Here is a 144,179-nt window from a genome sequence, read left to right on the forward strand (position 1 = left end):
ATCTGAATTATGTATTTAATATGAAAGCAATTAAATATACCAATACTAATGGTTAAAATGTATGAAAAAATTAAGGAAAGGAAACTGTTGAGACTTAATACATTGATGTGTGTGTGTGTAGTGTGTGTGTGTGTGTGTGTGTATCCTTTTTTAATAGGCCTTTTTAGAACATTTTTAGGCTCATAACAAAATTGAGAAAAAGGTATAGACATATACCGTATACCTCCTGCCCCAATACATGCTTAGTATTTCCCATTACCAACATGTCATACCAGAGTGGTACATTTGTTATAACTGAGGAGCCAACATTGATACATGATCAACCAAAGCCCACAGTTCATAATAGAGTTCACTCTTGGTGTTGTGCATTCTATGGGTTTCAATGATGACATGTTTCCACCATTATAGTATCATATAGAGTAGTTTTACTGCCCTAAAAATCCCTTGTGCTATACCATTTTCAGATTTTTACAAATTAAATTCAACAGTGATCAGTAGATAGTTTAAAATACAGCCAGACTTAACTTCTTGGATATATATACACATATATATCCAACTATATATGTCTCCAACTACACATATATGTGTGTATATATATATCCAACTATATATAATTTGTATGTTCATTATTAAATAAGAAAATAATCACAAAAATGAGTACAAATTAGACACAAAAGTCTGATAAATGAAAAACCCAGGGAATGTGAAAATTGATTATAAATATAGAAGTAGAATTCTAGATTTTCATGGTGTATGTGAGTTCAAATTTCTTTTCAGCCTCAACACCTGTATGATTTGGAGTTTTGTTCATTTCTGCCTTTACTCGTTTACTTGATGTATAATGGCCTAACATAGTGGTTTTAATTTGCATTTTCCTGAAAGTTAATGAAGTTGAGCAAACTTTCTAATGCATTAGTCATTTTAACCTCTTCTTTTCTGTGCCTGTGAAATATTTTGCACATTTTTTTTTCTGTTGGTTTACTTGAATTATTCTTATTTACTTTGCAGGAGTAAACATACAATTGATTAATTGTGCTACCTGTAATCAGCACAGACCAAAATATTAGACAAAAATTCTGGCAATAATCAATTAATAAATTGTAAATTGCACTCCTGTTCTGCGTATTGTGATGAAATCTTGTACTGTACCAGTCTGTCTACCGTCTACCTCTCTATTAATCACTTAGCCTTCTTGGTTGTTGGATTGACTGTCAGAGTATCACAGTGCTTGTATTCAAGTAAACCTTATTTTACTTTCCAATATATTATTATAACTGTTCTATTTTATTAATGAGTTACTGTTTTTAATCTCTTACTGTGCCTACTTTGGAAGTCAGACTTTATCATAAGTATGTATGTATAGAAAAACAATAGTACATGTGAGGTTCAGTACTACCCAATTTCAGGCATCCACCAGGGATCTTCAAACATATGCCCCACTAATAAAGAGTATTATTGTATAAATTTTTTCTCTTATATATTGAAAAGATCTTTTCTCACCATAAATATTTTATTTTTACTCTTTAAGATTTATCTTTCCTGATTTCCAGAAATTGTCATTTTTAATATAGTCTGGATTATAATGTTTTTTCTTTAATGGTTAGTGCTTTTATGTCATTTAGTAAATATTTGCCTATCCCATATAGGTTCTCATATAAAAAGCTTCATTGTTTTTTCTTTCCTTTTTAGATCTACAATCCATCTGAAATTATTTTTTTCATATAGTGTGAGTTGGAGTTCAAAATTCATTTTTAATATGGATATCCAATTAAACTAACACCATTTATTGAAAACCATTTATTTCTCTGTCGCATGATAGAGTCCTCTTTTTCATAAACCACATAATTATATTTGTATGAATATGTTTCTGGAATTTCTGTTGTATCCATTGGACTGACTCTTCCAATGGATTATTCATTTTAGTTATCTAAGAATTGTTGATATTTAGTAGTATGTTCAGCTAATATTTTATGGGAACAATTATTAGGATGCAGCTTGATAAATGTTCTCAGAATGAACACAAATTAGTAACTAGCAATATGTAAAATAAACATCACGCAAATCTCAGAAACTCCCTCATTCATCTTTCCAATTAAGATTCCTGCCCAAAATTTCACAGTATCCTGACATCTAGAGACACTTGGATAAAATCATATAGTATGTACTTGTCTATCTTTGGCTTCTTTTATTCGACATTTTTGGTGTGTGAGATTTGTTATGCTATAGTATAAAGTGGCATTCAGTTCGTTTTCACTGCCGTATTTTATTGCATCATATGTTCATGCTGGAATGTTTGCATTCATTCTACTTTAGAGGAGAATTAGAGTTGTTTCTTTTTAGTCTGAGGCTGTAATGAATAGGTGTGCTATTTTTCTTCACTTCCAGAACAAACTAACAAATTTAGTGGATTGAAAAACAAATTAGTTATCTCACATTTCTGTAAGTCAGAAATTCAGGTTGGCTCATTTGGTTCCTTTGTCCAAGTCTTGTAAGACTGGATTCAAGATGTCAGCCAGCTGGGCAATATCTGGTGGTCCTGGGGAAGAAGCTGCCTCTAGACAAATTCAGTTTGTGGGCAGAATTCAGTCCCTTGCTTGTGGGGCTGAGTTCCTGTTTCAGTCTTTCAGTCTGAGGCTTCTCTCATCTCCTTGAGATAATCCACGTTTTTGTCAGGTTGTCACTTCCAGCTTCAAACCAGCAGGAGTACATTAAGTTCTTGTTACGCTTTTAATTGCTCTTTCACTTATGCCACATTTTTTCTCCTTCAGCTGGAGAAAGTTCTCTGCTTTTAAGGATTTATGTGATTAGATTAGCCCACCCAGATAATCTAAGATGATAAGATGATCTCTTTACTTTAAAGTCTTTAATGTTGATGATATCTGCAAGGCCTCTTTATCACAAGATAATTATCACAAGATAATTACAGCTTTTTAGAATAAAGAATGGGTATCTTGTGGGGCCAGAGTAGGGAAGCACCATCCTGCTTGTCACAATACTGCTACTCAGCCTTCTTGTAGATGGCTTTGTGAAGACACATAGGCACTTTAGTTAGCATATACATTGGGATATATGTTTTAGCCATAGACTATTAAATTGAGTAGGTACTGCCAAATGGTTTTTCAAAGTTTGTACAATCTACCATTGTATAATATTTCTGATTATTCTATTTTCTCATTAACAAAAACGTTTTCTATCTTTTCCATTTTAGTCGTTCTAGTAGTATACAGTATTTCACATTGTGGTTTTAATGAAGATTGTAATGATAATTAAAAGATTGATGAGCTTCTAATAGGTTTCTTATCTATTTGGGTTTCTTTTGTAAATTATCTGTTCAAGTCTCTTGCTAAATTTTAAATTTTAAATTTTATTCCATTAATTTAGATGATTTATTGATATCCTCTATATTTATATTTTGGAGGAAATACATGAGGGGAATCATTTTTCAATCAATAACCTACCTTTTCACTTCTTTTTGATGTTTTTGAATAAACAACTTTTTAAATATTTTACATAGTACATAGTCTCTTATGGTATTATTATTTATTACATTTTTGCTCATGAAACTTCTGATAATGTTAGTATTCATAAAGTTATTTTCTATATTGTGTTGTAATAACCTTACTATTTTATTTTTCACAGAGACCTATAGTGAATCTGGAATTTATATGTATATGACATGTCATATGAATCCATATTCATTTTCTCCTACATAATAACCAATTGACCCAGCAAAATCTATTGTGAAGATTATCCTCATCCAAATATACTAAAGTGTCAATTTCAATTGTCAAGCACTGAGCATGTGCAGGACTACTTCTAAACATGTTTTCTTGCTCTATTGTTCTGTTTTTCTGTTAGAGTGCCCATTCCACACAGTCAAGGTTTCTACAGCTCTTTGATAAATTTTGACATCAATTGTATAAATCCTCTTTAAGTTTTCCTTACTTATGGTCTATTGTCTGTCTATCGATGATTCATTTTTCTAACTCTTTTTTCTTAAATGAACATGTGTTTAAGTCAATTTTTCTTTTTCTAAACACTACTTTATCTATCTCTTGAAAATGGAACACGTCATGTAAAACGTTTAAAAACTGTAGCAATAGTAAGAAGTAAAGCTGCTTTTAGTCTCAGAGAACTAGAAAATGCACAGAAAATTGTAAGAGAGCTGCAAAAAGGCTAACCTTAACAAACGAATTTAGTAATATCACATAATAAATATATTAAAATCTGTACATTAACACAGGCAATTGGAATATAATTTTTTTAAAGATTGACATCAGCAATAGCATCCACAGTCACAATATATTTAGGACTAAATTTAAGAAAAAAAATCTATTGCGAAATAAAATTCTCTGCTGAGAGCAATTAAAGAACACCTAAATAAATGAAGAGATAGAAGAAATTTATAATTTGAAAGAATATGTATTGTTAAAGTAACAATTCTACCCACATTGATGTATAAATTCAATGCAAGCTCAGACAAAATTCCAAAAAATTGCCAACTGGTTCTAAAATATATATGCATTAAAATACAGAACACCCAGACTAACCAAAACCTTTTCTTTAAGGAACAGCAATAACATTTTAAAGTTTGAGTCTGTTGACTTAAAAATTTTGTAAAAACTACAATGTTCATAAGAGTGAAATTTGTGAAACAATAAGCTTTTATGTTAAATGATTTTTTAAAGAGTGCTAGTGCCTTCAATGAGAAAAATAAAACCTTTAACAGTAGTACTGGAAAAAATGAATATCTATGTAGGAAAAAAATATGTCAATGCCTGTTTCATACTATATACAAAAATTATTCATGATAGATCAAAATTAAAAAAAAAAAAAAAACACCTTAAATTGTAAAGACTAAAAGAACACATAGCAGGATATTTCATTGATATTTCTTACAGAGATCACAGAAAACTACTAACCATAAATAAAAGTGTGCTAAGTCGGACTTCATTAAATTTAAAATATTCTTGTCATCAAAAAGCACTGTTAAGAAAATGAATATGCAAATCACAGACAGAGCCAGTATATTTGAAAATCACATATCTTCCTTCTACCTCTGTTTGTAGATCTTCTCTCTTCAAATGTCCTTTAAATGTGAATTCTTCCACGTAAAATTTAGATTGCAAGTCTTTCTGGATCTCCTCTATATTTCACCAACTAAAGCAAACTGACATTTAACCAACATTCAAATGGGCTGAAGACTCTAGCTTTTCATAGCTGAGTAAACATTTGAAATTTGAAACATTTTAAAAACTTGAAAATTTCAGTATTTTCTTCCTTTCCCTTAAAGTCTCTAAGAATAAGATAATTTAAAAACTCTTTTCACCATTCACAAAAATTAGATTTCTAACCTTGAGAAAACAGAAGTGGGCTGGGCGCAGTGGCTCATGCCTGTAATCTCAGCACTTTGGGTGGCTGAGGTGGGCGGGTCACAAGGTCAAGCGATGGAGACCATGCTGGCCAACATAGTGAAACCCTGTCTCTACTAAAATACAAAAATTAGCTGGATGTGGTGGCGCACACCTGTAGTCCCAGCTACTTGGGAGGCTGAGGCAGGAGAATTGCTTGAATCTGGGAGGTGGATGTTGCAGGGAGCCGAGATCACGCCACTGCACTCTCCAGCCTGGAGAAAAAGCGAGACTCCATTTCAAAAAAAAAGCAAAAACAAAACAAAACAAAACAAAACAAAAAAAAACAAAGAACAAAAACAGAAGTGACCTGTAAGTCTTGGTTTTCAATAACATCTTTCCCATCACACCTATTTTAAATGTGTCTAGTAAACATATAAAATCGAGTGAGATACTTTAAATAAAAAATAATCTGATAGGATTTTTATCTGTTAAACTAACAAAAATGAAAATCTTTTGAATGCTCTTTCAACAAGTGAGGGTGATAAGTCTCCTCAATTATTGCTCTGAGAATAAAAATCTTTACCAAGTTTCAATGTAGTGATATAAACATATGTAACATAAAATTACCTTTTTAATAGTTTGTCCCTATAAGACCACTATGCAAATGATTAATTCTGAAAAATAGAAACCCTTTCGAAGATTTATGCAAAAAAACTTTTTTAAGATTACTGAAAAAAATAATGTATAATTACTGAAACTCAACAACCCAGCAATAAAAGTAAAATAATAATGGCTAGTGTTTATTGAGTATTATCTACATGGCAGTCACTCACTAAGCACTGTAACAGAATTAACCTACTGAATATATATATAAATTATATAAGAAATTTACTTTTATTACACCAATTTTATATCCAAGAAGTGCTTAATATATGGGATCTTAGCCACATAGAGTGCTTTGTGAATCAGAAATAACTGTAAAAGTGTTTGAAAATATTATTGTGCTAATTTGTTTTTGTTTCTCCTTCCAAGTCTATTTTCATCTCTGTGTTTGCCCAGACCTATATGGGAGGCTGACCTAAACGATCAGTTTCAATGGGCTCCCTTGGTCTTTGGATTTATATTACTTCTGCCATTGTGAGTCCCAGCAAGAGACTGGAGGTAGGGTAGACAATTAGGTCAAGATCTTATTTTTCAGGCTCCCTTCTGGAGTTGCCAAGGGCTGACATCTCCAAACTAGAGTCATGTCTCTTTTCAAGTTGCTTCCTCCAGGTATTGCGTGCTATCTCTAGTTCTAGAAATGGCTCCTTCCTCTTGCAGTTTCCTGCTTTTGCTGTGTCGAAGATTCTTTCAGGGTTACAATATATGTTGCAACTTGTATATTTAAATTTCAACTTTCGGAGAGAGGGGCAGGTTAGAGATGTTTATTCATTATACAAATATTTGCAGAGTATCTACTACTTGCCCAGAATTAGTAAAGACAGGAAGGATTCAGTAGTAAACTAAGTGGAGAAAGTATCTGTTCTTCAGGAGATTAAATTGTAGTTAGGGGCTACATATAGGAAAAAAAGATAAATATTTAAATAAATAATGAAAAGAGGTATAAAAGAAGGGAAAAGAAAGGTATTGGGATAAGGACAGGGTCATGCTGCATGGGAGTGAATCAAGAAACTCCTTGGTAGAAAGTATTAAGAGTATAAGGAACAATAGGAACCATAGCTTGTGCTGGTAGCCTGTTTAGTATATTTGAAGAATAGTCAGGAGGTCAGGATGACTAAGTGGATGACAGAAGAATTTCTTCATAGTGCTTTAGTAATTCATGTTATTTGTAATTTGTATATATTATATTTCTTACATAAACTTAACACTAAATTGTACATGTAAATTCTGGATGTTAGCAACGTGATCACTGGTCCATTTTTGCTGCTGTGTATCTTGCTGGTAAGACCTAAGGCCATTAACGGGTTTTTTTATGGCTTACGTTAGTATTCTGTTCAGAAATTGGACCACATAATTTCCTCATACTTTTATATGAATATGTAATATCAAAAGTTATTGTGTAACATCTTCTTATACATACAAGAAACACTCAGGCTCTAGATCTTATTCATATTTCAGTAGATCATTTATTTGTCTATCTTTGTATTTCTTAGCATTGTTAAAACTTTCTACTCTATTTTTGAAACCAAATTAAAAATAGATCAATATTAATTATAATATTTTATTCACAATATAAACTAACATGGCAGCTTAAAAATCAAATGAAAGTGATAGTAAACATAAAAACTGCAATTCATAATATGTAACCAATATATTTTATGCAAGTCTGGGTTCTGAATGACAGGCATCCTATTTTATATTTTTATTACATACCATGCACTTTGGTCAATGCACACCAGAAAATCAAATTTTTTAAGCAGAATATTCAAAAATCATTAAATTGGTTGGTTATGTCAGACTACAAAATGTATTACTTATGATATGATGTTTTATGTTTGCAATACTTCTTTATAAAAATAATAAAATATTTTATCTTATAGTAATATAAGAAAATAACTTAAAATGTTGTTAAAATAATATTTCATAAAAATAAATCTGGGTTAAAATTTTTCATTTTTATTTATTTATAGAGAATACATCCTTAGGCTAAATTTTAAAGATTTTATTTTCATTTACTTTGGAATTATATTTAATGTGCCATTAATATTTACAAATTAACAATTGAAACTCACTTCTGATGAAACATTGGTTGAAATTTATACAACTGTTTATTTCACCATAAATTTTAAGAAGAGTCTTAAATGCAGCATTTAGCTACAGTAAGCTTTTATCCAATTTTCTAACCTAAGTAAATCTTTTAAAACTCAGTCAAGACCAAATAGAGCTATGTGCTCTCTCACAAACTAATTTGAGCTAGCATTTTCAGCTCTGTTTGCCACAGAGATTTGATAGCCAAAGACATATTTTACAGCAGGTTTCAAACTAGAAAAGCATGACTGCTCTTGGTGAGATTGATGAAAAGTCATTTTCGTTTAATATTATTGATGGATAAAAATAAGTATTTCTATATGGAGGACTGCCATATTCCATAGTTGATGATTAAATATATCAATTGCAGTAACAGTGTGGTTCTGATATATAGTTTTATTCCTTCTTAAGGCTATAAAGTCATATAGTTTTAGTATCTTTTTTTCAGGAGCTAAACAAGTTCATAAAGTCTAATTCATTTCAAACATTTTTACTATGCTCCAAATGCTTTGGGAAATCCCAGGGCACTTTTTTTTTAGTGTATAATCCAATAAAACAACTTATTTTGGATGACACTGTTATTCATTAGATAATTTAATGCTTAAAATAATATACCGTATCAAAAACTATGACCTTTAAAATGACATTATAGCTGACAAAAATGTTACTTTTTGAAATTAAATGAGTAAATGTGACTGAAGTGAACTTTGAAAGTTATAGGGATTCTCTGGGCCACTCAGCTTCAGTATTTAAACAGATCACATCCTTGATACTTTGTAAGTGAAACTAGGATAGATAATTTTAATGTTCCTGTTAAACAAAATCAATCATTAAAGAACTTGAGGTATGCTATTCATTGAACATTTAAGAAATGTAATGTTCATACTTGCACAAATATCCATATTAAATATATTTAATATTACATATTAAATATATTGTAAATTTTGCCAAATGCAAATTCAAGTGTTTTAATGATACCTAACATTATTGTTGATAATCATTGTTACTGAGAATGTTTTGTAATAGTCATTAGCAAAAAATAATATGAATTAATTGTCAGAAAATACAGTTGTGTTTATAAAGCCATTGGTCTCCTTGTATATAATTCATTCAACACATAATTACCATTACTTTTGGAATATTTCAATAGTTATTGGGGATTGCTATGCAAATTATAAATAGATACTAGAGAAATGTAATGTGACCAATTCCCATATTAATGAAACTCTTTATTGGGAAAAGATAAATATGGATTGAAGCAATTATCTAAGTACAATTGTAGAAAGTATTATTTAAGTGAGTTTATGTATAGTAGTTTATAATAAGATTACTTATTATTTTATTGGGAAAAGTTAAATATGGAGTGAAGCAATTATCTGATTACAATTGTAGAAAGTATTAAGTGAGGTAATGTGTAGTAGTTCACAATCAAATTATTATTAAAGGACATCTTTTCTTATAACAAAACATTAAATTTGGAGTAGAAATTAGCTACGTGAAGATGGCATAAGGAAGAACAAGAGAAATGTTGCTAAGGAACCCCCCTGGAAAAAAATATACATATATATGTATATTTTATATATATATACACATACACTAGCAAATATACATATATATGTATATTATATATATATATACACACACATACACTAGCATTATTTGTGTGCTCAATTTGTTTCAGAACCTGGGTTTATGAATAATACTATTAACCTAGCTATCTCTACATGTCAGTGAAGGTGAGTGAATTATAAAGTTTATTTACCATAAGAAAATGATGTTGAATAGCTATAGAGAAGATTCATATTGCCTAAAGAAAAGCAAATACTTACAAAATCGTTCCACTTAAAAAAAATTGGTTTACTCAATTAATGCAGCAAATATGTGTTGAGTACTGACTAGGTGCCAGATATCCAACCTTATCTCTGTTAAGCATACATTCCAAAGAGGGAAACAGTGAATAAACCACAAACAGCCTATATTAAATGGTGATATATAAAATTTAAAAATAAATTGAGTAGGGTGTGGAGGATTTGCAGGCATAAGAGAGATTTGTGCAATTTAGATAGGTTGATAAGTCACTGAGAGTATAACCATTGAGAACAGACATAAAGAATATAAGGAAATAGGTCTGCATATAACTAGGGAAGGAGTACACCAGGCAAAGGGAAAATCCGTTGCAAAAGCTTAAAGTAGGGACATAAGCCCAGTGGTTCATGGACTGGCAAAGAGGTCAGTGTGCCAAGAGGAAAGTGACTGAAGAGAGAGTGAAATAAAGTCAAGGAGGTTATAAAAGGCTAGAGAGTCTAAGAAATTGGAAGACATTGTAAGGATTGTGATTATAGGCTGAACTAAATGACAGCCATTTAAGAATTTTAAGCAGAAAAACAGCTCCACCTAAAATACATTTTAAAAGTATTTCTCAGCTGGAGTTTAGAGGTTAGACTTTGAAAGGGCAAAGGTAGAGTTAGGATAACTTATTGATAGACTATTCTTACAATGCAAGTGATAGAGGATAGAACTAGAACTATAGCAGCTGAGATGGTGAGAAGTGGTCAGATTCTGAACCTACCTTGATGGTAGAGATAGGAAGATTTCTTGTCGAAATAGATGTAAGTTGTGAAAGAAAACAAAATGAAAGGTAAGTTTTTGCCTTAGTAATTGGAAGAAAGTAGTTGCTATAAATGACAAAGAGGAAGACTGCAAGAGTGAGGGTCATAATATTCATGTCTGGAAGAAGAGGAGAGACCAGAAGGAATCAGAAAAATAACTTGAGTTGTAATAATCCATGAGACATGATGAAAACCAACAGCACTTCAATTATGGTTGATAATCAGATCTAGAGCATGATCATAGGAATGGTTTGCTAAGATTTTTGGAAGAAAGCATTTCAAGGACAGGAGAGGCCAGGATATTGAAGGGATCTTCAATATATTATTAATTAAAATATCTAAATATTAAAATAGGTTCACTGTTGGAGAAAATAATAAGTAACCAATAATTAAATTCACAGAGAAATCCAAAGAGTGTACAAAAGGGTTGATGGAACAGTAATGAGTAGTTCTGGATCATACAATCTGATGACATGTTTCAAAACTGACAGGCTTAAAGAATGAAAGAGGAAGAATGGCTGAAAATTAGCAATAAAGAGCAAGAACGATTCCTATCAACCTCCAGTCCCAGAGGCATGAGGAGTCCGGGAGAAAAAGAAACAGTAATACATGAGAGGTCTGCCAGTAATCCAGTGTCTTCAGACAAGCACAGGTTTTTGTCAGAATGAGAACGTGAAGAGACAATGCAGTGAAGTTGAGGAGGCAAGCAATTTTCTTGTTGATGGACTATGAGTTCCAGAGTGCCAAGTGAGAGTTGGAAGGAGTGAATACTTAATTATACTTGTACTAACAAGTTATCTTTAGTATAAGTGCATCTGAAATGTAGATATTTAACTGGATATCTGTGTTTTATGTGGAAACCTTATGTATATGTCACAGAAATGCCTGCACATGTGCACAAAGATAAATGTACAGCAATGTTCCTAACATCATCAATAATAACCAGAACCTGAAAATGGCCCAGTATCCATCAACAGTAGAATGGAAAAGGTAGGAGGTGATAATTTGTGACTGTGCAGAGCTTCATGAGATGTAGAATACAGTAATAAGGAGTGATCTGGGAGCAAGAGGCTTTCTTGAGGTAAGTAACAAAGACATAGAAAAGGTAGAATGAAAATAGTTGTAATAGATTCAAGATAGACAGTGGGTGTAAAAGTTAAGGTGTCAGTGGAGCCAAGGAGTGTGGAGAAGCTCTAATTTAGTTTCATAATGAGAGCCCCTCTGGTTTTTGTTGGCAGAAATAAACCCTAGAGGAGATGTGTTTTACACCAGGAGTGTGGGTTCACCTTGACACATTTCAAGAGAAAAATAAGCCTATGTAAACCTGCTTTATGGGTTTTGCCTTGTAAATTTTTGATGGGTTGAGACTTCTGAAGATAAGAGTTTTACACTAAGACTCAGGCTTCCTCTTTATCCCTGAAGAAGGAGATAGAAGGCTTAAGAAAGCATCATCTTTAGATCTAGGGCAATGGTTAACTCTTGACCCTTACTGGACAAAAGGTGAGTCTACTGTTAACATACAGTTTTACCCTTTACCACTCCTAATAAGATTGAGGACATCTGGGGAATTCTTTACCATTTTTTTCTTTACACTGGTAATAGAATGATTTTTAAAACTCCCTCCCTTTATGCAACAGTACAATATATTTAGGGCATATATATATATGTATAGTCTCATATATAGACACATATATAGTCTCCCAGATTGATCGCATCACTAACTTACAGAAGGGAAGCATTTTATTCAGTTGTCCTTTTAGCCTAAATGAATTCCTTTTCGTGTTTTATTCTCACATAAGTGGTTAAGGATTACCCAAGTTATTTTGTTTTTGTTTCAAATTCAATTAAGAGGGGACATGAGTCAGAGTGCCCCATGCCTAGCTCAAGAGTCAATTATTGGTGATGACTCTGAGTCGGATAAACTTTAATCAATTAAGATTACCAATCTTAAATCCCAAAATCAAGATAATCTATTTTTTGATAAACTGACAGTTTAAACTTTTTTTCTTTAAATGCTTTCTTCTGTGAGTCTTTAAACATTGTATAATCAAAACATTTGTTGTTTGAGTTTAATCTCCTTATTTCTTATTGCTGTAGTCATATTGATATAATTTTCTTAAATCCTGAAATTATTTATCTTTATTAAATTATTTTAAAAGTCAAAAATATTTAATTTTTGGTGTACATTTCTTCATTTAGTTAATGGTATATTCAATATTCATCATCTATATACAAAGTTTCTTCAGTAAATAGGGATAGAAGGAAAATCTGTTCTCTTGAACCTTACATCCTAATGAGATGAGCCTGATGAACAAAGCAGAGCAGGGGTTAGGAAATGCAGAGTTTGAAATTGCTTGGGACCTATAAATCCTTTCTTCTTTACTATTTCCCCTTTTGAAAAAAGAATGTATATCCTATGTTTGTCCCACCACTTTATTTTGGAAGTATATAATATGTTTGATTTCACAGGAACACAGCTGAAAAGAAATTCTGCCTCAGGGTAATTGTACCTTGAGTCTCACCCGTATCTATTTGAGATGAGATTTAGATGTGACTTTGGATTTTAGACTTTAGACTTCATGCTGGGATGAGTTAAGAGTTTGTGGGCTGTTGAGATGGAATGAATGTATTTTTCATATGAGCAAGGAATGAGTTTTGGGGGACTGGGGTGGGGCATGCATTGGATGGTATATGTGTGTTCCCCCAAAATTCACATGAGGAACCCCTAACCCTCAATAGTATGGTATTTGGAAGTAGGATGTTTGGGAAGGTATTGGGTTTACATGAAGTGATGAGGGTAGAGTCCTCATGATGGGATTAGTGCGCTTATGAAAAGAGAAAGAAACTAGAGCTTGCTCTTTGTCAGGTGAGGATACAAGCAGAAGACCATCTTTTGCAAACCACAAAGAGAGCCCTAATTAGAAACTGGGTCTGCCTAATGCTTAATCTTGGACTTCCTAGTCTCCTGAGCAATGAGAAATAAATGTTGTTTAAGCCACTCAGTCTTTGGTATTTGGTTATAACAGCCTGGACTGAATAAGATAAGAGAGAAAAGCAAATGCAAAATTTGCTTGATGGAGATATTTTTGGTATAAATGAGGACGAGAGCAAGAAAGTACTTACAGAAAAGTAACAAAAGAAATGTAGAAAAAAATAAAGTCAGAGAAGTAAGATATTTAATATCAGAGACAAGCAATATGCTACAATTTGTAACTTGAATGGTTTTGAGAAGTAGATATGATTTATAACACCAAAGGAGAACTCTGTTTAGCTGTATTAAGGAACTACAGAAGGAAAGAGGAAAAACAAACATGAAAATAGGGTCTAAAGATGATATTAGTTTGAATCAGAATGATAGCAATGGAGATGATGGGAAGTGGTAAAAGCCAAAGAGTTTTCTGATGAATTAAATAGTCTAAGAAAAAGATAAAGTCAAGAATAGTTCTAATATTCTAGAGTTGAAAAACAGAAAGGCGGAGCTTGGCAATAACTGATAGGAGAGAGGATCTCAATAGAACAAGTTTGATGAGAAAAGACTTGGAGCTCAGTTTTGGACATTTTGAAGCTTGGGTTGCTTGTTGGGCATCCGAGTGAAGGTGTTAAATATAGAGGTAGATTTATAATCTGATGTTCATGGTAAAAGTCCAAACTGAAGATAAACAGCCTATTGTAAGATTGAAATATTCCTTAAAGTCGATAATAATTGCTCTTATTAAGGGAGCAATCATAGAGATGTGAAGTCCAAGGAGATGCTTTGTTTGAAGAACCAGACATTTCTGAAGTTAAAATAATAACTGTTTTAACTTGAGAATTATTTTAAGAGAATTTCTTTAGAATAATTCCACCCAATTTTATCATGAAAAGAGACACATGTAGAGTTTTTCTACTGTAAATAATAATATCTATTTATAGTTAAAGTACTGTCATTGTGTTTCACATTATAGGATTTCTTCTTAGGTAAAACTGACCTGTGAATAAGTTGTTCTTCAGCTCTTTTTAACACAACTTCAAACACTTATCCTCTATAAAGAGAATGTTGTGATACTGTAATTTTCATTAGTGCTACAGAGTATTTATAGTGTTCTGCTTAATGTTACAAAAAGACTAATTATAAACTATTCATATTCTATATTTGGGAGACACTAACAATGTACACCTTTTAGTAAATAAATAAAAAATAATTTCCTCTGTTAAAATTGGAGTTTTTTATGCTTTCATGGTAGCATCCAGAAAAAAAAAAGTTAGTTCCCTGTATTTCATTTAAGCAATATATATATTTTTAGTTATTAGTTTAATTTCAAATGTAAATAGAATAATTTGTACATACAAGAAAAAGTCAGCTCTCTAAATAAATGTACATTGTTAAATTAATACATTATTAATGAAGCCATAAAACAGGCATCCATGCAAATGAGGTGTTGAGAACATTGCTCCTCCTTACTATTTTCAATAACACATAAATGATATTTCAAAACACTTTTGTAACTTATTTTAATGCTATATAGTACAAGGAACATTTTCAAATTTTCCTTCAAAAAACCAGTTTACTGCATAATTTGCTCTTACACTGAAGTTGGTTTTACTTCATTGAATGTTAGAAGTGCTATATTTTACATCCATAAACAGATTTAATTTATATAAGGCATCCTTGTTAATACCTTCAATTAAACATCTCATACAGAATAATATACAAAATTTAAAAACTAAAATAACATTTAAATGTAAAATTTCTACATTCAATTTTACTTCGCCAAAAATATTGACATTAATATAAACAATTTTTACTAAAAGTTGAATGTATTTTTATATAAAAAATGCAAGTTTGTTTTGAGAGCTCTAAATTTTTTTTTGAAATTTGACATACTTATTATCATGAACCCTAGGTAAATAAAGATAATATTGTACTCTATAAATGTATTAATTTTTAATTCCATTTTTTTAAATGTTAAAAATTTCCAGCCAAAGTTTTAAAGGGACATATATTTCATAAAATGAATTATTATGTATTTCTAATTTAGTAAAACCATGTAAAATTATGATAAGGACAACTGAAGAGTAACTGATAAAGAATTTGTGGCTCACAGTACATCCTTTTCCCCCTATGCTCTCCTCATTCATGGGTCCAGAAGTTGAATCTCTTCCCTTACAAGAAATTTGGGACTTGCCAAGATGTAGTAATTATTAGTGGAAATGCAGAATCCTTGAATGGAATACAAATTTTAATAAAATGTTTTTTAACAGTAGTTCATGAGAAGTTCAAGATGGAAGACAGAAAAAAAAAAAAAAAAAGATTTGTCTTCCCTCATCTGAGATACTAGTAAAATTAGAAAAATAGTTTAAAAATCAAAGGAATTAAGAATTAAAAGTTAAAGAAGAGTGCGTTTGATAGTGAAATTCAATAAATTTGTAGCAAATAGCTTGTAAAGGGGTGAATTCCAACTTAAAAAAAAAAAGTAAAGAAGTAAAGAAGTTGCAACGAGACTACAGAATGCAATACACTATACAGAGTGTTGGGAACCATCTGCCCCATGAAAACAGATGAGGTTCTGTTGTTCTTAAACAGACCAAGGAGGTTAAATAAAAGGAGATAAAATTTTTAAATGTCTTAGCACTTTTTTTCACTTCCGTGCAGAAAGTCTACTATTTTATCTGAGATTGGTGGGGAGACGGGGTGGGAATCTATAACTGTTTTTTAAAAAAGAAGCAACATCAAATTCATGGGGAAAACTCAGTCTACTAGCATCGATTTTGAAGTAAGAGTAAACATCTTTGGATTTTGTCAGTTCTCAACTCACTCAGTCTCCCAAAAACTAACCCTGCTAATATATAAGCATGTAACATTTAATCTTTCTGAAATTTCACTGATTTATGTTTTGAGTTAAGTGTACAACTTAATTCTTTTTTCAAAGATCACCTAAATATGCAATGGCTATCTAAATGAATAGTCAGCTTAATTCTCATTGCTTGGTGATACTTTTCTTAGTTTATATTAAAAATATATACAGAACAAGGATCACATTCTAGAATATCAGTATTTACGGAAGTGACATACATTTAGAATTTAGGATAAAAAATGGCTTTGAAATAGTGTTTTATGACCAATTTTTCTTTATTACCTCCTAGAAAATTTCTAGATACTTTTTCCTAACCCCACCCCCATAAAATTTTAATGTCAAAGATATGTGATATGTTTACATTGCCCAGTAGGTTTCAGCTTGGGAAGACCACAAACTATTGCAATATCTAAGCCTTTTTCAGAGAACAAGTTTGCTGAAGTGGTTAAATTCCCACAAAAGAAAAAGAAGAAGAAGGAGAAGGAGAAAGAGAGGAAGAGGAAGAGGAAGCAGCAGAGGAGGAGGAATAGAAAGAGGAATAAAAAGGAGGAGGAGGAGGAGGAGGAGGAGGAGCTGTGGTGGGAGAGACAAATGGCCAGAAAAAGGATTAATTATTAAAGGGGCTTTATTTACATAACAAGGCCACTTTTTTTGCTAGCCAGGCCAAACAGAAAGCAGTGACTGTCACCCCACGCTTCAGTTCCATAGCTAAGATTTAGCCTTCTTTTTTTCCCACCATGACAGCCTGAGTTTGGTTCCTAATTCAAGCCCTTTCTGGTTTGATACTTGGTACTGATGAAATAGCAGCAATTTGTCCAGCTGACATATAGTAATGAGATTTAAAAAGATTTATTTTAAAGGAACTCGATGATTAAAAGCCAGTTTAATTAAAAGCTAATATTCAAGATGTGTGTGTGTATGTGTTTGTGTGTATGTGTGTCTGTATTTAGCAAGCCTTCATGTTTATGTTTTTGTTTTTGCTTTTGTCTTTCCTAAAACCTTGTCTTTTTTTTTTTTTAAGCAAAAGTTTTTTTTTTTTTTTTTTTTTTCTCAACTGGCTGAATTATGTTTTCTTCATTAACAGCTATTGCAACAGACCTAGAGTAAAATGAATGGTTGTTTAAGAAAGAGGGATGTTCAGGACAAGCTAGAGAGTCCAAGCATATCATAAATGGTCTAATTCACAATAGATTTTTTTAAAAACACAAACTTTTATATGATCAAGATATTTATAATTAAAGGGAAATTATAATGGTCTTTCTAGAGATTGGGTTTAATGTAAAAAATCACTTATACACTAAATAATTAATTAGAATAATAACATTTCCTTAAGGGATTAATTTACTCTTAATAAATTATAAGATATTTTAATTTTTTACCCGAAAGTTCAACTTTTATTGCATCTCACCATTTTTAGTTTTCTCTCCCCTTTTAAAAGGTGCTAAATAATAATGCCATCCTTCAACTCAGTTTCAGGTTATATAAGTTTTTTCCTCAAGTTCTGCTTGTTGTGGCCTGATTCTAATAACATTTTTCTTAAAGATCTAAAGAAAATGTTTTCTGGTCGGGCGCGGTGGCTCACGCCTGTAATCCCAGCACTTTGGGAGGCCGAGGCGGGCGGATCACAAGGTCAGGAGATCGAGACCACGGTGAAACCCCGTCTCTACTAAAAATACAAAAAATTAGCCGGGCGCGGTTGTGGGTGCCTGTAGTCCCAGCTACTCGGGAGGCTGAGGCAGGAGAATGGCGTGAACCCGGGAGGCGGAGCTTGCAGTGAGCCGAGATCGCGCCACTGCACTCCAGCCTGGGCGACAGAGCGAGACTCCGTCTCAAAAAAAAAAAAAAAAAAAAAAAAAAAAAGAAAAAGTTTTCTTCCAAGATAATATTTTGTATACTGGAGAATGTCCATTTTTTTTTTTTTTTTTTTTTGCCTTTTGGTAACTGACCTAACAGATTTTATGTTTTATTGAAATAATTACTATGCCATTATTATTAAGCTTTGGTTCACTTAGGAAAAAAAACACTGAGATAAAAATTTTTTTAATTAAGTTTATTACATCTGTTTATCTTTTTGTATGTGCTTTCAAAATACTTGTGACATAAAGTTATGGGGCTTTGACTCCTGGGTCTTAAAAGGACACCAAGTCCTGCTAAATCTTAAACACTGATAGCAATTAAAGCTTCATCTTCAGGGTCCATAGAAGATGCCAATCAAATGAACTGCATACTTGAGACACAGGGTCAGAAATTAAAACCATTCAACTCTTCAAGGCCCAGGGACTATTGCAGAAGAGGTGGGCATGTAAGATTTTAAGGGTCAGTTTTAAGAGAGAAAATAAGTTCAATTTATCTATAAATTAACCATTAATGGCAAAGGCACACTGATGTAAGTCCAGCATACGGGCCCCTGTGTCAGATTAACACATTTTTCTTGAACCACTAACCAACTCCTTATTAAACGTTATAAAATGCTTATGAAAGGTGTATCTTATGATCAAGATTAAATTTCATAGATTGTTTATAAAATTTGAAAAACAAATTTAATTGCCTTCATGCTGTTTTTTATTAGGACATATTGTTTGGAAAAAATAAATCTCCCTCAAAGAATGAATGTTTTGCCTTTGCTTGAAATCTTTGAATTATGAGTTTTGTGAATGACTTATTTTACAATGACCTATAATCCTATTTTGTGATATCAAGTATTTCAAACTTTGATATTTGATAAACTTTCCAAAATAAAATTATAAATAATGTTTTTTCTGATATAATTAATCCTTTAAGATATTATTAAGAGGTTCCCGGCTGGGCACAGTGGTTCATGCCTGTAATCTTAGCACTTTGGGAGGCTGAGGCAGGCAGATTGCCTGAGCTCAGGAGTTCAAGACCAGCCTGGGCAACATGGTGAAACCCCGTCTCTACTAAAATACACAAAATTAGCTGGGCGTGGTGGTGTGTGCCTGTAGTCCCAGTTACTTGGGAGGCTGAGGCAGGAGAATTGCTTGAACCTGGGAGGCAGAGATTGCAATAAGCCGAGATCATGCCACTGCACACCAGCCTGGGTGACAGAGCGAGACTCTGTCTCCAAAAAAAAAAAAAGTTCCCTAAAGTCCAAAAATGACATATTTGGTATAAAAATTACACAGGAAGCATTGTCAAATATGAAATAGTGTTTGATTTTCTTTGGGCTATATTTGTATAAACATGTTATTTGTATGTGTTCTATAATTATGGGAAATGCCGATAAATTTAATATGACTCAGTGTACGTTATCAGTAATAATTCTAATTGTTATGTTAAATTATTTCATGCCACAGAGGTAACATCTTTTCTTATCAATTGTGTCTTTGACTGTGGCTGCCCTAAAACTTCTGTCATCCTTGAATAATTGTTGTCTTGTTTTGATCCTCTTTAGAAGGTGGTTTCATAATCAGCTATAAAATTCTAACAGATGCTCTTGAAGGCAGGTTTCTGATAACTTTGGAAGTTGTGACATCAGAATAACGGAAAACTTTTCAGGACTCACGGATATCTGAAATGTTCATGAATATCAAGCAGAACAGGAATTAGCTGTATAAACTAAATTCACAGAAGTCTGAAGTAATCTTTTTAACTTTTTGCTTAAAACGTTGCTGATCATTTGGTTTGTTTTTATAGAGTTAAAAAAACTTTTCTTTTAAGCTATTTACAGCTGTTAACAACTGAATGAAATATACTCCTCTGAACAGAATTTGGAGCTTACTTATCTCTACCTGATTTCTACAGAATTTGGAAAATATTTATGAGTATTTTTAACTTATGACAATACAGTTATTTGCATAAGTGCAATAAGAATCTGTTTTTATTTGTAACAGGACACAACTGGAGAAACTGGTTATTTTACCTAGACTTTAACCGGAATGGTGTGCTTTCCTTTAAGGAATCAAACTTGACTTATGAGGCCAATAAAGCCCCTTGGAAAAAGTAGCCTCATATGCTTATCTACACAGTCCCTGTACAGGGTTCCTGACCTGTGGTAAGTAAATAATGTCACTTTCTGACAGGCCCAGGAGCCCAGTTTTATCTTGAGAATTCCTCTCAAGAGGAGAGGGGAATTCACCCAACTCATTGGCATTTAATGGTACAAATCCATGGCTGGGCTGGACTTTAAAAAATCATTATCTGAGATTCCTTCTCTGGAACAAATTTCTGTCAAAGCCAATTTAAAAGCCTAAGTAAAATAAAAAACTATTCTTGCTGCACTGTATACAAATAATCAGGCCAAGTATAGTAAGGCAAATCAGTCCTACCAGAATTTGTCTGTAGTAAAAATGGGATACTGGAGAGAGAAAAATTATGCTTCAAAAACTATAATATACCTGTTGTTAGATTTTAGTTTGGCCTGATGTTTTTCAGTTCTTATTATTTTCTACAGCTTGAACCAAATTCTAATTTTTCTTGGCAAAATACCTACAAAATAATGTTTTCAATTTTTTTCCTTCTTTTTTCCCATTTTTTTAAAAAAATTTGGAGTCACTGAAAACTAAGCTGTGCTTTCATAAAGCCCTGGGAACTGAAGCTAGACAACTTCAGAATAAAATAGCAACCTATTTACATACATAAGTCACTTTCATACTTGCCTATTGATGTATGGACTTCAGAGTAACATGGCCTATATCAATTTTTCAGGATTATTCTTTTGTTTGTTGTTGTTTTTTCTCCCTTCCTCCCCCTATTTTCTCTTCACAAGGCATGAGACTTCACACCCTTCTAGAAATGAGCTTTCTTAATAACATGGGACTTTTCTGTCTGGGAATAAACCATCCTAGCCATGACAGATCAGACAAAACCTGAAATCAAAGACTCACTTTCTTTTAAAAGGCTTTCTCCAAAAAATTTTTAATAAAGAAAAGGAGGGGAATGTGAAAGAAAAATAAAACTTGGGGCTCCCAAATCACTAAACTAAGGGGAAAAGTCAAGCTGGGAGCTGCTTAGGGCCGACCTGCCTCCCATTCTATTCAAACTCACCCCTCTGCTCACTGAGATAAATGTATATCTGATTGCCTTCTTTGGAGAAGCTAATCAGAAACTCAAAAGAATGCAACTGTTTGTAATCTTAAAGACCCCTCCCCACTTCTAGTCTTCCTACATTTGCTTTGTGTTGTCCGAACCAATGTTCATCTTGCATGTGTTGATTATGTTGCATGTCTCCCTAGATTGCATAAAACCAAACTGTGTTCTGAGCACCTTGGACATATGTCATCAGGACCTCCTGAGGTTGTGTGATGGACACATGTCCTCAAACTTGACGTTTGGTAAATTAACTGAGATCTCTCTCATATTTTCGGGGTTCACACATTTAACTCACTTTTGCAAGAGCTAAGATGAATATCTGTTGAAGACTCAATAAATGGAAAAGTAGATTTCCTATATCTGTGTTAAATTAAAAAGATATTTTATTGTATTAAAACAGATGCCTACTTGTCTAGTGTTACTTAAAACTTTTTAGTCAGCCTAAGTATTACCTGGGGGAGCTGCTAACATCCCAGAGACAATGTCTGACTCATCCAGAGCCAGGATGTGCATTGTTAACAAGCATCACAGGCAACCCTTTTCAAGTTGTTGTCACAACAAACCTTGAGAAAACCTATCCTATACCAGTTACTTTTTCACAGAAGCATTTTATCTGGCTCATTTAATTTATATTATACCTCTCTTCTAATTCCTTGAAGGAAAGTGCAAAGATAACTATTACATACCATAAATTGAAATCAGCTTAATATCCATGACTTATTTATTCAAAATTCATTACTAGAATTTGAAAAAATGTGAGGAAAAATATTAGAATATAATGTATTTTATATTCATAGTATGTTTCACTCTTCTACTAGAAAAAAAAAAAACATACTAAGAATTATTTAGGCCATAAAAAACGTAAAGAGAAATAACAAAGCTATATTTAGAATTTTAGTAATGTAATCAAACAGAAACAATCTTCTTTTGTAAGCTAACATGAAGAAAGTTTATTTCTATAGCTTCATCTGTTTACTCTTTCCCATCCACAAAATAATTCATGTGTTAGATTTTAAAAGCACTTAACACTTGATTTTAAAATATGTTTAGTAAGTTGTAGACACAATACAATTAACATGTAATAAAGAGGCACATTAAACACATCTCAGGTTTTGATTAAAATATTTTTGAAAAGTTTAACCTGCAGGCCCTATTTTTACTTTCACAGTGAAAGTTGGATTTTAGAGATGTGTGTGTGCATGCGTGTGTGCGTGTGTGAGTGTTTGGTGCTGGTGATGATAGTGTTGCTAGTTCTAGTAGTATAGGAAGTTTGGAACCAATAGTATAAGCCATTTAAACCTATAAAGCATATGTTATAAAAATACAAAATATAACTGTGTTCTTCCTAGTGCTATTGCTTTATCAGATGTTAATATTCATGGAATCTCAATTAATTGTATTATATATTATTTTTAAGTATAAATATTTGAAGAACAAATGGTAGCTGCCATTTATTAAAAGTTTTATATGCATCCAACCTTGATGGATTTCTAGGATATAGAACACATTACTCTTACATATGACAACATTAACGCATAAGTAGGTTAGTCATTTTTCCTAATTCGCTCAGTCTCGTACCCAGGCCTATATGGCTCTTGAGACTCAGCTTGTAGCCAGAGACATAATGTTATATATTAATCATTAAATGTTTAGAATGAAAGCAATATTAATGTGATCAAATATTCTTATAAGGAAAAATGTATTTGAAAATTATGAAGGAAACAAAAATATGTACAGAACACCTTTACAGTATCCCATGGGGCAAAGGCTTCCCAGGAATAGTTTAGAAGAAAGTAGTTAGTCCTTTCTAACTATTGACTAAAGATCCCAGAAGTTATTTGTAGATTAATTTGTAAAGAAATTTTATAATTTTTGCTCTTAGCTAATACAAATAGTTTCTGAAGCCCAGTAAAAGAAACAGCCCCCAAAATATGTGACCTATTGAACACTGACGATTTTATATCTAACTTAACAATCTTATCCTAAAAATTCATTGTTAAATTCTCCATAAACATCTTAGCTCTCAGGTGATCTTTGATCCAGTCATAACATTGTAGTGGTTCCAATATTAATACATAAATTAAATAAAATCTTCTTAGAATTATACTTTTTCTTTTTTGTGATTACATATAGTATGATGAGTACTCTGATACCAGTTCATTTATTTATTTAATAAATATTAATTCAGCACTTACTAGATATCAAGCTCTGCAGGGTCAGAGGTGAACAACACAGAGGTGATGGCCCTCGTTCCTGTGGAATTTACAGCCAGGTTGATTGACTAACATTACAGTAATATCATTAATTAAGTTTGAGAAATACTATGAAGGAATATAGAAGAATACAGAACATTTTATTGGACAGCACTGATCCAAGAAATTAAAGACCAATGATACTTATTTTCTGTACAATATAACTACCATTTGTTGAGTATGTTCTATGTTTATAGAAGAACTTCTATGTTCCTTCAATATATTTGTCTCTGGTTTTCAAAATGTTCCTACAAAGGGTAGGTACAGTCATTCTTAAGCCTAACATAAAATTGAAACTGAGAAAATTAAATATATACCCAAGTTAAAACTTCGAACCAAATAGTCAAAATTTATTCTAATTTGATGTGGAAAATATATTGCATTGTTTCCTCTATAGTTTATAGAATAGGACTGATCAACAATAATATATATGATGTTCAGGGTATTAGTAGAACAAGAAAGAATTACGTTTTATCTATCTATCTATCTATCTATCTATCTATCTATCTATCTATCTAGTGCATCCAATGTTCAGGGGCATATTCTAAGTCAATAACATGAAAATTTTACATTAAATTTACCATAAAATATGTAACATGAAAATTGGTAATCATATAGCATACCACTTTGTTATAAAAATAAATGTAAGAATTATTTTTTTGAATAAAAATAAAATTGTCAAAATCTACTTTAGACATGACATTATTTAAAATAGTCTCAAGCATATTATACATGCAAGTCCTTTATATAGAAAACTACAAATCGCTACTGAAGAAAAGCTATATAAATGAAAAATATTCCATTCTCATGATTGGAGATCAATATTGCAAAGATGCCAATTATTTTCAAATTGATTGTTACAATTCTATCTTGTTTAATGTATCTGCACAAATTATTACATCTCTAGTCTAATTCTAAAACTACTGAACATAGACAATTTTGATCAGCCATAACAGAGAATTCAAAACCAAGCTCTTACAATTTGATGTAAAATTAAAAATTAAGAACAATGGCATTCATTATTTATATGTGTCTATGTGGATATACATATGGATATTTAGGTACAGTTATGAATATAAGTGTCAATGCAGATCCAGATATGGCAAATAAGGTATAAATTTGTGGATATAAAAACCTCAGGATCATCCAAAGCTACCATATTTTACCACTTCAGGCATATATTTACTTAAGTTCATGGTACCTTCTGAAATTGTTCTGGAGCTTTATCCCACCAGAAATAACACTCCACCATTCTCTACGTTTTCTGTCTCACCTACAGGAAAAGAAGAAAAAAAAAAGGCTAAGGAATACTTGTGCAGGTCACAACCCAGGGAAACTGGCCCACTAACAGATGTAGGTTTAATCATAAAATCATAGAATGCTACCCCTATAATAATGGTGGATTATACTTGAAATAGCTGCAAGACACATTCCACCTTTCATAAGCATATATAAGGAATCCCAAAGTCAGGAGTGAAGGCATAAACAAGGATTCTGAAGGACGTTGAAGCCTCCAATACCTGTAACCAAAATAAATGTTAATTACAGAACAAATCCTATCCAGATTAACATGAATCCTCATAATAAAGACCTATTTACCCTGCTTCCATTTGCTCATTTGCCATGTTTGGTTTTCAAAAAAACATTTTATTAAATGCCAAAAGGCAAAAACAAACAAACAAACAAAAAAAACCCTCTGAAAAGACAAAGAACTAATCGTAACTAACCTCATATATGACACAGATGTTGTAATTAACATACAAGATAGGTAAAAAAAACTGACTCCTGTCAAAAGCCTAAATGGAAAAGTCAAATAATAAGCCAGAATAGATAGATAATATAAGCAGAAAGATGGAATCTCTAAGACAGAATCAAAAGCAAATGCTGGAAATCACAAACACTGAAGCAGAACTTAAGAATGCCTTTGATGTACTTATCAGTTGACATAATATGGCCAAGAAAAGGCATGTCAATAGAAACTTAACTGTTTCTATTTCCTAAACTGAAATGAAAAAAAAAAAATACAATGTCGAAGACAGAAAAATTATGAGTGTGTAACATTTGCATAATTAGAATACCAGAAGCAGAAAGGAAAAGAAGCAAAAAATCTATTTGAATAATAATGATAATTATCAATAATTAATTATAGAAATCAAACTGCATATCCAGGAAGCTCAGAGAACACCAAGTAGAATTAATGCCAAACCCTCTACATCTAGGTGTATCATATTTAAATAGCAGAAAACCAGAAAAGAACATATCTTGAAAGAAGTCAGATATAATTAAAACAACTTACCGTTAGAGGAATAAAAGAAATTGTCATTGTTCTACAGAACACTGTTGAATGTGAAGCACTGTCCAAAGCCCCGTTTACCTAAACATTCCACAGACAAGTGTGGGATTTCTTAAATTTAAAACTGATTATGAGCCCCCAATAACTAGAGTAAAGGAATTGAAAAAATAAGCCTTTATTAAAACATCTTCCCTTTAGGTAGAAGGCTAACAACAAAGATATGGCTTCTGTTTTTTTCTATAGCTAACTATTATGATGGCTACTTTTGGTACTCCCAACTGACCACGGTCTGAGAAAGCACTGAAAGATGAACAGCTCTACTCTTCTGTATCAGCATTCAGCAGGAGTATTTTTATTTTCTCTAGATTCTCATTAGTGAGCATTTCAATCTCTTCCTCCTCTTCCAACATGCAAGCACACCTGTCTTCAAGTGCGCCTGTGCACGCGCGTGCACGCGCGCGCGCGCACACACACACACACATTTTACTAACCTACCATAGGTACTGCAACTGAACAGGTCCCTGTCAATCAGGAAATCCATCCCCACTCTCAAATTTCATCTCTCTTCATCTTGGGGAACTTCTTCATTAAACTCAAAGCATCAATACTTCTCAATACATCTTTTCCTCTTCTATACTTTGATGAATTATTGTCAATGAGCCAATGGCTTTTACTATATATAAGCTTGGTTGAGGATAATCTTCAGGGGTGCTGTTAACTTCTTTGATACTCTGAAACATAAAATCCATTAGTATACCTTAAGACAAATGAGGCCCGAACAACACAAAACAAGTTTGTCCATTCTACTTATTTGTTTTTCCTGAGATTCTCCTTCAGCCACCAGAGCAAAGAAATTAATACATTACAGTGTCCCATTACGTTGATATTCTCCTAGCTAGCAGAAGCATATGCTCAGAGAATATCAAGAGCTGATAAGACTGTAAAGCGTTATTGACTCCAATCCCCTTATTTCATAGATGAAGAAACAAAGCCTCAAAATAGTTAAAGGACTTCTGAAGGTCACACAATAAGTTAATTCCAGAAATCTCTTGGTGAAATGCTTTTTAAAAAAATATCCAGTCACTTATGTTTGTAGCATATTATTACATAAACTGTTCAAAACAGCTGGATATATTTCATATAATTAAGTAATTAAGAGAAATTAAGTCAGGGTAAAGTCTAATAATAAGGTGTTTCCTTATTTAAATAGCTTGTTATTGAAAAAACTGTGTGATTGTGGTATGTCAAAATTCATTTTCAGGTGGTATGTCAAAGTTCATTTTCAGGATATGTTGAGTTCATGGAAAATAATTTCAAAGTAATTTACAAAATTTTGTATTCTCTCTTGCTTTGTTTGTTTTACTTGCTTTAAAGTGGAATAGAACATGGTCTACATTTAAGTTCTGTTCAATTGGTATCAACCAAATTAACATTTCAGCAACTTTCATATCACCCCTGGCAACTCTGGCAAAACATGGTTTATTAGGTAAGGAACATATATATGTAGATAATTGAGAGTTTTTACACATATACGTGTGTGTATGTTTTTACACACTTTGTTTCTTCTGAAGGAAGGGAGACTTTAAATAATTTTGAAATATAATCTCAGTGAAATTAGACAGAGTTTGATTGACAGGTTAATAAATATTTCAATATTTAGTGGATTACTGAAAAAATAGGTCATGATTATATAGAATTTTCTTACCCCACTTTTACTTCTAGAAATTGTTTTTCTATTTTTATCAGTTCAATGTGTGGTAAATACAATAGCACAGTATTAAACTTTGCAATAAATAAAATACTAATGAATCAAAATAACCTGAGTATGAAATAGTTTGTAAAAACTAAAGTTGTGAATCAAATGCAATTAGTTCAAATAACAATTAAAGGTGTTGAGTTCCATATTTAGTTGCTCAGGAAAAAAAACAAAACCAAAACCAAAAAAACCAGTTAACTTTCCTGCCAATATCCAGTTAATAAAATTAATAGATTAATAAAGTTTGTTTAACGTCACTACCGTTTCCTATTTGTTTCTTCTTCTTTTTTTTCTTTTTTCTATTTACAGTTATTACATGCTAAAAATTATACTGGTTTTTGAATATTGTCTTTCCATGGTTGAAGTCAGTTTCAAATCTTCCTTCTCTATACTGACTTCAGTGCAAGTAAATTACCCCAAAGTAGAAATTTCTTTTCTTAGGCATAAAACCATCTAATTTAACTTATTTAACCATTAGTCCTTTTTTATAATTTAAAATACTTTATGCAATAATTTATGCCAGAAGGTGGCACCAAAAGACTCAACTTTAAAATCCCTTTATTAATAAGTGCATACAATTATTCTATTTCTAAAGGCAGAAAAATATCATTGCAAGTATTGATTAAAATGATAAAGACAATACGTACATTTTGAGGTTCTATGGGGCACTGACCAGGAATACTTACTTTTGACTTCAGATATAACACAGCAGTAATAATTCTAATAGTTTATGCTCATTTTACAAATTTACATGCATTTCTGAGCATCTTAAAAATGGTTGCTTACAGATTATCAAGTGGATGTTTCACATAACAAGAGAAAATAGCATATACTCTCTCCCAGTAAAGTATGTTTCTGATATGTGGTTTAAATTTCCATTGTGAAACTTAGGCCATTTTAGTTAGTTTTGTAACTTTAAAGATAGATCTAGCCGGGCGCAGTGGCTCACCCCTGTAATCCCAGCACTTTGGGAGGCCGAGACGGGCGGGTCATGAGGTCAGGAGATGGAGACCATCCTGGCTAACACGGTGAAACCCCGTCTCTACTAAAAAAATACAAAAAACTAGCCAGGCAAGGTAGTTCCAGCTACTCGGGAGGCTGAGGCAGGAGAATGGCGTGAACCCGGGAGGCGGAGCTTGCAGTGAGCCGAGATCCCGCTGCTGCACTCCAGCCTGGGCGACAGAGCAAGACTGTCTCAAAAAAAAAAAAAAAAAAAAAAAAGATCCAATGTCTAATTAAGGGCAAAAAATTGCCAAGTTCCATTAGTATTGTCGATAATATATAATTCCTTTTCATTTGTTTTTGTCTTGAGCAGTAGGTAAATTCAGTAATGTGAGCTCAAGCTCTGGTATCAAAACGCATGATTTTGAGTTCTTGTTCTGCCATCTTAGTAGCTGTGTAGCATTGGGCAATTTAAATAAATCTCTTGCCACCTCTTACTCTCTGTCTCTCTTTCTCTGTTTAAATGTAATTTGTTAAACTTACTTCGTCATAGGGTTGTAAGTTGCATTAGAATTTAAATACGATATACACATAAAGTGCTTAAACAGTTCCTGGCAGTTAGTAAACTTTCAAATATATTTTCCGTTAATAATATTATTTTTTAAAAAGTTTTCTCTTTTGATAATTACCTCTAAAGATCCTTTCATCTTAAATTTCCAAATAATAAAACTCCTTGGAGTTTGATTTAGTTGGGAATCATAAAAGGACACATTTATCTGATGAATTATTCAGTACAAAAAAATATCAATTTTTAACATTTTATAAAACTGCCAGAAATATCAAGTTGTAAATATTTTAACCTGTTGGTACGAAGAATTTTTTGAAAATATTTATATCTGAGCAATTCTTTATAAAACAGAAAAGGAGAAAATATATATTGAATAAATACAATTTAAGCAATGAAAGTGTATATGAAATTTAAAAAACGAAACTATTCTGCTAAATCAGGCAAAAAAGAGTAAATTTAGTAAAAGAAGTCACACTTAATAATGAGTTAACATGCAACATGAGTAATGTTGTTACTAAATTTTATCCACACACATATATATGACATATATATTTATATTTTGGGGTAGTAACTGATATGTGTCTGCTATAAAACCATAGCACATTTATCTTTGGGGCACAAATACAAAAAATTGAAACCGAAAAACCGGGTGAATATGCTATAATAAGATACAAAATCTACAGCTATTCTAAGCAATGAAAATAATGTGTGCCCTATTAGTTACTTAGTCACTGTTTGCAAAACAAAGGCCTACAGAAGTAACCAAAATGAAAAGAATCTAATTTTCTAATTGGTTTATCTCAGAAAGAATTATTTTATTTTGCCTCAATAAAAATGGATGCTAATAATAAAGGAGTAGATAAATGACAGGAACTACATACATTTTAACTACAAAGAACTTAAGAATGATTTCTACAGCAAAAATACAATGATTTCTAACCGAAGGAAACTATCACCTCCTCAATCTTTCTCTCTGTTCTAGAAAATTCTAAATTCTTCACATCTTTATTACTATAACATAGAAAACCAAAGGTTATAGTTGATTATTATATTACTTATAAACCAAGTTTATAGTGTCTTCATTTTTATCCATAAGACAATAGAATCTGAATTAGGCTAATCTCAAGAGGTATTTAGATTCATTTCAGATAAATATTTAAATTGGTTTTGGAAGCTTCTTGAAACAGTCACATTATTCTTCCACGTTATAAATTACTGGAGGTTTGCACATGTGCGCATGTAAATGTTTAGAACACACTTTCATATAGGCCTCACAAATATTTTAATATCCTTTATAGTTTTATAAAAATCTTACTAACCTCTGTCCTTTAACATTACCTTTTGACTACAAAGTAAAAATTTTCAAGCTTATTTCTTAACATCTACATTTCAGTTGGTCATGGATGTACCTCAGTTTTAAGAAAGCTGAAAAAGGCTTTGAAGATTTTCGTTGAAAGGTAAACTTCTCTTCAAAGCAAAATTCACCTTACTTTTCTGGTAAACTTGCAATGTTTGTTGTTGGTGGTAGATTCCTGGGTGTTAGTTGGATATTTGCTATATTTTTGTTTTGTTCTGAATTTGATGCAAACGAAATGTTAATATATTACGTTAAAAATTCCAGTTTATGGAGTATTTCCTAGATACAGAGACATGTAATAAATTTTAAAGCACTGAATTTATGTCAACCTTCATAACTGTTATATTAATATAAATGTTTGATCCCATTTATCAGATAAAAACACCTGAAATTGAGAGAATGTAAACAATCTAAAGTCATAAAGATGATAATAAGAAGTAGACAAAGAATTTATGAGTGGAACCATCTGATATCAAAGCATATATTCATAAATCACACTACTAAAATATCTTGATCTGTTAGATATTGCTTTACTCTCTTTTCAAATATAAATTCCTGTTTATAAGTCTGATTCATGAAAGAAATATTAGAATACCAGTTCTCGATACTCTTCTACATTTAATAAGGGGGTTCAAACAGTTAAAGATACTGCGTATACATGCCATGGACAAAATTAAAGGGAGGAACAAAAACAAAAGTGCATTAAGTTATTTAGTTGAATAATCAGATATAATAACCAATTGCATTGATTGTAAGTCAGACTCAAAAAGTTGCTTAACAATATAGATGCTTTATTTTCTTTTTCCATTCAGTATATATTAAAATAATTGTACTGCTCAGGTTAAAATGAGATGTTAATTACTATTATAAAGATATGTTATTTCTGTATCAACTGCCCTAAATACTGCAATTTTAATGTTTAAAGCTTTACCTAATTTTTGTATTTTCCCAAATTTGTTAGTATGTAATCAATAAAGGATAAACTGTTTATAAAGGATTCAATTGAAATTACACAACGTTTCTATCTTCTTAAAAGCTTCCTCACTTCCTTCTGCTAGCTATCCTTCCTATACTATCGCATGTCAATCATAAGAAAAGCCACAGGATCTTAAATAGTAATGAAATATTTGCACAGTTCTCATATACATAGAATATTTACACACTTCACACATATACTTCACATACATCTAAATGGCCAAAAAGCACATGCAAATATAATTACTATTATTAATCATCAGAAAAATGCAAATTAAAAATAAAATACAACACACACTATAATTGTGAAAATTAAAAAGGACTATAATAATGTTGTGAAACAAATGAAACACTTTAGCTATTTTAAAATTTGTAAATAATTAGGTATATTCCATTAGTTTTTCTCTTTATTGTTTAACATGTGAATTATTTGTTACATTTCTGCTCATATTTTGTGGCACAAATAAGTCAACATTTTGTCATGTACGTATATCATCATTCAGAGAAAAACAGCATAAAGTCATTTATTATGTTCTACTGTTGGTTTTGCCTTTTTATTTCAGAAAGACCATATGAACTTACATGATACAACTGAAAAAGTTTATGAATGTGTATATATACATAGGTAAATAGATAAGCCAGTAAATAGATTAGATAGGTATAATGAAAGATATCTTATTCTAAGGGTAAGGACATCAAGGCTAAAATATCTTCTCAATTTTTGACTACTTTTTATTTTTATGTCCCTTTATTATAAGTTTCATTGCATATTATCACACTCTTCAAGTTCATTTTATACATTTTTTTAAAGTCCTCTTTCTGTCACCTATACAGACTCTTCTGCTCAACAAGTCTAAGAAATAGACAAAGTGCTGATCTTTTCTTATTTCTTTTCATTATTTTCCAGGAAATGTTTAGGTATTTTAGTTAATTCAAGGTTTTAATCATCACATCTGCATATATAGCTCCTACCTTCCTTATGAGCAGAGACACATAATTCAACTGGATTGAACCAAATTCTAAATTCTAAAGCTGGTCAGGTGTGGTGTGGTTCACGCCTGTAATCCCAGCACTTTGGGAGGCCGAGGTGGGTGGATCATCTGAGGTCAGGAGTTCGAGACCAGACTGGCCAACATGGTGAAACCCTGTCTCTACTAAAAACCAAAAACTAGTCATACGTGGTGGCATGCACTTGTAATCCCAGCTACTCAGGAGGCTGAGGCAGGAGAATCGCTTGAACACGGGAGGTGTAGGTTGCAGTGAGTGGAGATTGCACCATTGCATTCCAACTTGGGCAAAAAAAGTGGAACTTTGTCTCAAAAAATAAAAAATAAAAAAAATCTAATGCAAAATACTGATCTGCTAACTAGTATATCCCAAGAAAATAGTAAATTTATTTTTCACTGGTAAAATATCAATATTTAAATTATTATTGTTATTGTGATTGTTATCATGATTACAAACTTTAATGCAGAAAAGAAACATGTGTTACTTAGGTGGAACTTTAATAACGTCCTGAACTAAGAGTATTTGTTGTTAATTTTCACACACAAAAAAATCAGAATTTGTAATTGCCTGAAATTTCGATTATAAAATACCAAATCTTATGTTCAAGATTTGATGTTGTAATGTTAATGTCTTTCATTTTATTACTTTCCTTTTATTACTCACTTTTGCATTGTAATCAAAGCAATTACAATGCTTTGATTGTAATTGACTACTTATTAATCTTTTCCCAAGATAGAAATAATCTCTACCTTTCATTTTACCATTGTAGAATGAATAAAAGAAAAATGTACTATGTCAAAAACTACTTGTTAAAATCTACCAATTAATCAAGGCAACAATGGAAGTAATTCTTTGTTCTATTATGAATTCTAATGTCTTTTATTCTGAAATTTTATATTTTGGAGAATAACATAAATTTGATATACTTTTATTAAATATGCATATATGGCATGAATATTCTATTTTTAGTAACAATATGTATGCAGCTTTTCTATGTGAATAACGTCTGCCAATTTAAAGCAGCTTTATTGAAATATATTTCAAATACCATAAAATTCATTTATTTAAATTCTACAATTCATTAGTTTTTAGCATATTTGCACACGACTGTCTTGTCAGTTTAAGCAGTTAAATTACTTAAACTACCAAGTATTCTTTACTTATCAATCCGATATTTCACCCTCATTCACTACCAGTCACAATCAACCACTAATTTATTGTCTGTCTCTGTGAATTGCCCTAGTCTGATCTTTAATATGAAAGGAATCATATGGTATATAGTCTTTTGTGATACTTCTTTCACTTTAACATGTTTTCAAAACTCATTCATGTTGTATCATGTATCCGTATTTTATTTTTTATTGCTTAATAATAGTTTACTGTTCAAATAAATAAATATGTATCTATACCATATTTTCTTTATTTGCTTATCTGTTGATGGACGTTTGGGATATTCTAAACAGTACCATTAAAAATATTGAGGTGCAAGTTTGTTTGAACAATAAGATTTTTTTTTTTTTTTTTTTTAACATTCTGTAAAGACCAATGCTAGACTACTGGACGCATACAACAAGAGTATTTAGTTTCACTGTTCAACATTTTAATTCTGATTCACTGTTCTTTTCTTTGACATTTTATACCTTCTTTAACATACCTAAAATTATATTGATACTGATGTTTATCTACTTAGATAGTTACAAATAATGAACGATATATGTCTGTACCTTTGGATCTTACATAAAATGGTGAGGGGTTTATTTTTAGGCTTTCAATGTTATGGCTGATGTGACATTGACCAAGTTACTGTAGTTTTATAATTACATCAAATAAATAATAATTTGAGAACTTCACATTCATTTTCTTCTTTTTATTGATTAACCTTGACTCTTCACCTTTCCATAATATAATCACTTCAATTTGTCAAAAGTATGCTGAGATTTTGACCTGAATTTAATTGAATCAATAAACAGTTTGAAGATTATTGGCATCATTGCAATATGTATATACTTCACCATATAGCTTTTCTTCAATAGCAGTTTGTAGTTTTCTCTGTAAAGGACTTCAATATATATTTTTGAGACTATATAAAACACAGTAGGTAAATTCTTAATTAGATCGCTTTATTTTTATTCTTGGAGTTGCCATGAATTTGTACATTGTTGCTGGCAATTTTAAATATTGCAAATCTAGAATTTCTGACCAATGTACTTAATAAGAAGGTCTGGCCAATATACTCCTCCTAAAATATCAAGAAGGCCAGACTTTCTCAATATTTATAAATTTTCAAAATTATCTGTGACATACAAATTTATAGTAACTTGTTGCTTACTGTAAAATTATTTTTCAAATGTTTTTCCATCAAAAACCTTTAGGTATCACTAGATTATTTTGTTTTTTTCTTTTTTCCTCATGTTCCATGTCATCCTGAGGGATGAAAAGTGATGAAGCAATGAATATACTCTAAGTGGGGTACCAAAGGCACATCCAGTTTAAGAAGATATTCAGCATCTGAATAGTGATTCAGAGTGAACTGCTACTGCATATTCTGTATTTAACCATTAATTGTGAGCACACTGTTTTATGCTTTCTTATTGGCTTACTTTGTTATTAAAGTCCTATAGTCAACTTTTTATAAACATAATATCTTCAAATAAATTTGCACATTCTTTTTCAGGAATTATTTCGAAGCCTGGGAAATAAATGTACTTTATAAATTCTTACTGAAAAAAATCCTCTATCTAGTTTTCTACATATAATAAGATCTTTGTTATATTGTTCTATAATATCCTTTATTAGATTATTAGAATTATGCATTATGAGTACCCAGTTTCACTGTCCAATGTATTATCTCTGATCCACTTCTATAGTTCTTAATAAGGAATGGATTCTGCATTTTTTTTTTTTTTTTTTTTTTTGAGACGGAGTCTCGCTCTTTTTCCCAGACTGGAGTGCAGTGGCCTAATCTTGGCTCACTGCAAGCTCCGCCTACCTGGTTCATACCATTCTCCTGCCTCAGCCTCCGGAGTAGCTGGTACTACAGGCACCCGCCACCACACCTGGCTAATTTTTTGTAGTTTTAGTAGAGACGGGGTTTCACCGTGTTAGCCAGGATGATCTCAGTCTCCTGACCTCATGACCTGCCCGCCTTGGCTTCCCAAAGTGCTGGGATTGCAAGCCCGGCCGGATTCTGCATACTATAAGTATTTTTTGATCTACTAATTTCTAAGAATTCTGATGGAATACCAATTGTGAGCTAAAAGCATAGTTTTATAAATTTCTTATTATGTTATTCCAAATTTTAGGCTTCTATAGATTATTGAGTTTATTAAAATTCATGTATATGTTCCTTATCTTGGAACATTCTTAGTACTGTTTCTGGCACACAGTTAGTGCAATCACTATTTCTAGTATTGATGATGGTAATGATGATGATCATCATCATTATTATTCCCCTCTAAGGTCTATGAGTTGTGTAATAAGGACAAGATAATGAAGACTCAGAAAAGGTAACTTGTTTAAGGTCACCCAGTTAATAAGCCACAAAGTTTCCAAACTAGGCTTTGTGATGCCAGAGCATGTGATCATTAGTACAAATACTCCCGCAATAAATATTTTCTAATGTGAGCCTGAAGAATGAATACATAAAACCAATTATTTCTATCCCTTTCAACTAAGGGAGGTCTAGAGTGAAAAAACAATTAATCAAAAACATTTTCTTTGTCTAAGTATGTATTGTGCACTCAGCATTTCTAAGGTTTGTGACAGACGCAAAAGAAGAAAACACACCCATGCAGACACACATGTATATACGTACAGACATACATGCAGAAACACATGTATACATATGAATATTGACTTAGCGATTAGATGGCAAGAAAATAATAAGTCCTATAAAAATAAAATAACATGATTTTTAAATATGACATACTTCAGAGGAGAAAAATGAATGACTTTTACTAAGTGAAAAAGGCTTTTGGAATAGAAAAACATTGGCTGTCAATCAAAAACAGAAACTCTGAAAAGAATGAATACAATCTTGGGATTACTCTTGGTGAAAATGAATCTAACTGAAGCTTTTTTAGGTGCCTGAGGAATACTGGAAAATAGCATTGCTGAAATATAGTAAAATCATACTATACTAGATTATGAAGGCCAGAAGCGATGACTGGCTTTAACAAATTAAATAATAGGGTAAAATTTTATACATAAGAGAAAAATCAGAAGAAATCAATGATTTATAAAAGTTATTTAAGTCTGTAGACTTCAGGCTGAAATGATAGCAGGGAATACTATAGCTAATAATGATGAATTCACTCAAAAATACTGAAAAACCTATTACAAGAGGAGAAATGTTTAATTGGTGAAAGATAGTTACTTTTAGGAGGAAAGTTAAAGGTCACATTAGACAAGATTATGTGCAAACTTAGATCAGCATGTGGTTAAGACAAACCATTCAGTGAATGGTTAATATGCATGATAGAACCAAAACTCACAGCAATGAGACTGGTCAGTTGTACAGTGATAAATCTGCCCAGTGCTATTTCTTCCTAACCACATTGCTCCTTTCATTGTGTAGAAGGAGAATAATTAAATCATTCTATCATTGAAACTAAAGAAGAATTTCAAGGAGTGGATGATTCACAGTATATAACTCTGTGTAATTCAAATAGTTTAGACATGGCATACAGTCACTGGTTTTATTGCAAATAATATGACTACAGTGAGTCTTAGAAACCTTATTGGTAAAAACTATAAAGATGAAGAGTGGATTTGGAGAACATAATCACAGGGGTTTAGAAGAAAACAAGAAAAAAAATGATTACTTTTATAGCAGTCAGGAAGAAAATAAAAATTTTGTCTTTTGCATTGTGTGTTTGCACCTGTGAGAATAGTGCAATGAACTATTGATATTCTCTGTCCTGCTTACACTGCTCTGGACACATCACAACTTTACACTTGCTATTCTCTCTGATTGGAATAGGCCTTTTCTTTCTGGTCTTTCTTCCAGTTCTTCTTCTAACACTCCAACCTCTGACAAGCAGGAATTTTACATTCACAAGAACTAAGATTGTGGAAACTAATTTTTCAAGTAGGTCGCTTGGATTGATTCACTTTCTGTAATCAGAGTCGCTCTTACTTCAATCTCTTATTCCCAGGCCCATCTACTCTATCTGTTTGGGATCACAGAATTATACTATGTCCATTCATTTAAAGGATATACTAGGTCATGAAGGAGAGTGCTCCAGTCTCACTGAATACAGTCTCTAAACTTGTGCTTCTGCTTCATTTTTCAAGAGGCTATCCCAATGTTCTTTCAGGAAACAAACTACCAAATGCTACAGTATGTACTTGAACCAGCTCAACCCATGATAGAGTACCCACTGCAACATTACATTTGCCATAAAGTAGATCATTACAACTTAAGCATATTATCAGGAGTTCACCTCTGTAAATGAGATTTCTGAAAGCCTCTGATAGTGATGCTGGGTGAAACACTGTGAGCAGTAATGTCTAATTTATAACTGGAACACATGCTAAATACAATTAGGATGAAATGTTATTTCCAGGGTGGAAAAGATACAATTATCAACTTTCTACTAAGCCATTGCTTGATCTTCTTAAAGAAACATGGTGGGACATTGTTTTTTTTGCCTATAGAACAGAGGCTCAGTAAGAATAGTAGTCAATCTTCTTGGCAAGAGGGGGCCATTGTCATTATATTTAATAATATCCATAGGAAATACTTGAATAATAATATTTTCAAAAAAACAGGCTGGAGGAGAACATACACATTATAAATAAGCATGAACACTAAAACATGAAAAGGTACTCATATACATACACATATGTGTTATATATATGTGTATATAAACATATGTACACACTAATGGGTAGTAAAACTACAAATAAATTCAAGAAAATTATAGGAACCAAACGTGGCGCAGAGTATAGAAAACACAAAGAAAAGTTTTGAATGTAATTACAATATGTTAATAACATTATATTATATCACACGTGTAGTGAGAGTCTGGGTGCTTTATGTGTAGTTATTTATAATTGCTTATGTCAAAAATAGTTCACTCTATTTTGAAGGAATAATGTTTAATAAGCCATTGCAATTTAGACGACATTTTTTGCCTTGACTAGGTCTTTGTTTACAGTGATTTTATTATTTTTATTTTATTTTTAAAAATTAAGCCTACCAGTAACAGTAATGAATTAAATTTAAATAGAATTTAGCAAACGTTATACTTCCATATACAAAACTTCTGCGTAACCACAGAAGTAATATACACCAGATTTTCAAATCAAAACAAGCCAGGAACAGCAATAAATTATTTTGATGAGAGCATTAATATCTAAAGTGATCTTTATAGGCTGGAGAAGTAGACTGCAGCAAAAAGAAAACATATGGGATTTAGAGAGAAACAACTACCTTACACAAAGAAAGCATCATTATTTAATTAAATGTTCTCTGTGGAAAAGAAAACTAAGGAGTTTACCAACAGACTGTATATTGGTATCTATCTATCTATCCATCTATCTATCTATCTATTTATTTATCTATCTGTCATTTTAGATAAAATAATTGTTCTGTGTTTAACATGAACTACTAGCATGAAGAATGTGTCAAAAACTGCTGATAGGTTTAGATTGTTTTAATAAGAATACAGATAAAGAACAGGGAACTAATAGTAACATGTCTCTAGTCAGGCCCATTTGACGGGTAAGGTTGGACAAACCATGGGAAAAGCATAGTATCTGGGCGGGACAGCACAGTCTCTCATGGCTTCTCTTGGCTAGGAGAGGGAGGTCCCTGGCCCCTTACACTTCCCAGGTGAGGTGATGCCCCACCCTGCTTCTGCTCACTCTCTGTTGGCTGTACCCATTGTCTAACCAGTCCCAGTGAGTTGAATCGGGTACCTCAGTTGGAAATACAGAAATGACCTGCCTCACCCGTAAATCACTTACACATCTGAAATATTCTGTATGATTTTCTGAGCCCTATAGTAAGAAAAATGTTAAAATTTTGTAGTACCCAAATTATGATATTCTGATAATATTTATTTGTCCAATTTTAGAAAATTTATCTTTAATGACATGGTAATATTTGGAATGTATCATTCTTTCCAATGCGATCTGTCTTTAAATAAATAGAAAATATTTTTCTAACATATTAAAAATATAACAGTTCAATAACACATCATAAGGCCATCACTCAGATTAAGCAATTATTAGGATTTTGTCATTGTTGTTTTATTTATTCCTCAATATTTATGTGAAGAACTTGAAAGAGAGTTATCACTCATTAGATAATTTTGTTTATTATATATCTAAATTCATTTATTTAAAGTATGCGCATTTCTTTACAAACATTTTTATTATTATAAATACCAAATAACAGTAATAGATAGAAATGATGTTTGAAAATACTTTCAATGCTAGTAACTTAAAGAGAAATGACATGGAGTTTAAATGTTTAAATGTTAACTCATAAAATATCAGATAATATGTTGGTTGGAGGGAGAAGTATGTACTTCTGTTGTCTCCAGACAGCACATTAGGACCTAGACCAATGACCCTACTGTAACTTTCATCAGTTATTCGTGCCTGTGAATAAATCAGATTTTTTGTCTTGAATGTGTATAAACTAAGATTGGCCAATCATGTAATTAGAAAGTTTTCCATAGGATTTATGAATAAGAATGAATTGAACCAGGTCATATTTTCCAACCCAGATACATTTCAACATAGAGTAATAGTCTGTTCTCAGATGCATGCATGTTTCTCACTTAATACTCATTTCTGTTTTTCTGTGTGTACAGCATGTAAACACCAGTGTTTGTTCCATAAATAGGTATCCTCAAACCAAAGAGTAAGTTGCGATTGCCAGACTACAGCTATAATATTTTCCTCAAGAAATTAACATAATAGGGGGATCTGGAAAGATGGTCAAATAAGAATAGCTGGAGCCTGCAGCTCCCAGTCAGACCAGTGCAGAAGGTGGGTGACTTCTGCATTTCCAACTTAAGCACCTGTTCATCTCTGTGGGTTAGACAGTAGGTGCAGCCCACAGAGAGCGAGTAGAAACAGGGTGGGGGGTTGCTTCACCTGGGAAGTGTAAGAGGCCAGGAATCTTCCTCTCCAAGCCAAGGGAAGCCCCAAGGGACTATGCTATCTGGCCCAGATACTACCCTTTTCTCACGGTTTTTGCAACCCGCAGAGCAGGAGATTCCTTCGCGTGTCTACATCACCAGAGCCCTGGGTTTCAAGCACAAAACTGGGTGTCCGTTTGGACAAACACCAAGCTAGCTGCTGGAGTTTTTGTTGTTGTTTTTTTTTTTTTTTTTTTTTTTTCCTCACCCCAGTGATGCCTGACACCCCAGTGAGACAGAACCATTCACTGTCCTGGAAAACGGGTTGAAGCTAGGGAGCCAAGTGGTCTCATTCAGTGGGTTCCACTCCCACAGAGCCCAGCAAGCTAATCACCACTGACTTGAAATTCTCGCTGCCAGCACATCAGTCTAGTCGACCTGGGATGATCAAACTTCGTAGCGGGAGGGCCAGCCACCGTTACTGAGACTTGAGTAGGCAGTCTTCTACTGACGGTGTTAAGGAAGCCGCCGGGAAGTTTGAACTGGGTGAAACTCACCTCAGCAGGGCAAAGCTGCTGTGGCCAGACAGCCTCTCTAGAATCCTCCTCACTGGGCAGGGCATCTCTGAAAGAAAGGCAGCAGCCCCAGTCAGGAGCTTATAGATAAAACTCCCATCTCCCTGGGATAGAGCATTTAAGGGAAGGGGCAGCTGTGGACCCAGTTTCAGCAGACTTAAATGTTCCTGCCTGCTGGCTCTGAAGAGACCAGCAGGTCTTCCAGCACAGCACTCAAGCTTTGCTAAGGGACAGACTGCCTCCTCAAGCGGGTCCCTGACGCCCGTGCCTCCTGACTGGCAGACACCTCCCAGGAATGGTCAACAGACACCTCATACAGGAGAGCTCTGGCTAGCATCAGGTAGGTGCCCTTTTGGCATGAAGCTTCCAGAGGAATGAGGAGGCAGCAATCTTTGCTGTTCTGCAGCCTCCACTGGTGATACCCCGGCAAACAGAGTTGGACCTCCAGTGGATCTCCAGCAAACTCCAGCAGACCTGCGGAAGATGGACCTGACTGTTAGAAGGAAAACTAACAAACAGAAAGCAATAACATCAACATCAACAAAAAGGATGCCACAAAAGAACCCATCCAAAGGTCATCAGCATCAAAGATCAAAGTTAGATGAATTCACAAAGATGAGGAAAAACCAGCACAAAAATGCTGAAAATTCCTAAAACCAGAAGGTCTCTTCTCCAAATGATTGCAGCTCCTCCCCAGCAAGGGCACAAAACTGTATGGAGAATGAGTTTGATAAATTAAGAGAAGCAGGCTTCAGAAGGTGAGTAATAACAAACTCCTCTGAGCTAAAGGATCAGTTCTAACCAAATGCAAGGAAGCTAAGATTCTTGATAAAATGTTACGGGAACTGCTAACTAGAATAACCAGTTTAGAGAAGAACATAAATGACCTGATGAAGCTGAAAAGCACAGCATGAGAACTTTGTGAAGCATACACAAGTATTAATAGTTAAATCGATCAAGCCAAAGAAAGGATATCAGAGATTGAAGATCAACTTAAGAAAATAAAGCATGAAGATTAGAGAAAAAAGAAAAAAAAGGAACCAACAAAGCCTCCAAGAAATATGGAACTATGTGAAAAGACCAAATCTACTATTGATTGGTGCCTGAGAGTGATGGGGAGAGTGGAACCAAGTTGGAAAGCACACTTCAGGATATTATCCAGGAGAACTTCTCCAACCTAGCAAGACAGGCCAACATTCAAATTCAGGAAATACAGAGAACACCACTAAGATATTCCTTCAGAAGGCCAACCCCAAGACACATAATCGCCAGAATCTCCCAAGGTTGAAACGAAGGAAAAAATATTAAGGGCAGCCAGAGAGAAAGGTCAGGTTACCTACAAAGGGAAGCCCAACAGACTAACAGCACATCTTTCTGCAGAAACCCTACAAGCCAGAAGAGAGTGGGGACCAATATTCAACCTTTTTTTTTTTTTTTTTTTTTTGAGACAGAGTCTTGCTCTGTCACCCAGGTTGGAGTGCAGTGGCGTGATATTGGCTCACAGCAAGCTCTGCCTCCTGGGTTCATGCCATTCTCCTGTCTCAGCCTCCCAAGTAGCTGGGACTGCAAGTGCCCACCACCATACCCAGCTAAATTTTTTCATATTTTTTTAGTAGAGACAGGGTTTCACCATGTTAGCCAGGATGGTCTCAATCTCCTGACCTCGTGATCTGCCCGCCTTGGCCTCCCAAAGTGCTGGGATTACAGGAGTGAGCCACCATGCCTGATCTCAACATTCTTAAAGACAAAAATTTTCAACCCAGAATATCACATACAGCCAAACTAAGCTTCAAAAGTGAAGAAGACATAAAATCCTGTACAGAAAAGCCAATTCTGAGGGATTTTGTCAATATCAACATAACAAAATATAAAGACTAACAACACTATGAAGAAATTACATCAACTAAATGTGCAAAATAATCAAGTAGCATCATGACGACAGGATCAAATTCACACATAACAGTATTCACCTTAAATGCAAATGGACTAAATGCCCCAATTAAAAGACACAGACTGACAAATTGGAAAAAGAATCAAGACCATCGGTGTGCTGTATTCAGGAGACCCATCTCACATGCAAAGACACACATAGGCTCAAAATAAAGGGATGGAGAAACATTTGCCAAGCAAATGGAAAGGAAAAAATGCAGGAGTTGCAATCTTAGTCTCTGATAAAGCTGACTTTAAACCAACAAACATCAAAAAAGACAAAGACGGGCATTATATAATGGCAAAGGGATCAATGCAACAAGAAGAGTGATCCTAAAGATATATGACCCATACAGGAGCACCCAGATTCATAAAACAAGTTCTTAAAGACTTACAAAGAGACTTAGACTCCCACACAATAATAGTGGTAGATTTTAAGATCCCACTGTCAATATTAGACAGATCAACGAGATAGAAAATTAACAAGGATATTCAGGACTTGAACTGAGCTCTGGACCAAGCAGACGTAATAGACATCTACGGAAGTCTCCACTCCAAAACAACAGAATATACATTCTTCTCAGCACGACACAGCAATTATTCTAAAATCAACCACATAATTGGAAATAAAACACTCCTCAACAAATGCAAAAGAATGTAAATCATAGCAAACAAGTCTCCAAAACCAGAATGTAATCAAATTAGAACTCAGGATGAAGAAACTCACTCAAAACTGCACAACTACATGGAAACAGAACAATCTGCTCCTGAATGACTACCGGGAAAATAATGAAATTAAGTCAGAAACAAATAAATTGCTTGAACTCAATGCGAAAAAAGAGGAAACATACGACAATCTCCGGGACACAACTAAAGCAGTGTTTAGAGGGAAATTTATAGTACTCAAAACCCACATCAGAAAGTGGGAAAGATCTGAAATCCACACCCTAACATCACATAAAAGAATTGATAGCAAGAGCAAACAAATTCAAATGCTGACAGAAGACAAAATATAACTAAGGTTAGAGCAGAAGGAGATAGACACATGAAAAACCCTTCAAAAGATTAATAATCCAGGATCTGGTTTGTTGAAAAGATTAACAAGATAGATAGACCACTAGTCAGACTAATAAAGAAGAAAAGAGAGGAGAATCAAACAGAAACATTTAAAATGATAAAGGAGATATCACCACTGATCCCACAGAAATACAAACTACCATCAGGGAATAATATAAACACCTCTACTCAAATAAATGAGAAAATCGAGAAGAAATGGGTAAATTCCTGGACACATACTCCCCCTCCAAGACTAAACCAGGAAGAAGTAGAATCCTTGAATAGACCAGTAACAAGTTCTGAAATAGAGGTAGTAATTAATAGCCTACCAACCAAAAAAAGTCCAGGACCAGGTGGATTCACAGCTGAATTCTACCAGAGGGTACAAAGAGGAGTTGGTACCATTTCTTCTGAAACTACTCCAAACAATAGAAAAAGAGGGACTCCTTCCTAACTCACTTTATGAGGCCAGTGTCATCCTGATACCAAAACCTGGAAGAGACACAACAAAAAAAAAGAAAAGTTCAGACCAATATTCCTGATGAACATTGATGCAAAAATCCTCAATAAAATACTGGCAAACCAAATCCAGCAGCACATCAAAAAGCTTATCCACCACGATCAAGTCAACTTCATCCCTGGGATGCAAGGCTGGTTCAACATACGCAAATGAATAAGCATAATCCATCACATAAACAGAACCAATGACAAAAATCACGATTACCTTAATAGATGCAGAAAAGCCCTTTGACAAAATTCAACAGCCCTTCATGCTAAAAACTCTCAATAAACTACATATTGATGGAACATATCTCAAAATAATAAGAGCTGTTTATGACAAACCCACAGCGAATATCATACTGAATGGGCAAAAGCTGGAAGCATTCCCTTTGAAAACTGGTACAAGACAAGGATGCCATCTACCACCAGTCCTATTCAACATAGTATTGGACGTTCTAGCCTATCAGAAAGTGGGCAAAGGATGTGAACAGGCAATTCTCAAAAGAAGACATTTATGTGGCCAACAAACATATGAAAAAAAGCTCATCTCATCACTGGCGATTAGAAAAATGCAAATCAAAACCACAATGAGATACCATCTCATGCCAGTTAGAATGATGATTATTAAGAAGCCAGGAAACAACTGATGATGAGAGGATATGGAGAAATAGAAAAGCTTTTACACTGTTGGTGGAAGTGTAAATTAGTTCAAGCATTGTGGAAGACAATGTGGTGATTCCTGATGGATGTAGAATCAAAAATACCATTTGACATGGCAATCTCATTCCTGGCATATACCCCAAGGATTATAAATCATTCTACTATAAAGACACATGCACACATATGATTTTTGCAGCACTATTCACGATAGCAAAGACTTGGAAGCAACCTAGTGCCCTAATGGTAGACCGCATAAAGGAAATGTGGCACATATACACCATGGAATTCTATGCAGCCATAAAAATGAATAAAATCATGCCTTTTGCACAGACATGGATGAAGATGCAAACCATCATTCTCAGCAAACTAACACAGGAACAGAAAAAACAAACATTGCATATTCTCACTCATAAGTGGGAGTTGATCAATGAGAACACACGGACACAGGGAGGGAAACATTATGCACGGAGGCCTGTCAGGGGGTGGGGGACAAAGGGAGGGATAACATTAGGGCATTAAGACAAATACCTAATGCATGTTGGGCTTAAAACCTAGATGATGGTTTGATGGGTGCAGTAAACCACCGTGGCTCATGTACACCTATGTAACAAACCTGCACATTCTGCACATGTATCCCAGAACATAAAGTATAATAAAATTAAAAAAAGAAATTAACATGATAGAGAAATGCATATTGAAATTTTACAGAAAAAAACTCACAGTAGACAATGAGTACTAATATGTTTATTTTTTAAAGTGAGAAAACATCTAAATAAATAGTCTTTCAAAACTTTAAAAATTGTGTTTGCCTTAATGTGATTATATGCCTGCATGTTAAACTTTCTACTCATTAATACATACTTTAATTTCACAATCAAATCAGTAAATATCAAGGCTTTAACTCCCAAAGCTTTTACTCCCTGTGACTGGAACAGTCACATCTTTTTGTTTATGTCAACCCCATGAAACCCTCATAAGGCATATATGGTAAGGGCAAGAATAAGAGACAAGTGTTGGCACATCATAAATGGTGAGATACCAACCATAATGGTAAAGTGCCTACCACTAATTCCTAAGCATACCTAGGAAGAAGAGAAGGGGAAAGTGAAAGAATATTCCAGCTAAGTAAACATTCTTTATCAAAGACCTAGCCAATGACTTTGTAAGATATGTTTGAACACTTAACATTTGCCAAAGGAAGCGAATGTAAATAGCTGAATATATTCCTGTGTCTGCTCATAAACTGACACAAAAAGAGAGACTGAATTTTCAATAGATAATTAACAATTTTTAGCACATTTTCCACAGAAAGTTCCAAATGCCCATGAATAAAATTTAACTAAAAACTCTGAGAAGTAACATGCCAATTCATTAATATATTTTACATTTTCTATTGCAACTCACTCATGCTAATTTTTGCAATTTTTATTGAAAGCAAAAGTTGAGATTTTAATCATACATAATTTATTGTTCTATATATGTGATAATAAGGAATGTGCATTTCAATTCAAATCAGAATAATAGATCCTTGAATAATAAGTATGACCAATTTGAAATGACCTTTTATAAAATGATTTTATGTAATCAATAGTAATTTTAGGAAAATAATTGCATTTCTACCCCTTACAAGGAAATGTTATATTTAGCTTTTAGTATCTGGGTTTATGTTGTTGCCAAGAAAGTAATATGGAAAGATTTTTTTGTGTGTCTAAAATAGAGTGTAATTATATAAATTGCTATAATGGTATTTATTTTCTTATTTTTTTATGTCTAAAATTGGTGAACTAGGCCAAAGATATATAGTTAAATCGCATATATTTGGTACAGTTGTGCTAATTTAGATATGTTGTGTTTTTTGTAGAACTTATTAATAAAAACTTTCATTATCATAATGCCTTTATTTTCTAATCTTTCTGATTCTATTAAAACTTTCTCATTTTAAACAATAACACTCCCTTTTAAAACATTAAAAAATTCAAGTCAGTACTTTCAACATGTCTAATGTTTCTAGCAGACAATGATATACACAAAGATGACATCGGCAACCATGGCTAACCACCTTACTCCCCTGGTCATCCCCTGGCCCCATCCAAGACCCAGTCATGTTTCCTACGGCCACAACACTGCTGGAAAACAAGATATCTGAATGTTTGAGAAAACAGGAACTGATAAAGAAAGAGATAACTGATAAAAGAAGACTAGTAGTAGAATTAAAGGGAAAAAAGAGAAAAAGAAAAAAATATAAAAGTTTCAAGTAAAATATACTGATTTCATCTCCATCTCAATTCTAATTAATCTATGAAATTAAGTTTTTATGATATCCTTAAGATAAAGGAACTTAGTAATGAGCTATAATTTAACTTTCATTGTTGGAAAATAAAATCCAAAAAAGAAAACAATGTCAGAATCCTTTTTATATATTTTAATAATAATATCACAGCCATTGCAAAAGTAAGTCAAGTACCTTGTGAGGCCACAGCTGAAAATAGAGAATTAACAATGCAGCCTGAAATGCAGCCATAGGTAGTTGGCTTAATACATAAAGAGGCAAAGGAAGAAAACAAGCAACTAAATAACTAAGAGGCTGAATATTCATTCACTTGGCTCAGTCCCTCTCTAAGGTGTGTTTTTGAAGTCAACATTAATTCTCAATAACATGTACAGAGCAGCTGCTTGAAGGCATTGACTGGTTTCTGCACCTGCTGAGTTAATGTCAAAATGTCCATTTTGCTGTCCCTTTGCTATAGCAACAAACTATTCTACTATCTTGATAACTGGTTAGTCACATCCCCAAATCTACAGTTCTACCTTTTTTTTTTTTTTTTTTTTTTCTCTTGCTTTTTCTCACTTCTCAGTCATGGCTATTGTCATTTGATTTTAACTTTAGCAGATAATTTCAGATGTATTCTCATGACTGCCTTTTCAGTAAAGATGTAATGTGTAAAAAGTGTGCTGCTTAAAAATAAGTCACTTACAGAAAACTAAACTGAAAAGTTCATGGAGAATCTATGATTATAAAAGCTGAGAAATTTATCATATTGTAGTCCTGTCTCCCTTTGCTCTTCATTTTGAATGAAATTTTTCATCATGGTTTTTGATTATGCATTCAATTGTAATTCTGCCTGAACACAGACCCATTCATTGCGCACTGCAGATCACTCAGCTGAGGAATATAGAAAGAACATACACATGAAAATTTTCAATACAATATAAAAAGCAAATGTATAAAATTCTAAAAGGACAAAAATATTTCTTAAGAAAATCACAGATTTAAGGAGTGTTTTACTTGTACATTTAACCAGAGAACAAAAATTTGTACTGATTTGGTGCTATTTGCTATTTTATGTGATATATGCATAGCTGACCCGATTTAGATATTCAATTGCAGATTCAGATATTCAGTGATATTCCATTAGGAGATTATGATAACTTTTTATTATATAGCCTTTAACCTGCTCTATAAAGCCGTCATTTTATTTTTATTCCTTTTGCTTAGATTCTTAGGTTTATTCTTGACTGGAGGAAGAATAATTGCATTGGCATTTACAATTATTAAGATACAATCATGTTAAAGTTAGGTTGTATTCTGTCATTCAGTGTATCTGGCTTGAGGGAAATTATGTTTAAAAAAAAAAAATAGAAAGGTGAAAGGAGCTTGCATTTACTCTTCTGTTTCATATGAAACAGTGGTTTCTCTATTAACATAACCATAGTTATGGCTCCCAGCAGCCAGGAGAGACCCAAAGGGAAAATCCCAAGCAGGTGATCTACTTGACTGGGTTCCTTCAGGGTGGGTTCTCCTATTTGAGAGTCAGATTACAAGCATGGCTTCAATTACACAACCACAATGTGAAAGTTTAAGAGCTTTTTTTTGCCTTACAGATTGTCAAGCTAAGCAGAGTGACCAGATGTGTCAAACAATTCTTTATCCTCGGTCCTCTGTAGCAACAGCAACTGCACACACAAAAGAGGACTTCTCCTATTTAAGGGTCATCTGAGTTGGGGTGTCCTAATTTCAAGGAGTAACTTTCTACTGAATATTTCAAACAACTCTGGCAGCAATGACAATCGAGCAGTTTGTCACCAAGCTGAGGTTAAGCAGCTGCTCCATAGAGGGACTTCACCTCTATCTTGGTCAGCCTTGGCCAGACCTGTGTCACAATAGACGGTGGTTTCCCCATTACTCCTAAAGCCTTTACATACATACATTTTAGAAGAAGCAGTCTCTTTCAAAGAAAATAAGTGATACAAGCAGAATAACCTAAGACATTTTAGGTAATGCTTGTGCTTAGTTGTTCAGATTGCTACATTGATATGCCATCTGTGATTTTAAATGAAATTTCTGCTCTATGAGAACCATATGGAAAAACCTTCTACCTAGAGAAAAGGAAAGAAATCATTACTTCTGAGATTTTTGAAGTAAGTCATATCTCATTTTGAGTGCACAAAGAGATAATTTTGACTACATAAACTATATTAATTTATTAATGAGAAGATACGTATAGGTTTATCATAACTGAATTATTGGATAAATAAATGTATCACTTATATGTTTATTACGTACAGAAATTACACTGAAGACAGTACAAAGGTTCTATTTAAATGTGCTTTCTTTACCAAAGCACAGTTTAAAGTAACCATTAATTTAATAAGTCAAAGTATTTACATGCCTGATGCAGCCCCTGGCCTTCATTAAGTATTCTCACCAACACATATACTAATGTAGTGGTTCTAGACATTGAACATTAGAATCACCTGGGAAACTCTCAAAGATTCTGATACCAACTGAATCTCTATCTTTGGGGGAATTACCCATGGACGTTATTTGTAAGAATTCCCAGGTGATTATAATGTTACACCAGGGTAGAGAACTACTGTTCTATAAAATATCCTAACTGTTTCATAACCAAGGTTTCTCTGTTCTATTTGACATAGGCAACTTCATCTGCCAAGTAAATCATCAAAGAATTCTAAAATTAGTAGTAGGGCAAAATCTATGAAATTTTTGTTCTCATGCTACTCCAATTCACTGCTTCTGTGATGGTTTCACAGATGGCTGCAACTTTCAGTGACTTTTTCACTGGTCTGATCTTAAAGAACTTTATTTTCAACAAATATTCAATAAGTTTTTATGAGAGTAAATTATGTAGCAAGTACTGTGTTATATTTTCCATATCCTAAATTTTTCTGTACCCTAATTTACACCGTTTAAATTAAATATCTTACAATTACAATAAGATGGCAGTTGCTTTTAAGGCATGGACTAGCATTACTTATCTCCGTAAGGTAGCATAGTCTTGTGGACATACAGATTTTGATGTGGAACAATATGAAATATAAAGCCAGACGTAGCTGAGTCTGTATCCAAGTTTTGCTACTGTGTAGTCTCAAATAAGTTAATCTCTATGAAACCCAGTTTTCTTGGCTATGAAATACAGGAAATAAAAGACCTCATTGGAAAACTGTGAAGATTAAATAAGATTTAAAATGTGAAGTGCCTGCTATAGACCTTGGCATAAAAATAAAGTTTTGCACATTCCTTCATTGATATAACAAATATTTAATTGCCTAGTCTCCAACAGTCACTTTTGTAGATACTAAGAACAGCAAGGTGAACACAAAACATACTGTCTCAGTTCTCATAGTGCTTGTATTAGGATTCTCCAAAAGACAGAACCAATAGGATATAAATGTTGATTACATAGATAGATAAATGATTGAAAGATGATAGATAGATAGATAGATAGGTAGATAGATAGATAGATAGATAGATAGATAGATAGATAGATAGATATAAAACATATTAGGGAAACTGACTCACGTGGTTATGGAGGCTGAGAAGCCTCGGGAGAGACCATCTGCAAACTGGTGACCCAGAAATGATTGTAGCAAGTCAGTCTAAGACCAAAAGCTTCAGAATCAGTAAAGCCAATGATACAGCTCTCAGTTGGAGGTCATAAATCTGCAAACCCTGGGTTCTCAGGAGTAAGTCCTAAGTCCACTAGCGCAAATCCCAGAGTTTGAAGCCTAGAGAATCTGATATTCTGATACCCTGGAGATCCTGCTATTCTGATGTCCGAGGGCAAGAGAAGAAGGGTGTCCCAGCTCTGAGGGTGTGCCAACTCCCTCTGAGAGTGAGGGAGTAAGTTTGCCTTTTCTCTGGCCTTTTGTTTTGTTGAGGCTCTCAGCCTACTGGATTATGCCTGTCCATACTGAGGGCAAATCTTTACTCATTCTACTGATTCAAATGCCAATCGCTTCCCTAAACACCCTCACAGACATACTAGAAATAATGATTTACCAATTATCTAGGTAACGTTTACAGTTAACTTCTAAAATTAACCATCACAGTACTTAAATTCTTATGAGGGATACTGACAATAATTAAAAAAAGCTACATATATATTATAAATAAATAAAGGCAGGGTAAAATGATAGTGAAAGAGGATATTATATTAGGTAGGTTTGTTAGTGAAGGACTCTTTTTTGAAAAAAAGATAGTTTAAACAAGTAAAATGAAGCAGATTCAGGGTTGTTGCATGTATCTTCGAGAAGACTATGTAAGGAGGAGAGAAAAGAAAGGCCCTACCATTTGAATAAAATTTACATTTTTGAGGAAGAAGGAGTTGATCATGTCTTAGATGCATTGAATTAGACAGAGTGGTAAAAAGTAAAATTGGAAAGATGACTTGGAGCAGATTATGTGAAATTACCATAAATATGCAGAGTAAACAGAACAGTGGTTCCCAGTGGTGCAAATTTTAATACACACTATTTGTAAATATCTTATAGTATATGGTATGGGAATTTAAAATTGTATATGAAATTGAGGTAGTTAATTAGGTGACCTTAGAATAAAAAGATTATGCTGGATTATCTGAATAGTGTTAATGTAGTCACAAAGGTCTTTAAATGTGAAAAGGAGAGGCAGAATAGTCAGTGTCAGGGTGATGTGGCATGAAAAACAGTGACTATTGCTTTCTTTGAAGATGAAGAAAGGTTATGAGGCAAAGGGTGTGAATAGTTGGAAGGGTCAGAGAAACAGATTCTTTCCTAGAGCTTCCACAAGGAACATAGCACCAATGACATCTTTATTTCAGCCCAGTGAAACCTGTTTTTGACTTCTGATCTCCAGAATTTATATAATAAATATGTGTTGTTTTAAGTCACTAAGTGTATGGTAATTGGCTTTAGCAGCAATATGAAACTAATACAACATGTTAAAGATGCCTTTGGTGAGTTCAGAAAAGAGAATGCCCTCATCTGATTTATGTTTTAAGAAAGCCATTTAGCTGTGATGTGGAGAGTACATTGTAGAAAACAAGGATGGAAGCAGAAAAACCACTCGGAGAAGTATTTCAATAGCTTAGTAACAAGTAGTGAGAGATGATGATGTCTTGAAATAGAATGGAATAGGCTAAAGTAAGAAGGAGTAAGATTTAGGATATATCTTAATGACAAAAGAGACAGCATTTACTTTAATGCAAGGTGCAATAGCAAAGAGGAGTCTAAAACATATTCAAAATGCTTGCTTTGATCAGTAGGACATATTGTGGAGCTATTTACTGAGATGAATTGTGACCTTAGTGTGGCATAACTAAGGTTATAATTAAACCTTATATACATAACACTTAATACCTTAACAACACAGCAAGTACTCAATAAATATCTGATGAAAACAATAAGATAAAAGTATTGAAAAAAAAGATGAAGACAATGGTAAAGTCAATAATAATGATGCAAAATAATGATGCTGATAATTGAAAACGTAGAGGAAATATAAAACATTAATGGACCTCTATTAAATACCACAGATAAGTGTATTAAGTACCACTGTTTGATTTTTAGCTCCTAAAAATTTGTGTTACAGTTCTAGTAAGTTTTAGTCCATGTTCTACTGCTATAACAAAATGCCACAGACTGAGTAATTTATAGAATATAGAAATTTATTCAAATTTCTATATAGAAATATAGAATATAGAAATATAGAAATATAGAAATATAGAATATAGAAATTTATTCGCAATTATGGAGGTCAGGAGTTCAAGTGCAAGGCACTGGCATCTGACAAGGCTTTTGTGCTGGATTATATTCCAAAGCAGGAAAGTGTGAGAATAAGCAATATGCTAGACAGAACTCACCCACTCCTGGGATAATGGCAATAATCCATTGCACTCACAATCTAATCATCTCGTAAAGATCCTGCCTCTTAACACTGTTACAATGACAATTAAATTTCAACTTTAGTTTTGGAGGAGATGTAAAAATAATAGCATGAGTCATTTTAATGAGACAAAAACAGATTGTATCATTGGATACCTATGTAGATTTTATTGATGGTTAGGATTTTCTCTCAACTTATCATATTAAAATGAAATTTTCATATCACATTTAACTGAAAATTAATTTCTGCTATCTTATATAAATCTATTATGTCTCCATAATAAACAGAAATACTCTAAGAAGGTCTGTACATATAAACTTTGTTAATGATAAGCACAGGATCAATTAGAGTAGAAACTTTGCTTAGCTAACTGCTGTGTTTCTACCACCAAAAAAGGCAGAATACATATAAAGTTCTCAATAGCTTTGTTGATAAAATGAATAAATATCTTGTCTAATCTGTGCTCCTTCAGCATTGCCTAAACGATGCAAATATGAGAGTGATTTAAGTCACCAATATGTTGAATAAATTAAGTTTGATTTACTTTCTACATGAGTAATACCAGACATATTTATGAGAAAAACATAGATCAAATTCTAGACTTAAAGTTCAGAATTTATGAAGAAGGAAATTGCTTGGGTGTGGAATATTGTATTCATTTTAGGCATACATTGCAAAAATAATAATATATGATTTGGCTTTAATATTGAGTTGATAAATACACTTCTAATTTTATTTCTAATCTCACAATAAAAAATATCTTGTGAAACAAACACTTCATTACTTTTGCTTGAAGAACTACAGAAAAAAATTAGATATTTAAGTGTGCAGAACACAGTTAATATTCTGTTAGTGAGACTTCAAATGTATAATTGTTCTTTATCTTTAGTGTTTTCAATTTCCACATTCATAACATAAGGTACAGCCCAAGCCAAAACCACCAAACATTTTAAAATATTTTTTAAACGTGATTTTTGAATTTTTTTGTTTGTTTGTTTTTTTGTTTTGAGACGGAGTCTTGCTCTGTTGCCCAGGCTGGAGTGCAGTGGCACAATCTCGGCTCACTGCAAGCTCCGCCTCCCGGGTTTACCCCATTCTCCTGCCTCAGCCTCCTGAGTAGCTGGGACTACAGGTGCCCGCCACCACACCCAGTTAATTTTTTAGTAGAAACAGGGTTTCACCGTGTTAGCCAGGATGGTCTCGATCTCCTGACCTCGTGATCTGCCCACCTCGGCCTCCCAAAGTGCTGGGATTACAGGCGTGAGCCACCACACCTGGCTGATATTTTGAATATTTTTAAAAAATTTCTATTAATAATAAAATAGTGTTGAAAATAAGATTAGGAAGAATCATGTTAATACTGATTTTAATTCTTAATCATAGTTCAATTTAAATGTCTTACTTTAATAATTTTAATAACTTTGATTTATAATTATTTAAAGGTCACTTATTAATGGCAATATTTATTTATTATACATCTGTTAGTGAAATTAAAAAAATGTAAAACCAATATGAAATTGTGTGTGATTGAAATTGTAACATGACTGATTTGTGTATCAAGTAAAAAAAGCAAAACTGTTCCATCTTTTAAGTATGTTGCACATATCTATTACTGAGTGGTTTTATCCTGCTAAGCTCTAGTCAGAATTTCTAAAATTACTGAAATAATACTAACTTCAAAAGATAAATGGCATATTAGTTTGAAAATTTTACTGAAGGCACATATAGAAAGCAAAACTTCTTTTGGAATTGAAAGGATAAATTATCACACGTCATTGAATCTGCTCTTCATGTGCACATATAAGGATAGGATAAATTGTCATGAGCACTGCAGAAATGGTACAGTATAAGGTGATGATAATACAGAAGCTAAAGAATGCCCATTTTTTACTGATAATATAGGACTAAATGCTGTTCATTACTGCACTTCGACATTATACTTTTTCTATTGACACACTCATCAAATGTGGGATAAAAATAAAGGTATAATATGAACAGTGTAATAATGTTCAGAAGTACTCTTTAGGAACTTACTACTATCTTTATTGTATTTTTCTGTCTGGAATGCCATAGCAAAATGTCACAGACTGTGTAACTTAAATAATATAAATTTGTTTTCTCATATATCTGAAGGCTAGAATGTTCATGATCAAAATTCTAGCAGAGTTCACAGGTTCTCTTCCTGAGTTACAGGTGACCATTTTCTCACTGTGCACTCTTATAGCCTTTCTTTAGAGTGTGAATGTGGAGAGAGAAATAATGTGAGCTCTGTGATATCTATTTTTTAAGGACACTAATCCATTTGGATCAAGACCCCACTTTATAAACTCACTTAACCTTAATTACCTCCTTATAGAGCCTCTCTCCAAATATAGTCACATTGTTCATTAGGGTTTGAATACATAAGTTTGTAGAGGCATAACTGAGGAAATAACATTTTTCATATCACCTCCCCACCAAATTTTGATCTATTTATACTCAAAATACCTTTGCCCCACTCCTATGTCCCCTACACCTTTAGTTCATTCAAACATCAAATTTAAATTTTAAAGTTCAAGTTCTTATCTACATAAGTAAATGAGATATAGGTGACACACGAGGTACAATTCATCCTGTGGCAAATATTTTCTCTAGCTGCGAACCTGTGAAACCAGACAAGTTATGTGCTTCCAAAATACAATGGTGGGACACTCATGGGATAGATATTTCCATTCCAGTGAGGACAGTATAAATAAAGAAAAGGTACAAGGGGTCCCAAGCAAGTCTAGAACCCAGAAAATAATATTTCATTTGATATTAAGATTTAAAAAAGCACACACAAAAAAATCCTGTTTGTTGTTCTGTCTTGATGAACAGACATTTGATGTTCTGTCTTCCAATTCCATTGTGGGTAGAGATGCTACTCTCAGCGAGGATGGAGAGGTCTTTTTCATTGGCAAAGAAGACTCATTAGAACAGTGGAGCACAATGTTCCCAGCTTCATAAGATTTTTTCCACTAATTCACATACAACATTAAGGATCTCATTCCTACACAATCCATGCCTTCACTTGAAAAGTAAACACCCTACAAGACTTGAAGTTCAGTTTGCATTTTAATTCAGTCAATCACACCATGAGATTATGGGTTTAATTTTCAGCAACCTCAGCTCTAAGGATCCAGGAAATAAATGTCTTCTTCAAGGCATATATAGAAGCTTTCAGAGCACTTATGAGATATTTGAACTGGTAATTCAAAAACATGAACTCACCCTTATTTTTCCCCACTTTGTTCAATTACATGATGAACAACCAGTAAGTCTCATTATAGTCATAACTTAAATATATTGCACCTATGGTTCCAGACCACTGCAATAAAGCAAGTATCACAACAAAGTAATTTACACCATGTTTTAGGTGTCTCAGTGCATATAAATGTTGTATTTACACCATTCTATTAATAAGTGTAAATAGCATTATGTCTAAAAAACAAACTACATACCTTAAATATACTTTTTCTCTAAAAAATTCTAATTATCATCTGATCTTTAGCAAGTTGTAATTTTTATGGCTGGCAGAAGCTCTTACCTTGATAATGATGGCTACCGACAGATCGAGTTGGTGATTGTTAAAGGCTGAGGTGGCTGTGACAACTTTTAAAAATAAGATAACAATAAAGTTTGCTATATCGATGTACTCTTCCTTTCACAGATCTTTTTCTCTACAGCATGCAATACTGTTTGATAGCATTTTACCAACAATAGAACTTCTTCAAGAATGGAGTCAATCCTCTCAAATGCTGCCATTGTTTTATCTACTACGTTTATATAATATCTAGGATTCTTAGTTTTCATTTAAACAATGTTCACATCTTCAACAGGAGTAGATTGCCAATTAAGAAATTGCTTTATTTACCCACCTGTAAGAAACAACTCCTTATCCTTTAAAGTTCTGTCATGAGACTTCAGCAATTCAGTCCCGTCTTTGGACTTCACTTCTAATTTTAATTCGCTTATGATGCCGTTTCCACTACATCTGCAGTTATTTCTCCCATTGAAGCCCTAAACCTCTCACTCAACCATGAGGATTGTAATATAGTTCTTCCAAACTCTTATGAATGTTGATATTGTGACCTCCTCTTATGAATTATGAATTTCCTTAGTGGTATCTAGAATGGTAAACACTTTCCAGAAGGTTTTCAATTTACTTTGCTCAGGTACATCAGAGAAATTACTCTTTATGGCAGTTATAGCCTTATGAAATATGGAATATATCTCTTAAAGAATAAAACTTGAAAATCAAATTTACATTTTGATCCATAGGCTGCCTAATCAATGTTGTGTCAGCAGACATGAAAACAACATTAATCTTCTTGTACATGTCCATCAGGTTCTTGGGTGACCAAGTGCATATCCACTGAGCACTAACATTCTAAAAATATAAAAAATAAGTATCTTTTTCCCCGAGCACAAGGTCTCAAAAGTGAGCCTAAAGTATTTAGTAAATCATGCCGTAAACCGATGTGCTGTCAGCCAGTCTTCTATTTATAGAGCACAAGCAGAGTAAATTTAACATAATTCTTAAGGGCCCTGGGACATTTACAATTTCAAATGGTAATTGGCTTAAATTAAAATTATCAGCTGTATTAGGCCCTAATTAGAGAGTCAGCATGTCTTTGAAGCTTTGAAGCTAGGCATTGAGTTCTCCTCTTCAACTATGAAAGATCTAGATGGCATCTTCTTCTAATAAAGAGTTGTTTAGTCTACATTGAAAATCTGCTGTTTAGTGTAGTTAACTTCACAATTATCTTAGCTAGATCTTCAAGCTTCTGTATCTGCACCTCACACTTCTATGTTTTGGAAACTGTTTCTTTCCTTAATCTCATGAACCATTCTCTGCTACCTTCCAACTTTTCTTCTTCGCATCTTCACTTCTCTTGGCATCCTTAGAATTGAAGGTATTGGTCATTGCTCTTAGGGTTTAATTAGGCTTTAATTTAAGATAATGTGGCTGGTTTGATCTTTTATCTTTACCAATCATACTTTCTATTAGTGGAAAGTTGGCTTCACTTTCTTTTCACTCTTGTGTTCACTCAAGTAACACTTTAAATTTCCTTCAATAACTTTTCTTTTGCATTCACAACTTGATGTTTGGTGCAAGAGAATTACTTTTTGACCTATTTCAGCTTTTGACATGCCTTCCTCACTGAACTTAATTACTTCTAGCTTTTGATTTAAAATGAGAAATGAGCAACTCTTCCTTTCACTGGAACACTTAGAGGTGATTGTAGAGTAATTAATCAGTCTAAATTCAAATTTCAATATTGTTGTGTCTTAGAGAATAGAAAGACCCAAAGAGAAGTAGAGAGATGAGTGCACAGCCAGTCAGTGGAGCAACCAGAACACAGACAACATTTATCAATTAAGTTTGCCATCTTATATGGGTGCAATTTGTGGCACCTCAAAACAAATGAAGTCATAACCTCAAAAACCACTGATCAGCAATCATCATAACAGATATGATAATAATGAAACAGTTTGAAATATTGTAAGTATTGCCAAAATGTGACATAGAGACACAAAATGAACACATGCTGTTAGAAAAATGGAATGGGTAGACTGGCTCAAAACAGTGTATTCACATACTGTTAGTTTGTGAAAAATGCAATATTTAAGAAGCGCAATAAAGTGAAGTGCAATAAAATGAGTTATTCCTGTGTACTCATTAGTTTGCCAAACATGTTTAAAAATATCACCAAAATCTTTGCTTCTTTTAAATGATTGATTAGAAGTCTCCATTGGTGAGATTTTGCATGTCTCTATTGCCAGATCACAGAATGAACTATTAATATTCTCCTTATACTGCAAACAGAGTCATTAGTGTCTTCAATTTTAATCATATTAGAGATCCAATGCCAGAAATCTTGGAGTCAACTCAGGAAACTCATCTTTAAATTGCATTCCTCTTCTACCACTCTTGGTAACAAAATCTATATTAGTTTACTCGGACTGCCATAACAAATCACAGACTATGTAGTTTAAAAAACACAAATTTATCTTCCCACAGGACTGAAGGCTGTAAAGTTTCAGATCAAGGTTCTAACAAGGTTGTGTTTCTGATGAAGGTTCTCTTCCTAGCTTGCAAACTGCTGCCTTCTGCCTATGTCCCAACATGAACATTCCTTGGTGCATGTACATGGAGAGAGACAGAGATAGACACCACACACACACACATACACACACACACACACACACACACACAGAGAGAGAGAGAAAGAGAGAGAGAGAGAGAAAGAGAGAGAGAGAGAGAGAGAGAGAGAGCCGGTGTTTTTTTCTTTTCTTTTTTTTTTTTTTTTTTTTGAGACGAAATTTTGTTGCCCAGGCTGGAGTGCAGTGGCGTGATCTTGGCTCACTGCAACCTCTGCCTTCCAGTTCAAGTGAGTCTCTTCCCTCAGCCTCCTGAGTAACTGGGATTACAGGCATGTGCCACCACACCAGGCAACTTTTTTTTTTTTTTTCCAGTACAGACAAGGTTTCACCATGTTGGCCAGCTTGGTCTCGAACTCCTGACCTCAGATGATCCACCCGCCTCAGCCTCCCAAAGTACTGGGATTACAAGCATGAGCCACCATGTCAGCCCAGTGTTTTTTCTTATAAGGACACTAACCCCATCTGATCAATGTCCCACTTTCATAACTACCCTTAAGTTTGAATAACTCCTTCAAGAACCTATCTCCAAATACAGTTAAGGGAATTAAGTCTTCAACATATTAATTTGGGAGCGAGCACAATTTAGTTCATATCATTTGGGAACATAATTTAATGATGACAACTAACTTTTATGCAGCAATACATGCCATTCACATTTAATTTGCTGGTATTATTATTACCTAATCTTTTAAATCTGTGGGACTAAATGGCATCATCATCATCATTAATCACAATTTCAATTTCAAAAGGAGGAAAATGTATTCAAGGGATGCTTAATAACATGTTCAAGTTTATGCAACTTTTATTTGAAGAAATTTGGATCTAAAGTAGTCTGTTTGACTGAAGCAATTTGTGATCTGAATTACTAACTTATAATGTCTTTAAGGGAGATCCTGTAAAATAAGAAGAAAAAATATTTTGTGAGAACTTTAATCAAGAAATTATTATTTCTCAGGCCAAGGAGAATTTCAAAGAGTTTTATTACAATTAAGACATTTAGGTAATTTTTAAATTTATTCCAGTATTATGATTACAAGGTGAATATTGTTTAGTTATATTAACATCGAGCAATTTTTATGTAAGAAAGAATTTTAAAAACTTAAAACCTTGTAGTATTCATTAAAATTATTTTGATTTTACTATTATAATTTAATTATTTTTGCTGTCTGACTAAGTATCTGTTGTGTTATAAAGAGGAATATTGTGATCCTACCTTGATTTCTGGTCCTTAATATCAAAAAGTTCATTTTTTAAAATATAAATTAATTTTGTATTTCAATAGGTTTTGAAGGAACAGGTGGTATTTGGTTACATGAATACTTTCTTTAGTGGTTATTTCTGAGATTTTGGGGTACCCACCACCCAAGCAGCATACACTATACCCATTGTGTAATCTTTTGTCCAACACCCCCCTCCCACCATTTCCTCTGAGTCTCCAAAGTCCATCGTATCATTCTTATGCTGTTATGTCCTCATAGCTTAGTTCCCACTTATAAGTGAGAACTTATGATATTTGGTTTTCCATTCCTGAGATACTTCAGTTACAATAATAATCTCCAATTCCATCCAGTTTGCTGTGAATGCAATTATTTCATTCCCTTTTATGGCTGAGTAGTATTCCATGGTATATGTATATTACATTTTCTTTATCCACTCTTTGATTGATGAATATTTGGGCTGGTACCATATTTTTGAAACTGCAAATTGTGCTGCTATAAGCTTCGTGTGCAAGTATATTTTTTGTTTAATAACTTTTATCCTCTGGGTAGATACCTAGTGGCGGGATTGCTGGATCGAATGGTAGATCTACTTTTAGTTCTTTAAGGAATCTTCATACTGTTTATAGAGTGATTATACAGGCTTACATTCCCACCAACTGTGTAAAAGTGTTCCCTTTCACCACATCCACACCAATATCTATTATTTTTTTATTTTTCGATTATGGCCATTCTTGAAGAAGTGAAGTGGTATCATACTGTGGTTTTGATTTTCATTTCCCTGATCATTAGTGATGTTGAACATTTCTCCATATGCTTGTTGGCCATTTGTATATCTTCTTTTGAGAACTGCCTTTTCATGTCCTTAGCCCAGTTTTTGATGGGATTGTTTGTTTTTTTCTTGCTGATTTGAGTCCTTTGTAGATTCCTGATATTAGTCCTTTGTTGGATGTATAGATTGTAAAGATTTTCTCCCACTCTGAGGGTTGTCTGTTAACTGTACTGATTATTTCTTTGCTGTGAAGAAGCTTTGTAGTTTAATTAAGTCTCATCTACTTATCTTTGTTTTGTTCCATTTGCTTTGGGCTCTTGGTCATGAAGTCTTTGCCTAAGCCAATGTCTAGTTATGCTATATGTCCTGTAGAAAAAAGTGTCAAGTATCTGAGAGCATATATTAAAATCACTGCAGTTATTGATAAATATTATAGGAAATATACTGTGTGGCTATACAAATATGTAGATTTTTAGTATTTCAGTGTAGACAATATTTTTAGTGAAAACAGAAAGCTTTATTCATCTCTCTGCAAGAGGGCATTTTATTTCTTCTTGCTTTAGCAAAATTGCTAGAACATTCAGCAAAATATTAAATTGAAGTGGTGATATAGGACACCCCTGCCCTTTTCTTCATCTTAGGCAGAAAGCTTTCATTCTTTCACCATTCTTTATGATGTCATTATTGTTTTCTTGCAGATATTTTTTAGTAGGTTACAGGATTTGCCTTCTAATTTGCTGTAAGTTTTTATCATAAATAAGTCTAGAATTTTGTTGAATGCTATTTTTGCATTACCTGATATGACATTTAATAAGTTTCTTATTTAACCTGTTGATGTGGTGAAAATACAGTGACTAATTTTTCAAATATTGAATCAGTTTTTCATTCTGTGGATAAACTCCATTTAGTCATAACATACTACCTTTTAATGTATTGTTGGACTCAAATTGCTAGTATTTTATTAAAGACCTTTATATGTGTGATGTTGGTCTCCAGTTTTTTGTTTTTGTTTTTTTTTTTTTTGCATTATTTTTGCTATGAGAGTAATGCAAACCTTATAAAATAAGCTTGTATGTGATGTCTCTTCCTCTATAGACTGAAATGGAATGTGTAAATTGGTAACATATTGTTTTTATATGTTTAGTAAAATTTACTGACATAGCCAACTGCACCCGAAATTTAGAAAACTTTCAAGTATCAATTTATTTAAGATACAGGACTATGCAGATACATATTTTTTTTCTTGGATAACAGTTTATGTTGTTCAAATAATTCATCTATTTCAGCTAAGTTGTTGAATTTATGGTCATACAGTTGTTTGTCATATACTTATTTATTATGCTTTTATAGTCTCTGAGATCAAGGGTAATGTCTCTTATTTCATTCCTGATACTAGTAATTTGTGTCTTGTTTTTTCATGGTCAATTTGGTTAGAAGTTTATGAATTTTATTAATCAGTATTGGTTTCATTAGTTTTCACCATTTTTATCTTTTCAATTTTATTGTTTTCTTCTCTAACATGTATGTCTTCTTCCATCTTCATGGGTTTTTTGTTGTTGTTGTTGTTTAATTTTATTTTTGTTCTAGAGTCTTCTGATAGGAATTTGAGATAGTGGCTTTAGAACTTTTCTAATATACATATTGATTACGTATTTCCTTTCAGCACTGCTTTTGCTTCAGCCAACATATTTTAATATGTTGTATTTCTAATATGTTGTATTTCTCTTTTTATGTAATTCAAACTACTTTTCAGTGTCTTTTGAAGCATTTTGGCTCAAGGGATATATAGAAATATATTGTTAAATTTCTAAATATTTGGGGAGTTTTTCTGATATCTTCCTGTAATTAATTTCTAATTTAATACTTTGATGTTTCAACAAAATGCTTTGTAAAATTTCTCTTACTTTCCATTTGCTAAGATATAAAGTTTATAAATGTTCTACTATGGACACTGTTTTTAATAGCCATTAAATCAAATTAGAGAAAAGATTTCAGGCCATCCATATCATTCCTGATTTTCTGACTACTTATTCTCTTAACTAATGAAAGAGGAGAGTTGAAGTCTCCAAATATAGTTGTGGAATTATCTGCTTCTCCTTTTATATCCACCATTATTTGCCTAACATTTTTCGTTAGATGAAGATGCAATTAGGATTGTTTCTTCTTGGAGGACTGATTCCTTTTCCACTGCGGAATGTCTCTATTTATTCCTACTACCATTCTTTGTTCTTGACTTGGCTTAAGATAAATATATATCTTTTAGTTTTCTTTTGCTTAATGTTTTCATGGAACATATTTTTAAACCTTTTAATTTTTACCTATGTGTTTTCACATTCAAAGACAGGCTCTTGTAGAAAAAATATAGTTTTTTTTTTTTCTTATATGTCCAATAAGTTCTTGGTAGGTTTAAACTATTGAATTTGAAGTATTGATAGTGTTGGATTAAATATACCATCCAGCTAGTTGTTTTTCATTTTGCTCTATTTTTTCTGTTTTTCCCTTTTTTCTGCCCTCCATCAGTTTAACTGAATATATTTATGATTTTGTTTACCTCATCTGTTAATTTATTATGTGTATCTGTTTTTCTTAATATTTTGTGGTTACCCCAGTTTTCAATGAATTGTAAAAACAATTTGAATACTTTATTACTTAATATTATGTTTCTTGTGTAATATTAAAAACTTTATAATACATATTTTCAGTTAATACCTCCCATCCTTTCTGTCATTATATTCATATATTTCACTCTTATATAAGTTATAAACACATACTACATTGTTACACTTATTGCTTGAAGCAATCATTTATATGTTAGAGGAATTTAAAATTATAAAAAAATATATTTTTTAATCTTCATTTATCCCGTATGTGAGACTCTTCAATAGTTTGTTCAGGTCAGTGTTTCTAATGGTTGTGTTCTTTCTGACTGAATACTTTTTTAATACTTCCTATAAATCAGGTCTTCAAAAACTCCAGTTTGAGGAATATTTTCATTAAGCATAGAAGTCTCATTTGGCAGTCTTTTTACTTTTCTTTCAGCACTTTAAACGTGTCTTGGTTGTAGAGTTTATCTTGGTTATAGAACAAAACTAAATATTTGTCTTGGTTGTATAGTTTTTAACAAAGAACCTATTATAGCTATTATCCTTTATTACTTTTTAGGTAATATGTGTTTATACTCCAGCTGCCTTCACTTTTTTCTGTCATACATTTTCTTTAACAATTTGAATAAATGCTTTGGTTTGCCTTTTGGGATTTTTTTTTCTTTTTGATATGTTTTCCCCTTGATATTCTCTGAACTTTCTGATTCTGTAAATTGGTGCTTGCCATTAAAAACTTGTCATTTATTATTTCTTCAAAATTGTTTCATTGCTCTTTTTTTCCTTTCTGGGAAGAGATTTTAATCATACATACATTAAAACTCTTGTTATGGTCATACAGTTATTGCATGCTCTGTATCTTCCCTAACCCCCCTACCTTCTTCCTTTTTTCTCTTTGTATTTTAATCTAAGTAGTTTCTAGTGACCTATTTTCAAACTTACTCATTTTTTCTTTGTGTGTTGAGTCCACTGATAAGCTCATTAAAGGCATTCTTCACCTCCATTACTGTAGTTTTGATTTCCAGTATTTCTGCTTGAGGCTTTCTACTGGTTTCCATCTGTTTCCTGAAATTAGATATCTGGTATTGTGTGTCATCTACCTTGTTTAGTGTAAACTTTACATATTAATTCTACTTAATTTATATTTCCTGCCTGACAGTTAAAATATCTACAAAATATCTGAGCCTGAGTTTAATTATCCCTCTGTCTTTTCTGACTGGAATTTTCTTGCTTTTTTGTATGCCTTGTAACTTGGGCTGAAAGCTAGAAATGTTGTATAAGATAAAAACTGAGATACCTATTGCTTTCTGCACAAAGATGAGTATGTCATTCCTTCTAATAGGCTTTTAGTGTGAGCTTTCATGTTTATGTGGTCACAGGTTGAAATAGTTTTGAGTGTTGTTTTCTCATTGCCTTTAGGTCTTCAAATTAAACTCTAGGTCTTCCCTTTGTGATTCACACCAAGCCACTGGCACTTGCAACTTTCCCAAACACATTTTGACTGCATTTTTACTTCATGTTTGTATGTTTTCAGGAGTGAGCTAGGGAGGTCATTCTTTGATGTTCTGATAAATCTCAGTCTGAAGTACGCCCTGTGAAAACAGGTCTTAGGGTTTGGCCTTCACAAGTATTCCTGCCATTCTCTAAAAGTAATCCTTGGCCTAGCAGGTATATCTGTCCTTTTCCAAGTATGAGGTATGTCTCTCTTTCATTCGCTGTGCCTCTTCTTCCATCAGCAGTGGGTTTACATGGTTTCCCCAGTACCTTCAGGTTATAGTCTAGTTTCCATTCACCCCGCAATGTGAGACTACTGTTTCACTGAGTAGATAACAGACAAAAGAAATTTGCTGTGGGGGCTGTTCTCCTGCTCCCCAGCTCCAGTGAATAGCTTACCAGTGCCCTCAGGATGATTTTATTTTCTTGGACTTCTTTCTACACATAAAAGCTTCTGTTTCATACGGGAGAGAATCTGGGCTGATTTTGGCAGTGCCTATTATTCCTTGACCCAACAACATTGAGAAAATTGAATTTGTTTTGTTTTGTTTTTTAAGATTCTCATCAGTATTTCCACGATCTGCTTTGGGTTCCTGAAGAAAAGCAGGTTTTTCTCCAGATAGGAGAATGTATCCCTCCAGATTTCATGTTATTTTTGTCTGGTGACCTCAGGTCTCTGATGACATCATACAAGGGTTGTATTTCTTTCTCCTTGTTGTGTGGAACAATACTCTTTCTAGCTCTCATCTGTAAGCTAAAGTCCTGTGTCCTTTCTGAGGCTTTCAATGTTGTTTTGTTCAACAAATACTATTTTTTTTTTTAAGATTTGGAATGTCTTCTTCATATTAAGGAAAATAATTTAACAGAATATTCTCCAATTTTAGAGAAATTATTGGCTAAGGATGTGGAGCTATCCACATACAAGGAGATTGTAAGCTCAAATTCTATAATCAGAAAAATCTGATTATAATGCTTGCTTTGCCACCGCCAAGTTGTTTGACATGTGAAAAATGAGAGAACATAGGGCATGTTGATGTAAATCCTAAGAAAGCTAGTTTGTGTGAAGTGCTGAGCATAGGACCTATAGTGTGGTAGATATTCAGTAAACATTAGATGTCATTATAATTACCAGCACAAATATAATATACATCTTCTACAAAGGTTTTAACAAAAATAACCCCAAAATTCTAAATATTGAGTTATAAGACTAAAAATAGTCTTACATATTCTATACAAACATTTATATTTATATTTCATATTGATGTCTGCTGAATGAGCATTGTGTGAAACTTCTACAGCAATCTAGCTGGCTATGTAGTAACTGTTTAATAAAAACATATGTTGTACCCTCATCTGTACCCACACACTTACATTGTTCATATAGTAAATTGCCACATGAAGCACAATGAAATTACTGAAATTTTTTTGCTGCTGATGCAGATATTAAATTAGGAGCTCACAGAAGAGGCATATACAGTTTACAGTGGATCTTTATTATTAGTGGGTTCTTACTGTATAAAGTTTTTTTGTAATCCCCAAATCAATACAGTGCTTTCATGGTCATTTGCAGACATTCATGGAGTAGTAAAGTTTAAGTGAGCCTAGGGGCATGTTAGCAGTTAAGTCAAACAAGGCAATTTGTTTAAGATCTCATACAAAGGTTACCAGAAGATGGAGATGGTAAGGAGCAGTGCAAAGCAGTGCAAGAAGCTCCAGCTCTGAAGACCACTGGATAGGATTTGAATCTCAACTCTGACACCTTCAGTAAGGTACTTCAGACAAGTCACTTAATACTTCTGATTCTAATTTTCTTTTTTATAAAGAATACAGAATCTACCAGGATGAGTTTTTTTTTTTCCTAGAAATTAAGATTATACTCCGTAGGTGATTTGTACAGGTATGTCGGTGTGTAGACACAGACATAGATATAGGTAGATAAATGTATAGATATATAATTTCCCCTAGGAGCAAGAATGAAGTAATCAGTAACTCAACATTCACAGCAACTTTATAGAACATGACTACTGCAAATAATGAGAATTGACTATATGTCTTTATGAAAAAAAATGTGTGGCTTAAATATGCATATGATTAGTTGACTCATTTCTCCTGGATAAGACTTCAGAGTCTAAAAAGGACCACACATTTAGATACACATGCACGTATGAGCATTGAGAGATAGAGGAGAGGATCACAGTGAGAATTTCAGGGTATAGGAAGCCTTAGGTGAGAATTTGAGTCATTTGGATTTGATATGCTAGGCAATACAGAAGCAGCAAGAGGTTTTAACCAAGAGAATAAAATGCTAAAAGCAATGTTTGGAGAGTATTAATCTGTCCGATAAACACAAAAAAAGAGAGATTGGAGAATGTTCTGTGGTAGACAAATAGAAAAGATGAACCTGAAATTCAATTAACAGAGAAAAGTTGATAAACAAGGTGACTGATAGGAGATAAAACAGTGATAGAAGTCAAACTAATGCTAAATTTGTGACCCAGGGTAAGTGGAAAGAATAGTAATGATGTTGATAGAATTGTGAATTTAGAAAGCAGAGCAGGCAGAGAAGACAGATGTACAATAAGACATCTGAACAGCTGGTGTTTTTCATTTTAAATGAAAGCAAAAGAAATACTATCAGGATGCACCAACACACAGCTGAATTCTAAGGCATAAAAGTAGAAAGCAGAGAAACAAGAGTGGCAAACAGACCAAAATGATGCACAACCCAACAGAGATGAACTGTTCTTTTTGATCAATGACTTAGTTAGCAGGGGTTGCTAACCCTGCCAAATTATCACTGAAAATAAGTGAAATGTTCAAAAAAAGTTCCATATAGATATAATGGGAAAGATATTTTTTTTCTCCTGATAAAGTTACAGGATGACTAGTGTTGATTCATTGTAATGAGGCATCTGGATGTCAAGCAGACTATTTCTCATTGCTTCCTTGAGGAGGATTCTCATTCTTTCTGGAAAATGACATTAAGTGGATCTGATTAGGCTGGAGAGGCTCTTCTCCTTTCATCTAAGAAGAATAACAGTTACAGACAGCATATACTGTCCATGTTCTTGAGAAATTCCTCCCCATTTATGATGAATTCCTCCCTTGTCAGTGGATAAGAGTTTCCCTTCAGGTTGCCACTCCAAACAGTGTCCAAAGCCCCTGTTTTCTATTGATTTGTGTCAGGGAAGGGGTAATGCTTATAAATGTCTTGTGCTGTTAAAGCTCAGGCTGACCAGAGGTAAAAGCAAGAAGGGTGTCTTTTCAGGATGCCATAACAAAACACCATAACCTATATGCCTTACAAGCAGCAGCAATTTATTTCTCATAGTTCTAGAGGCTTGGAAGTCCATGATCAAGGCCCCAGGTGACGGTCCACTTTTTTATAGATGATGTCTTCTCACTGTATCCTCACATGGAGGAAGGAGGAAGGGGGTTTCTCTTGGATCTCTTCATAAGGACACAAATCCCATTCATGAGGACTTTGCCAGTCATGACCAATTACCTCCCAAAGGCCTTACTGTCTGATAACATCCCTTGCAGGATAGGATTTCAGTATGTGCATTTTGGAGAAACACACATTAAGACCATAGAAAAGTGCATGCATGCTCAATGGTAGTTTATCCTCAGAGTCCATTTCACATTGCTCCAAAGCCCTATGTGATGACCTCTTCCCTTATACCAACACTTCTCTTCAACCAGTATATTCAATCACTTTGCTTCTCTCTTTCCTCTCCTATTTCAGGCACTTAATGGTGAAATATTGTCTTTGCAAGCTAGCTTTTCTATTATGCTTATGTTTATGTTTTCTTTGAATATTTGTTTGTAATTTATTATGGTTGTGGAAAAGAAATATTCCTGAAAAAATCAAGAAACATGCAGAAGAGGGAAAGCATAAGCACAGGAAAGAAAAAAGGTTGATTGCTGTTATATCAGCGTTTCCCCACCATGATTTCAGTGACCGGTTTTTGTTTCCTGTCTTTCACTGACAAATCAGTAAGTCATGGATTTTAGAATAATCATATGCAAAATATTAAAATGAAAAACTACAAAAAATCAAGTATTATTAAACTATATAACAAATTTTACACATTTTTTCTATGGAATATAAAATCTTACTTGATCTTAAATATATGATCTCAAATAGACTTCAAAAGTCCACAAAAGTATACCTATAAATTAAATTACAGATATAAAATAAAGTATACATGTAAAATAAGTAAACTAAATTAAGTGTATATATTTTATATGAATGGGTAGTAATGCAACTCACAGTTATTTTTTCAATATTTAGCTAATATCTATTAATTACCTAATATGTGCCAGGCAGAATGGAGGAATTCAGATTTAGATTAGACCTATTCCTTGTCTACGTTGTGCATACATTTGGGTGAATAGCTGTTTGTTTTTCCCCAGCTTTATTGATATGAAGTTTACATTAAGATATTCACCAATTTAAATGCACAATTTGATAAACTTGTACAGTAATGTAGCCACCATCACAATGAAAATTTAGAACCTTTCCATCAACTTTTAGAAATACAATCATATGCTTTTAGAGTTGAGACCAGTCCTTGACTTCTGAATCTGGCAAGTGCAATCTGCTTTCTATCACTGAATTTTTCTTTTACTAGATTTTCATATGCATCAAATGATACTATATGTAGTATTTTGTGTTTCACTTAACATATTTTAATTTTATTAATTTTAAAACTTTAAAATATAATATTAAAAAATATGGGTTCCACTTACAATAATATGCTCTTAAATTTCTAAGCACTAGTAGTGCTTTAGCAATGCACTACAAAGTAGGATATTAATAAAAACAAAACACATAATCGAATTTATCTCTTTTATCTATAATTATTTATCTATACTCTGTTTATAATTGCTAAGCACTAGTATAGTGCTTGGCAATTTAACAAAGCAGAAAAACATAGTATAGATATACTATTTTTTAATTCATCAATTTATGGACTTTTGAGTTTTCTCAAATTTGTGGTATTAAGAAAAATACTACAATACATATTCTTTTTTACAGATTTTTCTCTGGAAACAGATCTTTATTTCTCTTGGATCAACTCTGAGATTGCTAGGCAGTATGATAAGCATATATTTAACTTTATAACAGCAGTCCACTACCTTTTTGGCATAAGGGACCAGGTTTTTGGTTTGTTTGTTTTGTGGGTTTTGTTTGTTTGTTTGTTTTGAGACGGAGTCTTGCTCTGTCACCCAGGATAGAGTGCAGTGGCCCGATCTTGGCTCACTGGAACCTCTGCCTCTTGGGTTCAAGCGATTCTCCTGCCTCAGCCTCAAGAGTAGCTGGGATTACAGGCACCCACCATCGCCCCTAGCTAGTTTTTGTATTTTTAGTACAGACGGGGTTTCACCATCTTGGTCAGGTTGGTCTTAAACTCCTGACCTTGTGATCCACCCACCTCAGCCTCCAAAGTGTTGGGATTACAGGTGTGAGTCACCGCGCCTGGCCTAGGGATGAGTTTTATGGAAGACAATTTTTCCACAGGCATGAGGAGATGGTTTAGTGATGTTTAAGTGCATTATATTTATTATGCACTTTATTTCTATTATGATCACATTGTATTTATAATATACAGCAGACCATAATGTAGAATCAGTGTGAGCCCTGAGCTTATTCTCTTGCAACTAGTTGGTCTCATGTGGGAATGATGGGAGACAGTTACAGATCATCAGTCATTAGATTCTCATAAGGAACATGTAACCTACATCCCTCACATCCACAGTTCACAATAGGATTTGTGTTCCTATAAGAACCTAATGAGGCAACTTATCTGGGAGGAGGGCTCACTCAGGCAGTAATGTAATTGATGGGGAGCCACTATTAATACAGATGAAGCTCTGCTGGCTCACCTGCCGCTCACCTCTTGCTGGGCAGTCTGGTTCCTAACAGACTACAAACAGGTACCAGCCGTTGGGGACCTCCTACTTTATAAGAAACAGCCATACTGTTTTCCAAAGGAACTGTATATGAAACCTATTTACTTTTAGCCATTCTAGTGACAATTTAGTAGTATATTATTGTGGCTTTCATTTTTATTACCTTGATGACTATCAATCTTGATTACATGATCTTTTCATGTTTTTATTGGCTATTCATGCATTTTCTTTTATGGAGAGGCTGTTCACATATTTTGCCCTTTTTTTTGTAAAGTTAATGGTCTTCTTATTGATTCTAAGTCCTCTTTTATATTCTCATACAAAAACTTTGTCAACTATATGTTTTGAAAATATTTTCTACTAGTATGAAACTTGAATTTTCAAAATCACTTTATGTAAAGAGCATAAGGTTCTATTTTTGAGAAATTCCATTTTAAGTGTTTTTTAAATACTTTATACTTTTTGTCTTTTAATAAATCTTTGCCTAACCCAATATCACCAAGATTTTCTCCTAGTTTTATCATAAATGTTGTATACTTTCAATACATTTACATTTTTATAATCTTTAAAATTAATTTGTATGCATAGCATGAGATAATGATAGTTTACTAATTTAACATAAATATTCTACTCCTCCAGCATAGTTTGTTGAGTATATCTTTCTTTCATTGAATTACTTTTAAGCCTTTGTCAAATATTGACTATAAAAGTGTAGATCTATTTCTTGGTTTTCTATTATGCTTCATTTTGTAATATTTCTATATTTATACCAATATCACATTATTGTGAGAACTGAAACTTTATGGTAGAGCTGAAATTTGAGGTAGTAAAAGTTTTCCAATCTCATTTTATTTTAATGCAAATTTATTTGCTATTTTAGGAACTCTGCTCTACCTTATAGGTTTTATGATCCACATGCCTATTTCATCAAAAATGCCTGCTAAGATTTCTATTGAAATTCTTGGAATAGCTTGTATGAAACTTCATCTGATTAACGTTAGGATTTCCAGCCTATGAATAATGTATATCTTTAGGTTGAATATAAATAGCATATAAAATATTTTGTAGTTTTTAATATAAAAGCATTGCATTTCTTTTGTTAAATCTATTCTTTTTTTTTTTTTGCTGTGTTATAAAAGCTATTAGTAGAGTTTTATTACATACTTCTCTGCTGCTTGTATATAGAAATAAAATTGCATATATACTTGCAAATTCACTTATTACCTCTAGAATGTCTTTTTAGACTCTGTAGAAATCTACATAATTATTTCATCTGTAAAAAAAAAGTTTTACTTTCTTATTTCAAATTGATGTGTCTTTAACTCTATTTTCTTATCTTTATTCATGTACTAAGATCATGAATACAATGTTGGATGGAAGTGGTAAGAGTGGAAATCTTGGCCTGTTGCGGTAGCTCACACCTGTAGTCACAGCACTTTGGGAGTCCGAGACGGGCAGATCACAAGGTCAGGAGATCGAGACCATCCTGGCTAACACGGTGAAACCTCGTCTCTACTAAAAATATAAAAAAATTAGCCAGGCATGATGGTGGGCACCTGTAGTTCCAGCTACTTGGGAGGCTGAGACAGGAGAATGGCGTGAACCTGGAAGGAGGAGCTTGCAGTGAGCTGCGATCGCGCCGCTGCACTCCAACCTGGGTGACAGAGCAAGACTCCGTCTCAAAAAAAAAAAAAAAAAAAAAAAAAAAGTGGAAATCTTTTCATTTATTTTACAAAAAACTCACTGAGCGTTTCTGCATTCAGTAGTATGCTGGTTATAGTTTTATTTTTTACTTGCTTAATCAGATTGAGGACGTTGTCTCTCTTCCAATTTTTTACAGGTTTTTAAAAATTTTTTTCATTGTATTAAAACAAAACCCACACAACATGAAACTAATCATTTTAAAATGTATACTACCTTTACAATATTGTACAACCATCACCTCTACCAAGTTCCAAAGCATTTTCATCATCACAAAAGAAATCTCCCTACTAAGCTGGCATACCCTATTCTTAATCTTATTTTTTTCTGATATTACTATAGCCATACGAACTGCCTCTGGATTAGCATTTGCATGTTATATTGTTTTTAATCCTTTTATTTTCAATCTTTATGTCCTTGGTATAAAGTGAGCTCTTATTGACAGCATAGTTGATAATGTTTTTTGACTAATTATTCCAATGTATGTTTTCTAATTGGAGAGTTAATCTACTTAAATGTAAATAGTTATTTACATGTAAAATAACTAGTAAGTTATCAGAATAGCAAAATATCATATTGCTACAATATGCTACAAAATATTTGTTTTCTGTATCACATATATTTTTTGCTCCTTCCCTTCTGTCATGACTACCTTCTTTTGTGTTTAAGTGACTTTTTATGGTTTATCAGTTTAATTCCTTTTTCATTTTTTCCATATTTTGTTATTTTCTTAGCAGTCACCCTGAACTAATAGCATCTCAGTTTTACCATACAAATCTTGCTCTTATACAGCTCTATCCCTCCCTTTTAAGTTGTTATTGTCACAGATTACATCTTTATAAATTGTGTGCACATTCACATAATTATCACTATTTTTTATCCATTCATTTTTTAAATCATATAAGAAAACACAGGAGATATAAACCAAAATTCATTAATACTTTTATATTAACCTAGGTACTATAGTTTCTTTCAACACTACAAAATGGTCATTGCATTCATTTCTGGCTTCTATAGATTTGTATCAGAAATATGCTGTTAATCTTGAAGATTCTTGTACAGTCATCTCTCCTTATCCAGAGATACCTGTATCATATTTTTGACAAGATAACTGAGATGACTAGTAAGCAACTAAAGGGTAGGAAGTGTATACTATGCTGGGAAAAGGGATTATTCACATCCTGCGCTAAACAGAACAGGCCAAAGTGAGATTTTTATCATGGCACTCAGAATGTCATGTAATTTAAAACTTATAAATTGTTTCTAGAATTTTCCAATTAATTTTGACCCATGAGTAACACTTGGTAACTAAAATTGCAGTAAGCAAAACCACAGATAAGAGGAGACTACTTTGCCTTAGAAGTTACTTCTCTCTTGCTGCTTTCTGGATTCCCTATTTGTCCTTAAATTTTGATAGTTTGATTATAATCTACCAGATTCCTTCATGTTTATCCTAGTTGGAGTTTGTTGAACTCCATAGATGTGTACATTCATGTGTTGTATCAAAGTTGAAAAACAATTCAGCCATTATTTCTTAACACGTCTTATGTTCATTTCTTTCTATACTGACCTACTAGAACTCACATTATGTACGTTAGCTCATTCAATGGCATCCCACTGGTTAGACTTTCATCATTTTAATTGTTCACTTTACTTTCTGCTCCTAAGACTGGACAACTTCCATTAACCAATATTTAGTTCACTAGGTCTTTCTTCTCTAGTTCAAATGTGTTGAAACTCTCTAGTCAATTTTTTGCTTCAATTATTGTAATTTTTAGATTGAGAATTTTTCTTTAATTTTATTTTCTGTGCTTCAAGAGAAAGTTTTGGTTATCTTGCAAATAGGTCATACGTACTTTTTTTCATGCTTTGTAATCTCTTGTCAAATTGTAAACATTCGAATAATAGGGTGTAATAACTCTGGACATAAGGTGTTTTTCCTTTTTAAAGTTTATCTTTGTTGTTTGCTATATATTGTAGTTGTTTGATCAGTGACTTCTCTAAACCATTTTTGTAAAGACTATCTTTTCATGTGTGATGTCTAAAGTTTGTTCCTAAAGTTTGTGGTCACCTACTATTTTGTGTTTTGACTGCAATTTTCTTTTTGAATACTTGTAGAAGGAAAAACCAGAGAAAGAAAAACAACTCTTCTTGTATTTGCAGATTAGCTAGGTATCAGGCACTTCTTCATTACTTAGCCAGGCAGTTTACAACCTTGTCTCTGCTTTCACATTCTGCCTGCAAAGATCCTAAAAAGCAGAGTTAGAAGCTTAGATTCTATCATATCATTTTTTTAGCATACATCATGCCCTGGGCAATCATGTAGCTTTCTAAAATACCCAGCTTTTGTGGTGTTTTTCAATGTTCTAATTCCATCAAGAATTTTCTGCCAGGGTTTCTGTGTGTCTACTGTTTGTCTCAATTGCAATATTTTGTTTCTAGAGGCAGTGGTTGGGCCATTTGCCTTTCAATATTTATGAAGTATGCCACTTTTCCACCATGAGAGATTTTCCAGTTAGGCAAAAGAAAGGTAAGTGCCTTACCTTAGCTTTTTAGTTAGCTTTTAGACAGGTCAAAACAGACAAACACAGTTGTGGAGAAGAAGGTCTGCTTTGCTCATTCCAGAACCACAAATTAGGGTTCCACACAGGGAAGGCATGTTATTTATTGTCTTTGAGAATGCTGTCAGGCCAGGCGCGGTGGCTCACACCTGTAATTCCAACACTTTGGGAGGCCGAGGCAGGTGGATCACCTGAGGTGGAGAGCTTGAGACTAGCCTGGCCAACGTGGTGAAACCCTGTCTCTACTAAAAATACAAAACATTAGCCAGGCATGCTGACATGCCTGTAATCCCAGCTGCTTGGGAAGCTGAGGCAGGAGAATCACTTGAACTCGGGAGGTGGGGGTTGCAGTGAGCCAAGATCATGCCATTGCACTCCAGCCAGGTCAACAAGAGTGAAACTCCGTCTCAAAAAAAAAAAAAAAAAAAAAAAAAAAAAAAAAAAAAAAAAAAAGAACGCTGTCAAACCAGGGAGGGAGGTAAGACAAGGGCAAGAGTAAAAATGCTTCAAATTCACCTATCATTTTGCTTCTATTTTGATACTGTGTTTGATTGGTTGCCATAAACTTTTGACTATTTTCTAGAATTTTAACTAGATGGATTTTGACAGTTTTTTTCTCATAATTTTGCTGTTTCAGTGAAGTAAAAATCCCTTGTAGATACTTATTCCATCATTTTTGCTGACATTCCTGAAAGTTTCTACAATTGTTTCAAATAAATTTTTTGACATCCATTACAATTATGATGTATTTTTCCAGTTTATTTCATTAAAATGATACATTACATTGATTCATTTCGGAATCAATGTAATGCTAGTGGTAATCCAGCCTTACATTGCTGGAATAAATTGAACCAGATCAGGCTGGGTTTTTATACATATATATTATTATATATTTTAATACATTATTTTTATAATTTTCCAAAATTTTATTAATAACTTTTTATGTCTATGTTTTTAGGGGAAGAACTAAAATCAACCTCCAATATTATCTGCTTTCCTAATATTTGGTAAAATTGTGAGAGCCTTGAGTGGCTTTTGCTGTATCCCAGAGGTTTTGATAAATAGTCTCACTATTATGATTCAGTTGAAAGAATTTTTAAATTTCCATCTTGATTTCATTGTTGACCCAATGATCATTCAGCAGCAGGTTATTTAGTTTTCATGTATTTGCATGGATTTGAGGGTTCCTTTTGGATTTGATTTCCTATTTTATGCCACTGTGGTCTGAGAGAGTAATTGATGTGATTTCAATTTTCTTAAATTTTTGGAGACTTGTTTTGTGTCCTATCATATGGTTTATCTTAAATAATGTTTCAGGTGCTGATGAATAGAATGTATATTCTGCAGCTGTTGAGTCAAATGTTCTGTAAATACCTGTTAATTTTATTTGTTCTAGAGTATAGTTTAAGTCCATTATTTCTTTGTTGACTTTTTCTTGGTGACCTGTCTAGTGCTGTCAGTGGAGTATTGAAGTCCCCATTATTATTGTGTTGCTATCTCATTATTTAAGTCTAGTAGTAATAGTTTTATAAATTTGGAAGCTCCAGTGTTAGGTGTGTATAGATTTGGATTTTGATATTTTCTTGTTGAACTAGTCCTTTAATCATCTCACTATGTCCCTCGTTTATCTTTTTGAACTGCTCTTGCTTTAAAGTTTGTTTTGTCTGATATAAGAATAGGTATTCCTGCTCACTTTTGGTGTCAGTTTGCATGGGACATCTTTTTCCACCCCTTTATCTTGAGTTTATGTGAGTTCTTGTGTACTAGGTGAGTCTCTTGAAGTCAGCAGATACTTGGTTGGTTAATTCTTACCCATTCTGTCATTCTGTATCTTTTAAGTGGAGCATTTAGGCCATTTACATTCAGTAATGAGATTAGTATTGAGAAGTGAGGTACTATTCTATTCATCATCATATTTATTGACCAAATATTTTCTATTATGTTTTTGTTCTATAGGTCCTGTAAGATTTAAGCTTTAAGGAGGTTTAATTTTTGTGCATTTTGATGATTTGTTTCAAGATTTAGAGTTTCTTTTAGTAGTTCTTATAGTGCTGGTTTGGTAGTGGCAAATTTTCTCAGCATCCATTTGTCTGAAAAAAATGCTGTATATTTTCTTCTTTTATAAAGTTTAATTTCACTAAATACAAAATTCTTGGCTTATAATTGTTTTGTTTAAAAAGCCTAAAGACAGGACTCCACTTCCTTCTAGCTTGTAGGGCTTCTTCTGAGAAATCTGCTACTAATCTGATAGGTTTTGCCTCACAATTCTTAATTTTTTTTTCCATCATCTTGACTTTAGATAACCTAATGACTATGTGCCTAGGTGATGATCTTTTTTGATGAATTTCTTGGGCGTTCTTTGAGCTTCTTGTATATGAAGGTCTAGATCTCCAGCAAGGTCAGGGAACTTTTCCTCAATTATTTCCTCAAATATGTTTACCAAACTTAAAGATTTGTTTTCTTCCTCAGGAACACCAACTATTCTTAGGTTTAGTCATTTACATAATTTCAAACTTTTGGAGACTTTGCTCATTTTTTTGGCATTCTTTTTTATTTGTCTTTGTCAGATTGGGTTAATTCAAATGCCGTGTTGTTGAACTCTAAAGTTTTTTCTTCTACTTGCCTGATTCTATTGTTGAGGCTACTCAGTGTATTTTGCATTTCTCTAAGTGTGTCTTTCATTTTCAGATGTGATTGTTTTTACTTATGCTATTTTATTTCTTTGGAGATTTTTCTATCCATATACTATACATATATATATATATTTATTTCTTTAATTTGGTATTCACCTTTCTCTGGTGCCTCCTTGATTAGCTTAATAATTGGCCTTCTGAATTCTTTTTCTGGCAATTCAGAGATTTCTCCTTGGTTTAGCTCCATTGCTGGGGAGCTACTGTAATCTTCTGGGTTGTTAAAACAACTTGTTGTGTCATATTATGAAAATTATTTTTCTGGTTGCTGCTCATTTGGGTAGACTATGTCAGAGGGAAGATCTGGGGTTCAAGGGCTGTGGTTCAGATTCTTTTATCCCATTGGGTGTTCCCTTGATGTTGTGCTTTCCCCCTTCCCCTAGGGATGGGGCTTCCCTGTAGTGACTATTATTTCTCTTCTAGGTCTAGCCACCCAGTGGAGCTGCCAGGCTCTGGGCTGGTACTGAAGATTGTGTGCAGAGTCCTGTGATGTGATCTGTCTTCAGGCCTCTCAGCTGTGGATACCAGCACGTGCTCCAATGGATGTAACAGGGGAGTGAATTGAACTCTTTGAGAGTTCTTGTTTGTAGTTTTATTTAGCATGCTGATTTTGTGTGATTGACCTCCAGCCAGTAGTTGGCACTTTCAAGAGAGCATCAGCTGTGGCAGGACAGGGAGAATATAAGCTTGCCTTAGGATTGCCTGAATAAGCATTTGGGTTTCTCAGGCAGTGGGCAGGGCTGCAGAGCTCCCAAGAGATTATGTCCTGTCTTTAGCTGTCAGGGAGGGTAAAAAAAGACCATCCAGTGGGGCCAGGGTTGTGCTAGGTGTATATAAGCACAGACTTTTCTTGGTAGGGTCTGCTGCAGCTGCTATGGGGGATGGAGATGTCATTCTCTGGCTGAGGGGGTTATGTTCCCAGGGGCTTAATGGCTGCCTCTGCTGCATTATACAGGTTGCCAGGGAAGTTGGGGAAAGCTGGCAGTGACAGACCTCATCCAGCTTCAGTGCAACCTGAAAGGCCAGCTTCACTTCCACTGTACCCCACCAAGAGCACTGAGTTTATTTCTAGGCAGCCAGTGAGCAGCGCTCGGAGCTTGACCCAGGTTACAAGCCTCCCCACTGAAAGAGCAAGCAGAGCTTTCAAGTTTTGCACCTTCCCACCTGTCACAGTTTTTGTGCTCATATCTGCACTTCCCGTTTGCCACCTCCCCCAGATTCTGTCCAGGAAGCTTCTTATTTGGCCAAAATTGTTAAAAAGTTCTGCTGGAAGTTTTCTTTTCCTCCCTATCATTTTTCCCCAATTTCACTGGCAGCCCTACCCAAGCACCCGTGCAAGAAAAAGTCAGGAATGGCTTCCCTGGGAACCAAGAGTGCCTACAGGGCTCTTCCCATTGCTTCCTCTTCCACTGTATTTTATCTGGCTCTCTAAATTTGTTTCAACTCCAGGTAAGGTCAAAGTCTACTCCCATCATCTGGACCTTCAGGTTCCCAAATGAGGATATGTGTTCAAGGGCAGACATTCCCCGCCTCACCCTTTGGGGACTCAGAGTTTTTCAGCTGTCTTATAGAGCCTGCAGCAGCAAGCCACTACCATCAAAGGGTATGTGGATTCTCTTTGCTTTCCTGATCTGTTCCTGCAATAGTTATTGGAGCAAAAATTCACAATATGAGTCTCCACACAATGCTCTGTCCATCCGGTTGGGAGCTGCAAGTCAGTCCTGCCTGCTAGCCACCATTTTTTTTCACCCATTAAATTATACTTTTGACCCATTTGATAATTTCTATCTTTAAGTTGGAGTTCTCAGATCATAATATTCAATGAAGTTATGTTTATGTTTAGATTTGGGTATATTTCATTATTTGTTTTCCATTTTTATTGTTTGCTTTGTTTTCTCTATTATTTTTCTGATTTAATTTATATTATTTTAATATGATTTTCATTTTCTAATGGTTTTGACTATATTATACATTTCAATGCATGCGATAGAGATCACTCTATACACATAAATACATACACATACACTCTCATATGCCTGTTAAACCTTAAAGATATCATAAGTATATCTAACTCTTTTCACTCTAGTCCTAGTTACTGCTGTACAACTTTAGGTATACAGTTAAAAATTTGCAATTGTGTGGGTCAATGGACCACTGTCATTATTATATGTATTGTATCTATATCCTTTATAAACCCATATGACAATGTTAAGGCTTTGTTTTAAACCGTCTGATGTCTAGTAAAAAATTAAGAGGTATTTGTTAAAGGGTCTTTTGTATGATAAAGATGTTTACCATTTCTAGTGCTTAGTTCTCCTTTCTGAGTATGTGACTATCTACCTGAAATTATTTGCCCTTATCATGAACAACTTCTTTTAGCATTTCTTGTAATATAGAAATACTGATAAGAAGTTTTCTGGCCCAGTGCGGTGGCTCACGCCTGTAATCCCAGCACTTTGGGAGGCTGAGGCGGGTGGATCACAAGGTCAGGAATTCAAGACCAGCCTGGCCAACATAGTGAAATCCCATCTCTACTAAAATACAAAGATTAGCCGAGCATGGTGGTGAGCAGCTGTAATCCCAGCTACTCAGAAGGCTGAGGGAGGAGAATCTCTTGAATTCAGGAGGTGAAAGTTGCAGTGAGCCAAGATCATGCCATTATACTCCAGCCTGGGCAATGGAGTAAGACTCTGTCTCAAAAAAAAAAAAAACAAATTAAAATAAAAAGAAATTGTCTTAATTTTTTTGGATCTAAAAATCTATTTTATTCTTGAGAGACATTTTTAATAAATATACAATTAGAGGCAAAAACTTTAAATATTTCTTTTCTTAGTTTCTATTAAAAAGTTAACCATTAATTGAATCATTTTCCTGAACATAATTAGCATAATTTCTCTTACTGCTTCCAAGATTCACCTTTGGTTTTTAGTAGTATGCCTTTTATGTTTAATAGTGTGACCATCTTCATGTTGGTCCTTCCTGGTGTTTATTGAGTATCTTAATCAATACATTTATGTCTTCCATCAACTTTGGCAAATTTTCTACGATTATTTCTTCAAAATTTTTTCAGTCACATTTATTTCTCTACTTTCACACTGTGATTCTAATTAAATGATGTGCTAATCAAATTCATATTATCTAACAGTCTTCAAGTCACTGTTCAATTTCTGTTTCAATTTTTATCTCTGTTCTTCACATTACATACTTTCTATCAATCAATTTTCAATTTCACTTATTTTTCTTCTCTTCTGTCCATTTTACTGTTAAACTTGTTTATATAAGATAATGTTTCCTTCCATTACAAAATCACTTAATTTTATCATTCCATTTTTTGCTTAAATTTATATTTATTTTGTTTTCTTTTTCTTTTTTTTTTAGCCTTTTATTTTATGTTCAGGTGTACAGATTCAGGTTTGTTACGTAGGTAAACTTGTGTCATGGGAGTTTGTTGGACAGATTATTTTATCACCCCAGTATTAAGCTTAGTATCCATTCATTATTTTTCCTGATCCTCTCCTCTAACCCTGCACCCTCTGATAGACCCCATTATGTGTGGTTCCCCTCTACTTGTCATGTGTTCTCATGATTTCACTCTCTTTTATAAGTGAGAACATGTAGTATTTGGTTTTCTGTTCCCGTGTTAGTTAGCTAAGGATAATGGCCTCCAGCTCCATCTATGGCCCTGTGAGGGACATGATGTCATTCAACCCAGTAATCCCATTACTGTGTATATACCCAAAGGAATATAATTCATTCTATTATAAAGACACATGTTAGCATATGTTCATAGAAACATCATTCACAGTAGCTTAAATGTATCTTTTCATTTATTGCAAGCATTTTTTTATATTACTCAAAGTAGCGTAAAAGAGCCACTTAACAATTCTTGCCTCAAGTTCCAAGAACTGAGTAATTTCAGAGTTGTAATCAGTCAGTTAATTTTCTTTTATTTTGAGAATGAATTTAATTTGGGGAGACTTAATGTATCAATGAATTTTGAATTTAAGTAATAAAAGTTATATATTTTGCTTTTTTTTTTGTTTTTTTTTTTTTTTTCTAATGTGTTGTTTCTTTTGCTTTAGCAGGTAATTCCTTAATTGGACTTGAACTGCAAACTCTGTTTCTTCAGGAAATGTTTCAGTTTTACATTTGATATTTTTAACTGAGATTTTTGAGTCTGTTTAGTATATGCATCTTTCAGGTATTAGCCAAACATGGGTAGACATAATCTGGGATCTTCTCTTGGCTTTTTTATAGATAAGGTCATCCACCCACTTATTTAACAGAAAATTTCCTTGTATTTAGGGTCCTGACTCCTTAGGCAAGAATGACTGATTTTAGTTTTCACCAAAACAACCAACAGCCCAGAGGTCACACTGAAATGTGGTTGACAACATTGTGAAAATGAGCACTCATTGCATATAAGTCTGTTCCTCCACACATATATACTCAACAAGAATTTGCCTACTTTGTTTCACTCTCTATTTCCACCAAATAATTTTAAATAATGTCTAGAATTTATAGTTGTTTTAGTCCTACATGAACTTATTGAGTCATTACTAGAAATGTACTTTTTTTCCTGTTGAAATATATACAAATTGTACTTTATTGTCAACCAGATTGACTTCAACATAGTAATAATAGACTTTATTAATCTTCTGAGAAAACTAAGCACTTTATTCAGGAAGAAAATATTAATAATAAAAATAAACTCTTCTAGAATGAGGGTATGTGCTATTTAATTTCACATCACTTGCATTTAGTACAGTGCCTGATAAATTTACTTGTACAGGCATTAATTAATAAACTACATTTAATAAATCGTTTTTAGTTAATCACTTTAATAATATTGCAGGACTCACTTACTGTGCTAGCTTTTAAGGAAATATCTATCTTTCACAGAGTAGAATAAATAAAAATGACTATGTATATCTAATATGTGTTCTATGAAACACTATTTACAAAAGATATTCCAAGGGTAAGATAAAAAACATCTGTGATAAGCTGGGCGCGTTGGCTCACACCTTTAATCCCAACAGTTTGGGCAGCAGTTTGGGAGAAGGCCGAGGCGGGCAGATCACCTGAGGTCGAGAGTTCAAGACCAGCCTGACCAACATGGAGAAACCCCATCTCTACTAAAAATACATAATTAGCTGGGAGTAGTGGAGCATGCTTGTAATCCTAGCTCCTCTGGAGCCTGAGGCAGGAGAACTGCTTGAACTCAGGAGGAGGAAGTTGTGGTGAGCCAAGATCGTGCCATTGCACTCCACCCTGGGCAACAAGAGTGAGACTCTGTCTCAAAAAAAAAAAAAAATCTGTGATAAATATTACTTTGTTTTGTGCTGTTATAACAGAACACCTGAGACTGGGTAATTTATAAAGAGCAGAAATTTATTTTTCACACTTCTGATGGCTTAAAAGTTCAAGATCAAGAAACTGGTGGGTTTGGTGTCTGGTTAGGACCCAGTAGTCTGTTCCAAGATGGGCCTTGAGCATTACATCTTCTAGAGGCAAGGAACACTGTTTCACATGGCAGGAAAATTGTAGAGAAAGAATTTATTCCTGGAAGCCCTTTTTATACAAGTATTCATTGATTCCCAAACACTTCCCAGTAGCACCACCTTTCAGCACTGACACATTGGGAATTAAGTTTCTAATACAAGAATTATGGAAGGCAGTAAAACATTCAAACCGGAGCAATTATTACATAATTTTTCTCTTGGGGACTGATAGGCTAATTAATATATTTTATGAAACTTTACCTTATTTACTATGGAAACTCATTTCTTCTCATTGTCCTTATAATCTGGCTTAATTACATGATAGTATGAATCTTTCAGTAATATGTGTATTATGTGAATGTCAATATGAAATTTGTTGTCTTTTTTAGAATACAATATTTATGACAGAGAATTTTATGTATTTTTTTACTGTTCTATCCTCAATCACTGAAGAAATGTTTTGCATACAGAAGTATTAAAAATGGCATTGTTTGTTTCTGGTGTACTGATTCAGAAAACACTTACTAAATACCAGTTATGTATGAGACTTCATTCTAAGTCTTGGATTTAAAAAAAAAAAGAATAAAATACTATCTGCTTTGATGGACTTTACATTATTAATAATTTCTAAAGAAATAAAGATTAAATTTTGTGAATATATTATTCCAAAATAATATAAAATTCTTCTGAATTATTGTCATACATAGCAAAATTGAAGAAAGTTGAACACAAAATAGTCTGGTAGTAATTTAAATATATGCAGAAGACTAATAGATAACTAGATTCAGCTTCTAAATAAAATGAGCAGTTTATTTCTCATGTCACAATATACTTTCTTTTATAATTTGTTAACTTCATGAAATATTAAAAGTTAATGCTGTTTTGTGAAATAAATTAAAAGAATATATATTTCAGTAGTTTTAAAACTTCAGTATTTTCTTGTTCATTTTAATATAAATGTATGTAAGCAAAATTACCTTGTAATTATTGCCATAATGAAAAGAAGAGATTGGGAATGAGGTGACTATAATAAGTCCTTTAATATGTAAAACTATTATGCAGAATTTGTACTTTGTCTGATCCCTGATGGATCTCTGTCTATGGACTTTCTTTTGAAATGGGTTCTATAGTGTATAGTTTATTATAGTAACTTTCATAAGATAAATAATAGAGAAAATCATTGAAGATCTTTAAGAAATGCAGAGAAAATCTTGAATCCCATCATCTGTTGCAAGTTTAGCAAAGAGATACCACATAGGAATTTAATTAAGAGACACCCTTGCCCCATTTACCACTCAATGAGCTATAACAGGTTTGGAAGAGAAACTGCCAGTTTTCTGAGTTAATGCAATGTTGAAATTAATGACATTAATGAATAATATATAAAACTTCTAAATTGAGTTTTTGTGAGAAAATGTTACCTAGTAGATAATTTTGTATTGAACAGGGAAATTTATCACTACATCTTTTACTTTGCAGAAATATAGGATGAAATGCATATAAAGTAATATAAATTTTTATGATCTTATCAATTCATATATTTGTTTCTCATAAATGTCAAATATTGATTGCCCATAAGTTTCTTCCTGATAGCATGTTTTGATGATCTTCCTTCTTGTAATGAAGTTTCCATAAAGAGGGGAAAACATATTTCTAAAGTTATGCTAATCATTTAGTCTTATTTCTGTGATATAAACTCATCGTGTAGCTGAACTCAGTCTCCACCTATCTAATTCCAAGCAAATTATGTAACTACTTTGCATACCTTTTTCTTTACAATAAGGTAAAAAGTTATATCTCGGATAATATGATTATTAATGTAGAAATATTTTATATCATATTCAAATATACCAGACTGCTAGAGTCTAGTAACATATCCTTTTGGATATTTTGCTTACCTAATAATCCTCAAATGATTTTAAACATCAATTAAATGCAGAGTAATTTTGGAAATCATTCTGTACCAATTAGATCTTTTCTCTAACTAGTATGGAATAAATAGAAAGGCTGGCCTCAAAAAAGTATTCATTATATTTTTGATGGTTTCTTTGATTTTCACAAACTTTTGAGTTGAATATTACTTTTAATTAATTATGCATTTTAAACAATTTTAAAACAAAGTACAAAAGTATGCAATAGTGATTAATCAATTTAAAATTACATGTTAAATTGAGTTGCAACATTATAAAGAACATTTTGGCATTTCTATTAGTCCATTCTCATATTGCCATAAAGAAATACCTGATGGCTGGGCGTGGTGGCTCATCTGTAATCCCAGCACTTTGGGAGGTTGAGATGGGTGGATCACAAAGTCAGGAGTTCAAGACAAGCCTGACTAACATAGTGAAACCCCGTCTCTACTAAAAATACAAAACATTAGCCAGGTGTAGTGGTGGGCACCTGTAATCCCAGCTACTCTGGAGGCTGAGGCAGAAGAATCGCTTGAACCAGGGGGGCAGAGTTTGCAGTGAGACAAGACTGTGCCATTGCACTCCAACCTCTGGCAACAATGCGAGACTCTATATCAAAAAAAAAAAAAAAAAAAAGGAAAAAATAAAAGAAAGGAAAAGAAAAAGAAATATCTTAGACTAGGTGATTTATAAAGAAAAGATGTTTAATTGGCTCACAGTTCTGCAGTTTGTAGAGGAAACATGGCTGCATCCTGGAGAGGCCTCAGGGAACTTAGAATCATGGCGGAAAGTGGAATGAAAACTGACTCATCTCACATCAGGAGCAAGAGAGCAAGGGGGAAGGTTCTGCACACTCTTAAGCAACCAGATCTCATGGGGCACTCACTCACTATCATGACAGCAGCACCAAGCGAATTGTGCTAACCCTTTCATGAGAAATCTGCCAAATGATCCTATCACCTCCCACCAGACCCCACCTCGAACACTGGGGATTATAATTCAACATGAGATTTGAGTGGGGTCACAGATCTAAACCATATCAGTATTCATTAAACTCATCAGATTAATCAATACAACATGAATAGTTTGAGTGCCAGACACTGTCCGGCATACCTGGATTCTAGCCCCTATAACATATGATTATCTTATTAAAGTTTATAATGTTTGGATTCTGAAATAGTATTATCAAGATAATAATCAATGTGACATGGTTTTGGCTGTGTCCTCATCCAAATCTCATGTGGAAAGGTAATCCCAATAATCTCCACCTGTCCAGGGAGGAACCTCATGGGAGATGATTGGATCATGGGACAGTTTCTCACTCTGGTGAGAGTGAGTAATTCCTCATGAGTTCTGATGGTTTTAGAAGCATCTGGCATTTCCCCTAAATGCACTTCTTTCTCTCTTGCCACCTTGTGAATAAAGTTCCTCCTTCCCATTCTGCCATGATTGCAAATTTCCTGAGGCCTCCCCAGCCATGTGGAACTGTGAGTCAATTAAACCTCCTTTGTTTAAAAACTACCCAGTTTCAGGTAATATCTTTATAGCAGTGTAAGAAAGTACTAATACACAATGGTAATACCTTTATTCCTTTATTTTAAAGAGTGTGTTGTCCTGTTTAATAATATAGTAATTCTAAAAGGAGAAGGAATTGTGTTTCAATATTTTGTTATGTTATATTATGAAGTTGTTGTTGTTGTTGTTGTTGTTTTTCTTTTGAGATGGAGTTTCACTCTTGTTGCCCAGGCTGGAGTGCAATGGCACCATCTCGACTCACTGCAACCTCCTCCTCCTGGGTTCAAGTGATTCTCCTGCCTCAGCCTCCTAAGTAGCTGGGATTACAGGTCCCCACCACCACACCCAAATAATTTTTTTGTATTTTTAGTAGAGACGGGGTTTCACCATGTTGGCCAAGCTGGTCTTGAACTCCTGACCTCAGGTGATTTGCCTTCCTCAACCTCCCAAAAGTGCTAGGATTTCAGACGTGAGCCACCACCCCCAGCCGATTATGAAGTTTTTGTAAGCATATCTGTATATAGCTAAAAAATTCATAAGTAAATTATATCAAAAAATATATTAGAGATGAGTTTAGTGTGTGGTCTTACAATAAATAGTCATGTAATACTCAGATACTGGAAATACACATGTTATGCTGTGTCAAAGAAAATATAATTTCAACTAAAATTTGTCCCAATTATTCATCTAATAAGAACTTGATTCTCTGAAGAGCACAAGATTTCTCTGAGGAAGAGACTGCAACAAAACTGCACCAGGGAAAGCAATGATACAGAGATCTCACACTGCCGAGTTCCTAGTTTTTTTTTAATACTTCTGGGTAAGCTTATTAAACTCACAACTTTTTAATATGAAAATTAAATTAAAGATTATAACCAACTACTGGAATTTTGAGAGTAAGGAAACAATAATTTATATGTTAAAATTTATCTTGATTTAAATTTAATACTGAAATGTTAAATATTATCACAATAACATTACCTAAAAAATATTAATATGCATATATATGCAATTATATGTTTGACAGCTGCCAAAATATGATGCTTAAAATGGTGATGAATGTGATTAATTTGCCATCTGTGTGATGTAAATCTTCTGTTTCCCAAGAATGTTTAATGATTAAGGAAATCATTTAGAGGTAGAATAAAGATGATTTGCAATTTTGTATGCTTTATAACCTGTGATCAATTGTATTATTTAGATACAAATTTCTCCACATAACACAAATTTCTGTTTGTATTTGGATACAAATTTCATAGAAAAATGGCCCAATTCATTTTATTTTTAATACAATATGAAATAAAAAACACAAGGCTAAAGTGATAAGCTACTGTTTTCTTGTGTAGTTGTCTGTTGTTGCACTTTATAACTGCACAGATGTTTCTGTTTTTGGTCTATGGATTCATCCCTCCAAAACCTTTAAACCATCCCACACTGATTACTAAAATCTTGACAATAGTTATATATTTTCCGTAGCATCTTACTTTTTTTCACTTTACAGATACAAGGCAAATACCAACAAGCTGAAATAATGATCAAATATTAAATGGTAAACATCTTACCCCTAAGATCAAAAACAGAAAAGAACAGACAAGTCCATTTACTTTAACAGGTCTTTTAATTTTGATGTCATCCACCATTTCTGAATTATTTTTATTTCATTACAAATCAAGAAACCATTTGTTCTTCTGATCATACATGGAAATCAACTGGTAGCAATCAAAAGGAGGCCTAATATGACTAGCTCCATTTTGCTCCTAACCCTTCCTACTGTGCAGTGATATATTTTCCATTAAATCCTTTTGCTTCTCTCTACAAGTAGACTGAGCTAACTATAGCAGGAATTTAGTTTATAATTTAAAGCAAGGATGATAATAGCTCCCTCCCCCAAATAAGGAGGGTAAATACACAAGTTGTAATAACAATGTTATGTTAAAGATTTATAGGAGCATTGTGACCTGACCAACAGCAAATAATCTTCACAAGGTTCCCCTGCCCCTGACCCTTGCTGCCACTCAGATCTCTGTGATTATCTGTCAGTTCCTGATCTCAAGCCCCTCCCTCTTTCCTCTTCCTCTAACATAAAAAGAACCTCAAATTATATTAATTTAAGATGGTTCTTTAAGACACTGGTCCACCAACCTCTGGGTTTGCTGGATCTCTGAAATAAAGTTGCTTTCCTTGTCACAACACCTGGTCTCTCAATTTTTAACTGTTGTGCAGTGAGTTGTATGAGCTTTAGACTCTCTTACATTCTTTGCTAAAATGCTATTACATGTTTATTTTAAGAAATATATGATTAGCAGATACAATTTTATTTTGGAAAATTATCTGTGATTGGCATAATTCTTAATATTATTATCCTTCTATTTAGCCAATACATCATTTGGATATATGAAATACAAATTTTTATCTGTGTACTGTGCTTTCTAATAACATCTTTTCTTCCTAATAGATCTTTTCAAATATGTGTTTTATTATATAGCTAATATATTTTATCTGGAATTTTTAATCTAATTAAAAAATCTGGAATTTTTACATTTTATTTTATTTCACAGTGCTAAGTGTCAGGATAATTTACTAAAACTTCTAGAATGTAATATTAATAATTGCTATAAAAATAAGTAGTAATCGAAAAGATTTTTTTCTAATTTTGCCACATATAGCTTAAGTACATTTTATACCTTTTTGTTGGCAGGGGAATAGGTAGAAAAATGACAACATTATGAAAAAAGAAACCTTTTATATTGGTACAATTTAACGTTTACCCTGTGCTTCAAAATGTTTTTCTTAAGTGCTTCAAAATATCAGTTAAGGCAGGGCGCAGTGGCTCACGCCTGTAATCCCAGCACTGTGGGAGGCCGAGGCGGGTGGATCACCTGAGGTTAAGAGCTGGAGACCAGCCTGGCCAACATGACGAAACCCCATTTCTACTAAAAATACAAAAACTAGCCAGGCGTGGTGGTGCACACCTGTAATCCCAGCTACTTGGGAGACTGAGGTAGGAGAATCACTTGAACCCGGGAGTCGGAGGTTGCAGTGAGCTGAGATCACACTATTGCACTCCAACCTGGACAACAAGAGAGAAACTCCATCTCAAAAAAAAAAAAAAAAAAAAATCAGTTAAAATTATAATTTTGTATTATATAATATATATATTATATATACAATGTATTTTATAATTTATATTTTAAAGACACAGTCCTAGAAAGACAGTGAAATTCTAATATTTCTTTTAAAAAATTTAATTGTATTAATTTTTTAAAATTTATTTTAGATTCAATGGTACACCCACAGTTTTGTTGTATGGGTAATCTTATGTCATGAGGGTCTGCTATACTGGTCCTAAGCTTACTACTCAATAGTGTTTTTTTCTGATCCTCTCCCTCTTCCCATGCTCCACTCTCAAGTAGGCCCCAGTGTCTGCTGTTCCCCTCATTGTGTCCATGTGTTCTCATCATTTAGCTCCCACTTATTAGTGAGAACATGTGGTTTTAGGTTTTCTCTTTCTGCATTAGTTTGCTAAACATAATGGCCTCTAGTTTCACCCATATTCCTGCAAAGGACATGATCTCATTCTTTTTTACGGCTGCATAGTATTTCATGGTGTATATGTACTACATTTTCATTATCCAATCTACCATTGATGGACATTTAAGCTGATTCCATGTCTTTGCTATTGTGAATAGTACGGCAATGAACAAACACATTCATGTGTCTATAGTAGAAAAATTTATATTCCTTTGGGTATGTACCCAGTAATGGAGTGGCTGGGTCAAATGGTAATTCTGGTTTTAGCTCTTTGAAGAATCATCATACCGTCTTCCACAATGGTTGAACTAATTTACACTCCCACCAACAGTGTATAAGCATTCCCTTTCTCTGAAATCTCACTAGCTTTTGTCACTCTTTGACTTTTTAATAACAGCCATTCTGACTGGTATAAGATGGTATCTCACTGTGGTTTTGATTTACATTTCTCTAATGATCAGTGATATTGAGCATTTTTTCATATGTTTGTTGGTTGCATGTAGGTCTTGTGAAAAGTGTCTGTTCATGTACTTTGTCTACTTTTTAAGGCAGCTGCTTGCTTTTTCTTATAAATTTGCTTAAGTTTCTTATAGATGTTTAATATTAGACCTTGGTATGATGGAACATTTGCAAATATTTTCTCTCATTGTATAGTTTGTCTGTTTACTCTGTTGAAAGTTTTCTTTGCTGTACAGAGGTCTTAAGTTTAATTAGATCACATTTGTCAAGTTTTGCTTTTGTTGCAGTTGCTTTTGGCATTTCATCATGAAATATTTGCCAGCTACTATGTCCACAATGGTATTGCCTATGTTTTCTTTGGGAGTTTTTACAGTTTTGGGTTTTACATTTAAGTCTTTAGTCCACTTGAGTTGATTTTTGTATATGGTGAAAGGAAGAGTTTCAGGTTCATATAGCTAGCCAGGTACACCAGCACCATTTATTGAATAAGGAGTCCTTTTTCCATTGCTTGCTTTTGTCAGCTTTGTCAAAGATCAGATGGTTTTAGGGGTACAGCCTTATTTCTGGGCTCTCAATTCTGTTTCATTTGTCTTGTCTGGTTTTGTATCAGTATAATGCTGTTTTGGTTACTATATCTCTGTAGTATAGTTTGAAGTAAAGTAAAATGATGTCTTCAGCATTGTTCTTTTTGCTTAAGATTGTTTTGGTTATGCAGGCTACTATTTGGTTCAAAATGAGTTTTAAATTTTTGTTAATTATTCAAAGAATGTCATTGGTAGTTTGAGGGAAATAGCATTAAATCTGTAAATTTATTTGGGCAATTTTAATAATACTGTTTTTTCTATCCATAAGCATAGAATGTTTTTTCATTTGTGTGTGTCATCTCTGATCTTACATTGACAATATCGACAATATCCTAACATTTTATAAAATGCTTTCCATCAGAAAGAACTGATTTCGTGTGCTATTTATGCCCACTTTAGTGGACACTAGGAGATTGTCCTTAACCACCTGTTGCCTCTGTTCTCTTAGGCATACTTTTACTGTGTATGGGGGTGGGGGGTGTGGGGGAAGAGGATTACCTTTCTCTTCTTCTTATGTTATAGCATAAAACACCTTGAGCACATGAAACATGAGAAGTTTTGAAAAACGTGTATTTTTAAAATGTGATTTTGCTCTTCTGTAGGAGATAGTTTTAACAGAACAAATGTAGTGTATACATTGTCTTTTTTTAAATCAGTTAAGATGTCTGAATTCACTGATAAAACTAACCCAAAATTGAAGCACACTATTAATATCAAGATGACTTCATTTCTGGGAAATGGAATTGGAATGCTGATGACATCATGATCTTCATGATCAAATGACACTTGAAATGAGAGGTATACTAGATTTCCCTAAAATGTGGAAGTCTGCTTATTTTAAAGTGAAAACATTTATTTAGCCATCTAAGCTTTTCATTTTTTTTCTTAAACAATATGTGCTCTCTTTTTAAACAAAAATGTACAAACATGCATATGAAGTTAAAAAGAATAGGATTGGCATTAGACAAAAATAGTAATAACTTGGGTGGTAGGCAAGTGGGTATGACCAAAGTACTCTTTATAACCTCATCTCTCAGAAACAGTGGATGTGATTTTCAAAATGCAAAGTTTCATTTGATATGCTACTCACGCATTCTACATGGGGATAACACACAATAATATATTCTGACACAACAATTACTGAACTAGAGATGATAGTTAAACACAGGACAACATACAGTAGAGAAGCTGAATCAATGCAATATGTTATCATCATAGAGCTTTTGGGATTTTTTTTAAAAAGAAGAAAATGTGGTACATATATACCAGGAAATACTATATAGACATAAAAAGGATGAGTTCATGTCCTTTGCAGGCACATGAATGAAGCTGGAAACCTTAATTCTCAGCAAACTATCACAAGAACAGAAAACCAAACACCGCATGTTCTCACTCATGAGTGGGAATTGAACAATAGGAACACACGGACACAGGCAGCGGAACATCACACACCTGGGCCTGACAGGGGGTGAGGACTGAGGGAGGGATAACATTAGGAGAAATACCTACTGTAGGTGACAGGTTGATGGGTGCAGCAAACCACCATGGCACACATATACCTATGTAACAAAACTGCACATTCTGCACATGTACCCCGAACTTGAGGTATAATAAAAATTAATAATGAAAATAAATAAATAATAAAAAGAAGATAGGTCTTATTAAGTCAGAAGATAGGTATTGTTGAGTCAGAGACTGTAAAGGGTCTGACATTACTCTGAATTCAAGCCAGCTTATATAAAATGATTGCCACAATTTTATATATATAAACAGACAGGATACAAGACCCTGGGTAAATGACATAGCAACCATAGCAGCCAAAGCAACACCTGATGTTAGTTCTTTATGACACTATTCTGACAGAGTGATATGAAGTGAGATGTATTTTTGCAAATAGTAGGTTGCACCACAGGAATGGAACATCCAAATTAAAAGACTAAAAGCTTATACTGGAAGTCTCACAAATCTGTCAATCATTGTTTTGGAAAGACACAAATAAATCTTCTTTGGAGAGGGGAGGAGAAATTGTCTGCCAGTACTAGCTTCGAAGGTAAGAAGCGGTGTCTTAAAGAGAGGAAGAAGACTTTACTACCGTAGAATGTCTCTGGGAGTCTCCATCTTTACAGAGACACTATGTCTAGCTTCTACACATCTACTGCTAAAATTTTCTTTGGTTTACTTAATTTGTGATTACATGAAGTTAGGTTCTGAGTCATTAACTCAAAAGGCCTAGAACTTACAGGGATGAAAGAAACCATAAAAAATTATCTTTCAATAGACATGATACAAGATAAACAACATAAAAATATAGATTAAATTATCGCAGCAAAACATAGTGTTTGAGGGTAATTAGGAGGGTGAGGAAGGAAAAAAGAAGTGTTCATTCTTATTACCATTTAAATAATAAGACTGACCAAAAATGTAAAGGTGTTTATTTTTTAATAGGAGTAGAAAGATGATGTGGTAGACTTTTTGTCCATCTGTACTTAATCTAAGATATCATTTTGTGAGATAGTGAAAAATCAGGGGATCAACTGTATTGAGTTAATTCTTTAAATTTGTTTTTTTCCATTTTGTATTTATACTATATGACATTAATTGTACATACATTTGGTTTTATATAATTCATCTATAGGAATCAGAGAATAATAATCTAGTAGCTTAATTTAAAAATGGATGTTTGTTTATCTCACATGTAACAATTCCAAACGACAAGTGACTCTGGTCCACAGTATCATTTATAGATAGATATTTTATCCATTGTGATTTTTTTGGCCCCCTCTAGGCTGTTTCATTGGAAAGTATGCAAAGATTTTTCTGGTATTTCCACATTCTAGCTTGCTTAAATGGGAAAGACTGTAAAGGAATGAAACAGAAAGGTTTTCTCCAGACCAAGTGTAGAAGTGGCACACATCTTTTCTCATTTTATGGCCAAGAGAATTAATTCAAATATATTTCATAGGCTAGAAAATTCACAGCTAGTCATTCTATCCCAGCTATAATTCTGTTACCAGAAAAGTAATAGAGAATGGATCTTCAGAGGCTTCCAACCATCTTAGCACAATTGGAATATAAATATTTTCTGGCAACTGAAAATAATGTAATAAGTTTTAATAATTAATTAATAAAAATAATAAAATTTAATAACTAATAATGTAACTAAGTTGTGTGCAATTTTGTTATTTAGTATTTATTTTAAAATATGTAATCTATATCTATAGACTATTTTGGATTTAGAAAGAAATATTTTCTAACTCTGGTATCATTTAATTACTGGGAGATAAGAAAATGCTCAATATAAAAATTCAAGAATAATTTGCACATGCCTTATATGAGATTAGGCTAATTTTAAAAAGAGTGTAATTTGTTAGAAAAAAAATGTTTTTAGTAGAGGAAACTCTTTATACTTCCTTCATGTTCGAAAAACAGAACACATAATTGGAGTTTATCAAAGATTTTGGAAGAAATATTAAGCCTTTGAAAGCTAAAATGATTACTTTTTTCCAAAATTTAAAAAAAAACAACATCAAAAAGGAAAAAATATCTAAAAACCTTACTGTTGAATCCAGTGGCTTTGAGTTCCCATAAACTGGGCTTTGGTTTGACATTAACTAAATGCAGTAATATTTACTGTTACGTTATTACATAAGACTAACCTTGTATTTACCCAAAAGCCCCTTTCTCCAAAGTACTGACTAAAATCTTCTGTATTAGTCAGTTTTCACATTGCTATAAAGAACTACCCAAAACTGTATAATTTATAAAGGAAAGAGATATAATTGACTCATAGTTCCACATGGCTGGGGAGGTGTCAGGAAACTTACAATCATGGCAGAAAGTAAAGGACAAGAAAGCACCTTCTTCACAATGCAGCAGGAAAGAGAGAGAGCGTGGAAGAGCCACACACTAATCAAACAACCAGATTTTATGAGACCTCTATTATGAGAACAGCATGGGGAAACTGCCCCCGGGATCCAATCACCTCCCACGACTTTCCTCTCTAGACACGTGGGGATTACAATTAGGATTGCAATTTGAGATGAAATTTGAATGGGGACACAGAGCCAAACTATATCAGCTTCTCAGGTAAATATTTTGTTTCTCTCTCTCTAATGGTAGTTATTTATTTGTATGTCAATTTAATGATCCCTAAGAATATCATGTATTCTTACCAATATCAAGTCTAAAATATCACAAGCAGCATTTTGGCCTGGAGCTGAACCCTCACACAGCACATACACTAGTAGTCTCCTAAATCAAAGGGATGTGATCAATCACAATTTATTCTGTGATTAGTGCATATATTTATTTATTGGTCTTTATGGTAGAAATTTGTATTGGAAAAAAATCTGTTATTGTTTACATACATATGGTTCTCCTTCTTTTCCAGGAATACTAGAGAGTTGCACTTTATTTCCTCTGGAAGTTAAGCAGAACATGTGTTTGCTTCTGGAAAAAAGTGATGGGTATCACTTCTGGGCCAAAGCATCTGGTTATCAGTCAAGTCTTTCAGTGCTCTCTTCCTTTGCTGGAGAGAACATGGAGACATGTTCCAGATGGTGTAGCCGGGGAACACTGGAACTTTTATTGACTGAAGCTATTCTATGGAATAAGGATGTGGAATATGGAGAGTCAACTCTTAATTTACTCAGATTTGTTTAGGTTGTTAACAGCAGTATAAGTCAGTGAATCTTCATTAATAAAGCTTCCATTATGTAATAAATAGTTTGAGGCACCAAGAATACATCAGGGAACACAGTAGTCAAGAACCATTCTCAGATATTTCAATGGGAAGAGACTGGCTGTAAAAAAAAATAATAATAATAAAATTTTAAAAAGCTTAACAGATATAATAAATATTTTAGATATTCATAAATTCCAGGGTGCTAAATAAATGCTAGGAGCAGAAGGAGAAAATATGTATGGGAAATATAATTTGCCATGGAGTGACTTTGTGAGAAGGTAATATTTAAGTAAAGATGTTCAGGATCCTGTTTTAATGTTTCAGTACACTATGCAGTTTCCCTGTATTCCAGTTCACTAAATTTCGTATTCAACATTATGTTGAAAGTTGAGCACTGAATTTTTCATAAAAAGTAATCATTATTTTGCACTCTATTTTAATGATAAAACAGTTTAACTTCTTGTTTTACTTAATATATTACATTTCAAGGAAAACCATGTACTTGATTGGCAGGGGTTATAAGTAACAAGAATTCATTTTTATTATTATCATTGACTCCTCCAATATATTGTGAAAAAATTTTATATGACATATTAAGTAGAGATAATTTGCTGTTATCAATTCAGGAGTATCTTAGAATTGTATACATCGTAATGATAATAACTGACCAGTGAAGTCTTGTTAAAGTGATTTAGTTTTTTAAAAATGATCAGAGAAAGAAATGGTTAGCAAAATATATCTGATCCATAGAACAAATTCATCTGAATAAAATTATAATCAATATAACCTAAATTACTATACAAATATAGTATTTTAAATTAATAAAATAAAAGTAGAAGATTATGCTATACCATATGATTTTAATTCTGTAATATTACCATCAAATAAAATATGGTATCATGCAATTTATCAAAACAAAATAATAATGATGATGATGCATTTTTAATGGAAAATTATTAGAATGGTAATTAAATAGAAGATATGGCTGTAATGAACTTAGCTTTTTATTTACTTGCAGCTTAATTCTGAACAGATAACTTTAAAACTATTTAATTCAGTGTCTTTTAATAAAGACCTTTAGCTGAAATAGCTCTCTGTATAGTCACTAATATCTTCTAATTACTGAAGCAATTTCAGTAATAAATTTGATTATTGTATAAGTTTATATGCTATAAAAATTTTAAACAAAAATATAGTTTGACACTATAAAACTAACCCCAAAAGTAGATACAGTACTATAACATCAAGACTCTTTTGCCATTTTCCCCACTACTTAAATTTACATTAAATATAACAAAACTAGAAAAGAGTTTGATATTCTCATGGTGTGAAAATGTAATAATAATATAGAAATTTTTCCAAGGTATACTGATGTTAAAGAAAATTATTTTAAGATTACTGTTATGAAAATATTTCAAGAAGGCAGGGCATGGTGGCTCATGCCTGTAATCCCAGCACTTTGGGAGGCCTAAGCAGGCAGATCACCTGAGGTCAGGAGTTCGAGACCAGCCAGACCAACATGGTGAAACCCTGTCTCTACTGAAAATACAAAAATTAGCTGAGTGTGGTGGCAGGTGCCTGTAATCCCAATTACTTGGGAGGCTGAGGCAGGAGAATTGCTTGAACCCAGGAGGCAGAGGTTGTGGTGAGCCGAGATCATGCCATTGAACTCCAGCCTAGGCAACAAGGGTGAAACTTTATCTCAAAAAAAAAAAAAAGAGAAAAAAAAGAAAAGAAAATACTTCAAGCAATACATTGAAGGGTAAGAAAGAAAGGAAATGTTCATAATTAAAAAGGAGATGCCTTTTTCAATATCTAAAGAAAAAAAATAAATGTTTATATCACAATTGTGCAAAATAAGATATTGTAACTTTTTTCAACATGTCTTATGAATTAATACTAATGTTATTAATACATTTCATAACATTTCCAAATAACAGATTAATGGGACTGATTTTTTTAAAATCTAGAAATATGATACATAGAAAGTAGACCTACTAACTGGAATGCTTTCCCATTGGGTATTAATTACCTACATGACTCAAACAAAACTGAAGCAAGAGCAAAAAGAGACTTATTAAAGTATATTTTCTCCCAAGGCATCACTCTGCAAAAATCTCAATAGCAAAACTCCTAGTGACTTAAACTTAGGTCGCTTTTCTAATCCTTAGGGATATTTAATTGGAGGGAAATAGTGGTTAGAAAAGCAGAAACAAAAATTATTATCAGATTTTTATAGACTTTCTTATATAATTTGAATGAAAACGAACTGAAACTTTTTTTGTGATATTATTTGTGCCAAAGATACATTTTAAGATTATCTTAACTTTATCTTTGTTCACTTTTTTATGTATGTATATCTTAGTTTGAACAGTTATAATAATATATCACAGATTGGGTAGCTTATAAGCAACAGTAACTTATTTCTCACGGTTTTGGAGGCTGAAAATTTGAGATCAGGATGTCAGCATGGTCAGGTTCTGGTGAGGATCCTCTTTTGGGTTGCAGACTGCTGACTTCGTATGACTTATTTTATCCTTACATGGCGGGAAGAGAATTAGAGAACTCTCTGGGATTATTTTTTTAAGGGCACTGTCTTAGTTCATTTTCTGTTGCCTGTGAAACAATACCTGAATCTGGATAATTTAAATTTAAAAATCATTTTTACAATTATGGAAGCTGAGAAGCCTGAGGTCAAGTGGCTGCATCTAATGAGGGCCTTTGTGTTGGTGTGGACTCTGCAGAGTCCGGAGGTGGCAGGGGGTATCTCATGTTAAGGCAGATGAGTATGCTAGCTCAGATCTGCCTTCCTCTCCCTATAAAACCACCACTCTGATGTTTGTAATAACCCATGAATTAATTAACATATTAATTCATTAATTTATGAGCATATCAGTCCATTCATAATGGCAGAGGTCCCATAACTCAATTACCTTTTAAGGACCCCCTTTCTCAATACTATCACATTGGGGATGAAGTTTCATCATGGGTTTTGGAGGGGATAAACATTTAAAACATAGCATTCTACTCATGGATCCCCCAAACTCATGTCCTTCTAACATACAAATATATTTGTTCTCTCCCCATAGTCCAAAGCTTTAACTTGTCTCAGCACCCACTCAGAAGTCCAAAGTCCAGAGTCTCATATGTGAACCTGTGTAATCAAAGCAAGTTTTGCATTTTCAAGATACAGTGGTGCAGGTACAAAATAGACATTTCCTTTCCAAAATATAAGAATAGGAAGGCAAAAAAAGGAATAATAGCCCCCAAGTGAGCCTGAAACCCAGCAGGGTAGAAATTAAATCTTAAAGCTGGAGAAAAACCTTTTATAAGTCTATGAACCTTCTCATGGACACACTGAGGTGGAGGTTGGGTCCCCGAGATCTCAGGAAGCCCTGGCCCTGTGGCTTTGCTGGGTAGGGTCTACATGGCTGCTCATACTGGTTGGACTCTGGTGCCTGCAGCTTTCCTAGGTGGGCATTGCATGCTGCTGGTGACTTCACAGTTATGGAGTCCCAGTATTTGTCCTGCTTGCATGGTTCCACTATGCATTGTCCTGGTTGGTAATCTTTGTGGCAGTTACAATCCCACATTTCCACTCAGCATTGCTCTAGTGAGTGCTGTCTATGGTAGGCCTTGTGGCAAATCTCTGCCTGGGCCCCTGGGTTTTTCAATATGACATTTGAAATCTCAGTGGAGGCTGCTGACCCTCCACAGCTCTTGCTTTCTGCAAACTAGCATCGCATGGACAGCATCAAGGTTTACAACTTGTAACTTCTAGAGCTGCAGCAGGAGCCATGGCTGGGACAGCCCCAGAGTGTTGCACTGAGGTATGGGGAGCAGAGTCCTGAGGCAGCCCCTGGAAGTAAGTTTGTGGAGAATACCCTAGGCCTGTCCATTGAAATCATTCTGCCCTCTTAGGCCTCTGGGCCTATGATGGGAAGGCAGCCTTGAAGATCTCTAACATTCCTTTGGAGTTTTTCTTCCATTCTTTTCAGGAATAATATCTGGCTCCCTTGTACATGTGCTAATCTTTTTTTAGCAAATAGTCGCTGAGTTATACCCTTGGTTTCCTCTCCTGAACATTCTTTTTTACTCATTGGGTGGCCAGATGGAGAGTTTCCCAAATCTTTCTGTTCTACTTCATTTTTAATTATAAATTCTGGTTTTAAATTATTTCTTTTCTCTAGGATCTCAGGGTAAGCAGCCGAAAGGAAGGAACCCTGCAACTGTCTCCATATTTTTCTTAGACATTTCTTCGGCCGGATACCCTACTTCATCACTCCCATATTAAGCCTTACACAAAGCCCTCAGGCATGGACAGAGGTTAGCAACATTCTTTGCCTACTATTACAAGAATAGCCTTTACTCTAGTTTCCAATACCTTTTTCCTCAGTTCCCTCTGAAACCTCATCAGAATGACCTTTACTGTTCATATTCTTGTCAAAACCACTTCACTAATCTCTAAAGAGTTTGAAACTTTCCCTAATCTTTTTGTCTTGTAGACAAGGATTTAGGCTAGAATCTAAGCTTTTTATAGCCTACTTCTCGAAATTCTTCTAGTCTCCACCTGTCACCTAGTTCCAAAGATATTTTCAATTTTTTAGGTATTCATTGCCCAGACATTCAGCTCTCAGGATCTATTTCCTTTCATGGTTCATTTTTTGTTGCTTATAGCAGAATATTTGAAACCAAATAGTTTATAAAGAAAATGAATGCATTTATTATAGTTATGGAGGTTGAGAAGTTCAAGGTTGGGGTGCCCCATCTGGTGAGGGCCTTCTTGTTGATAAGGACTCTGAAGAACCTGGGGAGGTGCAGGGCATCACATGGTGAGTGAACTGGGCCTGATAGCTCAGATCTCTTTTTCTCTTCTTATAAAGCCACCAGTTCTACTCCCATGATAACTCATAATCCATTAATCTATTTATGAGTAGATTAATGCATTCAAGAGAGTAGAGCCCTCATGAACAAATCACCTTTTAAATGACCATCTGTCAATACTACTTTCCAAAATTTAATTCAGAATTAAATTTCAACATGAGTTTTGGAAGGGATAAGCATTCAAACCACAGCAGACACTGATTCATTTTTTTTTTCTTTTTTGAGAGAGAGTCTTGCTCTGTCATCCAGCATGGAGTGCAGTGGTGCAATCACAGCTCACTGGGCTCAATTGATTCCTCCCAAGTAGCTGGGACTAAAGGTGCCCACCATCTCACCAACTAATTTTTATATATTTTGTAGAGATTGAGTTTTATTGTATTGTCTCGAGTGGTCTCAAGTTCCTGGGCTCAAGTGATCTGCCTGCCTCAGCCCAAAGTAAAGGGTTTATAGGCATGAGCCACCACATCTGGTCACTAATCCCATTCTCATACTATCACATTGGGAGTCAGATTTTAACACATGAATTTGGGGGAAACACATTTAGTCCATTGCAATGTATTTTTCATATATTTTGTGGTTTAATTTGCTGTGTATTGTTTCTGTTGCTACTAATTTGAACAAAATAAATTGAAAGATGAAAATGGTATTGCATCAAGAAGATAAGGATATTCACTCCCAAATGAATGACTTTTGAATTGAAAGTGGAAGCTGTGATGGGAAGTCTGGAACATGATAATCACTAATGATGAATTAAGGCAAGCAACAAGAAGACAATCCTACACATAAGCATGTCAATAAGTCTGGAAAATGTTTATGAAGAAATAAATTACCTGCACTGTATTTATTGAGAAAGCTGTAGCAACCCTGACTTTCCTGGACAAAGTGTATGATTCTTTATTAAAAATATTAAACATTTTATGTGTAAAATACTGTGATCTTTTCCATTATTTTATTTTGAGCATCTATCTCAAAAAAAATCCTTCTCAAAGTATAAAGCTTGAAGGCACATTTTATTCTCCCAAATTGAGTGTTCCCAAGTGTCTTTTACTCTACAAGGACATAAGAAAGGGGAATCTTTCACAAGGAACCTCCATCACAAGACTCCAGGCAATGCTTAGACAAGTTTTTAGATCTACTGTATTAAAGAAACCTGTATAAAGAAAACACATTTGATGTGTTAAAGAACCATGTACATAATGGTACCCAGCCTGAGGCGGGTAACCATTTTATTTATTGCTTTCTTTATTGCAGGTGTTTAAAAAGGCCAATCTTTTTAAAAATTTCTGACAGTATGATGTCAGTATAACTGAATAAATGAATGATCTGATGCCTTTTCATAATTTATTGCTCGGCATTTCCCTATTTCCTGTACAATAAATGGCAAGTTTTTATATATGAGTTCTGCAACAGTTGAAGGTAAACAAGTTGAAGACTTATCTGCAAATGAACTAGATTTTGTTCTATTGAGTACAATGAGAAAATGAGGATTCATAAGAAAGGTAGTTTAGAATGATCACAATGGGAAACACCTCCCATTTAAAGAAACTATCAAAGCTATTTGTATTTTATGGTTCAGCAGAGACTGAATAAGGTAAGATTGCATAATTTATATAAATCATGCTACTATAAAGACAGATGCACAGATATGTTTATTGTGGCACTATTCACAATAGCAAATACTTAGAACCAACCCAAATGTCCATCAATGATAGACTGGATTAAGAAAATGTGGCACATATACACCATGGAATACTATGCTGCCATAAAAAAGGATGAGTTCATGTCCTTTGTAGGGACCTGGATGAAGTTGGAAACCATCATTCTGAGCGAACTACTGCAAGGGCAGAAAACCGAATACCGCATGTTCTCACTCATAGGTGGGAATTGAACAATGAGAACACTTAGACACAGGGTGGGGAACATCACACACTGGGGCCTGTCGTGGGGTGGGGGAAAGGGGGAAGGATAGCATTATGAGAAATACCTAATGTAAATGATGAGTTAATGGGTGCAGCAAACCAACACGACACATGTATACATACGTAACAAACCTGCACGTTGTGCACATGTACCCTAGAACTTAAAGTATAATAATAATAAAAAAAGATAAGATTATAGCAAGGCTTGGAATTTAAATGAAATCTGATGCATCCCCACTCCTTTAAAAGGAGCCAGTCAATTCAAATAAATGAAAGTAATATCTCATAAAAACTAAACCATAAACATAGTCCATATACAAGCTTATGTCTATTAGTTAAAGCACTTCCTTACTCTAACTTTTCAGCTTCTCTGTTTCTCCAATCTCTAACTGGTTCTACACATCTACTGCTAAAATTTTCTTTGGTTTACTTAATTTGTGATTACATGAAGTTAGGTCAAGCTAGAAGTAAAGAATACAGTCCTTCAGGCTTGGAGTAATGGCTCACACCTCTAAACCCAACACTTTGGGAGGTTGAAGTGGGAGTATCACTTAAGCCCAGGAGTTTCAGATCAGTGTGAGCAATGTAGCAAGGTTCTACCTCTATAAAATATTTGAAAAATTAGCCAGGTGTGGTGGCATGCACCTATGGTCCCAGCTACTCAGAAGGCTGAGGCAGGAGCATCAGTTGACCCCAGAAGGTCAAGGTTGCCGTCAGTCCTGTTTGTGCCACTGCACTCCAGTCAGCCTGGGCAATAGAGTGAGATCCTGTCTCAAAACTAAATAGTGATAATAACAATAACACAGTCTTTCAGACTGCTGAGTCTGTCCAATACCTCTGTTATCAGTCACAAGTTCAGGGATTTCCAGCATGACTCTCATTTTAGACTAATGGATTGCAAATCCAGCGTTCCTTACAGACTCCTTCAGGTTTGATAATTTGCTAAAATGACTCACAGAACTCAGAAGAGTGCTATACATACAATTATGGTTTTATTATAGCAAAAGAATAAAAATGAGAATCAGCCAAAGAAGTACATAGAAGGTGAAGACTCAAAGAATTGAATGTGAAATGTGAAGCTTTTATCATTCTCAAGGTCCCATCTGAAAAATCCCTTTCCACATCCAGGTGTGACACTGCTCAAAGAGTGTTGCCCACCAGGGAAACTCATCCTTTACAAAGGTGTAATTGATTGAGTCATTGCCCATGTGGTTGAACTTAATCTCCAGCCCCCTCATCTTCCCAGAGTTTGAACTGATAGCACATGATTTAGAGCTCCAGTTGGGAAAACCACATAATTCATGTGTCTGACATGGCCACGAGCCATACTCATTGTGTTAGCATAAAATATCTAGGTGCCCACCAAGAGTCACCTTCTTAGCATAAAATATAAAGTTGTGGTCTGAGGGGCCTACAATCAATAGCAAAGGCACTCTTCTCCCTTGGAAAATTTCAAAGGTTTAAAAGGTCATCTCCTAAGTGCTGGGACAGAAGCCAGACTGCTCTTTAGGTAAAGTTAATTCTTTATTACACAATGTCACATTATGGTTCATGCTGTCTGCATCGGTCCTTGAATCCTTCCTAGACTTATTTTAGTATTTTTTTTTTTTTTTAAGATGTGGCAACAAGGGAAAAGAAGCAGTTTTGATCTATGCAATATTTTAAACTGGTCCATCTTCTCTCTGGACTCTCCTTTGGGAGATGAGGGTTGTGAAACATTATCTTCTTTGTTTTTCATCCTTACTAAGTTAAATCACACAAAATTGCCTCTTGCAGGCAATTATAAAATATGTCAAATATTATCATTTCTACTTACCAAGTATCCAAATTAAAGGAGTGATAATACATGGGATAACATGTCCCACGATCAAGCTAAACTTCACATTTTTAAAATGTACCTCTTCATGAAAACAGGATTCAGCATTTACCAAAAGTGCCATTTCTCTCAGCATATTTCAAAGAAAATATGCTTGATCCCATTGGGACAAACAAGTTAAAACACTACCATCAGTACATATATTTAGGGAAATATTCCCACAACTCAGAAAAGGGAAGCTAGAGATCTGAATGAAAGATTAGGAAGTTTTAATCTTAGACATTTTTTAAAAATAATTTTTTCATACTATTGTAAATGTTTCTGTATAGTTACGTATTAAAAATACTTACATCATATTTTAAGTATGAATCTTGGAGAAAGCCTAAGGCATAGTTTTATTCCTTGAATTGTCATTTGGTGTACCCTAATACCATATGACTGGTATCCTTATAAAAACAGGAAATTGGACATAGAGAGAGGCATACGTGTTGGTAAAACACTGTAAAGAGACATGAAGAGAAGCCATCTGCAAGACAAGAGGAGAAACATGGAACTGATTTTTGCCTTGCAGCACTCAGAAGGTATCAACCTTGCTGCTACCTTGAATTTGGACTTTTAGCCTCCAGAACTGTGAGACAATAAATTTTTGGTTTTTTTTAAGCTATCAGTTTGTGATTCCACTAATATATTGTGCTATTGCAGTCCTATCACTGTATTGCTAATGTTATAATTACTTAGGTAATATTTACTTTCGTATTAATAATTTAACTTTAATTTTTCTGTGCAAATTATTGCTGCTCCAAAATTTTTAGTGAAGACTTTAATAATCCATTTTATAGATATATACAAAGTTGCAATTCTATGTATATATAGCAAACATATGTAAGGATGTAATTTTGTGTACATGTAGCAATTAATAATAGACAATTACAATGTTAAATTTAGTTCATTTTGCTTGCTCCTGTTTTGATATTACTCTGTTTGAAATTTTGTTTTAACATAAAATTCAGGACTCTGAGACACTTCCTTGATAAAATGAAAAAATTTGTCTTAAAGATGTTCCTCTGATAATGTCATGGTTCATGAAACCTAAATATACTATTAATAGCCGTACTTTAGACTAAACATTGCCTTTAAAACTGCAAAATCATCTAAGTCATGAAAGATATAAATCTATATAATACAAATTTGATATTCAACAAACCTATGTATAAAATCTTAGTAGTATAAAGATGTAAGGTACTCTCAAGACAAAATACTTAAAAAAAACTTTCTCAATTTTTTAACTTTTAATTTCAGGAGTACATGTGCAGGTTTGTTAGATAGGTAAACTTGCATCATGGGTGTCTGCTGTACAGATTGTTTCATCACCCAGGTTTTAAGCCTAATACTCATTAATTATTTATCCTGATCTTCTGCCTCCTCCCACCCTCCACCTTACAATAGGCCCTAGTGTCACAAGTTTACCTACATTACAAACCTGCACATGTTTCCATAAACTTAAAAGTAAAAAAAAAAAAAAAAATGAAAAACACAATAAAAATAAATAAATAAATAAATAAATAAACATTTGTTAAATGATTAGTTTTCCGTTTCCCTTTGGAGAATAAAAAAGATGAAGAAAGATGAAATATAATTGACAGGGCCCAAGAAAAATTTAACTTTTTCTGTTTGATTTTAAAATTTTTACTAAATATCATATACATATTAAACAACATAACACATGTGTTAGGTGAAAATAAAAGAACAACTACATACACTAGTTAGCTTAAAATGGAACATTGCAAGAACTTTGAATCCTTTTGTGAACCCCTTCCTTTACCCCAAAGGGAATCACCACCACAAATTTTTGTATTTATTATCTACTTGCTGTTCTTCATAATTTTATATGTTTTTATGCCTTTAAAATATTGTTTACTTTTGCCTGAGGCTAGCTTTATATAAATGAATCATATCCTCTATATGTTTCAATTTGCTTTTTTGGCTCGCTATTATTATATTTGTGATATGAGTTCATGCTGGTCCCTTCAATGCTACTGCTTCATAGTATTCCGTGGTATGAAAAGCACAACACAGGGTCCGGGTGCGGTGTCTCACCCCTGTAATCCAAGCACTTTGGGAGGCCAAGGTGGGCGGATCACGAGGTCAGGAAATCGAGACCATCCTGGCTAACACTGTGAAACCCCGTCTCTACTAAAAATGCAAAAAATTAGCCAGCGGGTGGTGGCATGTGCCTGTAGTGCTAGCTACTCAGGAGACTAAGCCAGGAGAATCGCTTGAACCTGGCAGGAGGAGGTTGCAGTGAGCCGAGATCGTGCCACTGCACACCAGCCTGGGAGACAGAGCGAGACTCCATCTCAAAAAAAAAAAAAAAAAAAAAAAAGTAAAGAAAAAAAGAAAGAAAGAAAAACACAACACAGTTATCTCACATCTTGTTAAAATAAATAAATAAATAAATAAATAAATAAATAAATAAATAAATAAAATTACAAAGAATCAAGGGTGTGATGTTTAATGCAGGATTATTGGCCACAGAACTTGAAGGATTTCTCTCAAAGATGGTGTAGATGTGCCGATTTGGGGGAAGTCAATGAGGAAGAGACTCAGTAGAAGATAAAATATGATAATTGAAGAAAATTGGGATGTTATCAGTGGGGGAGTCCTTAAAAGTTTCAATGTTTTCTTTTTTTTTTTTTTTTCTTTGTCTCTTTTGCCTCTGCCCATCCATGCATTACTCAAAATACATTGTGTCACCATTGTGGGTGAAGTGCATTTAAAGGCAAATTTTCTAAAACAATTGTGATGGTTAATACTAAGTGTCAACTTGACCGTACTGAAGGATACAAAGTATTGATCCTGGGTGTGTCTGTGAGGGTGTTGCCTAAGGAGATTAACATTTGAGTCAGTGGGCTGGGGAAGGCAGACACACCCTTAATTTGGGTGAGCACAATCTAATCAACTGCCAGCATGGCTAGAATAAAAAGCAGGCAGAAAAATGTGAAAAGAGAGATAGCCTAGCTTCCCAGCCTACATCTTTCTCCCATGTTGCATGCTCCTGCCCTCGAACATCGAACTCCAAGTTCTTCAGTTTTGGAAATTAGACTGACTCTCCTTGCCCCTCAGCCTGTAGACTGCCTATTGTGAGACTTTGTAATAGTGTGAGTTAATACTTAATAAACTCCGATATATATATATATCGGAGTTTATATATAAATATATGTTTTTATTATATATATGTGTGTGCATACATATAAACTCCCATATATATTAATTCTGTCCCTCTAGAGAACCCTGACTAATACAGATTTTGGTACCACGAGTGGTTCTAGAGGACAAGAATATTAAGGATGGAGTTCTTTCATTGGTTTTGGGGTTTCTGGAGTTGACTGCTTAATATGATTAGACTCCAAATTGCTGAGGACTCTACTTCTAATTGCATGGAGAATACTGATAGTCTTTGGCATGAACTGTTTAGATAAACAGAATAAATGCATTTGACACTCCTGATTTATTGCTTATGAGAGGCAAGGAGTTTAGTGACTCTGTACATAATACTTTTGACCATATGTGGAGAAACAAGGAACATAATGAAGCTGGTTATTTGCTCCTAAGTTCAGTGGACAAAGTGATGAAAGAAAATGATGAACTCAGGGATTCTATCTCCTAGCCTCAGAAGCAGATATTGAGCCTCAAATCTGCTAAGATTGCCCTGAATGAGAGGCTTATCTCCTGTAGAGAAAGAGCTGAAATTGTGGAGAAACAGTCACAAGCTTTTATCATGTGAGTGGCTGACCTGCTAAAGGTCTCTACTAAAAAACTACAAAAAATTAGCCTGACGAAGTGGAATGTGCCTGTAATCCCAGCTACTCAGGAGGCTGAGGCATGAGAATTCCTTGAACCTGGGAGGTGGAGGTTGCAGTGAGCCGAGATCGTGCCATTGCACTGAAGCCTGGGCAACAGAGAGAGACTCCAAAAAAGAAAAAAAAAAAAAAAAGCTACTTGAGTATTCTATTTTCTATAAACAGAAATCTAGAGAACAAGTATGGGAATAGATATTAAGGGTGTGGGATAATGGTGGAAGGAACATACAGCTGGATCAGGCTGAATGTATTGATTTGGGCTCACTAAATAGGGACTCTGCATTTAATGTTGCAGCTTGGGGAGTTTTAAAAAAAAGTTCTAATAGTTTGTTTGGTTAGCTGAAATGTGGATTAAAAGATGGCCCACTGAGTGAGCCAGAAATGCCTTATCTCCCTTGGTTTAATGTAGAGGAAGTTATCCAAAGGTTTGAGGAGATTGGGATGCTGGAGTGGATTAGTCACTTTGCACCTACTCATCCCAGTGGGGAGGGTCCAGAAGATACACCCTTGACCAACGTCTTGCAAAACAGATTTATGAGGGCAGCACCTGCATGTTTGAAGAGCCCTGTATTTGCTCTTCTCTATATATCAGATCTAATAGTGGGAACTGCAGCCACTCAACTGCAATATTTAAATACAGTAGGAATAACTGGATCCTGAGGTGGAGAAAGCCAACTGGTGGCTCTCAACTGTTAAAGGCAAGGTGGATGTAGCTACCATAATGGATAGCAGAGGCGAAGCAGGAATAAGAATAGTCTGACTAGTGTAGAGCTCTTGCACTGGCTAACTAATCACAGCTCTCCTAGAAGTGAAATTGATAGGAAGCCTACTCCATCTCTACTTAACTTATACAATCAGAAAACTTCTAGGTTGAATGGACAAAAGAGAATCACAACTCCTCAATCAATTTCTAGACTTGAGCCAGGTTTACAGACCCAGAACCCCTTGAATGGAGGGGAGGCCCAGTTCCCTTGAGGAAGGACACCACTACATTACTGACAATTTATGTAGTGAATCTTTCTTCCATCCTTCCCCAAAGAGACCACCAGCCTTTTACTAGGATAACTGTGCATTGGGGAAAGGGAAATGATCAGACTTTTCAGGGACTCCTGGACACTGGCTCTGAGCTGATGTTGATTCTAGGGGATCCAAAATGTCATTGTGGTCCTCCAGTGTGGTCATATGAGTTAATACTTAATAAAATCCCCTTTATATACATATGTGTGTGTGTATATATATATAATGTATATGTATATATAATATATATATTAGTTATGTCCCTCTAGAGAACGCTGACTAATCCAACAATTTTCTAAAATTTTCTGAAGCAATTTTTTAAACAATTAATTAAATTAAGTTACAAAACAAACTTCAACATGATTTGCTGCTTATTATTCTCTGAATAGTTATTTTTGGCATATATGTAAACATATGTCAAAGTTTTTATATTTCACTTTAAATGTTATATTTGAGAATAGTAAATTTACTTGAATATTCTTTAAACAATAATTTATACAATCAACATGATTTTTCATATGTTGGAAATTTTGACTCAGAAATAAAACTCAAAACTGTTTTTACTGAATGCTACCAAGCTATTACTGGATATATTACCAGATATTTTATTTTTTATTTCCTTACAGGCAATTAGAATGTTTTTTTCTTTCCCATCTGTGGGTCCACTTTTAACTAGTACTATGAAACTAAATGACTAATCTTTTTTTTTTTATTTTATAGCATAAAGCAATTAATGAAGTTTTAAAAAGTGCATAGATGTATCCTGGTTTTTTTTTTTTTTTTTTTTTTTCAGGAGTAAAGTATTAAAAGCTCATACAACCTGAACAATCTCTTCATAGGCAATCTCCAAGACATGTATTTATTTCCAAGGAGAACCATTTGCTATCCCTCTTATAAGTATTTTGAGGAGTAATTTAAGACTTCATTGTGAAGAATTTCAAGAAATAAAAGTTTATATCCTGACATCTGTTTTGGTATAAAATAATAAATATATCCTGATACAATAAATTAACTTAGTAGCCAGCATACTGAAGTTCATCTTCTATTAAGTTTTTATTTTATAATCTGTTAGAAGTGGCTGGTCAGCCAGCTTATTCCACTCTAAAATGTCACCAACAAGCAGTGATATGGATGTATAGAAAGGATGAAAGGAGGATTCCGTACTTGGTTAACCCATGACACTTAAAATGTGCACATACAAAAACAATGTAGTAAAAATTGTAATAATCAGATCCTTGAGCTTCAGTTATTACATTTATAATGTAATCTTAATTGCAACATTCTCAGAATAATGTTGAGGGAAACAGATAATTTAATTACAACTCTCTAAAGACTCTAAGACCCTGTTTATACTAAGTTACCTCTGCAAAAATAAAAAGCATTGCTCCTAAATCATCTCTCACTTTAATCACTTCCTTTATGTTACAAATTTGTATTTTTTTTTTTTTTTTTTGCACTAGATGAAGAGTGTACTTCCTTGACTCTAGAGTTGAGGTTCATGATATGATTTACTTTGACAAAAACCTTTCACTGCCAGAGTCATGTTTTTATGTTAAGATATCTTAACAGTTTTTATTCATAGTCATTAAATTCCCGTGAGAGTTTCATGATAAATACCATCCTGGAATCATATTGAGAAACCACAAAATCAATACTAGTCTTGAACTCTAATTTTTGGTAGTTCATGTTGTTATGTAATAGAAAACTTCTATATGTTATTATTTAATTTTTAAAACAGGAAAAAAATGTTCCATTACATTTGAGGCATCTACAAAGTATGCAGGTCTATTCTGAGGGCTTGGTCAGGATAGTGATAGTACTAAAATTATATTAGTGGCTGATATGGTTTGGCTGTGTCCCCACCCAAATTTCATCTTGAATTATAACTCCCACAATTCCCATGTGTTGTGGGAGGAACCCAGTGGTGATTGAAGTATAGGGGCAGGTCTTTCCTGAACTGTTCTGGTCACGGTTAATGACTCTCACAAGAACTGACGGTTTTAAAAATGGGAGTTTTCCTGTGCAGACTCTTCTTTCGTCTGCTGCCATGTGAGACATGTCTTTTACCTTCTGCAATGATCGTGAGGCCTCCCCAGCCACGTGGAACTGTAAGTGCAATAAACCTCTTTGTTTTGCAGATTGCTGAGTATCAGGTATATCTTTGTCAGTTACATGAAAACGAACTAATACAGTAAATTGGTACCAGTAGAGTGGAGGATTTCTGAAAAGATACCTGAAAATGTGGAAGCAACTTTAGAACTGAGTAACAGGCAGAGGTTAGAACAGTTTGGAGGGCTCAGAAGAAGACAGGAAAATGTGAGAAAGTTTGGAACTTCTAGAGACTTGTTGAATGACTTTGACAAAAATGCTGATAGTAATATGAACAATTGGGTCCAGGCTGAGGTGGTATCAGATGGAGATGAGGAAATTGTTAGAAATTCGAGCAAAGGTGACTCTCATTATGTTTTAGCAAAAAGACTGGGGGCATTTTGTCCTGCCCTAGAGATTTGTGAAAATTTGAACTTCAGAAAGATGATTTAAGGTATCTGCCTGAAGACATTTCTAAGCAGCAAAGCATTCAAGAAGTGATTTGGGTGCTGTTAAAAGCATTCAGCTTTATAAGGGAAGCAGAGCATAAAAGTTTCCAAAATTTGCATCCTGACAATGTGATAGAAAATAAAATCTCATTTTCTGAGGAGAAATTCAAGCAGAAATTTTCATAAATAATGAGGAGCCCAATGTTAATCCCCAAAGCAATTAGAAGAATGTCTCCAGGGCATGTCAGAGGTTTTCATGGCAGTCCCTCCCATCATAGGCCCAGAGGCTTAGGAGAAAAAATGGTTTCATGGTCCAGGTCCAGAGTGCCTGTGCTGTGTGCAGCCTAGAGACTTGATGCCCTGCATCCCAGGGGCTCCAGCCACGGCTAAAAGGACCAACATAGAGCTCAGGCCATGACTTCAGACAGTGAAGGCCCCAAACTCTGGCAGCTTACATGTGGTGTTGAGCCTGCAGATACAAAGAAGTCGAGAACTAGGGTTTGGGAACCTCCACCTAGATTTCACAAAATTTATGGAAATGACAGGATGTCCAGGCAGAGTTTTGCTACAGGGGTGGCGCCCTCATGGAGAACCTCTGCTAGGGCAGTACAGAAGGGAAATGTGTAGTGAGAGGTCTTACAGAATTCTCACTGGGGTACCTCCTAGTGCAGGTGTGAGAAGAGGGCCACTGTCCTCCAGACGTTAGAATAGTGGATCCACTGACAGCTTGCACTGTTTTTCTTGAAAAGCTGCAGACACTCAACATCAGCCTATGAAAGCAGCTGGGAAGGAAGCTGTACCCTTCAAAGTCACAGGGGTAGGGCTGCCCAAGACATTGGGAACCCACCTCTTGCATCAGCACGCTCTAGATATGAGACATGGAGTCAAAGGAGGTCATTTTGGACCTTTAAGATTTGACTGCCCCTCGTATTATGGATTTGAATGGGGTCTGTAGTCCCTTCATTTTGGCCAGTTTATCTCATTTGGAATGGCCGTATTTACTCAGTGCCTGTACAACCATTGTATCTAGGAAGCAACTAACTTGCTTCCGATTTTACAGCCTCATAGGTGGAAGGGCTTGCCTTGTCTTGGATGACAGTTTGGACTCTGGACTTTTGAGTTAATGCTGAAATAAGTTGAGATTTTGGAGAACTGTTGGGAAGGCATGATTTATTTGGAAATGTGAAGATAAAAGATTTGGGAGAGGCTGGGGCAGAATGAAATGGTTTGGCTCTCTGTCCTTCCCTAAATCTCATCTTGTATTTCCCATAATTCCCATGTACTGTGGGAGGGATCTGGTGGGAGATGGTTGACTCATGGGGGCAGGTTTTTGCTGTGCTGTTCTTGTAATAGTGAATGGGTCTCACAAGATCTGATCTTTTATAAAATGGGAGTTTCTCTGCACAAGCTCTCTTTGCCTGCCACTATCCAACTAAGATGTGACTTGCTTCCCTTTGTGTCCACCATAATTGTGAGACCTCCCCAGCCAGGTGGAACTTTAAGTTCAATTAAATCTCTCTCTTTTGTAAATCGCCCTATCTCAGGTATGTTTTTGTCAACAGTGTGAAAATGGACTAATACATTCACCTACAGAAATATGAGTTTTAGATGAAATGAGATGTAATGCTGTATAGGTTTTTATTATTAAAGTATCAAAATTAATAATGAAGTGAAGTACAGTTCCAAATATTTCTAAAAGTAAAAAGCAAAGGTGATCAAAAAGCAACAATGCTAACACAAAATTATGAGTGATTAACCACAGCTAGACACCAGTACCACTCCTAAGCTGAAGAGCAAATCAAAGAGTAGTATGAACAATATTGTATTCCTCTCAAGTTCATGTGTTAAAGCACTAACTTTCAGTGCCCCAGAATGTGAGTGTTTGGATATAGAGCCTTTAAAGGGGTGGTTAAATGAAAATGAGGCCATTAAGGTAGCCCCTAATCAAATCTGACTTGGGTCCTTATGAGAAAATGAAAGTCGGACACATAAAGAGATACTAAGAAATGCTTGTATACACAGATATAATCACATGAAGGACCACGTGAAGCCATAGCACTAAAGTGGCCATCTGCATACCAAGAATAGACTCCTTAACCAGATAGACTGACACCTTGATCATAGGCTTCTAGCAGAAAATAATGCTAGAATAATGCTAAAATTCTGCTAAGTTACTCCATCTGTGGTATTTTGTTAACTTCTTTTACTCTTCTAGTAAAAGAAGAGGCCAGTTTGCCTGACAGGTTGGCCAGTCAAGCAAGAGGTGGAGCCATGAGGAAATGTAGCTGCTATGAGCTACAGTGCAATGCAGAGAAGGTGATGTCTCTCTTCTTCTCATCCCTCACTCTCTGAATTGTCTTTGCCAATCATAATGGTAAAAAACACATTTTCCAAGTCAGTAGCTCCACACCAAGTTTCAGAGACTTTGTTAGTTTGCTCTGGCTAAAATTGGGATCACCACCTAATTATGTTTACAATAATGACACCATTCCTCAAAATTCTCAGGCTTAGAATTTAGTTTAAAGTGTTCTCTCCTTTTCATTGATTTTCAAATAGATTGACTTTTAGGGTTCAACTCTTCTTCTGTCTAAGGTAATTCAGAAATTTGTGTCTTCGCTTGAAAATAATAATATATGGTATGTTTTTATATGTATTTTTCTTTTGGAGTTCACTGATAAGAGAATTTGCTAAACTTTTCTCAAAGACTATGCATGAAAATGTTCCATGGAAACACAAAAAATGAATATTCTCCATATTCTCCATTTTAATATTGAATACAAAAATTTCTGTATATTAATGCCATCAATAACTTAACTTTATTTTGAATATACAATTAGTAACTTTGGAGTATTAAATTGTCTACTTATTAAAATAATACACACTAAATTTTTGCTTTCCAAGCTTTATTTCTCTTTACTCTGAATTTTTCATAGTTTTGACTTTGTATATTTAATTAACATTTTGGGGTGTGCATGTAAGTATGTGGATCAATCTAGTATCTCTAATTCATTAATTACGCTTCTAATCAATATACAGTGTGCATATTTATCTTTTTTAATAATCTTACCATTAACTTGCCCTTATCTGATATTAATGATGCCATTTAATATTTCTTTTATGTGGTTGTCTATTGTGCATCTTTGCACCTGGTTTGTGTCATTTCAAGCATCATATAACTGTTTATTCTCCCTAAGTCAGTGGGATAATCTGTGATATTCAATGACTCACTTACATTTAATTTAACAGTATAAATATTAGATTTACTTTTAATCATACTTGAATTATCTTGTTTAATTTTTCTCCCAAAATTTTTTACTTTGGCCAGTGTGAACCATATTACTATTCATTATCATCTTTCCCACGAGTTAATTTGGTGGTTTCCCTGTACAAATCTATTCTTTCACTGCTTTCCTCCTTCTAGAGATAAGTGTATAAGAGTTAAGTATTAAACTAATGTGACTTTTGTACTCTCCACCCACTCTGGTGTTACCTTTGAAATATATCACTTCCCACCTTCCATCTGTCTGGCTCTGAGGTTTGGCAGTTTCTATTATTCTTGTTAAGGTATATAAAGTAATGGCAACACCCACAATAACATTTGCACTAAACTAAATATTATGTCTATTTTGTTTCAAGGATCCTGTTCAGCATAAATATTACAATCTGAGGCACTCCATTAACAAGATTTAATTTAGATTTCAACAGACAGACAGATTAGATAGATAGGTAGATAGATAGATAGATAGATAGATAGATAGATTAGATAGATAGATAGATAGATATGTATGCAAAAAGGTTGATTACTCACCACAGTCTTTCCTTCTTCATCTTCCTCTATTTCAAGCTTTAGTCTGGGTTAATGCATTATTTTGATTAATGTATTATTTTGATTTTTTTTACTAAACATTTTTTTTCTGGTATAGGGCATGAGTGATATAATCTCTGGATTCTTGAACTTGGCAAATATGTATTATCTTGACTGATGAATGATATATTTTTAGTTGCATATATGAACACTGAGTTTCAGGTGTATTTGTATTATTTTGTAGATGCTATTCTGTAGTCTTCTAGCTTTCAGTCCTGCAGCTAGGAAACCTAGTATCAGTTTCATTATTTCTACTTCCACAAATCAATTATTTTATCTAATTGGAAGCTTGTAATATTTTCTGTTGCCCCCCCAAAATTGTTTTTTTTTTTTTTTACTAATATCTGCTTATAGGGGTGTTTGTTTGTGTACATGCTTTTTTTAATCTTGCCTTGAACTCGGGTAAACAAACTGTAAAATTTCATCTCAAGAAGTTTTATTTATAGCTTCTTACATATTTGTCTCTCCTTAATTGTATCATTTTAAAAAATGCTTCATAACTATTTTAAATTGTTTTCCACATTAGGAGTCATCATTTGTACTCTAATTCTTTTACCTCTTTGCTCATTGCTTTTACCTTCCTGAAATTTTGGTCTAAGTTTTTTGATATTTCTAACATGTGGTCTTTCAGTTAAGAACTTAGTTATCCAATAGTAACTACTCTTTCTTTTTACCCCTGATTGTTTGCAATACAAAAAAATATAAATCTTACAAAATATAAGTCTTGCAAAATGTTATTGTGCAATAAAAAGCATCTCCCTGACATTTAATCTTATTTGAGCTCTGTAATCCTAATAAAATGTGAAAGTTAAGAAATTGCACACACACCTCACTACCCACTCTCTCCCCTGCTCCCACCTTCACCCTATCCCCACACAGCCTTTCTTTCTTGTTCTGGGAAACAACTTACTGCTAAGAAGTTCCCTTCCCCATATGAACTTAGACAAAACTTCGGATGCCACCGTGTGCACTTATGACAAGACCAGACAAAGACTTTTCATATTTCCATTTTTACCTCATAAATAATTAGCTGATCATTCAGAATAAAATTTATATTTACCAAATTTTGGTTGAGAATATTTCCTCCCTTCAGGGTTATTGAATTTTCCCTCATTTTCATCCTTAACTAGCATTCAACCCCTCCTTACCAGTGTCTCCTGAGAGTAGGCTGGTCTCCAGGTAAAACATTCTCCGATCTACTGTCCAGTCATGATTCTTTCATTTGTCCCACATGCCTGTAGCTCATTCTTTTTAACCTTGTTCACTCCTCTTTATGATGAAGAAATTCTTTTTCTTCTATCCCTTGGGTTATTTGCATATTTTATATTCAGAGTGCTCTTCCGGTCACAACAGCCGAACAGGGGAGATTCTGTTACAATAGTACTTTTCCCCCCGCTTGCAATAATCTTTGCAAACAAAATCTTTCCATACTAGTTTTGGATTTGATTTTTATTTGACCTCTCTAAAATGAATCTTTTGCCTTTTCTCTCTCCATTTCTCTCTCTCTCCCCATTGTTCAAATTGTCAACTGTTTCTTCCAGTAACTCCACTTTACTGCTAGTTCTTTTTTTGTTTATTTTCTGTCTGCTGGAACATATTAAGTACATTGTCAGAATATTTTAACTACCCCTTGGAATTTGGCTTCAGTTATTCACTGAAGCTGTTCCTAAGAGTGGTAGGAATTAAATCTTCCTCTGTGTGTGCCAGAGCTAAACCAGCTTAAAACTTGTTGGTTCCTTTGTCCAGGCACTAAGGAGTGTTTTTCCTTATAATGTTAGTTGCAAAATTAGAGCATTCCCAGCTTTAGGGTAAAAGTCTTCAGCCTATCTGATTTGCTGTTTTTCAACTCCCTGGGGAACAAAGAGAATGCCACCCTTCTTATCCATACTTCATAGATCTGCTCAAGGCAGAGAGTCTCCAGAATCTTTGTTTATGAATGCATATACTGAGACATTCCACCTGTGGTATTTCAGCAACCATTTGCTCTAGGGGAAAAACATCTTGTAACTTTTCTGTTTTCCCTAGACTGCAATTTTTATCCTAACTTGCTGACCATAAGAAGCTGTTTAATTGTAGAGACATTACTAGTTGGCATGGAATTGGGAAGCAAAGTTAGTAGCAATGCTCTGTATTGCCATTTTACTAGGATTTCACAGTTACTTTCTGTACTGTTAATAGATTTTCTGGTTTTATATCAATACTATTGGATCTCAATGTTCCCAAAGATACAACAATTTTCCACTGAGTTAAGGAAAGAAAGAGCTTGAATATGATCTCAGAAAGATTATTAAAGACAAGTGGGAACACTGCTGGTATAAAAAAGAAGGGGTAGAAGATTCAACATTATTTTTAATACTGGGCAATTATCCAAGATGATAAACTTGGGCATTTGCTATATATAGCCAGGGTTAAAATGAGCAACTCTTCAGTTATGGAGACAATTGACACAGTGATATCACTGCCTTAAGTAAGCAAAACGAACTTTGCCCAGACCTGCAACATTAAAAATGCTATTGCTAATGTTTATGGAGAATGTCAGAATAAATTTAGCATATTACATCACTTCTACTGAGAATTTGCAAGAGAAATTGCTTATATGGACTTGTGATTGCACATCAAAAATATTTTAAGTGAATGTATCTCATACAATAAAACTAATCGAATAAGTTAACATTACCAAATATATCAGACCATGGAACATCAAATAGGTATGAAGATGAAATTATAGGGCTTTGATTTCCAATTCTATTACCCTCATAACTAAAATGAGCAAAAATACAAAATGTACAAATTTTGACATACCAAATAGAAATACCAACTAAAATTTTGGTGGTCTCAACAGAATTCACAAGTAAAACGGAGAGTTTAGGGAAGAGTAGACTATGAAATTATCTTTTTTAAATCAACTTTTAAAAATAGCAACGGAATAATAAGACCTTCAATCAGTAAACAGAATAATCAATAAACATGGCAAAAAAGATAAAGGAGAAGAAAGTACAATTGATGTTGAAATAGAAATTAATACTATCAACCACCCTCTAGGCCATAAAACTAATATATCAGGAATTTGAAAAATAAACACAATCTAAGTCTCTGCCAAATGTATGGTAAATTTTGCTAGATTACTAGAGGAAATAAAAAATTTGTTTCCCTGATGAGATACTTTGGCACAAATATTGATGATTTTTCTTTTGCTAGTTACATATTCATAACCACTGTAAAAGAGGTGATGAGACCATTCCAAGATGGCTGAATAGGAACATCTCTGGTTTGTAGCTCCCAGCATGATCAACGCAGCAGATGGGTATTTCTGCATTTCCACCTGAGATACCTGGTTCATTTCATTGGGACTGGTTGGGCACTGGGTGCAGCTCACAGAGGGCGAGCCAAAGCAAGACAGGGCATTGCTTCACCCAGGAAGCCCAAGGGATCAGGGTATTTCCCTTTCCTAGCCAAAGGAAGCTGTGACTGACTGTACCTGGAAAAACCGTACACTTCTGTCCAAATATTATGCTTTTCCCACAGTCCTAGCAAGCAACAGACCAGGAGATTTTCTCCCGTGCCTGGCTCAGTGGGTCCCACAGCCATGGAGCCTTGCTTGCTGCTAGCACAGCAGTCTGAGATCAACCTGCAAGACTGCAGCCTGGCAGGGGGAGGGGCATCCACCATTGCTGAGGCTTGAGTAGGCAAAAAAGCGGCCTGGAACCTCGAACTGGGCAGAGCCCACCGCAGCTCAGCAAGGCGTATTGCCTCGATAGACTACACCTCTGTGGGCTGGGCATAGCTGAAGCAAAGGCAGCAAAAACTTCTGCAGACTTAAAAGTCCCTATCTGACAACTCTGAAGAGAGCAGTGGTTCTCCCAGCATGGTGTTTGAGCTCTGAGAATGGACAGCCTGCCTCCTCAAGTGGGTCCCTGACCACTGTATAGCCTAACTGGGAAACACCTCCCAGTAGGGTCCTATAGACACCTCATACAGGTGGGTGCCCCTCTGGGACAAAGCTTCCAGAGGAAGGATCAGGAAGCAATATTTACTGTTCTGCAATATTTGCTGTTCTGCAGCCTCTGCTGGTGATATCCAAGCAAACAGGGTCTGGAGTGGACTTCCAGCTCACTCCAACAGACCTGCAGCTGAGGGCCCTGACTGTTACAAGGAAAACTAACAAACAGAAAGGAATAGCATCAATATAAACAGAAAGGTCATCTACACCAAAACCCCATCTGTAGGTCACCAACATCAACGAGCAAAGATAGATAAAACCACAAAGATTGGGAGCAACCAGAGCAGAAAAGCTAAAAATTCTAAAAACCAGAGCACCTCTTCACCTCCAAAGGCTCACAGCTCCTCACCAGCAACGGAATGAAGCTGGACAGAGAATGAGTTTGACAAGTTCACAGAAGTAGGCTTCAGAAGGTCAATAATAACAAACTGCTCCGAGCTAAAGGAGCAATTCAAACTTATAGTAAGGAAGCTAAAAACCTTGAAAAAAAGGTTAGATGAATGGCTAACCAGAATAAACAGTGTAGAGAAGACCTTAAATGACCTGATGGAGCTGAAAACCATGGCATGAGAACTTGTGATGCATGCACAAGATTCAATAGCCAATTTGATTAAGTGGAAGAAAGGGTATCAGTGATTGAAGATCAAATTAATGAAATAAAGTGAGAAGACAAGGTTAGAGAAAAAAGAATAAAAAGAAATGAAAAAAGCCTCCAAGAAATATGGGAATATGTGAAAAGACCAAATCTACGTTTGATTGGTGTAAATGAAAGTGACAGGGAGAATGTAATCAAGTTGGAAAAACACTTTTCAGTATATTATCCAGGAGAGCTTCTCCAACCTAACAAAGCAGGCCAAAATTCAAATTCAGGAAATACAGAGAACATCACAAAAATACTCCTCAAGGGAGCAATCCCAAGAGAAACATAATCCTCAGATTCACCAAGGTTGAAATGAAGGAAAAAATGTTAAGGGCAGCCAGAGAGAAAGGTTGGATCACCCACAAAGGGAAGCCCATCAGACTTAACAGCAGATCTCTCAGCAGAAACCCTACAAGCCAGAAGACAGTGGGGGCCAATATTCAACATTCTCAAAGGAAAGAATTTTCAACCCAGAATTTCATATTCAGCCAAACTAACCTTCAGAAGTGAAGGATAAATAAAATCCTGTACAGACAAATGCTGAGAGATTTTTGTCACCGCCAGGCCTGCCTTATAAGAGCTCCTGAAGGAAACACTAAACATGGAAAGGAACAACTGGTACCAGCCACTGAAAAAACATGCCAAATTGTAAAGACCATTGATGCTATGAAGGAACTGCATCGATTAACAGGCAAAATAACCAGCTAACATCATAATGACAGGATCAAATTCACACATAACAATATTAACCTTAAATGTAAATGGACTAAAAGCCCCAATTAAAAGACACAGACTGGCAAACTGGATATGGAGTCAAGACCCATCAGTGAGCTGTATTCAGGAGACCCACCTCACGTGCTCACACAAAGGCTCAAAATAAAGGGATGGAGGAAAATCTACCGAGAAAATTGAAAGCAAAAAAAAAAAAAAAAGCAGGGGTTGCAATCCTAGTCTCTGATAAAACAGACTTTAAACCAACAAAGATCAAAAGAGACAAAGAAGGCTATTACATAATAGGAAAGGGATCCATTCAACAAGAAGAGCTAACTATCTTAAATATATATGCACCCAATACAGGAGCACTCAGGTTCATAAAGCAAGTCCTTAGAGACTTACAAAGAGACTTAGACTCCCACACAATAAAAATGGGCGACTTGACCACTCCACTGTCAAAATTAGACAGATCAATGAGACAGAAGGTTAACAAGGATATCCAGGACTTAAGCTCTGCTCTACACCAAGCAGACCTAATAGAAATCTACAGAACTCTCCACCCCAAATCAACAGAATATACATTCCTCTCAGCACCACACTGCACTTATTCTAAAATTGATCACGTAATTAGAAGTAAAGCACTCCTCAGCAAATATAAAAGAACAGAAATCACAACAAACTATCTCTCAGACCACAGTGCAGTCAAATTAGAATTCAAGATTAAGAAATTCACTCAAAACCACTCAACTACATGTAAACTGAACAACCTGCTCCTGAATGACTACTGGGTACACAACGAAATGAATGCAGAAATAAAGATATTCTTTGAAACCAATGAGAACAAAAACACTACATGCCAGAATCTCTGGGATACAAAATGAAGGCAGAAATAAAGATATTCTTTGAAACCAATGAGAACAAAGACACAATGTACCAGAATCTCTGGGACACATTTAAAGCAGTGTGTAGAGGGAAATTTATAGCACTAAATGTCCGCAAGAGAAAGCAGAAAAGTTCTAAAATCGAAACCCTAACATCACAATTAAAAGAACTAGAGAGGCAAAAACAAACAAATTCAAAAACTAGCAGAAGGTAAGAAATAACTAAGATCAGATCAGAACTGAAGGAGACAGAGACACAAAAAAACCCTTCAAAAAAGCAATGAATCTAGGAGTCAGCTTTTTGAAAAGATCAACAATATTGATAGAGCACTAGCCAGAATAATAAAGAAGAAAAGAGAGGAGAATCAAATAGACGCAATAAAAAAGGATAAAGGGGCTATCAGCACCAATCCCACAGAAATACAAACTATCATCAGAGAATACTAGAAATAGCTCTACGCAAATAAACTAGAAAATCTAGAAGAAATGGATACATTCCTGGACACATAAGCCCCCCCAAAGACTAAACCAGGAAGAAGTTGAATCTCTGAATAGACCAATAACAGGCTCTGAAATTGAGGCAATAATTAATAGCCTACCAACCAAAAAAAGTCCTGGCCCAGAGGGATTCACAGCTGAATTCTACCAGAGGTACAGAGAGGAGCTGGTAACATTCCTTTTGAAACTATTTCAGTCAACAGAAAAAGAGGGAATCCTCCCTAATTCATTTTATGAGGCCAGCATCATCCTGATACCAAAACCTGGTAGACACACACACACACACACACACACACACACACACACACACACAAAGAGAGAATTTTAGACCAATATTCCTGATGAACATTGTTGCAAAAATTCTCAATCAAATACTGGCAAACTGAATCCAGCAGCACATCAAAAAGCTTATCCATCACAATCAAGTTGGCTTCATCCCTGAGATGCAAGGCTAGTTCAACATATGCAAATCAATAAATGTAATCCATCACATAAACAGAACCAAAGACAAAAACAACATGATTATCTCAATAGATGCAGAAAAGACCTTTGACAAAATTCAACAGCCCTTCATAATAAAAACTCTCAATAAACTAGGTATTCATGGACCGTACCTTAAAATAATAAGAGCTATTTATGACAAACACACAGCCAATATCATACTGAATGGGAAAAAACTGGAAGCATTTCCTTTGAAAACCAGAACAAGACAAGGATGCTCTCTCTTAGCATTCCTATTCAACATAGTGTTGGAAGTTCTGGCTAGGGCAATCAGGCAAGAGAAAGAAATAAAGGATATTCAATTAGGAAAAGGGGAAGTCAAATTGTCCCTGTTTGCAGATGGCATGATTGTATATTTAGAAAATCCCATTGTCTCAACCCAAAATCTGCTTAAACTGATAAGCAACTTCAGCAAAGTCTCAGGATACAAAATCAATGTGCAAAAATCACAAACATTCCTATACAACAATAACAGACAAAGAGAGAGCCAAATCATAAGTGAACTCACATTCACAATTGCTTCAAAGAGAATAAAGTATCTTGGAATTCAACTTACAAGAGATGTGAAGGAGCTCTTCAAGGAGAACTACAAACCACCGCTCAATGAAATAAAAGAGGGCAGAAACAAATGGAAGAACATTTCATGCTTGTGGATAGGAAGAATCAATATCATGAAAATAGCCATACTGCCCATAGATTCAATGCCATTCCCATCAAGCTACCAATGACTTCACAGAATTGGAAAAAACTACTTTAAAGTTCATATGGAACCAAAAAAGAACCTTCACTGCCAAGACAATCTTAAGCAAAAAGAACAAAGCTGGAGGCACCATGCTACCTGACTTTAAACTATACTACATGGCTATAGTAACCAAAACAGCATGATACTGTACCAAAACAAATGTATAGACCAATGGACACAGGGTGGAGAACATCACACACCTGAGGCCTGTCAGGTGGTGGGGGGCTGGGGTAAGGATAGCATTAGGATAAAATACCTAATGTAAATGATGAGTTGATGGGTTCATCAAACCAACATGGCACATGTATAACTGTGTAACAAACCTGCATGTTGTGCACATGTAACTTAGATCTTAAACTATAAAAAAAGTTTAAAAAGGTGACAAAATCTTGATGCAACGTTGCTAAGAAAGATTTTCAGTACTCTATCTGCCACTGACTTAAATACTTTCCATACTATAACTATATTGAATTTAATTTAATAGAAAAATTATATGCTGCATATTTTGGGATGATAAAACTCTGTTGACTAACTATATCTATTAAGATGTTAAAGCAGCAATTCTTCAATAAAAATGTGAAATCAACATTTAGTTTAATATCTTCATCCATATTGACAACTATAATAATATTAAGTGAAAATATTATTGTTCATGATCCAGAAGGCTTGTACTTTGAGTTCCATGCTGTGACCATATGAAATTGTCTTTCTTTAGGAGAACCTGACTGCATTTTTTAGTTGGAAGGAGAGTAAACTGAATATTTGAAGACTCGAGGTAAGTCAACATTGGTTTTCAGAGTTGTTCATAAGTATTTTACTTCTCTTTACTTTTTCCAGAAACATGTAAGGTTTTACTATCCAATTGCCTTTTATTTGGATATGCTCATATATAGTTAGTCCCGGACAAATATAATTAGAAAAATTTGTATGTTTGGCATTTAAAATAAGGGGAAATAATATATGTGTGTCATCTCTCAAGGAAAATTTTAAAAACTAGTAAATACATGGTTTCTCATGCTTCCCCTCCCTCTAACACTGCCACATGCAGTATTAGAGATCTTGACTCCTCCATCAATCTGGATCCAAGATTCAAGATAATATGAATTAGAGGCCTTAGCAACCTCTTAGTGGACATGCTATAGACATGAGTAATAATATCTTATCTTCATAAGCCACTAACATTTTTGAGTGCTTTACCAAAAAATATCTAGTATACACTAATTGATAAAATAATTATTATTTTCCAGCAATTGGCATTACCTATATATACTAATTAAAATCAAGCTTATTGGGAGGCCGAAGTGGGTGGATCACAAGGTCAGGAGTTTGAGACCAGCCTGTCCAATATGATGAAATCCCTTCTCTACTAAAAAGTACAAAAATTAGCCAGGTGAGGTGGTGTGCATGTGTAGTCCCAGACACTCAGGAGGCTGAGGTAGGAGAATCACTTAAACCCAGGGGGCAGAGATTTCAGTGAGCTGAGATCACACCACTGCATTCCAGTCTGGGCAACAGAGTGAGACTCTATCTCAAAAAAAAAAAAAAAAAAAAAAAAAAAAAGTCAAGCTTAAGAGAAAATATAGAAAGAAAAAATATAGAGTTAAGTAATAAAGTACAAACTATAAAATAAGGTTTGGTAAATGATTATATATGATATACATATGATATATTTTACATGCATATGTTCATAAAAATGTACGTATGAATGGCTGTGATATAAATATATGAATGGATATATACCAAGGTATTAATAGTGATTATGGATATGAAATGAGATAATTAATTTTAGTTATTGTTCTGTTAGCTTCTAGTGTATCATCTAAAGTGTTTCAATAAGTGACAATCAGAAAAAAAAAAAAAACACAACCTTAAACACTTTTCCTATTAAGCATTCAATTTTTATATCCAAATTAAAACTTTCATTTTCCTTTTTAGGTTTTAGATATTTGGTTTAGCTCAATATATAGAAAAAATGTAGTCTATTTTTATGTATACTTTCCAAAATGAGTTAAAATATTATTGATTTTACTATTTCATTACTTTGATAAAGGAATATATCAGTAAGGATTGTGTAAGTATTATAAATGGACCAATACATTTTTAATAGATAACATATAGTGTTAGAAAAATGTCTTGGGTTCTACTAAAAATAGGTTTTATTTATACAACTTTACTGAGGAAAAAATTAAACTTTTGTGACAATCCTATACTCTTATTAAAATAAGTTTGATTGGGATAAAACTGTATTATGGAGATCAAAATAAATGATTTTTTGTCACATTTTAAGAAAATGCCTGTAAAGCACAAGAACGATGCTGGATTAATGTATGCAGTCATGCAAGAATTGCTTCAAATCTTGAAACAAATGTATAGGGGGTGTAATAAGGAAAGGAATAACTTTAGGCATTCTTTTTTTTTTTTTTTTTTTTTTTTTTTTTTTTTTTTTTTTGAGACAGAGTCTCGCTCTGTCGCCCAGGCTGGAGTGCAGTGGCCGGATCTCAGCTCACTGCAAGCTCCGCCTCCTGGGTTCACGCCATTCTCCTGCCTCAGCCTCCCGAGTAGCTGGGACTCCAGGCGCCCGCCACCTCGCCCGGCTAGTTTTTTGTATTTTTTTTTTAGTAGAGACGGGGTTTCACCGTGTTAGCCAGGATGGTCTCGATCTCCTGACCTCTTGATCCGCCCGTCTCGGCCTCCCAAAGTGCTGGGATTACAGGCTTGAGCCACCGCGCCCGGCCAACTTTAGGCATTCTTAGGACTACTGATGATGTTTTCCAGGCCTGGTCAATATAGTAAACTACAATAATTTGCTGGATCTGCTCCAAAACAAGTGATTAAAAAATTATGAAAGAAAGGAGCAAATATGAATAAGAGAAACTAACAAAGCTAATATGAAAGACTCTTAGAGAAAGTAAAGGCTGCCTTGAAGTGGAATATGTATTGGCTAGTTGTAGAAAGTAAAAAGTTTCCTCTTCAAAGTTTCCCTTCTTCTTAAAGAATAAATCGTTAAGTGTTAGAAATAATAGTTTCCTTAAAGCCTAACTTTCTTCAAGCCTCCTTGCTTTGTGCTAATAACTCTTTGTTAAGCCCTATTCTATGTAGCTGTTGAACATGCTCACAGGCATGTTTCAGCTCACAGCCTATGTCCCTTCCTTATTTGGAAATGTTATTACTTCTTTAAATCTATCATAAGCAACTTCCTCTTTTCCTTTGTTCTTCCTTACCTTTACCTACTTAAAAAAGTTACAGGTTGTTAGCAAATCGTGTATCAGTTTAGACTGTGAGGTTTGGCTCTAACCAATGGATGCAGGGCACAGCATTAAGGACAACCCAAATGCTTAAGGGATAAATATATCTGCTTTTTCTTTGTTTGGTGTACTCTTGTGGCAAGACTGCTGGCAAGTGTACTCTTTCTGCAGAAAGTACTGAGAGAATTAAATTTATGTTCTTGCTGACAGAATTAAATTTGTGTTCAAATGCTATTTCTTTGTGGCACCGGGGAACAAGCATTTTGCATTTCTAACATAATGGTTGTAACTTGGAGCCAGGGGCATATTGATGCAGCAGAGAAAGGGCAGGTTGAAGGATATGTGTAAATGTCTGCCCTTGGCTTTTCTTCACATTGTCGTTAAAAATATTGATTATCTTTTAGCCAGTGGCTGTAGTAAAATCAAAGCAGCCTAAAGGCCCTGCTGGAGTCTTCAGTTCAGATCATCTGGTTCTTTCACTTAACCAGTTTCTCCTTGTCCAAACTCCTGAACCTGGTGGATTACAACATAAAAGGTCCATTACCTTTTACCACCATTTACAAAAGGGTTTAAAATGAAATATCAAGGAGAGAAAAGTGTTCTTCACTGCCTCTCTTTCTAAACAAAAGGTGGCAGTTACAGTATTTTCAGCATCGGAATGTAGACATACCCAATGAAACATCAATGAAGAGAAGAAAGTAGTGAAGAAAAAGAGAATAAAATTCTAAGACCTAGAGGAAGATGAAAATCGGCAAATTCAAAAGATTCATTGCATGACAAGTAGGCAAGACAGAAAAAATTCCACACCTAAGACACATAACAGTTTACTTATAAATATGAAGCATATAAAGAAAATTCTCAAAGCTTTTGAGAAACAGAGAACATCATCTTTAAAAAAAAAACACTCTTATCAGATGGATATAAGATCTTTAGACAACAACTGTGGATGCCAGTATACATTTAAATTATAGAAAAAGTACTATGGAGTAATCATTTGAAAGCATTAGAATAAAAATATCATTTTAGAATATAAACTAGCCATTAAGAACACGAAGGTGACCTGAATAAACGCAAATATAGTCCATGTACTTAGATAAACTATATCCATGAAACAACCTAAATATCAATATAAACTCTACCAACATTGCAATTATTTGTTTAAGAAACTTGATCAATTTACTCCAAAATTTATACAGAGAAGCAAATACCCACTAACAGATGAGCTAACCTGCTAACCAGAAAAATAAATTTTTAAAAGAGGGATCATCCAACTAAAGTTTTAAAAAGTTAACAAAAAAAATATGAATATGATTACATCAAAATTAAGAATTGATATCTGTGAAAGATATCATTGAAGAATCTAATAGATAGTGATATATTAAAAGAATATATTTGCAATGTCCAAAAGCGACAAGAATATGATACCAAGAATATGCATGGAATTCTTATAAATCAGCAAGAAGAGATAAGAAATTTAAAAATAAAGAAAAATTCATAAGAAGATAAATGCTTAAGACTAGAATACATATGAAGAGAAATTCAAACTCCTGAGAGATAATGAAATGAAAGATGAAGAATATGAATACGGTAATTGTCAATATTTTGATTCCCTTTGTACCAGGTCCTAAAGCAAGGTCTCGTTGCCGGTAGTTGTGGGAATTAATCACAAGAGTGAGAGGGAAGTACAAGTGCAGGGGTGTGGAGAGTGGGCCATGAAAGGGAGACAGTCCAATTAAGTATGTCTAAATGAGTAGGTGACTGCTATGGGGGACTGGTGCTTGATCCTGTCAACAGTTCTGAGGAAGCACATGGAATGTGCTTAGGCCGAGGTTACACCAAAGTTACACCAAGGAATTGAGAAGTGTGGAATCTATCCACTAACTCCTGTTTTTCATTTGTTGTGAACTCCCTGTAGACACCAAATCCCTGGCACACACAGGCTTCATTGAATGTGGGTTAAGCAGATTCCAGTGGCTAAATCTTTCAGTCAGAGGAACATAGGAAGCAGGCACTGGAACTGAGTGCCTGTATGGTTGTTGGTAAACTCAGAGATGAGCATAGAGGGCAAGACATTTATGACAGCTGCTACAGTCTACCTCTTGCACTCTTGAAATTCACTCATGGCCCACAATGAGCCTACTGTGTAACTCTTCAGGCTGATAGCCAATCATTGTTGGGTAAGCAGATTGTTCACTGCATTTCTATACTCTCATGACATTTGTTTCCGACTATCTTTTTAAGTAAGGTTTGTATAGTAAAGGACTTTTAATGACACAGGTATTGTTTCTTTCAGGGCAAAGGTGGGGCAGCAAATCTTACTGGTCCCTTTAAAAATATTAAAGTGCTTTAACTTTGGGGTTTCTCAGCTATAACACAGACCCATTGTCTGTGCAGCATCCAAATTGCCCTCTCTGCAATACCTCCATGAATTTGGGAAGCAAGAGGCATCAATATAAATATGAAGTTCATGCTGCTTGTTGTGCTGTGAATAATAATGCTCTTTATCTTAGGCTGGGCACAGTGGCTCACATCAGTTATTCCAGCACTTTGAGGGGCCAAGAAGGGTCATTTGAGCCCAGGAGTTCCAGGCTGCACTGAGATATGATCATATCACCACACTCCAGTCTGGGCGACAGAGTGAGACCCCATCTCTAAAATAATGATGATAACATTTAATAAAAAATTTAAAAAATGCCTTTTGCTTCTAACAGAGGACTCACATATCTTCTTCCAGCATTAGAAAACTGTCAGTTTTATTAGTTTCCCAATAAGGTAGAATCTCATATTTTTCATAACCACAATTTTGAAAAAAAAATAATCTTATGTTAGGGCTAACGGAAGAATCACATATTCTACAGATTTTCCTGGGTCTAAGGACAGAATTGGTTTTTATCCTCTTCTTCCTCTACCACCCATTCAAGATTCCCTTCACTTTTAGTCACATTATTTTCCAAGTGAGGTGACACAGGCCTTTATCTCTGAGAAGTCTAAGCCACTGGTTACCGTGCTTCCCTCAAGCAATATTTAATACATTCACCCACTTACTATAATTACTATATATGAATGCAACAAGTGGTGTCCCCTATCTTCTGATTTATCAGTTTTACTGGTTTAGTGGCATATCAGTAGAAGGAGTCAACATGACAAGGTGGCCATTGCCATTTTAGGTTGAGAGGAACCCTGTGTCCTCTGCTAAAAGTGAATGAGCTTCCCTCAGCAAACCAATCCAAGAATCAGCACCTAAATCCCTTATAGGTTAAAGCTGCAGAAACGAGAAGCACAAGTTCCTCAAGTGGATCATAGTGAGAGGGGCCCATCTTAAGTTCACACCCTCCTTCCTGATGCATCAGTTTGGTGCAAAAGTCATTGTAGTTTTTGCCATTGAAAGTAACAGCAAAAACCCTGGTGACTTTTGCACCAACGTAATATACATTTTAGCAAAGAGAAACTTCATGATATATTATGACATTTGGAAAAGCATATATACCACATTCTATAGGACTATTCCCAGCTTCATAGAGTGTCATCTCTTAGCTGGATGACCTAGCTAAGACTTTAGAGATTATTCCAATATCTGTCATGCTGGAAGCTTCTGAGTCAAATGAAAATATAATGTAACTAAAGGATTCCATGACAATCTGCACACTGTCTCACTTTCTTTACCTTAAAAGTGTTCCCATTGGTAGGAGACAATATCACGCTGAATGGTATGCCGACATATCAGTAAGTCTGTATTCTTTCTGGTAAATGGCTGTGTACCATTTTTTTTTTTTTTTCTTTTTGAGACAGAGCGAGACTCTGTCTCCTAGACTGGAGTGTAGTGGTGTGATCTCAGCTCACTGCAACCTCCGCCTCCCAAGTTCAAGCGATTCTCCGATTCTCCTGCCTCAACCCCCCAGGTACCTGGGACTACAGGCACACGCCACCACACTTGGCTAATTTTTTTGTATTTTTAATTGACACGGGGTTTCATCATGTTGACCAGGCTGGTCTTGAACTCCTGACCTCAAATGATCTGCTCGCCTCGGCCTCCCAAAGTGCTAGGATTACAGGCGTGAGCCATCGCACCTGGCCTGTATCATTTTTTCTTTTAATCAAGATCAGAATATTTTGTGTTTGCCCCTATAGGTTTATTGAAAAGTTTCTTCTTCACATTTATTTGTTCCCAATATTTCAATATTTTTCCTTCCAGGTACCTGACCAGCTAGTCAATATGTTTATCATTGCCTTAAATTTAATATCTATCACTACCTCAAACTTTGTCTTCCTTCATGAAAAGTTGCTAACCAAGTATACTGCTTGGAATTCAATCCAGTAGGGTATTTCCCCTCAATATTACATTTTAATTCTATACCTTATGTGGTTGCAGCCCATTTTCAGCTCACGTATATAGTTCACTGACTCTTTCGTGAGCTAGTCCTCAGTATATTCCTCCTCCATGAGCTAATTTATAAGCCAGGCTTAGCTGAGGGAAATGTATTGATGCAAGAAATGTAGCTGATGTTGAGTTCTTTTTATGTAGTTTACTTAAGCTCCCTATACCTACTATGGCTGAATCACATGAGTTGGGATAATGTCCATCATATGAGAGATAGTGTCGTCACAGGATCCTTAGGTTGTCCCTTCAGCAGCCAGAAACCTCTGTGGCCAGCAATGCCTCAGGTTGCATTTTGCTTGTGCCTGATGGGCTCCTTCTGCCCACGCAACCCAGCAGGCTGCCCTCACTCACATTACCAACCCAAATCCCATGCCTGCCAAGGGCAAATGAGGTGCAGATCTGCAAGGGGTGTGTAAGCCAGCAAGCGCAGGGTCCAGCCACTGCGCACAGTCAGACAGGCCAGCTAGGGTAGAGTGGTCAGTTCCAGGTGCCAGCACAGGTGCTGGCTGCATGTGAGGCTATGTCTGGGCCAGACGTATCACAAGCAGCTTCCACTGTGGGCACCAGTGTCTAGACAAGGGAAATGCAATGGGGCCTGAAAACTTGGAGATGTCAGGAACTGCAGAAGCTCATAAAGGGTGTTATGGCATGTCACAGTCTTGACTTGGGGAGTCCTGAGGTCTGCGCTTCCAGAAGGGCCACAACTCTTCTCTTCTTCTTGTCCCCCACAACATGACTAGTGGGGGCATGTTTCAGCACTGTTTATGTTACAGCTTTTTCAGTTCCACCATTCAGTGAGTCCCAAGTTCTTGCCGCGAGTCCATGAAGAATGAGGTAAGTGGACAACTGGAGGTTGAGCAAGGTGGAGAGGAGCTTCATTGCGTGACACAACAGCACTCAGAAGCCCCAAAGTGAGCAGCTCCTTTCTGCAGGCAGATCATCACAATGAGTGTCCAGCTGTCAGCCGAGAGGAGACCAGAAACAGATAATGGGTAGCTCCTTTCTGCAGGCAAGTCATCCCGACAAGTGTACGAGTATGGCTGAGTCCAGAGTTTTTATGGGCTTAGAAGGGAGGAAGGGAGTGCTGATTGATCCATTTGTGACCATGGACTGGAAAAAGCACCGTAAGTTCTCACTCTGGGTTGTAGACTCCACCTGGAACTGGCAGCCTGGGACCCAGGCTTCAGGCCACTCCTAGCTTGAAGGTAAGGTTTCACTGAGGACATGTCCCTTCCCTCCTAGGAACCTGTCTACCTTCTGCTGCCATCAACGTGCCATCCATGGCACCCAGGTTGCAGGGACCAAGGGGCACCAGTAGGCCCATGCTGAGCCACCCTCAGTGCCATCCCATCCCTCCACCCTGCCTCTTTCCCTAAGCTCGTGGTTGCCCAAAGTTTCAGAGGGGGCCGAGATGGTGGTGGGGCTGGAGTGTCAACACCACCCCCCATCCTGAGTGCCTGTGCACCTATCTGGGTCACAATAGTGCCTGGGCTTGGCTTCAACTTTTCTCTGAAATTGAAGAAGGCACCAGGAGTGAGGAGAGGCCAGAGGTAGGGAGAGGCCAGGAGTGGGGAGTAGGAACTTCTGAGTCTATGGGGGCAGGGAGGGTTTTCCTGTGTCTCTGAGAGCACGGGGATGGCCGGGTCCAGAGCCATGACTGGGCAGCTGCAGCTGCCATCAGTTTGGTAGGGGGCGGGACTCCTGCAGGCTCCACAGTGCATGCAGCCCCAGTCATGCCTGCCCCACTGCAGCTGGCACCACCACAGCAAATAACCCAAACGGGCCACTGCTGCCATCACTGTACTCATCTAAACTTACAAATCTATTTATCTGACAATACAGCTTAGGAAGAACAGAAATAGTTTCATAGTTACTTGATGCATCATTTTTAGGTGCTTAGTCTCATCTAGTGCCTAGCAAAAAGCTAAAGACTGCTTTTTAAAGAGTAATGGTAATTATTATTTACTAATAATTTTCTACTGCAGAAGGTATGTCTTTGCTCCAGAACCCTAGTGGTCTGCACTGTAGCCGCCTTTTGTAGTTGCCCTCCACTCCCCATATAGAAACCTGAAACTGTTGCAGATTCATCTCTTCCTCTGGGCCCCATCCAAAACAGGCACCTCTTTAATACTTCCTAGATTTGATAGAATCTCAGAACAAGAGTGGAACATGCAAGAGGTTTTTGTGTGTGTGTGTGCGTGTGTGTGTGTGTCAGAAATTAGAACACATTTGCCATATTAATAGCGACACATCAACTGTTAGAGGCCGTGTGGATAGAGCAGAGTAATGACACTATGTCAGGCCTACTACTCGATCACATTTATATAGCTCACCATTTGCATCAGACTTTTTTTTTTCAGAGATTATACCAGAAAATGGAATGGGGATATAATGGGAACTACTACTACTGTATCCTTGAAGTTTTCTAGGGTTGATCTAATTTCTATGATAAATTTGATTACTCTCCAGGTCAGGGACCCTGACTAGAAAGACCTTAACAAGATCAAAGTAAATCCTATTTATTTTACGTGGTCAAGGAACTGAAGGAATGACTTCAGGTCTGAAATAGGTCTGCTAGCCTATTGGACCCACTATGAAACACTTAGGCCAAGTCTCCAAATATCTAACTTGGACTTACTAATTCATTCATTCAAATGAAAAATCATTATGGCATACATCTCAGATATATTTATTGTTGAAGTCATTTTTTTGTATACTATATAATTATAGTGACAAACGTATTAAGTATCTCTCAGAGAAATGTTGAGGTAATATTTATTTTATATACTTGTGGTATCATTGCAAGGTCCTTCCTTAAGAGATTAAAACTCTAATAAGTGATAAGATTTGTGTCTGAGAAATAGGCCAAATATGGGAACTTGGTGAGAAATAATTATTTTCTTTGTTTATTTTTGTCTTTTTTTATTTTTTATTTTTATTTATTTACTTTTTTATTTTACTTTAAGTTCCAGGATATGTCTGCAGAATGTGCAGGTTTGTTACACAGGTACACATAATGAAAATAAGCTCATCATCACTTATTATTAGACAAATGCAAATGAAAACCACAATGAGATACCATCTCATGCCAGTCAGAATGGCGATTATTAAAAAGTCAGGAAATCATAGGTGCTGGTGAGGCTGTGGAGAAATAGGAACACTTTTACATTGTTGGTGGGCGTGTAAATTAGTTCAACCATTGTGGAAGACAGTGTGGCAATTCCTCAAGGATCTAGAACCAGAAATACCATTTGACCCAGCAATCCCATTATTGGGTATATACCCAAAGCATTATAAATCATTCTACTCTAAAGACACAGGCACACGTATGCTTATTGCAGCACTATTTACAATAGTAAAGAGCTGGAACCAAGAAACACATTGATACGTTGTCACTGACACAATTTCTTGAAGACAAAACCTTCCTGGTTTCTATTATTGCCTTGCTGACCATTATGGTAATCATATCTGCTTTGCCTCAGATGGTTAAACGCCACTGTTTCTGTTATTCTGAAATAATATAGTTTGTGTCATCAATTTGATGCCTGGTTTTTGGCAATATTTTTACGCTTACAACTAACAGCTTCTCAAGGATGCTGCCAACCCCAATCTTTCCACTAGTGCATTCCTTACAGCTTCAATAAAGGGAAGCCACTTCGACCTTATCAGGGAACATATTCACAGATAGGCTCTCAATTCTCACGTAATAAATGCATGTTATCATGCCCACTTTTCTGAGTTATCTGACTACTTTTGCAATTCTTTTTCAAGGCAGCAATGATTACTTCTTTTTCCAAGCTTCAAGGGAGATTGATTATTTGAAAAATGGCTCAATTATCTACTCCTTTCTATACCTACTTCTTTGCAATATGACTTTGCAGCTCCTCCCAATAAGAGGCAGAGTGTATTACTTTACTCCATCAATCTCACCTGCATCTTTGACTTATTGACCAACAGAGTATAGTGGAAGTGATAGTGTGCCTGTATCTAGCATATAGCTTAAAAAGATTTTCACACTTTTATTTTTGCTCTTGAACCTCTGCTCACTCATGATCTGAGTGAGTGTGAGTTAATCTCTTGGAGAATGAGACTGCAGGAATCAGCCAAGGAGATGCCAGACCAACTACATTCAGACCACTTATCTGCTAATAGCATATGCCTGAGAAAATGTATTTGACACATATAGGGCCAACCTGGAACAGAAAAAAAAAATCTAGCTGCCTCACTGGCTGGTGAATAAATGATTGCTCTTTTAAGCCACTGGGTTTTGTGGTGGTTTTGTTATACAGAATTATTATGACAAGAGAAAATTAGTACAGATCTGTGTCAATAGTGAATTAGAACTGGATAGAGGTATATTTATCAATCCTGACTTATGAGAAATCACAGCCATATTAGTAAACTCTCATGCTAACCAACTTTGTAGTCTTCCTCCTCTTTCTCTGGGAAATGTGATCAAGTTTCACTCCCACACGTGTTCTCCATGTTTCTGCGTTACATGTTGACCAGCTTCTGCAGTTCTTGGACGAAATGTTTTCTTTTTCAATATAATATAAAGCATACTACCTACATGATACATGCTAAGGCTTTAGGTTAGTTATTGATTTAGAGGTCATAGAGGCAAGAGGAAAAAACTGTGAGGAAAAGCAGCATTAATGTATGCATTAGTCTATTTTATACTGGTATAAAGAACTTCCCTGAGATGGGGTAATGTATAAAGGAAATACATTTAATTGACTCGCAGTTCTTGGCATGGCTAGGGAGGTCTCAGAAAACTTACAGTCATGGCAGAAGGGGAAGCAGGCACCTTCGTCACAAGGTGGCAGGAGGAAGAGAAGGGTGAAGGAGAAACTTCCAAACACTTAAAAAACCATCAGATCTTGTGAGAACTCATTCACTATCATGAGAACTGCATGAGGGAAACTGCCTCCATGATCTAATCATTCCCTTCCTCAACACTTAGGGATTACAGGTCCTCTCATTGGCATACGGGGATTACAATTCGAGATGAGATTTGAGTGGGGACACAGAGTCAAACCATATAAATGTACTATCCACCTGTGATATCATGAGACATATGTATATAGGTTTCTATCCACAGTTCCTGGGTCATAACTCCCATAACCCTGGTTATAGTAAACAGACCAGCTCTCTCTGATGTTTTCCTGCCCTCCTTCCAGCTGACAAAGGCAGAACTCTAATCTGACTGTGGATCAGGAGACCCTCATTCCAGAGGGGGTCCTGGCTGATGCCTTGCAGGAAGGAATGCTGCACAGAGAGGCTGAAAAGAATTTGAACAGACAGGCCTTGTTGGGTTTAGATCATAACTTTTTTGTCCATTCACACTTCTACACAGTTATTAATCATGCCTATCCAACGAAACCTTTATAAAAGGTCCAATAGGACAAGGTTCAGGGAGCTTCTAGAGAGCTGAACATGTGGAGGTTCCTAGAAGGTGATGCACTTAGGGAGGGCTGGATTCTCTGCATCCTTTCCCATACCTCACCCTATGCATCTTGTCAACTGTGTTCTTTGTTATAGCCTTTGCAATAAGCCAATAAACATGTTTCTCTGAATCCTTGAGCCACTCCAGCAAATTAATGAAACCCAGAAAGGGGGCCATGGGAACTCATTTGAAGCCACTGGGTCAGAAGTTATAGAGACCTGGATTTGCAAAAGGTGTCTGAAAGGGGACAATCTTGGAAACTGAGCCTTCAACTTGTGAGATCTGATGCCATCTTCAGGTAGATAGTGTCAGAATTGAATTGGACGACACTCAGCCGGTGTCTGTTGTGCAACAGATTGATTGTTTGTTGGAAGGGAAAAATCCCCACGTATTTTGGGGGTTACAGAAGTCTGTGTGTATTTATGCTTGTTGTGATATAAGAGCAGAAGTAAAACTGTTTGTTTTTTTTCTAAACACTGTCTTAGATAAGGCCTTGCTTGATCTCCAGGCAGTGTACATTTTGTCTCTTATAGCAAGAGCTAGGGGATCATTTCTACAAGTTTAAAGGACTCAAAAGCATTTGAATTTCAAAGTTCTCAAGTTGATTTATGCAATATTCTTTCCTTGGTCTCCAGTTCCCAGTACTCTCTATCAAGGGCTTAATATTTTTCAGAGAAGGCTGGGGCTGTGAATTTAATAGTTTTGGTGATTCTGCAGCTCTTAAAATCAAAACATGGGTTTTGTTTTCAGCCCATTCTGACTTTTGGCTGCTGACAGCATTTAATCTCTTCAAATTCTGCCAGGAAGGATTTGTGGCTTGCAAAGTGTGCCTTGAATTGATAGGTAACTGACCTGCACCTCAAATTCTCTTTCTTCAAGGTCTTTAGGTCTGTAAATGAGATGTAGCCAACTTTAATATCTTTATAGTCCCTATCACTCCAATATGTTCAAGTGTTAGAGGTATTCAAAAATTGTTGTTTTTCCTTTGTAGTTGTATCTAATTTTATTCTCCACAAATGAAGATCTAAATAATTGTGATGCTTCAGTTCTGAGTACATTATCACCAGCCCATTTCCCACCATCAGTGGGGTACTTGGTGCCTTCTGACTAGTATTTCATCATGATGGCCACTGCTATTACCTTCACGGTATAGATTTTCTTAAAATAAAACAATGAGTAAAAGTTTGGGACTGAAGTCATTCATCTGAAAAGTTATTACAGGAAGCCCAAGTGAGATAGGAAATGAAGAAACAGGGCTGCTTAATGGGTATGCAAACTGTGCGACCACACAGGGCCAATGCTCAGAAGGACATCACCCTTAGCTCAATACACTGCCTTCACCATATTGAAATTCTTAGTAATTTATCTCTAAACTTGTGTTCTGTGAGTGAACTATATGGAACAATGAAGCATGTACATGAGCCTAAGAGATGTGTGCAATATGTACGTCCAATGTTCTGTGCTGTCCCATTCACATAGAGCATTTTTCATGTCCCATGAGTACACAATGCAAATACCGCGGGATTTCAATTAGACAGTATGTCTCCTAAGGCCCAAACATTTAAAAAAAGGAAATGGAGTTGAAAATACAAATTCAAATGAACTAAGATATTAATGGAAAAGATAGCATTTCAATTACAGGGGCTGGAAAAGAGGAAAGAGAGGAGGTAGACAGTGAGAGAAGTAGAGAGAGAGAAAATGAGGTAATGAGAGCTTCAAAAATAATGGTGTAACAAGCACATTTTAATTAATAGGTACCACATTACTTAAAATATCTTTGAAAATGCCAGTTTTCTGATGAGCATCTATAATATTTAAGAGTGAATAACTAATAAATTGAACACTTGGTTGTGGAAGAAAATGAGATATTCAAGAAGGATTATTAATTTTTTCCATGAGAAATTAATAAATGATAATACCATAATAAGTTATTAAAGAAAGTCAGAATAGCTTAAAAATCCTATTTTTACCACCTTAATGACTAGAAAAACAAATGTCAACTTGAATTACTATAGAAGTGAAAACAGGTCCAATTTTATGTTATATCACAAAATTATCTTGAATGCAGCAATAAAATAATAAACATGCCTGGGATACAAGTTCTATTAATTCAATATAGTATTCATCTTTAAAGGATGCAAAAATTTAGATATCTGAATAATATGCCTAAAGTAATATATAAAATATTTTTATATCAGATTCATAATTACCATCTTTAAGGAATTATCAAAGAACTACTTAAACCAAAGAAAGGAAACAAAACTCACCCATAATAAAGTCATTATTCAGAAATAACAATTGCTCATTTTGGGTTATATATCATTATAACTTGTTGTAGGCAGAATAAGGGCACCCCTAAAATGCCTATGTCCTTGAAATCTGTGAATATGTTACCTTATATGAAAAAACGGGAGTTTTGAAGATATGATTAAGGTTAAGTACTTGATATACAGAAATAATTCTGGATCGTCCAGGCAAACCAATTAGAAATCTACAGAAGATGAAGACATCAGAGAAATTCAAGATGAGAATGATTCAACCTGTAATTGCTATCTTCAAAGATAGAGAAAAAGGCCAAGGGCCAAAAAATGCAGCAGCATCTAGAAGCTGGGAACAACTCTCAGTTTACAGCCAGCAGGAAAACAAGGACATCAGTCCATCAACCTCAAAAAATTGAATTCTGCCAACAACCCAGAAAAGCTAGAACCATATTCTCCCCTAGAGCTTCACAAAAGAGACACAACCTACCAATAGATTGATTTTAGTCCAGTGAAACTCATGACAGAGAACTGCAAACTAATAAATGCGTGTGTAAAACCATGTTGTAGTTTGGTACAGTAGCAATAGTAAACAAATAGACATGGCATTTCCTCATCTTTTTCTTCTTGTCTCTGTACAAAATATTGATTGAAAAAAAAAAGGTTGGGTTGTAACTTACACAATATTGTTTTCTGTTTTATTTGCCTTACAATCTTTTGTGAATATCCATCACAAGAAGCCATAATATAATGAATAACAGTACAGCTTCTGGAGCCAGACTGCCTGGGTTCAAATCAATGATCTGCCTTACTTATCAAATCTGGCCTTTTTTTCCTCCTATACAAAAAGAGGAATAAAAATATGCTGCTCCATTGGGTTGATGTGGGAATACAATGTGTCAATACATGTAAAGTAAGTGAAACTGCATTAAGTACACTTTAAATGATAGTGATTCTTAAATTTTATTATTATAACCTGATTTCTTAAATATAAATCTCTAACTACACCTGGTAAAACTGCTGTATAACCTTTCATTTTATGTATGTTACATAATACAATCTTTAACAAAGATATGTAGTTTGTGCAATGTATATGTTTATGTCTTTTACTCTTTAACAAACTACTCCAAAACAAAGTGACTTAAAGCAGCTACTATTACATTACATCAATATTTTAATGGTTTATCTGGTCAGTTATTTTGAATTGGGCCAGCTCAGCTTATCTCTCTAAAGCTTGTTCTTGCATTCAGGTTGGCAAGTAGATGGACTGGTGGTTGGATGTTCCAACATGGTCTCCCTCACAGGTATGGTTTGCAAACTGTCAGCCAGGTTGATGGGGTGACTAGGTCATGTGTCTGCCATCATCTGATAAGCTAACTTGGGCTTCTCAGAGCGGCAGTGGCAGAAGACCCAGAGCTGCAAAGGAGGACAAGCCCTCTGCAAGCACAGTTCAGGCCTCTACTTACATTCTATTAGCTGACATGGCATTGCTGAAAGCAAATCACAAGGCCAGGCTTAGATTCAGTGTCAGAGGTCAGTACACAAGGCAAGGGGGTTACAAATTGAAAAAAGTTATGGCCGTGTTTGAAATCTAGCATAGGCCAGGCGCGGTGGCTCAAGCCTGTAATCCCAGCACTTTGGGAGGCCGAGACGGGCGGATCACGAGGTCAGGAGATCGAGACCATCCTGGCTAACACAGTGAAACCCCGTCTCTACTAAAAATACAAAAAATTAGCCGGGCGTGGTGGCGGCGCCTGTAGTCCCAGCTACACGGGAGGCTGAGGCAGGAGAATGGCGGGAACCCGGGAGGCGGAGCTTGCAGTGAGCTGAGATCCGGCCACTGCACTCCAGCCTGGGCGACAGAGCAAGACTCCGCCTCAAAAAAAAAAAAAAAAAAAAAAAAAAAAAAAAAGAAATCTAGCATAACTGTAGTTTTCTTCTACTTTCAAAAACTTAGTATGATGGACTGTGCTGAATGAATTTATAATCTCAACTTGTCTGGAAAACCTCAGATGTACTTAATCTAAGTCAGATATCTCTAGCTTTGTTTATTTAAAAATATTTTTAATAATTTGGTTTATAATAATTATTAAGTATTATATTGTATAATTTATAATATAGTATTTGGCTAATTTCTTGCAAACATTAAATGTTATATCATTTTAATATTTATTGTGGCTTGTCAGATAATGTGTATAACATTGAGTTATCATTTTCAAATTATTCTCCTCAGTGATTTTTGGGGGGCACATATATTTTAGAATCTATTGAGTTTTTATAATTGAACTACATTTCATTGTTATTGCTTCCATTTTCTTACTCCTCAGTTGCAGTGATAAAATGTCTGTACTTAATTTAAGTGCTGCAGACCATCATGCCAGTAATAGAACATAATAGAAACCACAAATTAAACAATAGGTTTGTAAGTGCATGTGCGTGTGTGTACGTGTGTGTGTGTGTGTTTAAAGCAGCTAGGTCATATATACTGACCATAGCATAACAACTGAGAGAATCCTGCACATATTTCTATTATTCACTGCCAGTGTGGTCTGTGCCTATTATTTGGCAATATTAGTTGTTAGACCTGCAGAGACTCACATAAATAAATGTTATACAATATCCAATCACAAAGCAAATTGATTTGTTAGCATAGAGTATGAAAAATGTACTAAGAATTCAGGGATAGTTCTATAATTCTGTAATTCTGGTTTCAAGCCTAATGTTTACTCAATCTACATGAAATCACTATAATTTTTTAAAATAACTATTTTATTATATACAACTTTTCCCTCTAGTCTTAAAGGTCTAGGAAATATACAAATGCCTTTAGGCTTAATAATTGCTCTAATGTCATAGATTTACTTGTGCCTGAAATGTTGAGAAAGATATTTAGGCTGAAACAAAAACTTTAAAATATTTATTACATGGAGAATTCTTCATGTTTTAAAATTATATAGCTTGGTAAAAACACAAGAAAGGGTGTTTATTTATGTTGTCTACACATATTTGAAAACACTGTCAAAATACATGTGAAAAACCAACTAATGCTTCTAATGGCACCAATTATGAATTCTATGTACTTCAACAGTGTGATTTGTTCCCTTTTATTCCACAGTACGTGCATTTTCTGCAAATTACACTTTTAATACTGCTAGTGAGGAGAAAATCAAGAAATTTTGTTTCCTTAAGCAATGTGTCTCTTTAACTCCTTTGTTTTGAAATAGGAACTATAACATCCAGAAACATTTCTTACCTAAGCTTGTACTGTTTTCACTGTGAAAGAGAGTTCTAGATAAGAATGTGCAACAATGACAAATAAAGCAATAAGTACTAAGTAATCTAGATTCCAAATAATGCTTTCATTTTAGCTACAATCCAACATAACTTTTAAGCATAAACACATTCATCCTGGAGCCAATGGGGATACTTGCTATGCCACACAGAGAATAAACACATAGTTAAGACAATCAGTTAATTGAGAAAAAAAGTAAACATTTATTGAATTAACGTGTTTTCTTTCTTAAAAAATAGAGTGGTTCCTAAACTGCTAGCTCCACTACAGAGCAAAATGTAGCGTAAAGGCACTTTTTTCCCCAGCAAAGTAGAATCGTTTTATCAAGTATTTATTGTAGAGTGAAGTACATTTCTTAATATTATAGCATTGCTAAGATTTACAGGGCCAAATAGAAAACTGGTTCCTTGAAGTATAGGTGTGCCTTGTAATTGTATAATTTTCTCCAGTTTATGTTTGAAGTAGGAAATTTCTTAGGCAGAAATACTGGTGTATGTGTTACACACATGCATATGTAATCTGTATAGAGTGAGAGTAGCTTCCTCTTGCCTTGAGTGGGTATTTTATTAAAAGAATATGTAATTAACAAAAAATTAGTAAAAGTAATTTAAACATGTTTTGACATTAAAAAGAAATACC

General features: G+C 34.6%; 2 long non-coding RNA genes across 3 annotated transcripts; one reads left to right on the forward strand and one right to left on the reverse strand.

Moving 5' to 3' along the window:
- Window positions 1-5,607: 5,607 nt before the first annotated feature.
- On the reverse strand, window positions 5,608-118,434 carry LOC105486207 (uncharacterized). Its single transcript, XR_011620539.1, has 5 exons — window positions 118,094-118,434; window positions 26,635-26,870; window positions 25,048-25,119; window positions 23,790-23,847; window positions 5,608-5,626 (listed from the first exon to the last, which is right to left on the reverse strand). It is a non-coding gene; the product is annotated as an uncharacterized lncRNA (long non-coding RNA).
- LOC105486206 (uncharacterized) lies at window positions 94,280-102,663 on the forward strand. Of its 2 annotated transcripts, XR_011620538.1 has the most exons (4): window positions 94,280-94,413; window positions 101,238-101,373; window positions 101,778-101,879; window positions 102,566-102,651. It is a non-coding gene; the product is annotated as an uncharacterized lncRNA (long non-coding RNA). The 2 variants fall into 2 exon arrangements; XR_011620537.1 differs by lacking the exon at window positions 101,778-101,879 and having other exon boundaries at window positions 102,566-102,663.
- Window positions 118,435-144,179: the final 25,745 nt, after the last annotated feature.

The sequence above is a fragment of the Macaca nemestrina genome, chromosome 3 (assembly GCF_043159975.1).
Source record: "Macaca nemestrina isolate mMacNem1 chromosome 3, mMacNem.hap1, whole genome shotgun sequence".
NCBI lineage: Eukaryota > Metazoa > Chordata > Mammalia > Primates > Cercopithecidae > Macaca > Macaca nemestrina.